The 144179-nt window shown below is 39.5% G+C and overlaps 4 protein-coding genes across 4 annotated transcripts; 2 read left to right on the forward strand and 2 right to left on the reverse strand.

Annotated features, from left to right (window-relative positions):
* The first annotated feature begins 2813 nt into the window (after nucleotides 1-2813).
* zpld1b (zona pellucida-like domain containing 1b) lies at nucleotides 2814-8578 on the forward strand. Its single transcript, XM_063017045.1, has 10 exons — nucleotides 2814-2916; nucleotides 4970-5190; nucleotides 5350-5531; nucleotides 5793-5865; nucleotides 6431-6528; nucleotides 6867-6947; nucleotides 7175-7346; nucleotides 7456-7552; nucleotides 7671-7700; nucleotides 8415-8578. The coding sequence occupies exons 1-10, from the start codon at nucleotides 2814-2816 to the stop codon at nucleotides 8576-8578; spliced, it is 1221 nt and encodes a 406-aa protein (XP_062873115.1).
* A 4669-nt stretch (nucleotides 8579-13247) lies between these two features.
* Nucleotides 13248-20590, forward strand: hspa8b (heat shock protein family A (Hsp70) member 8b). The gene is made up of 10 exons (XM_063017228.1): nucleotides 13248-13345; nucleotides 13738-13838; nucleotides 15941-16157; nucleotides 16264-16469; nucleotides 16948-17100; nucleotides 18212-18767; nucleotides 18856-19058; nucleotides 19147-19345; nucleotides 19576-19808; nucleotides 20174-20590. The coding sequence occupies exons 3-10, from the start codon at nucleotides 15953-15955 to the stop codon at nucleotides 20354-20356; spliced, it is 1938 nt and encodes a 645-aa protein (XP_062873298.1). The 5' UTR covers nucleotides 13248-13345; nucleotides 13738-13838; nucleotides 15941-15952; the 3' UTR covers nucleotides 20357-20590.
* Nucleotides 20591-21375: 785 nt separating this feature from the next.
* Nucleotides 21376-23012, reverse strand: lim2.3 (lens intrinsic membrane protein 2.3). Its single transcript, XM_063017040.1, has 4 exons — nucleotides 22838-23012; nucleotides 22601-22750; nucleotides 22171-22305; nucleotides 21376-21434 (listed from the first exon to the last, which is right to left on the reverse strand). The coding sequence occupies exons 1-4, from the start codon at nucleotides 23010-23012 to the stop codon at nucleotides 21376-21378; spliced, it is 519 nt and encodes a 172-aa protein (XP_062873110.1).
* Nucleotides 23013-35280: 12268 nt separating this feature from the next.
* Nucleotides 35281-104904, reverse strand: zgc:77784 (uncharacterized protein LOC402947 homolog). The gene is made up of 27 exons (XM_063016511.1): nucleotides 104886-104904; nucleotides 103145-103471; nucleotides 85883-86040; nucleotides 85367-85487; nucleotides 85146-85284; nucleotides 83656-83783; nucleotides 79099-79223; nucleotides 70670-70841; nucleotides 69411-69616; nucleotides 66692-66773; nucleotides 65306-65474; nucleotides 58580-58746; nucleotides 57711-57832; nucleotides 56566-56782; nucleotides 54526-54644; nucleotides 54036-54213; nucleotides 51764-51979; nucleotides 46692-46734; nucleotides 46477-46616; nucleotides 46146-46385; nucleotides 45489-45591; nucleotides 41696-41908; nucleotides 39526-39677; nucleotides 38670-38783; nucleotides 38434-38571; nucleotides 37168-37304; nucleotides 35281-35916 (listed from the first exon to the last, which is right to left on the reverse strand). Exons 1-27 carry the CDS (start codon nucleotides 104902-104904, stop codon nucleotides 35905-35907), a joined length of 3957 nt encoding a protein of 1318 aa, XP_062872581.1. The 3' UTR covers nucleotides 35281-35904.
* Between the last annotated feature and the right edge of the window lie 39275 nt (nucleotides 104905-144179).

The raw sequence follows: 144179 nt of genomic DNA on the forward strand, positions 1-144179 counted from the left end.
TTCACAAAGTTTGTGATGAATGACAGATTGTTTATGCAAAAAGTCAATTAAGCTGCCTATTTAAATTTTTTCCTTTAGGGTAGTATACAGAATATTAGGACTACACAAAGATTAATTTTATTCTTTTGTTTTTACTTTATCTGCTTATAGAGCATATATTTACTGCTGCTATACATAAATACTGTCTCTAGGCATTATACAGCAGACAAGTACCCATCCTTTACAACATGGGCTGCTTCTTTTTACCAGGCAGCAGTGTATTTTCAGACAGAGTCGTAAATACAGCGCCATGCTTAAATTAAGTGAGCTGTTTAGGAGAACCTATTCTTTCTAAAATGTTTGAGAAGGCAGAATTAATGGCTAGATGCTTGATTTTATATTCCTGTGGCAATAGGACTGAATGAAACACCTGAATTTTTATCAAGAAAAGTGTACCAATACTTTTGTCTATATAGTGTATATTACTTCAAAATTTTAAAAGTTATGTATTGTGACTGCAATGTAATGAAAGCTTAATATTGAAGGTCCTTGACTATTAATTTATGACTCACCACCAACCTGCCACTGTTGAGCCATTAAGCAAGTTAGTTGGATCATTTTGGTCTCATTTCTAATATACTTTGAATAAAAAAGCCTGCTGAAAGCACAGATGTACAGTGATGTAAATGGTTTTTGGATGTGTGACTGTGTTAAATGTCTGTGGAAGTTCACGCTCATTCAGTCAAAGGAGAATATGTGTGGTCACCAAACTGGTAAAACTATGTGGTGTGCAGATACTTGTAGTGGCCATGTAGTGTACACATGGAGCAACATTACACACCATGTTACAGCTTGTTCACAATCACAAGAGGGCGATATCATCACAATACACCAAGTGCAAATGTGATACTACAGTATTGCAGCCTTGTAGATGAAGCTTCCTGCAAAGACAATTTCCTGGCAGCTCAAATCTTTTGGCTAATTACGGCCCTATCTTAAATAATTAATGTTAAAAAAAAATTATTATAATATTTAATAATGATACAATAACGTTCTATGTTTGCTAATAATTTACACTAATATCACTGTTCCATACAGTTTACTTTTTTCAAGTTGTCTTCTTTATTTCTTTATTTTTACCAAACGTTTAACCCTGTAAAATACTATCCAGACTGTTACTGGCAAGTGCTGAAAAAGTCAAGTCAGTCTGTCATAGTATGGGGATGGGAAGACCTTACTGATGTGGATGCGCATACTGTAATTTTAGAGAGATGCTGCTATCAAGGTAACATCTAATCCTGGGAAGTCCTTAGTTATTTAAGCAAGACAGTGCCAGGCCTCATATTGCACATACGAAAACATCATGACTTCTTAGGCAAAGAGTGTGTATGCTTAAGTGGCCTGCCTGCAGTCTAGATATTTTTTCTACTGAAAAAGTATGACACATTATGATGAAGAAAATCAGAAACAACTGCGACTACAGATTTTTGAGCAGCTGTTTTAAATCAAGCCAGAATAGAAACAAAAAACAAATTCACAAAGAATTTGATTTAATTAATAGAAAAGGTGATATAACACGGTGGTAAACATGCCTCTGTCCCAACCTTTTTAAGAGTTTTGCCAGCATAATTTGTTTACATTTACATAATTTGTTTATGTTTACATTTACAAAATGCAATTTAGTTGGTCAATTAAGTTTTGAGTTATTTTGCTTTTGAGTTTGGGATTGTTTAAACATTCAGATTCAGGTTGTTGTTCCATGACATTAAATTCTTCTTTTGAATGTCATGGTACATAGCTCCATTTATGTTAAGTTCATGGCTGAGTTGTTTTATTTGAGTTTATTTTGTTTTTGTTTCTAGTTCCCACTACCAAAACGTATAGTTGACCAGGGCAGCCCTAAGAGGTTGAAATGTTAATTACTGATTTTTGTTAAATTGGGCAGTCTATATTGAAAGTCATTGCGCTTTACAGTAACCATTAGATTACCAATGTTTGTCTTTGACATTGCATTGCTGTATGGTTTACTTCATACACTTTTTTTTTTTTTTTACAAAGATGATAGTCAACTTATATAGTCAACTTATCTAAAAAGCATTATATACATTTCATCTATGTGATGGCAAATCTTTAAATAAAGGATTACATTTAAAACATCAACAAATTAATATGTTGAACCAAAAAAAAATTTCAGTCACCCTTTTAGGAATAATGAATGAGCACCGTGCATCCAGTCCAAAACTGGCGTAAATTAGTTGCCTGCTGAACTGTGCATGTGGAACCAGAGCCCAAATGCGTTGAAGTCGGCTGCACCCACTTCCACGTTCCTGATAGAGAGGGCAAGAGAATAGCCCGTTTAGTCTCTTCAGTGGCTGATGAAAATATAATTCCCTGATTTAGCCCCCTGCTGAGGGCAGACATTAGTGCCCGATGACAGAAGCAGATCAAGGCATGAGAATACTAGTGGGAAATCGTCAAAGCGGCTCAAGTTTCTGGGCCCGTGAAAAGATTTGCTCAGGGCACTTTGATTCGATGCATTTTCCCATGTTGCACGGGACAGCTTGTATTGTTGATACGCTTTGATAATGACTCCCTGTTCTGGGTCTGGGCAGGCTGCTGGGTTGAGGGTTCCAAGTTCTGGTTGGCCACAAAGCCATTTGGTTACAGACAGCAGGCCAAAGTATAGGCGGCTCTGATAAATGTAGCTTTGGTAAGAGAGGCCAACTTAAGCTTTTGCACTCTTCAAAAATAATTAAAAACTAAAATTAATACAGATATTTTTTTGCTTTTTGTTGGTTGTTAATGTTTTGCATTTTTAAAATCCAGGGGCTGAAATGGAGCTAATATGGATTCTGCTTTTAATAAATGGAATGCCTGTGACTTTGACTCAATTCAATGGTTACAACTGTGATCCTGCTTTCCACAGTAGATTTCCAGGTAAGAAGATTCAAATTTCATTTATTGAAGCAACTTTAAGAGACATTTCTAATTATATAGTCATTTATACTGATTTAGTACAATTTAAAAACAAAAAAATATAATGGTTTGTGATTTTGACTTTTACACTCTTCTACAATTCTTATGCAAAATTGTTATATTTCTGCTTACCTCAGATTCTTCCCTTTAAAACCCCTTACAATGTTTTTATCTGTTTGTTTATACAAAAATTATTTCAATTCTTAGCTTTGTCTTGGGTAACAATGCTGTTTGAAAATTATTTAAACAAAAAGGTAAAAAATTAAATAAGTTCCATTATTTATCATGATTAAAATGATAACCAGAAGTGTCTGAACTTTTAAACAAAATGGTAATCAGATCTCTACACCAAACACAAAATTGGAACAGAAATACAAGCAACAAAAGTAGCTTTAGCAGTTATAGACATGTAGTTAACAAGGCTGCTATACCTAATCATACAATAACAATTAAAGGTGAGTTAAGGAAATCTGCCAGCAGCATGTGTGGCTTTTACTTAGTTCAGTGGTTGCAACGGTGATCCTGTTTTCCATCGTAGACACCCAGGTGAGGAGATGCAAAACTGTTTCTAAATTTACACTCAGCCCTGCAGTTTTCCTAGCAGGGTCCTAGAAGGGCAAGGTCATGCTTTTCTAGCCTGTTAGTTGTTCTCTGACCATTATTTAATTATTTATTGACCATTGTTCATTACCATGATCATTGTTTTTTACTAAGAACTAAGCAATTAACAAATCATCCTATCTCCGTGGACCCAATGGCAAACGTATGCACAAAAAATCAGTATAATTTTAAATATAACAGCATAGCTGCTGTACCAAAGTTTACAAAAAGAAGAGACAATTTTAAAATTAATATCTTAATTATTTAATTATATCTTTAAAAAAATCATACTTTCATAAAGTTCTGTATTGCTCGATGTGGACATCCACAACCATAGACTGTCATTATAATGACTATTCAACCAATTAAAGTGTAAATTTTCAATAAAATATATAAATGTTACAAAATACAAATAAAAATAATCATTCTGCCAAACAGAATAAGAACTTACAGTTAATTACTGCAAATTTTACAATGTTTTTTTTCTTATTTTAAACCAAATACAATCTGATATTTATGTAACTCAATTCATCATTAGTGACAAGGTCATGTAATAGTCAGTCAAATACAATAAAATAAATAAACAAAACATAAAATAATTACTTTTACCCAAATCATCATGATGAAAAATAAGCAGTAAAATGTCTGTACTTTCTAACAATGTCAGTTGGATCACAAAAAACAACACATTAAAAAGGGTGAAGGAACACATGTCTAGAAATGATAATTTACTGGGAGCAGAACGTTGGTACAGTTGAACATGGGTTCAACCCTCACCTCCAGTCATTGTGAGCAGATTTGCATGCTCTCCCCATGTTCATGTGCGTTTCCTTCGGGTTTTCCGTTATACTCACCCAACAGCATGCAGAAGGCAAATTTGCTATTCATAATTTCCCATAGATGTGAGTGAGTAATGAGTATGTATGAGTGTGTGGGATGGAATGAAACCCCGAATGGGGTGTATTTCTGCTTAGCACCCAGTGTTTTTGGTTGGCACTGGACCCACTGTAGCCCTGACCAGGTAGACGCTGTAAATGGGTGGGCAGTCAGGTGGAACAATGGTCTATTATGCTAGCTCATCACCGCTGAGATCTGAGTTCAAGTCTTAGTGTTGCTATCGGCCGGCTGGGTGTCTACGCAGACATGATCGTCTCTGTCTGTGGGAGAGGGAAGCCCTATGATGGATTGGCAGCCTGTCCAGAGTATTCTTGCCATACATCCTGTCCGTGGCAACCCTGACCAGAAGAAAGCGGTTGATGAACAGAAAAAAAAAAAAAAAAAGATGTAATAAATGCATGTTAAGAAATTGTCCATTGTTATCATTATCATTATTCATTTGTATTTAACAAAAATATCAGTTTCTGAAATACATGCTTTCATTAAACCTTTTAAACTGTTTTTCCTTTTTCTAAAGCCGAGCGGGACATCAGTGTGTACTGTGGCGTCCAAACCATCACACTGAAGATCAATTTCTGTCCGGTGCTCTACTCAGGCTACACCAATGCAGATCTAGCTCTGAACGGGCACCACAGTGATGCCCAATGCCGTGGCTTCATCAACAACAACACATTTCCCACTGCAGTTCTGTTCAGTGTCAGTCTCAGCACACTGGAAGCTTGTGGCAACATGCTGGTGGTAAGACATAATTTTGAATTGTGTTAAGGCAGATCAGACCCACATTTAATAAGCTGTTAATATTAATGTCATTTTAAAGGTTCACAAACATTTTCTTTCAACTATACAAAATAATCACGCTTGTTTGTAACCATGTCTTAACAAAGCCTCTCTCTGCAGGTTTCTACGACTCAGGGTTACAATGCTTATGGGAACATGTCCCAGATACAAATAGGAAACATTTCAGGATACATCGACACCCCTGATCCTCCGACCATCATTAGCTATTTGCCTGGTCTGCTGTATAAATTCAGCTGTAGTTATCCTCTGGAGTACCTGGTCAACAACTCACAGTTGGCATCGTGAGTATGATATTTGGTATGGCTTTTTTTTTGGATGTTGATTAGTCAACACAATTGCATGGACTAGAGCTAAAGATGGCTAAAGATTTTGATTTTTTGCTTAAAACTAGATGAAAACTTGTTTTTTTTAATAAAACACATAAACTTGTAATTTTTCTATTTAATATATATTTTTGAAAGTTTAACTTTAATTATCTAAGAGCAGATTACCCTATTGCTTAGGTGTAAAATACTTGCATATTGTGTCTTTACTTTTTAAAGATCATCTGCTGCTATATCAGTAAAAGACAACAACGGCACCTTTGTCAGCACTTTAAGTTTAATTCTATACAACGTAAGTAAACTTTTCATTATTTGCATTTTTTGCCGTATGGTTTCAACAGAGTCAGCAGCATGACCAGAGGTGCCCAAAATATCAGAAAACATTAGCTGCAGAACCATTAGACATACATTGTGTAAATGAACTCTGTTGAGGCTTCACATTTATCCAACCCTAAACAGAAACACTGATACAGTGAGAGAAACACTTCACATAACCTACAATGGGCAAAACTCTATTAAATGTTCTAACATAAATCAAAAGCAATAACTTAAATTATAAAGTGACAGTTTGGGTTTTGTTTAGACCTTGACAAAAGACCACTGTTCCATTTACTTTTGAATGGGTACAGTAAAACTTTCAGTCAAACTTTCCACTAACAAAGAATTCAAAGGCCATCCCACAAACATACTCTACACAGCACACAAATGATTAATTTAAGCTGCTGTGTACATTTTTATGCAGATTTTTATCCCAGAAGAATTACAATAAGCTTACACAAAAGGAAATTTTTACTATTTTTCATGATTTTTTTCTGGCCATGATTGAGTTTTTTTAATCTGTGCAAATTATTTCTCAGGACTCATACTTCAATCAGCAGCTGTCTGTTCCCATGAATGGTCTAGCTCTAAAAACGAGAGTGTTTGCTGCCGTCAAGGCCACTAACCTAGACAGAAGGTATAAAATTTCATAACATAAGATTAAATTTTATTACTGATACTTTACTGCTACTACTACTACTTTACTCTACCGCTTGATTAAGGTAACTTATTTTTAGTTTAATTAGTTAAGTAAAACTTTTGTAAAACAAATGCTTTTATTATAATGACTGACTCTGTGATAAAGACCTAATGACCAAAACCTACTGGAAATAGTAACCTCTTTGTTTCCAGACCCATTTTATCTATTTCATTCTTCTCATAGGTATAGCCTGAGTGGCGTCTAAATTCATTTTAAGAATGTTTTAGATCAGATCTATGAGTGGCAACAAAAATGGACTTTTCCCCCTCCCACAGGTGGAACATCCTGATGGATTACTGTTACACTACGCCCTCTGGGAATCCCAATGATGAGATACGCTACGACCTTTTCTTCGGGTAATTTTATTATCTCTAAAACGGTGCGTAAAGTGGTGCACATTAACCAGCAGAGAGCTCATTACCTGCTTAACCAACCATTCACCATACAAACCACTCACAATAGGCCTTTACAGAACATCTTCATCTTGGTGCATGTGGATTTTATCTGATTTCATATGTACGTGCTTTTGAAATGCATTGAACACAGAATCATTCCTCGTTTCAATCTGCTGGATTTTAAACAGGTGCCACAAAGACCCTCAGACCACTGTTTTTGAGAACGGGAAGAGTCAGATAGGCCGCTTTGCCTTTGAAGTCTTTCGGTTTGTGAAACACAAAAACCAGAAGATGTCCACTGTGTTCCTGCACTGTGTCACAAAGCTGTGTCGGGTAGACGACTGTGCAATGCTGATGCCGGTAAACTCTTATGGTTTTAGTTTTAGCATTTTGGCAAAAATGTTGCCCCTTAAGCAGGTGCAGGGTTTAATGCTATCTGATATCTGTGATAAATTCCACTTTACTGCAGATCTGTGGGATGAGAAGGAAAAGAGAGGACGGTACAGCTGCTCATGTTTCCACTGGAGATGCTGTTATAACTGCAGGCCCTATAATAACCAGGGGTGGTGAGAGCAAACATGTCATCTTAATCTGTTATGCTACAATAATAGACATAGTAAAACTATGGTCTAAACTTTAATCTAAAAGATTACAAATTAATGTTAACTGCCTTGCATTTTGCAGATGAAACTCCAACCAACAACTCACAACTTGGTAAGACATCTCTTTTTCTTCATTGTGCAGATTTAACAGGTCTAAGTGAGTGATTTTTAGGGAAGTCTGTGGACCTTAGAAGGAACCTGTTTTGTATTTGTTTCCTTTGAGTTGTCATTAAATCAACTCTGTAACTTAAAATCAAGCATATTTCATGGTATTTGTTTTTATGAATTTGACAGTATACAAAAAAAGATTTCACCATCTATAGTCCATAATATTATTAAAAGATTCAGAGAAACTGGAAAAAGCATTGTGCATAGATTGCAATTTTTGTCTATTGTTCCAAATTTCTGGGTGGTGTTTATATAACACATCACAGCTGAAGCGAATTAAGCGTCATTATTGAGTTCCAATAGTTTAATCATGTTGTAACCCAGACTTAGTTCATACAGGCTAGCAGTAGGTTTAAAGATAAGCAATATAATATAGGGTTGAACAATTGGAGCAAGACAATATTAACAAAATATCCTTCCACTAAGAAATACTACATCATTAATTTTCTTTGTTATTTGTTTCTTCGTAACTGATAAAGACTTTATTCAGACCAAAATCTAGTATTTTATAGGATTTATAACTTGGGTGGTTGAATTTATTTCAATTGCAACTGTATCTATTGTGACAAAGCATTAAAGACCATAAACTTCATACAGTTGCAATCACATTAAATCATAGATCACATTGAAATCCCCTGTTTCTCTCTCACAGCTCCAGTGAGTGACCCGTCTCTGCCGCTGGACTCGATGACCTCTGCTCTGGTAGCCGGGGTGGGTGTTTTGGGCTTAATGAGTCTGGGCTTGTTTATCCTGTCCATCAGACTTCTGCGAAGGTCCAGTCCCTCAGCTCTTCCCGTCATCAGGAACCCCAGCTTCAAATAGCTATTACTCTCCTACTCTACAAACATGGTTTCCTTCTGGGTCTGTTTCTACATGAATTACTGTATGTAGTATGCAATACAAATGTCAGCCTAGACAGGATATCATTTTTTCTCTTTTTTTTTCTTCTTTTTCCTGTCATCTTGTGTCCATGTGCTTTGAAAAAGCAAAGTGGTCAAAGGGAAAAATAGTCCCTGCAACTTATTTTTTTTTTTTTAGAATTCCTTTAAGAAATAAAAAAGTGCTTTTTTTGGTGTCCTGGTGTCAATTATCACTTTAAGGACTTTGGATTTATATGTCATCGGTTTATAATAATGTACAAACAGGTGACAAACTAAAGAAAAAAAGCATGTGTTGTAACAAGTGTTGTAGTAAGGATTTAGGCCACCGCTGTAAGCTGCCAGAACATTCTACATGTCTGTCAAGCTGTATTGAAGAGGTGGAACACCATTCTTCCAACAAGCATCATGGTCATTGAACGTATGACTTCACCCTTAATTTGTTGATGTCATTCCCATAGATCTAAATGCAGATATTTGTTTAGTTAAAGCTCCAAACATATTAGCCAGCTAAGCTGTTTGTGACCAAAGCTCCTTCTATACAAGCCCCAAGAACAAACCCCTTCTCCTAATTAATTTTTTTCTCTTACCATCTTGGTTCAAAATTTAGGTAAACTGCACCTGATTAGTATTTTTATGCATAACACAGAGCGTAGTACAAGGTCAAATGCGTAATTGTATAATTACAGAGGTCTCTATATTGTCTAAGCCCAGCTCAGAGGGGGAGAAATACTGGGAGCAAAATGTGATCCTCCGTGCGCGTTAGATGACACTTAGTACCATGTTATTACCATGTTATTGGCACACCACTTAAATAACATCTCAGAGAAGGTCCTACAGGGTCCTTTAAGTGAACAGATCATAAGATGGACAAACTGGCAGGTGTAGCTCATAAAATGGCCACTGAATGTACCTACAAGACAAGTGTTCCAATAAGGTGCTTAGGGTTTACAATTTACAAACGGCATGCACATTCTGAATATTAAAGGTGTCATTTGGAGTTTTCTAATCTGCTGAATTGTGAGAAGAGTTGTGTGTCTGTGTATGACTAGCAATAAAAGTGTAAACATGCACTGTATAAATTAGTAAGAAATTGTGATACATAATGTTTAGTCAATTTAGACATTGTTTAAAATGTGATGTGCCATTATATCCTGGGTGACCCTTTCTATGTTCTGTAAAAATGTTATTTTGTATTGCAGCTGTATGTATGAATACACTGGACATGTATCCACATAAAGATGTTACCTTGACTCTTTGTTATTAATAAGACTGATTCTGAAAAGATTCTGGGTCAAATGTTAAATACTATATATTAATTTGGTGGTTCATGGCATGGCCTTCTAATTGACCAAAGCTGAGTCTCTTGTCAAGGTCTGAAGACTAAAGCTGCCACCTTGTGCTGAAAATAAATGGTGTGGATGGTCAGATGTAATAAAAAACCTGGAACTGCTGGAATTTAACAACAATTTTATAATGGAAAAGCACAGTGAAAAACAATCAATATTAAAATAAAAATTCATTCCAAGGCAGGTACTACAAATGCGTCATTGCACCAAGCACATCCAAAATAACCAAAGAATCTTGAAAATCAAAATGTTTTTGTTAAATTTTACACATCAAATGTAAAGTTATTGTAATTTTAAGGTTTTAATTCAGTACATTCAGTACATCAGTACATAAATGGCCAAGCAGCCACACGAGTCTCTGACCCACAGACCATCTCAGGGTTGTGTCCATTTCAAACTACTTTTTCCCTATACGCAAACTTTGTGGGCTGGTAACATTTGTTTTAATTCTGGGCTCTGTGCAAGCCACTAATTACTCCATAACAAACTTGTCAAACATACGGACTTGACTTTGTGCACAGGGCGCAGTCGTGAGTCATGCTGGAAATTAAAGCAATGGGTTTGGCTGAAGCAAGATTGTTCTAGACTTTTTCTTCCACTGAAGGGTGTGACATTTAGGCATGTGGGTTATGTACTTTCACTCTGCAGAAATAGAACCTTGTGAGAAAAGTTGTTTACACCTACGGCCATTAGAAAAAACCCTGAATTTATGTATTATCCAGTTGACCACTCAGGAGGCAGCAGTGCAATGCATAAAATCATACATCCATCAATAAAATAGAGAAAAATATATAATTTTAGTGACTTTGACCATGACATGGTGGTTGGCTCCAGATGCTATGGGTCAAGTATGTCAGAAACTGTTGATTTTCTGTGATTTCTTTTAGCAAAGCAGAAAAACTATATTGTAAAAACATCAGACCTAACTAAAAACAGTGGAAACTGAACCTGGACCTCTGAGCAACCGAACACGTGTGTGCCAGCTGTTAGGTACAGTGGGAAATCAAACACAGAATGGGCAGTCAGTGTTTTGTATGGTTGTACAACAGTAACATTTCTTTTTATCAACCTCTGCCCTACTTTAAAACGTTCCTGCCTTTTAATCAATAACTAGTCTCTTTATTGACTTTTGATGGGAATCAATCCAAAAATAAGTCGATTCCATATTCAATTAAATGAGAATTAAAAGAGTCGACTTCAAAAATGACTTTGTAGTAGCAATTAATTTTTTACTTTTGTTAAATGTGTAAAAAGTCTCCCACTATGAATAATAGAAACATGTTCCGTACCTACTTATTTATTTACTTTACAAAACTTATATTAATGTCCTGTCCTTTCTGTGTTCGAAAATATTGTTGTGTGGAATTTTGATTCTCAACACATTGACTAAGAACCTGACTCAGAGTCGACTCTGATTACAGGAATATTCCGAAATGTTCCTTCCTCCTTACAATAAAAAGACTGCAATGTTAAATATAAATGTCAAAGTTGTAGGAGAAAATAGCAAAAACAATGTTGTGTTCCAGAGGAACAAGTTAAGGTTAATAAACGTGTAAAAAAGATCATTTAGCCTTTCTTTGGATAAAAACGTCTGCTAAATGCAGAAAATGTAAATGTAAAACTTAAGATGAATTGGAATATTGGACTATGAGGAAAGCTTGCATGTCCAACATACAGTCAGTTGACTAAATGAACAAAAATTCCCAGACACAATATGTGGAACGCCTTTTCTGAAGAGTGATGGCTATTATAGGCACAGAGAGTGGGCCGACTGAGTATTAATGCCCATGGGTTATAAAGGCAATGTCAAACAAGCTTAAGGTCAAATGTCCAAATACTTTCGGCTATATAGTGTAATGTGCCCCAAAAACCTGGACTGTGTTTTGTAATCTAATCTTGTTCTGTTACCAAAAATGTTCACTACTTCTTAACCAGTAATTTTGTACCTCCTAGTTATACTGACCAACGATTTATTGGTCAGTTGTAGCCTAGTGGTTAAGGTACTTGACTAGTAATCGCTAGGTCACTGGTTCAAGCCCCATCCCTGCCAGGTTGCCACTGTTGGACCCTTGAGCAAGGCCCTTAACCCTCAATTGCTTAGACTGTATATTGTAAGTTACCATAAATGTTAATGTAGTATCTCTAATTAACCTGACTGCATGTTGGCAGTTGCAGCCTAGCGGTTAAGGTACTGGACTAGTAATCAAAAGGTCGCTGGTTCAAGCCCCACCCCTGCCAGGTTGCTGCTGTTGGGCCCCTGAGCAAGGCCCTTAAGCCTCAACTACTCAGACTGTATACTATCACACTGCTTTAAAGCCGTCTGCTAAATGCCGTAAATGTAAATAAGCCTTTCTACTGTAAACAGTGGTAATGTATTACGAATATTCACGGAAAATTACATTATTGCCTTTGCCACATTGAATATGAAGAAGAGTCGATTCCAACATTTTAGAGCAATTATTTTTTACTCATTTTTCAAAAGCAAAACGTGTGTGAACAGCCCCGGTTCTGGACTGCTTTGCTTGGGGGGGCAGTAAAACCTAATGAGGGGGCATGTTGATAGTCATGTTTTTGAAGCCAGAAAGCAAATCAAGGCTTGATTTGTGCATGAATGATGACAGCCAAGCTATTGATACTGGCTTAAAGTGATGTATGAGGTAAAGAAATAAAAATGCATGTTTTCGAACTTAAACTTAAAACCCAATGATTAAAAAATACATGTTGATTATGTAAATGGAGAAAAAAGATTATCTAATTGTATTTCATTTTAATACGCCCCCTTAATTAAATTGCCATTACTAATAGAACAACTCTATTTCTTGAAAGGCTTTAATACAAATTTAAGTCAAAGCTGACAAATGTACCTACACACAGACTGAGAATATTCAAACGTGGAAATAGGAATGAGTGAGAATATTTATATTATTGGGAAATTAAAATATAAAGAAAACAAAAGAATACTAATTCTGTAAAAAAAAAGTGTTTACCAGTATACCTGCCTCTCGCTCACACTAACAGAACATATACTGCCGAACTGAACTGTTTGGGGCAGTCTGCCGATTTTTATATGACTCAAAGAGCCAATCAGGAATAAGCAAGGAAATATCTTCACACTGTAAAACAAAATGCATTTTTGTGATTGGTTCAGAGATAATTTTAAAAATAGCCGTTGCTTGCATTGTGCTTGGGGGGGCAAAGACACAATTTGGGGGGGCAAAGACACAATTTGGGGGGGCAATGCCCCCCTCAGCCCCCCCCCTAGCGCCGGTCCTGTGTGTGAATATAAATTGTAAACAAGGCTTAAAGTTTTTAAAGTTTTTGAAGCAAGAGTAACATAACTGTGTCCCCGAAGAACATCTGAGGTACTGTAAATAATGATGTAGATACTGTACAAAGTCATTTAAACTGTAAATTATAGCAATCTGCAGAATACTTGTTAATATTTATTTTATTTTGGTTAGTTTGAGAATGAGTTAGTGTAGGAATCGACTCTTCAATCGATTCTCTACGCATTATATATGAATAGGAGCCTCAGTCAGAGTCGACTCGCACATTCTGGTATCAAACAGCTCAGCGTTAAAAAATGAGGTGTAACTCGAGAACTTTCCAGCTAAAGTTCACTTTTATTTCGTTAGAACTGAACAGTCTTTGCTATCTGATTGGCTCTCTCGTAGTGCCGTTCAGCGCTTGGGAGAGTTTAATTGGCCGCATCTCTCTGGGTATGTGTGTGTGTGTGTGTGTGTGTATATAAAAGATGCGGCTGTGGATTCACTGATCAGACCTGAGCTGTTACGGGCATTACTGTGCTGTTCGAGAGATCAGCAATTAGAAGTTTAGCCCTGAGAGTGTTATCAGGTAAGAACTGCTCATTTGTCTCGATCAATAGATTAAGAATGGAGTTGCATAGTTGTTCTAATATTCTGGCCTTTACTGATTAGTTGTGCATGTCAGTTTAACAGCTGGAGAGAAATGTAAACATTAAAGCTGAATATGCGTTGTAATTTTACAGTACAGATTATTTATTCATGGATAGATTTGGATTGTTAAAATCGCCTAGAGTTTTGCCCAGATATGCAGAATATTCTAGCAGGCATCAACGATTCTTTCGAAATCAGCCCATACAAGGAATACAGACACTCCTCTTATTCACTGTTATGTAATCTAGAAATGATTCATTATTCGTGTTGCTACTGGTGTGATCTGTTAGTGCTGCAGGTCTTAACTACTAAGGTTAAGCCATTAAAAAATAACATAGATATACTTACATAGATACCCAGGGGAAAATGCAAATCATTTGCAAACAGTTCCACCAATGTGATCCAACATGCCTCTAAAATGATTGTTTAGATACAGAGAGCATTAGGCTTGAAAATGAAACTAAAAGTCAGGAGCTTATATTATAGGAACGTTCTGGAAAATAACATTAGTCCCAGTCTGCATACAGAACAAATAGTACTTGTAGTAATTATATTTATAATTTACTGGACTAGTAATCAAAAGGTCGCTGGTTCAAGCCCCACCCCTGCCATGTTGCCACTGTTGGGCCCTTGAGCAAGGCCCTTAACCCTCAACTGCTCAGAACAAATAGTACTTGTAGTATTTATATTTATATTTTCGGCATTTAGCGGACGCTTTAATCCAAAACGATTTACAGTAATCTGACAGTTTACAGTCTGAGCAATTGAGGGTCAAGGGCCTTGCAATGCCAGGTTGCCACTGTTGGGCCCTTGAACCAGTGACCTTTCGATTACTAGTCCAGTACCTTAACCGCTCGGTTACAACTGCCAACATGCAGTCAGGTTAATTGGAGATACTACATTTACATTTATGGTAACTTACAGTATACAGTCTAAGCAATAGAGGGTTAAGAGCCTTGCTCAAGGGCCCAACAGTGGCAACTTGGCAGAGTGGGGTTTGAAGCAGCAACCTTTTTATTACGAGTCCAGTACCTTAATCGCTAGGCTACAACTGCCTGATCAAAATTAAATGACAACTTTTAAAAGTTTGAATTTCTTTGAAATTGTACATGGGGACATTTGTCTATATTTAAGACAGTGGTTGTATTGTCTATTTATTAAGTGGATATAGATTAGTTTAAAATAATGAAATAAGGTTTCAGGCATCTGGGAATGCAATTTAAATCTTGCTTTCAGTAAGGAGTGGGATATTTAAGAAGTTCATAGTCAGGTGTCCACACGCATGGTACTTTTGACCATGTAGAATATATTGTAATATTTATATAATTATATAAAATACTGAAAGTTTGGCTAGAGTATGTCTGGCTACACCCTACCCCTTTGTATATTTAGTAGTATCAAGTACTATCAGGTCATGTAAATCATCCAAAACATATTTAACCCTTTAAGCAATATGCTATATTAAACTATGACATTTTATTCTTATCCTGTCTTAAAGTGCAACTCTATCATCGCTTTAGTCCTCCCCAGCTTCATTTCAGACCTGTGGGAAACACTGTAATATAAGATTAACATGGTCATTAATCTCCACAATCTCTGTAACGATTTACAGCTGTAATACTAATTTCATAATTCCGGCAGATGTAATTAAAGAAATTTTTAATAGTTGTTTAATTTTTGTTTGTATCTCTAGATTGGTAATTATATTAATGCAGGCTTAGCAAAACCTATAACTGCCATCATATTGTGATTTATTTTTGCCATATTACCAATCCTCATGGCAGATGACTCGATGAGGTATCTTCAGGCCGTCAAAACAGCTGAGCTCTGGTAAGTGGTTGTATAAACAGGTGCACGATTTGAGTTCAGCTGATCCAGTGAGCGAAATGAGACCATTAGCTCACTTCACATGAACGAATTGTCTTAGAATAGAAGACGAGTTCAGTTCTAAAGAAAGTTCTAGAGCAAATTAACCAGCTGTAGTCCTGTCAAGCAGGTTTAGTTGTCTAAATAAACACTTTATCATCTTGGTATGCGCAGGTACTGAAAACCATGTCGAAGGGACCTGCTGTTGGCATTGACCTTGGCACCACCTACTCATGTGTGGGCGTCTTTCAGCATGGCAAAGTGGAAATCATTGCCAATGACCAGGGGAATCGGACCACGCCCAGCTATGTGGCCTTTACAGACACAGAGAGGCTGATTGGGGATGCTGCCAAAAATCAAGTTGCCATGAATCCCACCAATACAGTGTTTGGTAAGCATGAGTATTACCTTTAATTTGGGGATTTTGTTACCACGTTGGAAAGTGCACATGTGAACTGAGATGCTTGTGTATTTTCTGTTTTGGATTGTGTGTGTAGATGCAAAAAGACTAATTGGACGACGATTTGACGATGCAGTTGTTCAGTCAGATATGAAACACTGGCCATTTAAAGTAATAAATGATTCCTCAAGGCCTAAAGTTGAGGTTGAATACAAAGGAGAGACCAAGGCGTTCTTTCCAGAAGAGATCTCCTCAATGGTGCTGGTAAAGATGAAGGAGATTGCAGAGGCTTACCTGGGAAAGGTCAGACAATTACAAGTTTAGTTGCAAGTTACTAAATGACCCAGACAAACATTTAGAGAACTGCAGGGTTTACTCACCGCAAACAAATGGTTTCCCTGGAATAGTTGCACGGCTTGTCTAACATTTGCCAAAAAAAACTTCAGATCACCCCCAAGAGGGATGGGTCTTGTTATATCTAAAAAATACTAACATTTAACAATAACATTAACCATCAGTACAAAACATGCAGTAAGTGTGGTGGCGTTGCTTTGCTGTTTTAGAGTCTGGGTGACTTTCCATAGTTGATAGAACCATGAAAGAACGTCCTGGTATCAGTATGTGATCTGAAGGGCAATTTGGTTATGCAACAACACACTGTGTACTGGAAACATGTAACTCGTAAACATGAGCAGTTACGCTTGTTGTTTAGAGTGTAAATTCACCCTTTACGTGTGTCCCTTTAAACAGCGATTTTAACAGCATTTTTTTCTCCCTGCAGACTATCACAAACGCAGTCGTCACTGTACCTGCATACTTCAACGACTCTCAGCGTCAGGCAACCAAAGATGCAGGGACCATATCTGGACTCAACGTTCTCCGAATCATCAACGAACCAACTGCAGCCGCCATCGCCTATGGACTGGACAAGAAAGTGAGTGTGCCACCATGGAACGACAGCACTGTTGGAAGGAAAATTTAGATCCAAATAGTTATTGGTCAACTGGCCAGTGAGCTTAATCTGTAAATGTATTTACATTAGATATTGTAATTTTTTTTTTTAAATTTTTAAACATTATAGGCCCATCTGTTTTTGAATATATACAACACACAGTAATTTAGTGAGTACCCACCCAATTACTCTAATATTCCGTGTTTAATTTGTGGAAACACGGGACGCTTGGGTGGCGCAGCAGTCTAATGAGCTAGAGCACCACAGCTGAGCTCAGAGTTTGAGAAAAATATGAGAGGTCATACCCACCAGGTGTTCTTATTTGACCTCGTAGTCTTGCAAGACCAGGCGTTATTGGAAATATTCTTGTAAGCCATGCACTATTAAATTCATCTGAAATAATTCAACCCACACAACAAGATAATGCTTTTAACTGCATATATGTTCTCCCATATATAGCTACCGTGGACTTGCTGATATTTTGGCCATGTTGTGTTCACAGTAACAGGATACCTGCGTTTGGCTGGACAGTGTTGCGAGTGCGATTTCCTATTTTAGTTACTCTCTCTTGAGCTTCACCTTTGTTAGGCATGGACAGTTTATGTGATTTAAAGAGAGTTTGCTTGGACCCAGCTTTAAACCTCCTCCTGTCAGATTCCCCAAAGTTTAATCTCATTTTCTTTCAGGTAACATTACTGACAGCAAATCTTCAGACATATTTTACTTTTAAAATAAAGCAGATGACAATGTTAAACAATGCTTTTGTTATTATTGTTTATTGCGACCAAAAATGTAACACTGGCTGTCAAAAGTGTGCTTTGTTAATGGTCTGAAGTCCAATCCGAGTGCATTCTGACTTGCAGAACCACCGCGACTCTAAAGAATAAGGAGCTACTGATGATATTTCGTACTGTGCTCCAAAAGGAAGGCTTCAACTGTTTTTTTTATTGTTTTGACGAGATGATTGATAAAACTGAATGGATCACCAATCCAGTTTTATTAAATATGGTTTATAAAGTGTTAATTATATTTTCAGAGTATACGTTTTGAAATCCGATATGGTTTGCAACTACCTTCTATGTTTCTTGTGCAGGTGGGGGCGGAAAGAAACGTCCTGATCTTCGATCTCGGTGGTGGAACCTTTGACGTGTCCATCCTCACTATCGAAGATGGAATCTTTGAGGTGAAGTCCACCGCTGGTGACACCCACCTGGGTGGTGAGGATTTTGACAACCGCATGGTCAATCATTTCATCACCGAGTTCAAGCGGAAGCACAAGAAAGACATCAGCGACAACAAGAGGGCCGTGCGCCGGCTGCGTACTGCCTGCGAGAGGGCCAAGCGTACCCTGTCCTCCAGCACACAGGCCAGCATCGAGATCGACTCTCTGTATGAGGGCATTGACTTCTACACCTCCATCACCAGGGCTCGCTTTGAAGAACTGAACGCTGACCTCTTCCGGGGCACCCTGGACCCTGTCGAGAAAGCAATGCGCGATGCAAAGCTTGACAAAGCCCAGGTCCACGAACTCGTCCTGGTCGGAGGTTCTACCCGTATCCCCAAGATCCAGAAGCTCCTGCAGGATTTCTTTAACGGAAAAGAGCTCAACAAGAGCATCAATCCCGATGAGGCTGTTGCATACGGTGCAGGTAAATTGATGGATCATTGGTTTGTTGATGTTTTTTGGGAAGCTTTGCAATGCATGTGAGTCATTACCCTTTTTTTGTTATTCCACAGCTGTCCAGGCTGCTATTTTGTCAGGAGACAAATCAGAGAATGTTCAGGACCTGCTGCTGTTGGATGTCACTCCTCTGTCACTGGGTATTGAGACTGCTGGTGGAGTTATGACCGTCCTGATCAAGCGCAACACCACTATTCCTACCAAGCAAACGCAGACGTTCACCACCTACTCAGACAATCAGCCTGGTGTGCTCATTCAGGTCAGAATGGCTAATGATTTCTTAGTGGACAGGGTTGGCCATATTCATTTTGGAGAACAGTTCTTCTCACACAGGTGATCTGTTGCAGGTATTCGAGGGTGAGAGAGCCATGACCAAAGACAACAACCTTCTGGGAAAGTTTGAGCTGACCGGCATTCCTCCTGCACCGCGCGGTGTTCCTCAGATCGAGGTCACGTTCGACATTGATGCCAACGGCATCATGAACGTCTCCGCAGCGGACAAGAGCACCGGCAAGGAAAACAAGATCACCATCACCAATGATAAAGGTAACACTGTTCATCTCACTCCAATTCCTCTCAGGGCTTTGGCCATCCATTCCCTCAGACAAAGCCTGCCGTTTTTGTGTAGACGCCTGGTCGGCTGATGGCACCAATGTGGTTTAAACCCCAGGCTAGTGTAATAAACCATTGCACTACACAAGTGCCTACTGATCATCTCATCAGTGAAGTTACGAACCTCGTATTTAGATGTATATTAATGATTGTCTCGTTGACAGGTCGTCTCAGTAAGGAGGACATTGAGCGCATGGTCCATGAGGCTGAGCAGTACAAATCTGAGGACGATGTCCAGAGGGACAAAGTGGCTGCCAAAAACGTGCTTGAGTCCTATGCCTTTAACATGAAGTCCACTGTTGAGGATGAGAAACTGAAAGGAAAGATCAGCGATGAGGACAAGCAGAAGATCCTAAATAAGTGCAGTGAGGTTATTAGCTGGCTGGACAAGAACCAGGTAAAATATTAATATTTTTATTCAGATATGATATGCTATGTGGTATAGATTTTATTTTCTGATGTTTGTGTTATCAGGCATTGTGACCTTAATATGATAATTATATATCTTAGCAATGCATGTGCCTAAAATCTAGTGGTGTCCACATACACTATGGTGGCCACATGGTGTTTAGGTTTTTATCATGCAGAATGTGGCCAAATTGCTCATAAAAATGAACACAAACAGTTTAGTACATCCCGGCCTTGTTTTTTTCATACACGTTGGCAGAACGAGAGAAACTGTAAAAGAGCCAGTGAAGGATTTGCAGCTCAGACCATCTGCGTCCCTCTGAGCTCTTTGTTGCTTTTATTATATTCACACAGACTGCTGAGAAGGAAGAGTTCGAGCATCAGCAGAAGGAGCTCGAGAAGGTCTGCAACCCCATCGTCACCAAGCTGTACCAGGGTGCCGGTGGCATGCCAGGTGGGATGCCTGGCGGATTCCCAGGCGGCGGTGCCGCACCCGGAGGAGGAGCTACTGGACCCACCATTGAGGAAGTCGACTAAAGTCAACTAAACTCGAATGTTCTGTTTGTTTTTTGCTTCATTCCGTTTCCGTTTCACTCATTGTTCACTTATCACACCTTTACCTGCGAGGTGCTTACTGCGTAATAAGACACCTTTTTTCTAACCGCTTTATTTTGGGAAGCACGTTTATAATTCCAGTGTTACTAAATGGGAAGCAGACGTGGCATTTCTGTCTCACTAATAAATAATACAATAAAAGGTTTACTCTTTTGACTGTGGTATTACGTTTTTCGTTCTTGGGATTCAACAGTCAGGTCACACTTGGCTTTCGGATGTAACATTTTGCACACAAAATTATGGGATTTAAAGCCATACACAATCTCTTAAACCAGGCCAAAGTTCTCTATAATTGGATTATGGACGACCCTCTTGCTGACCACACGCTTTATGTTGCTGGTGCCTTATGAGGTCAGTAGGAGTCACTGTTAAAATAGCAGGGAGTTAAATCCCTGTCCGGCCTTTTTCCGCCCTCAGAAACAGCCACTCTCATTCATTTATTTTCTTGTTTTACCACTAGTGTATACTGGTTAGGGTCACTGTGGGTCTAGTTTTCCTGGAATCACTGGGCGCGGTGCAGTAACTCACCCCGATTAGGATGCCAAAGAGTACATTTAATGAATGTGATATTTCTTTCTTTTCTACACTTTACAAATGACTTTTTTACATATTTGTTCCTACTATTTTTGTTCACTTTCCTTTTTTAAGTGACAATTTGTATCTGTATACATTATACTACCAACCTAGAACCTTTCATGGTACCCATTTTAAAATAAAAGTAAATGTTCATCATGAATGAATGTCAGTTCATCATTGACTCTTGTAGACGTATAAGACGACAGTAGAAAAATTAAACCAGACCACCCAGTATTTTACTCAGTTATTTATTCAGAGTTTGATAATAATTGTGAGGTAAACATAAGAACTAAAGTAGAAGGATTAGGGAGCACATGGTGGTTTACATTAAAACTAAATGATGAGTAGATGTAAGATGAGAAGCCTCAGCGGGACACGGAGCCAGTTGGTGGATGCATTCGATAAGCACACATGAAAAATATACCTAGAAAAAAATTTAAACAGCTCTCAGCAATAGCTTAACCAGTCATGAACTGTAATTTTTAAAAAAATATTTAGGACCCTATACTGAGTAAAAGCAGTCATAACGTTTTTGGCAGAGATTCTAGAAATCAGATGAATTGCTAGACGTGGTACCCAAGAAACCCTGGAAGAAACCCATGTGAACAAAATCATACTTTGCATTTCTTGATGCAGGATATATTTATCTCAGTAGCATTACAGTTGCTATATGTAATGTTGTCTGAGGGCTTGAAGGTCAAGCTCATTTAACAGTGGTTTCCACTGTTTTCTTTGCCTGGAATCCTTTCACACTATTATGCATGGTAGATGGTGAAAGACCTGAATTATTTGCAATCTTGCAGTGACAAATGTTCTTTTTCTTAGCTGATTGACAATTCTCTCCTAAAGTTTGGTAAAAGTAGTGAGCCACGCATTTATTAGATCCTGCCTTCATACCCATCATGCTGCGTCACTAATTCACCTGCTTATTGTCTCAATTTTCGAGGAAATTAGGTTTGTAGGTCCACTAACACCACATGCTGTGAAAGTCTGCATAACTTAATATAATTTAAATGCTTATTATTATTATTATTCCGTATTAAAAAGTCATGTTAGAAAGGCATGCCACTTATCCCTCACAAGTATTTCATTTGTGCTCCCTCTCTACATTTCAAATAGCACTGTCTCAAACCCAGATATAGTCTTTCTTTCAAATATACCTGAAAAGAATGTGAGCACTACGGAAACCCAGCCCATTATATACGACCAGGAGAATCTCCAGTTTCCGTATCGTTTTCCATAGTAATTCACAGTCACCCCGGTGTAAACAACCATGGCCAGCAGCACGAAGAAGCCTGCACAAAGAATAAATACTCTGTCACTCTGTCAGTAGATATAAACATGATTATATTCTGTATATAACATAGTAACAAAGATCTTGAAGTTCAATGTGTGGGCCACCAGATGGCGCTGCTGGCTAAACGCACTAATTAATTTAGAGCCTCTATAAATGTTTAAAAGTATTTTTAAATGTTGGGCCATGCAAACACCTTGATCCAGAGATAACATTCTTTCTATTTAAAAGATTTTACAAAGAATTTACGACGTGATTTTAAAAAAGGATAGCACGTTGAAGACAAAATCACTTACATGAAATAAAATAAAGAATTCCAGAAGCAAATGTTTTGTCAAAGACATTAAAAGTGGTGTAGTTGATGAAAGCCATGATGCCTATGAGCAGACCAAAGAAGCATGCCAGGATGGCCAGGATCATAAAAGCACGGGTGGCATCCCAGTAGGCTGTATTGTATTTAAAGAAGAAAATACATTGTTTAGTACGTAAATGATTAAAAAACATATATATTTAAACCATTTACCAGGTCTTACCAATGCTGTCAGTGTGTACCATGCACTTGCCAGGAACACAATAGCGCCACAGGCCCTGGTGGATGTAGTTACTGGTCTGATGGTACTGCATCCAGTAATCAGTGGCTGTAGAGACTACCAGGAGAATATTACTGACTCCAGCACAAAATAATCCACCTCCCATGAAGCTGTACATCCTGCACCAGAAACATACCCATATATCAGCACTGCACTTAATGCATTCAGTTTTATTGTGTAAGCAGATTTATTGTTCCTAATTTACTGTAGTAATAAGAATAATACATCCCAATTCGTGGCACTTAGGGAGCAAATAGTGATTCACCCGTCAAACAGCTTTATAAATAAAATGTTAATTTCATATTCCTGATTACCACTCTATTTGTTGTGATCCGCATTATTGATTTGGCAAAGTTTGTACACTGGATGCCCTTCCTGACACAACCCTCCCTATTTATCCTGGCTTGGGACCGGCACTACAATGCACTGAACCGGAGCACCTGCAGGAAACCCACGCAGACACAGGGAGAACATGCAAACTCCACACAGGAGGACCTGGACCGCCCCACCTGGAGATCGAACCCAGGACCTCGCTGTGAGGCGACAGTGCTACCCACTTAGCAACACTGCCGCCGTGTATTCCTAATTATGACTAATGTTCATTTATTGTGTGTTACCATTGCTTTATCCCATTTAGTGTCATGGTGGGTCTGATTCACTGGTTGAAAGGACACACAGATGCACACACACACACACACACACACACACAGAGTGAAAAACCTACCTTACTGTATTCTTCACCAAAGTTTTCAGCTTTGTGTTGAATCAAGTACGATAAAGAAGTTTAGTTATCCGGGGGCAGACGACTCTCTTGCAGCTATTGACAGAAGTGTTGCTGCTGTGCCTGGGGCCCAGAGGATCACTGCACTATGAGACAATAGAGTTGGTAGGGACAAGGGTGTAAGGGAATTTGCTGAAAATACAAAACCATTTAGTGTTTAAACCCAGCCAGAGCAGTACACACTAATACTGATGACTAAGTACTTTACAAACACTTGCAATAGTAGTAAAAACAATCAACTAATTGATTTATAAACATTTTTACAGGTATTTAATTGAAAGTTGCACAAAGAGGAGAAATTTAATAAGCTATTTTACCATACCAGCTTAACTGATTTTTCTAAATATAGTAAATGCTAATTCCAATGTAATGTCTACCATAGTCCAAAAACTGATGAATAAGTTAAAGGTGATGTTCTTACTTGCTATAAACGAGTTGATGTTTGCAGTTTAAGAATACATTGCAAGAAATCTGGGAATTTTACCATCTACAGTTAATAACATTACTAAAAGATTTTAAGAATCCAGAGAATTTTCTGAAGAGGCCCTAAAAAACATTTTGAAAATGTATTTGTATTTTGACATGGCAAGTGCCTGCCGAATGAGTGATTGCAAGGTGTAAGACATAAATGTCTTTCTTAGGAGCAGATTTCAGAAATACAGGGGTGAAATGTGTACACACACCTACAGATGTTATCTACAGACTTTTTCATTTAAATGAATTACAGTGGCAGTGTGTAGTATAATGTTTAAAGGTAACATTCATCTCTTGATGTCTGCATAAATTAAGTATTAACTTTAACAGGTTTTTCTTTAGTTAAAGTAAGAATGTATTTCTTTTTTCATATTACAGTAAAAAGTGTAATAAAGACGAGGTTTAGTTCATGATTTGAACGTCGTGATTTAACATTCTAACACTAGGTGGCAGCATCTGCTCACTGCTCACTCAAACCAACACAATCTCCTCACTCCTGAGGTCTGGTTTTCATTTATTCTGAACTTGTTAAGCAATCAAAAATGGATTAACGTTTTTATCTGCACTCATCTCGGTTTTATATTAATAAGATCATGAACAGTTGGACAATTAAGTTGGGATATTTCAAGTGGCTGCTTGTTCCCAGTCTTTTACTCCTGCAGATTCTGTAGCTACAGAACAAACCATGAACTGTTTGAGGTGTCAAAATACAGCAGCCTTATTTATTCAAATAATACATAGGGTTTATTTAATTTTTCACTATTACTTGTAAATTACACAAAAAAAGAATGCTTAAAAAATCTAATTATAATCTTAATTGTAAACATAACAAATTCAGCTAGTGTCATTTGTGTGCAGAAAAGTGTATGCTGTTTCATTGTGGAAGTTCCCATGGGAATCCAGCCCAACATATATGGTGAGATGGGGTCAAAATTGTGAGTGTGTGTGTGCACAAGAAAGAGAGAGAGAGAGAGAGGGGGGGGGGGGGGGAGAGAGAGAGAGAGAGAGAGTTTTTGCTTTTTACCTTCCATATAGTCATCTGCATTCATTTTCTATAGTAAAGTAGATCAACACATCTACAAAATTATGAAAAATATGGAAAGCTGGTCAAAACTGACTGGAACACAACAGGATGCCTCACATGGCTGTGATTAAACAGGGCTTGTTTCCAAACTGCATCTTAGTATGGAACTGTACCCCTGATAAGGCACTAATTATATATACTATTCAATGCCCTATGTTGCACACAAGATTTGGGAGGCGAACAGAAAATCATGTCCTGTCAATGGCATGTCATGACCATGAATGAGAATCAAACATCACTGAGGTGTAAATCAGTGTATCACTGCATATCCAGTGTAAAAAATCATTGAAGACATTAAAAAATCGTATGCAAGGCATACACTGTTTAGCTGACGTGTATAAAACTGTATGATGGTAACAAAATATTCTTTTGATTAAAGAATGGAGCACAACTGAACATCTTACAGGGATTTATTTTACAGGTGACTTTTCCAAACTGCATCTTACTGTATTAAATAGTACGTTTTATTAGTGCCCCATCAGTGGTATAGTTACACGCACCTAGGAACATGTGGTCCCAGGAACATCATCTATGTGGTCCCAGGAACATCATCTATGTGGTCCCAGGAACATCATCTATGTGGTCCCAGGAACATCATCTATGTGGTCTCATCTATGTGGTCCCAGGAACATCATCTATGTGGTCCCAGGAACATCATCTATGTGGTCCCAGGAACATCATCTATGTGGTCCCAGGAACATCATCTATGTGGTCTCATCTATGTAGTCCCAGGAACATCATCTATGTGGTCCCAGGAACATCATCTATGTGGTCCCAGGAACATCATCTATGTGGTCTCATCTATGTGGTCCCAGGAACATCATCTATGTGGTCCCAGGAACATCGTCTATGTGGTCCCAGGAACATCGTCTATGTGGTCCCAGGAACATCGTCTATGTGGTCCCAGGAACATCGTCTATGTGGTCCCAGGAACATCGTCTATGTGGTCCCAGGAACATCATCTATGTAGTCCCAGGAACATCATCTATGTGGTCCCAGGAACATCATCTATGTGGTTTCAGGAACATCGTCTATGTGGTCCCAGGAACATCATCTATGTGGTCTCATCTATGTGGTCCCAGGAACATCATCTATGTGGTCCCAGGAACATCATCTATGTGGTCCCAGGAACATCATCTATGTGGTCTCATCTATGTGGTCTCATCTATTGCAGAATTTTGCAACTGTTAATATTAAATTTACTCCTCCTGGGTAAACATAAAATAATGAAATGCCCAGGTCAATACAACTGTGTGATGTTCCCAGGTCAAGACTGGTTTAAGTTCCTGGGACCACATAATATGCTAACTAGCTTACTGTGTCATTAAAGCTAAAACATAAAATAATGAAATGCCCAGGTCCATACAACTGTGTGATGTTCCCAGGTGAAGACTAGATTATGTTCCTGGGACCACATAGATGATGTTCCTGGGACTACATAGATTATGTTCCTGGGACCACATAGATGATGTTCCTGGGACCACATAGATGATGTTCCTGGGACTACATAGATGATGTTTCTGGGACCACATAGATGATGTTCCTGTCCGTGTTTTATACACAAGCTCTAACAGGACCATGAATTTATTGCAGCTGCAATGAAACACCATCAATTCAAAACACTATAAAAATAAATATAACATAAGGTGTCATTTCAAGCATCCATACACATGCCATAACATGCCCATAACGTCTGAGATATCCAGAGGATAAAATGAGGTTTGAAATTAATTTAAAAATGTGCTGAAATTCAGAATGAAATTAAGTTGCAGGTTTGCATAATGGTAAGTAAACAGTCAGTTCACTGCGAGTCTAAGTGCATTTTAACACATAAGGAAAACATTGGTAAGAACAAATGGCTCTAAATACAGAAGAGAAAATACATTTGTTAATATATCTCTTAATGAACCTTAATGCTGAAAGATTGGTCAGACTGGTCAAATACTTTGATTTATGAATGTGGATAGTTTTTCTTTTGCATTGCAGATGAATGATGATATGACGGTAAAAGCACATAAGGCACCGGAGCACGGAAGAATTGATTAAATGATTTATTTATAATCAGACTCCAGTCTTAATGGGCCATTTATTGGCATGTGAAGCTTGCCAGTATTAATCCAGGTGGTGTGTGGAATGAACAATCAGGAGCTTTTAGCCCACAGGTAAGTGCTAGTCTTTAATATTTATGACATAAGTCCCTAGCATTTCAATTGTTATTTAATGCTTTTTGTGTTTAATGTTTCACTTTAGTGGCTCATGCAGTGAGTTATGGACCAATCAGCATCAAACCGAGAGCAAAGAGGCCTTGAGAAGTGTGAGAGTCATTCAGCATTCGCTGCACGTCACTACAGATTAGCATGGAATGGCTGCGGAGAAGCACTTCGGATCATTACGTGTTGATGAAAACAGATAAAATGACACTTTTAGCAGAGTACAGCAGCACATTTAGCATATATGAATGAAAAGATTGAAGTCAAAAGTTTACATACAGTTGCACAGGACATGTACACCAAATGGCAGAAAGTATCTGGACATCCTTCCATTTCTGAGTTTCAGAAATCACTACAAGATTCTGAGACACATATTTCTAAACGGTTGACTATATTTATTTCTGTAATTTTTTTTACTTGATCCCGGTCAGGGCCATGGCGGGTCCAGTTCCACCTCAAATGCAGGGAGCAAGACATGAATAACCTGTACAGGGCACCAATCAATCACAAGGCTTTGCTCTGTTTGTTTTCAGTGCTTTCTTATTAGAAAAAAACAACTGGCCCTGCAAGACCTAAATGCTATGTATGCTATGTAAATGCAAACACGGCTACGCACACAATTTTTTATACCTGAGCTGTTTAAAACTGCAGGTTTAATCCAAAACACAAACAAAACACCTTCAGCAATATAGAGTCACTAGCTTTAGTACATATTAAAGTTTAGTACATTTTAAAAGTAAATGTTCCTGGGACTACATAGATGATGTTCTTGGGACCACATAGATGATGTTCCTGGGACCACATAGATGATGTTCCTGGGACTACATAGATGATGTTCCTGGGACCACATAGATGATGTTCCTGGGACCACATAGATGATGTTCCTGGGACTACATAGATGATGTTCCTGGGACCACATAGATGATGTTCCTGGGACCACATAGATGATGTTCCTGGGACTACATAGATGATGTTCCTGGGACCACATAGATGATGTTCCTGGGCCCTACATAGATGATGTTCCTTGGACTACATAGATGATGTTCCTGGGACTACATAGATGATGTTCCTGGGACCACATAGATGATGTTCCTGGGACCACATAGATGATGTTCCTGGGACTACATAGATGATGTTCCTGGGACCATATAGATGATGTTCCTGGGACTACATAGATGATGTTCCTGGGACCACATAGATGATGTTCCTGGGACCATATAGATGATGTTCCTGGGACCATATAGATGATGTTCCTGGGACCATATAGATGATGTTCCTGGGACCACATAGATGATGTTCCTGGGACAAACATCATGTATGAAGATTTATTAACAGATGTCATACATATAAAAAATAATAAATGAGCTCTTCCAAATGACTAAAATAACATCTGAATTCACAGTTATTCTGAATTAATAATTAATTCATGGTTAATTCCAGCCGTTTCAACTTAACGATGCAAAATAATGGGCAGTGCAACTGCAAAGTGACTCCACTCAGCATTCAGAGTATAATTTATTTATATTAAGTCATTCTGAGAAAGACTTCATGCCTAAAACATTACAGCAAATGGCAGGTATTAATCTGATGCACAATTACGCCAAATGGTCCAATGAGGCCAAAATAATAGTGATGTAATACATGTCCAGTGTCTTACCCAAACTTTAAAATGTGTTATTCTTTAGCTTTTAATCATGTCATTTATTAATATTAATAAAGTACACTGTGAGACTGTTATTTAACATAAAATCTGAGAAAATGTCTTTCTTTAGCTTAAAATTGCTAGAACTTAGTTTTATTATTGTTTACAAGGTACAGAAGCAGCCGGAGGAAATACAGGTTTACAAGATATTTGTGCTCCTTTTAATTATCTCTCTACAGACTCTTTGCTTTTCTTTTATCTGCACTGACTGTGTGAACAAACTCATCCTTGTTATTTAGAAGAAACTTCCACTCGCAGAAAGCGTATTTACATATTGCCCCGTGGGTTCTTTGCTCATTTTGTCATTTGCACAGTTATTCTGAGTAAATCACCTAAAACACAGCTATTATCAGCACACTTAACGTCTATTAGGCTACTTAAGCAAATTAGTATTTAGGTTAGTAAGCAAATTACTTATTAGGGTAGCACATTAGAGTCAATGATCCTGGCTGTGTGTACTAAAGACATTAATCTGTGACTCTTATTAAACAGGATGTAAGTGGGGTCAAATTCAAAACTGCTGTAAAGACTGTAAGCCTGGTTCAACCAAGAACCTCTATGTTTGAGCTTACTCCAGTAACAGCAAATCTGGTTGGGTTTCTTCTGTGTATCAGGGATGTTGATGTTGGGTTGCCAAACAGAAACAATTTACTGTTTCTGAGGGAGAGAATGGTTGAATGGGTTTGACTAGGATAATGCAGTGGTTAAACATGATTACATAAAACCACAGTTGAATATTTTCTTCTTGCTGTATTTAGGGTTCGTCTGTTCGATCTCTGCAATATCACTAAACTTAAGATATGTTTGTGATGCTGAAAACCTATTACCTTTAGGTCAGACTACTGCAGTCCATTTTTATTGTACACCTGTCAGATCCCTCCAGAAGTTTAGAAAAGTTCAAAACTTTGCTGTCAGTTTTCTTTTCATATACTTCATGTCGCCCCGTCCTTGTAAGTTTCTATCTATGCAAGCACCGACTCCCTTTATTCTGGCCTACAAAGCTCTGGAGCATCTTTGTAAAGTTTTATATATGACTTCTTTTCTTCTACAGCAACATCACTGCAACCTCAAATCCATGGAGGGCAGAGTTTTTTTTGCAGGATGAACTTTTTTAGGTGAACAAGGAAGCTTGAAATGAAATGAATGGTTTTGTTTTATGGTGCTTTAAATGTAAGAATTTTTATTGCAGCTGGACAGCAACTAAGGCATTTTGACAGTGTGTCAAAAACCACACTGACCACTGTCCATCGACAGACAGTAAAAAATGATGTTCTGTCATTTACTAACGGGTACCAAGATTGCATTTTCTCCCCTTTTTTTTCTCCCCACCAATGCCAGTCCTCACTCTGATTAAGGAGAACAAAGCTAACCCACACCCCCTCCGACACGTGGGCAGCATCCATATGCATTTTGTCACCTACACTTTGATAAGTGCAATGCGGATCAGCACTGTGTACAGAGAGACACACCCTGAGAGCACTCTTTTCTCTTCTCTGTGCAGGCGCCATCAATCAGCCAACAGAGGTCATCAAAATCTACACAAGTTTAAATATTTGAGAACTTTATAAAACTTGACTCTAACTGGTTCAGAGTTTTGTACTCAAGCAAACACCTGTGGTTATTGTGGCCAAAATGACTTGTCAGCCTCAACATCTTTATCAATTAATCTTTAATCAAGTTTTAATTGCTCAGTTGACTGTGGACAGAGACAGCTTCTTAATCCTGGCAGATTTTTCCACACAGCTGAGCAGAGCAGATTTCTGCTCCGAGATCTGAGTTTGAATCTCAGACCTGACTGGATTTCTATTAGACACAACTGGCTTTGTCTGGTGGAAAACTGGTGGAAAGGTCCAATGGTGATTTCTTCTATCTGCCTATAAATACTACTCTATATAGCAGCTCTGTGAGTCCCTTATGCTTGCCAGTAAATATAGCAATCGGCTATACTGCACAAGTGTCTAAGAAAAAAATGGACTGAATTGGGAAATAAAGCTGAGAAAAAATAAACAAATAAGGTGAGTTTGACTTTCTTCCTGACCTGGGTAAAGAGGCTGTTACATACAGTGTATCACAAAAGTGAGTACACCCCTCACATTTCTGCAAATATTTCATTATATCTTTTCATGGGACAACACTATAGACATGAAACTTGGATATAACTTAGAGTAGTCAGTGTACAACTTGTATAGCAGTGTAGATTTACTGTCTTCTGAAAATAACTCAACACACAGCCATTAATGTCTAAATGGCTGGCAACATAAGTGAGTACACCCCACAGTGAACATGTCCAAATTGTGCCCAAAGTGTCAATATTTTGTGTGACCACCATTATTATCCAGCACTGCCTTAACCCTCCTGGGCATGGAATTCACCAGAGCTGCACAGGTTGCTACTGGAATCCTCTTCCACTCCTCCATGATGACATCACAGAGCTGGTGGATGTTAGACACCTTGAACTCCTCCACCTTCCACTTGAGGATGCGCCACAGGTGCTCAATTGGGTTTAGTCCATCACCTTTACCTTCAGCTTCCTCAGCAAGGCAGTTGTCATCTTGGAGGTTGTGTTTGGGGTCGTTATCCTGTTTGAAAACTGCCATGAGGCCCAGTTTTCCAAGGGAGGGGATCATGCTCTGTTTCAGAATGTCACAGTACATGTTGGAATTCATGTTTCCCTCAATGAACTGCAGCTCCCCAGTGCCAGCAACACTCATGCAGCCCAAGACCATGATGCTACCACCACCATGCTTGACTGTAGGCAAGATACAGTTGTCTTGGTACTTCTCACCAGGGCGCCGCCACACATGCTGGACACCATCTGAGCCAAACAAGTTTATCTTGGTCTTATCAGACCACAGGGCATTCCAGTAATCCATGTTCTTGGACTGCTTGTCTTCAGCAAACTGTTTGCGGGCTTTCTTGTGTGTCAGCTTCCTTCTGGGATGACGACCATGCAGACCGAGTGGATGCAGTGTGCAGCGTATGGTCTGAGCACTGACAGGCTGACCTCGCACGTCTTCAACCTCTGCAGCAATGCTGGCAGCACTCATGTGTCTATTTTTTAAAGCCAACCTCTGGATATGACGCCGAACACGTGGACTCGACTTCTTTGGTCGACCCTGGCGAAGCCTGTTCCGAGTGAAACCTGTCCTGGAAAACCGCTGTATGACCTTGGCCACCATGCTGTAGCTCAGTTTCAGGGTGTTAGCAATCTTCTTATAGCCTCACCATCTTTGTGGAGAGCAACAATTCTATTTCTCACATCCTCAGAGAGTTCTTTGCCATGAGGTGCCATGTTGAATATCCAGTGGTCAGTATGAGAGAATTGTACCCAAAACACCAAATTTAACAGCCCTGCTCCCCATTTACACCTGGGACCTTGACACATGACACCAGGGAGGGACAACGACACATTTGGGCACAATTTGGACATGTTCACTGTGGGGTGTACTCACTTATGTTGCCAGCTATTTAGACATTAATGGCTGTGTGTTGAGTTATTTTCAGAAGACAGTAAATCTACACTGCTATACAAGTTGTACACTGACTACTCTAAGTTATATCCAAGTTTCATGTCTATAGTGTTGTCCCATGAAAAGATATAATGAAATATTTGCAGAAATGTGAGAGGTGTACTCACTTTTGTGATACACTGTACATACAGGCAGTTGTTTGTACAGGTGATTTGGGAACCTGAGGTTTCTCAGGATTATACAGAGCTTACTAGTCATTTCCACTTTTAAGGTCAACACTTCATAAACGTAATTAAATGTGTTAAATATCTCAATCTGTCTTATACAATTTGGTATATAAGTGCAAAATGCAAGGAACAAATTTCAAAGCAATATTTCTACAATATTAATGATAATTAACACAGCCCTCTTCTCCTTTAATTTCAATCGTAAGTGAGCAAAGATGATCATTTCTGATTCCTTTTAAACATCTTTTCTTCAAAGCTTTTCTTCCGGGAGCCATGTGCAGGTCATTAATAACTAAGACAGCTCACTTTATAACTCGATTCCTTTCTAATACACTCAGCACATTCAACTATTCAACTCTCTGTTGGATGTTTGATTTGTAATTCATAGCAGAAGAGAATTACTTTGGATTTTTAGAACATATACACTTGGTTAAATGTGACCATGAACTTTCAAAAGCTGCAGTGAAATTAGAAGGTATTCAGATCTCTTGACTTTCTTTTGTTTTACTATTTTTTGTTGTGGATTTGACCATGGATTTATTTAATTGCCATTTTTTATCCATCAAATGACACTTAATCTCACATAATGACCAAGTCAAAAGACCATGTTTTATGTTTTTTTAATTAATTAAATATCAAAATATTACTGGTCACAAAAGTACTTAGATATAAATGTCAAAAGGGGTGGCTCGGTGGGTAGCATTGTTGCCTCACAGCAAGAAGGTCCTGGGTTCGATCCCCAGGCGGGGTGGTCCGGGTCCTTTCTGCGTGGAGTTTGCATGTTCTCCCCGTGTCTGTGTGGGTTTCCTCCAGGATCTTCGGTTTCCTTCCACAGTCCAAAAACATGCAGTCAGGTGAACTGGAGACATTGAATTGCCCTATAGGTGAATAGGTGTGCGTATGTGTGTTTATGTGTCTGGCCTGCGATGGACTAGTGCCCCGTCCTGGGTGTTATTGTGTGCCTTGCGCCCAGTGAAAAGCTGGGATAGGCTCCAGCACCCCCGCAACCCTAATTGGATAAGCGGTTAAGAAAGTGAGTGAGAGTCAGTCTTACGAATCTGACGAAGCTTGAGAGGATCTGCCATGAAGAATGGGATAAACTGCCCAAATACAACTTCTCTATGTGTTGAAGACTTGCAGCTATAATTGCTGCTAAAAAGACTTTTACTGAAGTATTCAGACCTTTTTTTAATAATTCGTATAAGTGAATAAAAGATTTTAGCTTTTAATTTGTAATTTATTTTCAAAAAACTTAAGTATCAATAATAAAAAAAATTTAAAAGTAGATTAAGGATATAAATGGCAATTATATTAATTCAAAATCTAATCCACAATGCAATAAAGTGTGTCAAACGTCAGGTGGTCTAAATACTTTCTAAGTCCATTGTATACAACAACCTCCACTGTCCTCTGAGAAGGCTTCCTTCTAGAGTGTCCAATCAGTAAAAAATAATAATACATCATGAGGTCAGTCACTGAAGCTGGATAAATAACCCTGGCTCACAATCAATGTTTTAATTCATCCCAAAGGCCACTGGGGTTCCGCCACACTAAACCATCGGCCGGTCGATTGATCGGTCAGCCTGTCTTGTCTATCTATAACTCAACTCAGGCCTAGGTCTTGCATTGCAAGTGATGACACAGTTAGAATCATTAAAAAAATCAAGCAAACATATTTTCGTCTGCTGCTTAGAGATGATTTGACTTTTTAATGTTATGATAAATGAAACCTGAAATCTAAAAGCTAGTGAGATGCAAGCCATGGTTATTTTGCCATGACAATAATACTGTCCACATTACATTTACATTTTCGGCATTTAGCAGACGCTTTTATCCAAAGCGACTTACAGTTGTGACAGTATACAGTCTAAGCAATTGAGGGTTAAGGGCCTTGCTCAAGGACCCAACAGTGGCAACCTGGTAGTGGTGAGGCTTGAACCGGCAACCTTCTGAATACTGGACCAGTACCTTAACCACTAGGCTACACTGCCGACATTAAAATGGTTTATTGGTTAAATGGTTTAACTACCTCATCATCCATCATTTTGTTTATTTATTTATTTTTACAAAAAGCCATACTGTGTATGAAGAGTTACTATTCTATACTATGACTCGAACACGGGAGCTTAAGCTTTCTGTAGTGCTGGGCTATTGTATAAGTCTGCTGTGGTACCCGTGTGCCACCATCCAACACCTTTGGGATAAATTTTAATTCTGACTGACAGCCCAACCTTTCCAGTTCTATTGTGACTGAATAAAAGTGAATCCCAAGAGTCATGTTTAAAAATGAAGTGAACAGCCTTTACAGACGCATAGAGCGAGTGGGAAAACCAGCTAACACGCCAGGCAAATAATTAAGTGTTAAAGGTTAATTCTCCAACATTCCACCCAAGTAATGTGAATTCCTAAAGAAAAGAACAGAGCACAGAGTCGTACAGTAAAAAATGACCTTTTGCTTTATTGGTTTTCATAGTACAATCTGAATACATCAGAGGACATAATCTGTAGTGATTTAATTTGCATAATTCTATCGTCCTAACTTCCATTAAGTGTTTACAAAATTATTATTTTAGTTAAAGTTAATAATTTTTTATTTCTTTTTTGCAGTGTGGATACATATTTAGCATGGATGCTAGATCGTGGACTGCTCTTCTATTCTACCATATGACATATGAAATCGGTCACATACTGGGAATCAGAATACTGGATTTATTATTGTTTAGTACAACAGAAACACCATGAAATTCAACGTAAACATCAAGCTGGATGTGTGATCCGAAAATACATTCAAAACATTTTGTGAGACGAAAAACTCTGGCTGAAATCTGCTCTCCTTACATACAAAATACATATATACTTATAAAGGCAGGGCATTACAATTTAATAAATTAAATAAATAAATAAATAAATAAATATTTGAAGATTTGGATGAGAATCACTTAGGCCTCGTATGGCTCTTGGTTTCTAATGGCATCAGACACATTAATTGATTGATTGTAGGTGGAACTCGAACATAAGATGCCACAACAGGATGCTGAGGGGAAACTGATCCTCATCTTCATTCACATCATGTTCTGTAAAGAAACAAACATATAACTCAGAACTGCCGGTGTTGTGGTAAATAATAATAAAGCCTGATAACTGAAGCCAAAAGTGTAGGGTAGGGAAAAGGAAAAAGTCTAGGAAGCTCTGTACAAAATTCAGAAAGCCTGGAATATCAGTAGAAACAGTTTTTAAGCAACTTCAGGTTCATCAATCCTAAAATGTCCCTTGTACATGGTGCATGAAACTGGCATCTCATTGCAAAGGATATAAAGAAAACCTTAATTGTTGTAGATGCCCAGTTGTAACGTGTATACCACTAAAACAAGTATGCCAATAATTAAAAGCTGCTGGGCTGCAGTTGTTGCTCCCTGTATGACGTCTGACCATAAGCTTGTTGGACAACCATTCCAAAACCATGTGCATTTTTAGCTGCTTTACATTTTGACATCTTGGACATTTTGACTAACTGATTGCTAACTGAATTGCTGTAGGATTGCTAGGACCGCCACATAGTGCAAATTAACCAGCAAACGTGAGGCACTTGAATGCTACGTGAATGAAAAATGTTAATTCACTAAACACAAACTTTAAATTTCAAGGCTCATTTCACGGTCCATGATGTGATGTTTTTACAGGCATAAATTAAATAGGGCCTTACTTATAGATCTTACTCTGTGCTCAACTACAAAGTCGGAAGAATATAATTTATTTAATGTATTGGATTTTATACACCTGTTTGCCATAGGTGTGGCTGAAACACCCTACCTCAAAAACATGCCCATATAAGTTAGGTTGAAGAGGTTAACCTGCTCTTTGTGGCTTGTGATAATGGAACAGAAAAGGACCCTCCCCAAACTGTTGCTACAAAGTTGTAAGCATATGGCAGTGGGTGTGACACAACACTAATTGAGTCCTTTTAATCCGATCCTCAGTCCTTCTCAAGGACGTATCATCGTTTATCAATGAAAGTTTAATTTTGTGCATCGTGATAAAGTGGCCTCACAGATATTTGTTGTTCTGCTCTGTATTGATCATCGTTTTGCTGCAGCGCATGTTCTGAACGAGTAGCAAACACTGTAATTAACTCATTTAGTCCTATTGAACCAGGATGTGTGAAGAAATGCACACGCGTGGTTTCACAGTGGCTAATTACGTCTGTGTGTGGGTGTGGGACATATGGATGCTTTTCAGCAGCCTGATGCAATTTTGGTCTAAATGAGTACTGATTGGTAAACAAACACACATTTATAGATATCGGCACTAACAAACAACAAACCCACCTCGTTTCTCCTCCTGGTGCGGGAAGCTGTGGAAGAACGAGGGGAGGAGGAGGAGGTGGACGGTCCTGAAGAAGAACAGTGACCCGGCATGTGAGTACTGGACAGCATATTTACCTTGTACTGGACCGGATCCTCATCTGTAAATAACAACATAAAAAAAAATGACTAACAGTTACAGCCAGACTATTTGTTATGCAAAAGTTTGGACACCACGGGTCAAATTCAATTCATTAATTCACTCATTGTCTGTTTTACCATCGCTTTATTCTATTCAGGGTCGTGGTGGGTACGATTTACTGGGCGAAAGGAAGAAATCACCCTGGTCAGGTCACCAGTGCATCACAGAGCAAACACACTCACACATTCACACCTAGAGGAATTTTACTATCTCCAATTAACCTGACTGCATGTTTTTAAACTGTGTGAGCAAACCAGAGCACCCAGAAGAAACTCACATGGACACGGGGAGAACATGCAAACCCCATACAGAAAGGACCCGGACTGCTCCACCTGGGAATCGAACCCAGGACCTTCTTGCTGGTTGTGACAGTGCTACCCACCGAACCACTGTGCCCCCCCACAATCACAGTAGTGATTTTGGCTACTTCAACCACACCTGTTGCTACCAAGTGCTTAAACTCAAGCGTAAAATTCATGAAATCTACTTTATATGACCAAAAGTATGTGGACATTCTTACTAATTATTAAGTTCAGGTGTTTTTGTTACGCCCATTGGTGACAGGTGTAAAACAACTGGAAAGGGGCATTTCCTGAAGAAAATGTAAGTGTGATTGCAGCTTAGCAGTGGTAGGCATCTGAATACTTTTGGTCATGCATGAAGAAGTTCAGTAGATTAACCTGCCTCTCAAAAATGAATAGAAGTGAATGGGGGCAAAAAATGGGCGTAAAAACAGGCGTGGCGGGGGAACCGGTGCGTCTATCCAAAAGCTGTATACAAGCCGCAGTGTCATCAACAGGGTGGAACATTTTAGAATTGGAACAGCATTGATATCTCAAAAATGTTAAAAATGAATGGAAGTGAATAGGGCAAAAATGGGTATAATAACGGGTGTGGCGGGTGAGCTGGTGCACGGATTTTCAATGCAAGGCTCACAAAGACATCATATAACCAAACCATAATTAAACAGCCATAAATATATTTTACTTTGAACATAATTAGGCAGTTTCAAATAATTTAGCTTTTTTTCACTGTTTTACTTTTTGGTACTGCAAACCAGATAGTAAATCTGGAGCTAGTTTTCAGACCTTCTGTGCACCATTGGTTCTGAGATCTCCAATCTGCCCTCCTCTCTCGGCTGGGTGGCTGTGTCCGGCAATCAAACGTGTCTGCCAGTTGCTTCTGAGAGTCTTCTGATGGAGGGGGATCCGGCGGTGGCGGCAGTTCTGCACAAATCAGTGAATGAATAAGTTAGGTGGTCAAGTCGAGGCAAAAGGAAACCGTGCATTAAAGCTTTAAAAATTCTAGTACAACATTTTCCAACCTGGTTTTAAAGTTTCTTTTCTTCGAGATCCATCTCTGGTTGATTTCTTTTTGGACCTGGTTAGATGATTAGGGGAAGAACTACTTTCCTCAAGTGGAAATGAGGTGACCTCCACTATTTGAGGATAAAACAGAAATAAACAGAGCTATAAACATTTTTTGATTTACTATACACATGACATATCAAATGTATATAAATACGTATATATCAAACCTCCATAATAAATCATTGAATCTCACAGACTTTATAATAACAAGGTGCTGGTTCCAGTACCTGATCTGGAACTACTACATGCATTTCTACCACAAAAAAATGCAACATGGGTACAATTCCAGCTCCAACCTAATGTAGATAAATACAGTAATGGGAGGTAAGACACGAACCCAGATGTCTGGAGCTGTGCCGTCTTACACGTACTTAGAGTTAATTTGGCAAAATGTTAATGATCAATATGTAGGTTTAGACACAGTATATAGGTATATTAGCCTGCAACATTGATACAGTTTCAGCTCCATCTTGTTGTAGGTCAGTATAGTAACTAGAGGTGAGGATTAAACCCAGGTCTATGAAGGTGCGTGGCAACAGAACTATTAAGCAGATTTATGAATGAATGATACACTTGCAGTCCAAAGAGGAGACAACTGCTTTACTAGCCAGTGGAGTGAGCTGTTTAGAAGCTACATTGCTAATGCATATGTTAACAGACATCATTTTAGCAGCTACAGTTATTTATTTGTTATCAGTTATGAATTGATTCTGATCAAGGTTGTGGTGGGTCAGATGCCTTTACAGTTTCCAAAAGAAAAAAAAAAATCCCCCAAATGGGCACATGGTAGGTGCCATGTTGTGTGTTTACCTGTTAGGTGCTGAGTGCTGTCTGACAGTAGCCTCTCTACATGGCAGACGTCCCTTCCATGGTCTCTCAGACGGGGCATTGTACTGCCACTGTAGGACTCCCGGTTGGTTAGCTGGTTAGGGCTGGGCACTGGTGTGCATGGTGCCTTATTCCTAAAAAAGAGCAAAGTTAAGAACATGAAAACATTTCAAGTTTGTGGAATATTGGGAGGCCACATAAAACCTGACCCAAAATGTAGGTACCCAAAATCACCACTTTCAACCATTAGTCTACACAGTCATTTTGGCTACACTGGAAATAAGTAAACCTCCTTCACAAATGCACTTTTACCAAATAATTCACTGGTAATTTAACAGGAAAGGATTAAATCACCCATAGTGACATTTCACGTAAACTGACGTGCCAATTTCCTGTGTCCTGACCTCAGTATAATTTATGGGAACAAAAGTTAATACATTACTGTAAGGATGCACTAGCAGCTGTCGTTTTAAAACAATAACACAGTGCAAAGAAAAGAACGTTAAATGTCAACTAGATGACAAAAATGAGAAAAAAAAATACAGGTGAGAGTCATTTAGAAATAAAGGAGCTGTCAGGCTTTCACGCCAAGGACAATAAGCTTTGTTCATCAAAGGTGCAGAAAACACGTGCAGATCTGAGCTCTGACAATGGCATACAAACTTCTGGTTCACTGATTCACCAAAATTCACACTCATTTACATAAACCTGCCGTCATTTATGCAAGTGCAGCAACGTGCTACACTTACAGGTGACATATTCTGGAGATGAAAAGAGAACAGAAGAAAATAAAAAGTTCTGCAAATCAGAGCGGAGATAGGCAGATAAGCATTTTGGTAACCTTAGAAGTAATTTAATGAGACCTTAAAATAAAAAAGTAGGACTATTATTATTATTATTATTATTTATAAGAATTTAATTAGCCTAAAGTCTTAAAAACTTGTATGCAAGTATCATTTCTACATTAATTTGCATGAGACACGACTGTTCCCTAGGCATTATTTTATTATTAAACTGATTTCTCCGTCCGCCTGCCAGCCATCTGGAAATATTAAAGACAGCCAGGGAAAGGATCTGTTTTCCAATATTTTTTTTTACTTTTAAATTTAAGTGTATTAACCCTGTAAGACAGAGAGTATTAAGACACTTCTTCTAATTAGATATTTAAAATTTAATTTGACAAGTTTGGTGCGATGGCCTGCATAGAGTCAATTACAAGTCAATTACATTCTTAACCTTCTTGTCCAGCATCAGTACTTGACCACACAAATGTTATTATTAATAAACAGACACTAATTCCTACAGACAAAATTCTATATCTTTTGAAAAAACTTTACAAAGCAAAGACTCTAAATGGCCAACAAACTCATCTCGAACTCGTCAATTCGAATCTCAGCTCTGCTACCAGCAGGCTGGGCGCCTACACAAACAACGATTGGCTGGTTGTTCAAGGAAGGGTTCCAGAGGAGATTCCTCAAAACTGATGCAATTATGACCTCTGCTGGCTGATTAATGGCGCCTGCACAGAGACGAGGGATAATGTGATCAGGGTGTGTCTCTTCGTACACAAAGCTGATTCACGTATGAACCCGCCTTGTGCAGGTAAAAAGATGCAGCCAGCTAGTGCACACGTGCCTGAGGGGGCATGTGCTAGTCACGGCTCTCCTCAGTCAGAGCAAAGGTCAACATCAGTAGAGAGTAAGCAATCAGGTAATTGGATACGACTAGATTGGGAGGAAAATTGGGTGAAAATGCAAAAAAATTAACAATAAAAATAATTAGATAAAGAAACAGATGCTGTGGAAATCTATTTGCTGACATTGTGACCACTTGTTCACCTACAGAGAAGGGTCAGTGCAAATCAATACATGGTTTTTCTGACTGATCATCTAATTAATAGGATGGAACAAGTCTGTCCTGTTTGTTTATGTCTATTAACAAATGAATGAGTGTAAAATAATTATGTCTAGATTGTGATACAGCCTTTAGTCACCTAGTTAACCTAGTTAAACATCTACAAGAGAACGGCTGTGTTAGTCAGGAATAAAATTTTAATGAATGAAGCCCTTGGAAAAGTGGAGTTCTATTATTTAACCACAGTTCCAGACACTGTTGTAAAATACATGCTTTGTTTTGTCATTAAATCTGTTACCGTGGTAGTAGGTCAGGGTGGTGCCAGCGTGGATTAGTTAGCCGTTGTTCCTTATGTGGAGATGGAGTGAGGGTAGCCGTGGACTGCTGGCTGTAAGAGGACGCTCGTCCACAGCGATCTCCTCTCACGGGAAGCGTGGCTGCATTGTCCAATCCCTCCATTAAATATGTTCTATCAGGTAGAGGGGGACACCAGTCCTCATCATTTTCACAGCTGTAAGACAGATGTTTTGATAATTAACACTACAGTTAAAAGTATGTTTGGTTTCTGTATCTTTTTTGTAAACTGAAATTCATTTGTAATATGTTTTAATACATCTTTAATCTTTAATTCATTGTTCCTTAAATAATGGCCAACTTGTCAGAATCTAAGGCAGCAAATCAGTGCCAAACTCATAATGCTCCCTTCAACATGCTTTACAGTTTGGACAAGCTTTTGGTGTCAATTGCTTTATAAAGCCTTTAAGTTTCTCCATGTGTAGTCTTTAAAATCCTAGTCTAAGGTTTCCTGAATAAAAAGGGTGTGGATTCACATCAACAGATCTTTCTTGATAAGTGCAGATTTAGATATTGTAATAAGGCATGGCACATTGTCACTCCTGGCTTACAGAGAAGGTTTTAGACTTCTCAAATTTGTATCACCAAGTCTTCCGTCACATGGCAGCAACCAGTTTGAGAAATTGAGCCTAGCACATGCTTCCACCAAGACACATGCAGCCTGCTGTGGCTCCCTGAGTTTTATCTGGCAGTTTATCTTTAACATGCATTAACTCAAAGACATCTTGGATCGGCTGGCATGTCAAGATTGATGGGGAAGACAGAAATGCTTATGTTTCCACCCAGAGTGCAGGACTAATCTGTTCCTAGCTCTTGACCACAAGCTTGACCTTTTAAGGTTTGGGCTATAGGGTAAGCGCTTTATCCACTTTGGTACACGGCAGCTTGGAGACGTTTTTTAGTCCAACATGGCAGTGGTAGTTCAGCCACTTTCTAATCTAGCACCACCACTACTAGGTTGTCACTGTGGGTCCTTGAGAAGGCCATTACCCCTTAATTTCAAGCATTATGTCCAATCACAGCTGTAAGTTGCTTTAGATAAAAACGTCAGCTATATACTGTAAGTTTCACAAACTTCTTCCAGACTGAACTAAAGCAAAGGACGAATGTCATTTATGTTATTCAAATACACAGGTGCAGTAAAATAAAACGATTTCTTTGTATGTCAGCTTGTTTTGAAAGCTGAAGACAAAGCCCATGGCCAGCCAACTGCCAGTAGAGCTGAGAAGACCTTGCTCAAGCCCAACAGTGGCTGCTCGGCAGAGCCAGGATTCAAAAACTCAAACTTCTGATTGACAGAACAAAGTCCAGAATGTGTTTGTAGAATAATATGACAAAGCTGAAGAAGTGATTCAGGTCATTTCAAGGATTTTACAAAGCCTTCCTTGCAACTCTAAGTGTTATCCATGTCAGAAAAGAACAATATCAGCAAAAAACTAATTAGCTATCACAAGACTACAGAGCCTTGAGGGGTTCAGGTCAGGGTGGATAGATTTTATTAGGACTACATATTGTGTATAAAGCAAGACCAACACTTAAAAAGAAAATTTAACAAAATTCCCAATAAAAGCCACACGATCCCTGACGGCAATGTTCCAAACATGATGTGAAAGGAAAAAGTGAAGACGATGTGTCTCATTGCACACCGCGCTGCCTGCAGCTATTATAAAATGCTTAGGTGGTCTGCGTTACGTCCTGCTTGCTCCCTCGGTGTGGCACTGAAAATCGGACTGGAGCTTTAACTTCATAAGCCTCAGTCATTAAAAGCTCTAAGCTGTTGCTACAAGAAGATAAAATACATTTTTATTTACTCTCCGTCTGCGTTTTTCCACAGAGAGTGACTCAGAAAACGGCTGCCTAATTGAGACTTCCAGACTGCTGGAGGAAATGATGTATGAAATAAATATACCCAAGGCTATAAAAAGCAAAACATAAACAGCTAATGCTGGACCCCAAGTATTGACTATGCTTTAAAGCTTTAAACACACACACACACACACACACACACACACACACACACACACACACACACACACACACACACACACACACACACACACACACACACACAGAGTTTTCCTCCAGTCTTGTAGTTTCTTGCACCAACCGAGTAGAGCCACAGACTCTACAACAAGCCATGTCCTGTACACAGTCATGTAATGCCTTATGTGAATTTTTCAACACTCATGTAGACACCTCGACCAGTCAGCAGGTCACATTTGCAGCGGAAATGAGGAACAAAGTCGACCCTTCCTCCCTAAGACACAGCCATTTGTGCCAGTTATGCCTAGTTCACACTACACGATTTTTGGCCAGATTTCGCTCGGCGACTGGTCGGCGATTGATTTTCCGGGTCGGGAGCAACTCAGCGTTCGCTCGGCGATCAAAACTCGGCTCTCAGTCGCTAAGTGTGAACTATCCAACAACTCGACCCAACCGGCTTGCCGACCGCTCGGCGACTGGATCGAGTTTTCTAGCACGCCAGATATCTGATCTCAGATGTACGACTGGAAATGAGTGACATGTCGAACAGCCAATGAGAACACAGGATACAGCGTGAGGGGAAATGCAGGAGAGGATATAGTTTATATCAGGATACACCGGCACACACACGTTTTACAGTATTTCTGATTTGGTCCTCTACAAAACATAACACCCACGCTGCATTACAAAATTATTAATTAACCTCCAACTTACTACAGAACCATCTATACTGTTTGTGTTTGATTTTACGCTGCACACCAGCTCACAAACTTTGATCACTCGCTACTTGTTGACGTGCATTTTTGGACGTGGTATCATTAAACCATTGGTCACTTCTCGTGTTTGTTCTCGTGACTAAACGTAGAGAAGCTCACCTGCGATTCCAGTTGGTGATGGATCGTGTAGTGTGAAACCCCCGATCGCCGATCAGTCGTGTAGTGTGAAATATACACTGACTGAAAGACTCCCGAGTGCAAGAGATTCAGTTGTGTAGTGTGAACTGTACAGCGACCTGACGACTGGGAAAGTCGTGTAGTGTGAACTTGGCATTAGATGACCGACAAGGTCAAAAGCACAGTGGTTCAGAGATTCAAAGCTGAGAGCAGGACCACCCAAGTGACCCCTATAATAATATTTTTAAGAACCCTTGGAATATTGATCTTCTGGTTCTAATGTGTAATGACACATTAACATTTCTAATTTTAAAATATAAAACCAAGCTCCAAAATTTTCAGTCAATCCAGGTCGTGGAACTGTATACACAGAAAATATCCCAATTCTAATATGTGGTCCAAAAACTTCCATAGGTGTTCAAATAAATCAAGCTGTGGTGACTGTGAGGGTCACATCATGTATTTTTTTTTTTTTAAGCCTTGTGGATAGGAGCATTGTCATCCTTAAAGAGAGCACTCTCATAAATACAGAAATGTTCCAGCATATTGAACTATTTAGAATTCTAATTATTTTCACAGACCCTTCCCTTTAAGAGAACATGTGTGTATTTGTTACATTTCTTTTATTATTTATTCAGGTTTTTCATTTCATTGTCGCCCAAGTGTAGTTTCTAAGCTATTTGTTAGTAGCTATATGAGATTGCATAAGGAGTCTTGAAAGGGCACTGATATGCTTATTCATGTATATTTAAAGAACATGGTATTTTAAATCACTGTACAGATACAGAGATGCACTCTTATTGTTCATTTGTTTGCAGTATAAGGCCATGCATGGTTTGGTGGTGTACTTGTAGTTCTGACCTTGTTCTTTGTCTCTGTTCTCGGTTTTTTTGAGGTGGAAGAGACATAACATCCGACCAGGTAAATGCACCTGGAGCACAGGACTTCTGGATTTCCAGGTTAGCTGCAGTAACAAAACACAATTAAATGTACAGTAATATGTACAACTGACACAAGGACAAAAATCTGTGTCAACTAGACACAAAAAATGTTATTTAATGTTGTAGTATTAGGATATCCTTTGACTGGAACTACACATCCAAGCTCAAATTAGTAAAAAACATTCCCAAAAGTTGTCACTGTGGTTCTAGACAGGTAGTATTCTTCTGGCTTTTTCTTAACTCAGGTTTGATCATTAAAACTGTGAACTGGTGAAGCAAGATTAATAAATTCTAAGAAAACGTTCTTTATGCCATTTCAGTCAGTGTTTGGTTCGGTGGATAGTTGTCAGTCTTAAATAAACTGAAGGACTTGCTGGTAATGTCATAATACCAGATACCACAAGACTCCTTCAGATGTTTTGTGGAGTCCATGTCTCAGCAGGTCAGAGCTGTTTTGACAGCCTATAAGGTGGGTGGTTCTAATATTTTGGCTAATCGGTGTATTTGTTTCAATTTCAATGGTGTCCACATACCAGAATTTTCCATTAAGTGAACAGAACAGAACAAAAATCAGTACCTGTACCCATCCTCGGGTATTTGAGTTCGGCGTATTCAGCCGTGTGTGATTCAGACTGTAAGCTCCACTGGTCCACGTCAGGCTTGGACAGAACTGAAGACCTTGAGTATGGGTCATTAGAGTACACGCTATTGGGGTCATGCTGCTCCTCTTCAGCTCTGTTAATGGTACTGTAGATGGGGCCTTCATTAGATGGTGGGCTGTAAGTATTGTTTGGTTTCAGGAAGCCTGTTCCTGCAGCTAGACACCAAATTAGAACCAAATGAGCAAAAGAATGCCAAACAGAAGCAAAAAAAGGCAGTGCTGCCTCATGACATGAGAAATGTCTTACTGTTGTAGTATCTTTCTGTCGAGTCGTGTCTGCCAGTGCAGCAGTTCATTGTGTCCTTACTGCTGTTGTTAAAGTTGCTGGCTGGCCAGGATTCAGCCAGCCATGGATAGTTTGCCATGGTGGACCCAAGCAAGCATGGCCTATAATAAAATACAGCTCAAAATATGACAGCGCTACAATATATGCAAGTACAAAGTAAATTTTTTGAAATATACCTTCTATTGATGACTTCTGCTCTGTCACTTTGAGAGAGGCCAACTGTGAAAAATATAGGGCTGTTACTTCTATGTAGTGAGGCATTTGGTCCAAATTTTACACACTGCCTTTCTAAGTTATGAAGCAGGGCCGGATTTACGTATTATATATATATACAGGGGTTGGACAAAATAACTGAAACACCTGTCATTTTAGTGTGGGAGGTTTCATGGCTAAATTGGACCAGTCTGGTGGCCAATCTTCATTAATTGCACATTGCACCAGTAAGAGCAGAGTGTGAAGGTTCAATTACCAGGGTAAGAGCACAGTTTTGCTCAAAATATTGCAATGCACACAACATTATGGGTGACATACCAGAGTTCAAAAGAGGACAAATTGTTGGTGCACGTCTTGCTGGCGCATCTGTGACCAAGACAGCAAGTCTTTGTGATGTATCAAGAGCCACGGTATCCAGGGTAATGTCAGCATACCACCAAGAAGGACAAACCACATCCAACAGGATTAACTGTGGACGCAAGAGGAAGCTGTCTGAAAGGGATGTTCGGGTGCTAACCCGGATTGTATCCAAAAAACATAAAACCACGGCTGCCCAAATCACGGCAGAATTAAATGTGCACCTCAACTCTCCTGTTTCCACCAGAACTGTCCGTCGGGAGCTTCACAGGGTCAATATACACGGCCGGGCTGCTATAGCCAAACCTTTGGTCACTCGTGCCAATGCCAAACGTCGGTTTCAATGGTGCAAGGAGCGCAAATCTTGGGCTGTGGACAATGTGAAACATGTATTGTTCTCTGATGAGTCCACCTTTACTGTTTTCCCCACATCCGGGAGAGTTACGGTGTGGAGAAGCCCCAAAGAAGCGTACCACCCAGACTGTTGCATGCCCAGAGTGAAGCATGGGGGTGGATCAGTGATGGTTTGGGCTGCCATATCATGGCATTCCCTTGGCCCAAGACTTGACTGGTAGAACCAACGTTTTAATGTCGGACTTGCCACCGTTGTTCATTTGCGGTTTGTTAAAATAATGTAACTGAGCGTCGTAGGGATGCACTTGCATAATAAAGAAATAAATACACGGTATATTCACAAGTTGTCGGGAGCAGAACACTTTATTAACTTATTCTGTTACGGCACTGAATACCGGAGTCAAGCACGCTAGTCCATGAACTATGGAAGCCCCAAAGGGTCAAAACACACTCACTTTGTGTAGAAACGTCCATCAAACCATTGTCACAATACATCCACAGAAAAGTCTGTTACAATAACTACGCCTTATCCCACCTAAAGCACCGCTGATCTACAATGTTTGCTGATGGAGAAATTCTAACCTACAATCTGACATATATACGAAGTCAAGGGTCTCTGCTGGATAGTATTACTGCCTAGTATGTGAGTGAATAAAACTCCCTTACAGATTTCTCTTGTCCCAGCAGTTTTTAACATAAGTACATTTAGCATAAAATGTGTTCACCATTTTAATGGTAACATTTCACTTAAAAATCCTTGTTTTCTATAACATTTACACAGATTTTATTTAATGCGATTAATCGCGATTAACTATATAAAATTCTGAGATTAATCGCGATTAAAATTTGCAATAGTTTGACAGCCCTAATATATATATATATATATATATATATATACAGTGTATCACAAAAGTGAGTACACCCCTCACATTTCTGCAGATATTTAAGTATATCTTTTCATGGGACAACGCTGACAAAATGACACTTTGACACAATGAAAAGTAGTCTGTGTGCAGCTTATATAACAGTGTAAATTTATTCTTCCCTCAAAATAACTCAATATACAGCCATTAATGTCTAAACCACTGGCAACAAAAGTGAGTACACCCCTTAGTGAAAGTTCCTGAAGTGTCAATATTTTGTGTGGCCACCATTATTTCCCAGAACTGCCTTAACTCTCCTGGGCATGGAGTTTACCAGAGCTTCACAGGTTGCCACTGGAATGCTTTTCCACTCCTCCATGACGACATTATGGAGCTGGCGGATATTCGAGACTTTGCGCTCCTCCACCTTCCGCTTGAGGATGCCCCAAAGATGTTCTATTGGGTTTAGGTCTGGAGACATGCTTGGCCAGTCCATCGCCTTTACCCTCAGCCTCTTCAATAAAGCAGTGGTCGTCTTAGAGGTGTGTTTGGGGTCATTATCATGCTTGAACACTGCCCTGCGACCCAGTTTCCGGAGGGAGGGGATCATGCTCTGCTTCAGTATTTCATAGTACATATTGGAGTTCATGTGTCCCTCAATGAAATGTAACTCCCCAACACCTGCTGCACTCATGCAGCCCCAGACCATGGCATTCCCACCACCATGCTTGACTGTAGGCATGACACACTTATCTTTGTACTCCTCACCTGATTGCCGCCACACATGCTTGAGACCATCTAAACCAAACAAATTAATCTTGGTCTCATCAGACCATAGGACATGGATCCAGTTATCCATGTCCTTTGTTGACATGTCTTCAGCAAACTGCTTGCGGGCTTTCTTGTGTAGAGACTTCAGAAGAGGCTTCCTTCTGGGGTGACAGCCATGCAGACCAATTTGATGTAGTGTGCGGCGTATGGTCTGAGCACTGACAGGCTGACCCCCCACCTTTTCAATCTCTGCAGCAATGCTGACAGCACTCCTGCGCCTATCTTTCAAAGACAGCAGTTGGATGTGACGCTGAGCACGTGCACTCAGCTTCTTTGGATGACCAACGCGAGGTCTGTTCTGAGTGGACCCTGCTCTTTTAAAACGCTGGATGATCTTGGCCACTGTGCTGCAGCTCAGTTTCAGGGTGTTGGCAATCTTCTTGTAGCCTTGGCCATCTTCATGTAGCGCAACAATTTCGTCTTTTAAGATCCTCAGAGAGTTCTTTGCCATGAGGTGCCATGAACTTTCAGTGACCAGTATGAGAGAGTGTGAGAGCTGTACTACTAAATTGAACACACCTGCTCCCTATGCACACCTGAGACCTAGTAACACTAACAAATCACATGACATTTTGGAGGGAAAATGACAAGCAGTGCTCAATTTGGACATTTAGGGGTGTAGTCTCTTAGGGGTGTACTCACTTTTGTTGCCGGTGGTTTAGACATTAATGGCTGTATATTGAGTTATTTTGAGGGAAGAATAAATTTACACTGTTATATAAGCTGCACACAGACTACTTTTCATTGTGTCAAAGTGTCATTTTGTCAGTGTTGTCCCATAAAAAGATATACTTAAATATCTGCAGAAATGTGAGGGGTGTACTCACTTTTGTGATACACTGTATATATATATATATATATATATATATATATACACATACAGTACATACTGTACATACATATAATAATGTGCAAGGTAGGATTTTCCAGAATTCTGGTGTGCCTTCATTATGATAAATGTCTTATTTTTATTCACAAGTTGCAAGCATACACCTTACCTTTGGCTTGTTGGACATCCCATTCCGAAACCATGAGCACGAATACAGAATTGCACAACGTCCACTTTTTGAAAAAGGCTATTTAAAATGTTTTGAAGTGTGTTGTGGTCATTTGTGCCAACTGGATCAAAAGAGCATTTGTAAGATCAGGTACTAATGTTGGACAAGAAGACCTGGTCATTTAAACCAATTTACAGCCTAACTGTGCCCATGAGGACAAGATTTATAGACACCTCTAGGCACTTGGATAATTTTGACCATACAGTGTATTTAACTAACAAGAAGCAGGTTTAGATTTAGGGTAAAGTAATACAAAAACTAAATACTGTTACATTTGAAGGCAGTTTTATTTGGTGTTTTGGCAGGTAATTTCTAAATTTTTCTTTAATTTGCTTATATACAATCACAGGCCACTTTATTACAAACATTTATACTGGGTAGGACCCACTGCGATCTCAGAAAATCTTTAATATTAATATTTTTGCTTTGTAGCATTATACAAAACTTGTAATCAGCTATAATAAGTGGGCTGCGTTCATGTAGTGACTCATGAGCACTCAGATCTACCTAAAAAATTAATTTATGCAGCTGTGGAACACAGACCGGGTGCTTACAATATGTCGAGTGTATATTATATATGCTGTGTTACTAGATATACTGTGATATATATCAGTAACATTATGCACAGTGAGGAAATATGAACAGCATATGGTGCAGTTTACTGGTAAAAATTAATAGCACAATAGAAGACAAATGATGTGGCAGGAAATCATTAACACATTTTTCTTGTGTAACGTGATGCTCACAGTTTTTTGCTGATATAGCAGGTCAGTGGATGCGAGAGACAAGGTGAAATATTATATTGTTGATTAATATTATTTTTCAAAGTGACAGTTAAAAAATCAAGAGATGTTTTTTTTAAATGCATTTTCTCCCGATTTTTAGCTCGTCCAATTTTTACCCAATTGCTTCATGCTTCCTCTCTACTGGAGCTGACCCCAGCCCCGATTGAGGACAGCGAGACTGTCACACACCCCCTCCGACACGTGCACACTGCATTTTTTCACCTGAACAAGGCAAGTTCATATGCCGATCAGCTCTGTGCATGGAGAGCCACACCCTGATCAGCATTATTCCTCGACTCCTCGATGCCATCAATCAGCCAGCAGAGGTCGTTATTCACTCAGTTATGAGGAACCCTGGTCCGGCTCAACCTAGCCCTATGAACAACAGTCAATTGTTGTTCATGCAGCCGCCCAGCCCAGCTGGATGGCAGAGCCGAGATTTGATATGAAGTATTTAAAATCCCAGCTCTGGTGTGCTAGCGTGTTTTAGCGCTGCACCACCTAAGCGGCAAAATCAAGAAATGTTTAGAGGCAGGAAAAAGTAATCGTATTTGATAAAGGACTGTATAAAGAGCAAGATTTTTCTCGACAGTAACTCATAAACTGCACACGATGAACAAAGAACAAAGATTTGATTTCTGCTTGTTCTAAAATGCAAGAGCTCTAAATTCTGTTAACAATTATTGGTGCTAACCAGTGTAGTTTTATAAGACCAAAGACAATCTGGGTGTGACTAGTGAAACTTGAGCTCTGAACATCCAGAAGCAAACGTCTCTTTTCGGCTCACCTGCGGGCGTGTAGGCGAACGACGTGGCGTAGTGGCCGAGCTCTTTCCTCCTTCTGTGTCTGCAGTAAATCCAGGCACTGAAGCCCATCAGCACCATCCAGCAGGCTGAACCCAGTGAGGCTATGAAGGCTGGCTGTCTGAACACCGCAGACATCTGCTCAGAAAGACTGCTAATGTCATCATTCAGCGCTGGCAATGAGGGCTCCTCAACCGCAGCTTCAGAAACAGACAGATGTGACAGAAAGGTAAGGGAAAAAGATTGGGAAGACAGTTGGGAGCTATCTCTGAATGTACCCATGCTGAAACCATGCTAAATCTGCCCAATTGCTGGTAGGTCTACCTATCTTGTATTTACAATCACTTGCAACTTTTGAAAGGTCCACTTTTTAAATAATGTTTGGTCAGTAGTTGCTGGAAAATTGATGGATGGGGTAGGGGGTCTGATGCAACAGCTTGTAATTAAAATTAAGTTACACCAGTGTGCAAATTGGCATTTAGAGAATTCTAATCTACAATATATTTATTCATATAAATTACATCAACTGCCAGTCAGACATGGCTGCCAACAAGTCTTTGCTACTGAACGCCCCTATAACTGTTAGTTCCAGTACTTTCAATGTTCTAGAAGAGAGACTCCATTGGCTCCTGTTTGGGTCAATTACAGTAATTAAATGTGCCATAAAAAGTGATCTGTATGTCTAGGGTTACCTGAAAGGACATCTGTGCCTAAAAGCCAATCCTTACAACATGGACAGTAAAGGACATTTAACTTTACTTTAAATCCACATTGATTTAACATCACCTTCACCACCTCAACCCCCCAAAAAACCTTTATAGAAACAACACAAATACTAGCTGACAGACAGCACTTCAATTTCATAGCCGTTGTTCCATTTCATTGTTTCATTTTAAACATAAAACCCTCGAGTATAAAGCCCAAAGCACGATTGTGTGCATCTAATAAAAGAGTTTGATAATTTAACTTCCTATTGCGTGTCTCTCACGGGGAAAACATTAATGTGACATATCCCAGTCTGTCAGAACTCATCTCTGTACGCTTTGAAGCTTAAAAATCCTGATTAACACGTGGATCAAAATTTCCTCAGATCCAAACACAAGAAACTTAGTCCGTAAGATCTAATAAATGTCAGCCGGGTCTGTTGAGACAGTTGTCGCTGCAATGCAGCCCTGTCATCTTTTTAACCAGAGAAAAGGGGAGAGCAATATATTTCCTTAATATACGCCTCAATCATGGGCTGTGAAATTGTTTACCGCAGTAACAGTATACACCTACCAAACGGATGATTATTGAGAGTATACAATTACTGACTGTAGCCCATCTGTTGCTCTGTGCACTCTGTCACCCCTTTGTATCCTATTCATCAATCAAAGACCCTCATAGGAACCCCACTGACCAAATGCCGTTTAATGATAATGAAACGAACATGGTGATAACATGGTAGTGTGTGTTGTTCTGGTATGAGTATCAGGTGCAGCAGTGTTGTTGGGACTTTTTAAATACTGTTTAAACTTACTGGCCTCTTTATTTAAAACACATAAGCTGTTAACACTAGTTGTACTGTATGTGTACAGAAACATTGAGCACATTGTGTGTTGATCTTCTAATCTTTAACTAGTGGACACTTTCTCATCATAGGATGCTGTTTGCTTTATTTAACAGCCATGTTTTTCATAATCAACTCTATCTTCCTGTCCAGTTCATCCCAAAGGTGTTTAGTGGGGGTTGCAGAAAACTTCACACTGAAAGTTGAAGGTCAGCCAGCAAATTGCAGGATAGAGGTTAGCTGTGGAGAGGAGAAGGTGAGAACAGGTTCTGCTTTGAGCTCAGCAGCAGCAGGTTAAAATAAATGAGGGAGAAACTAGTGAAAAAAGCTTGTTCAAGTTTAGTAAGCTAATGAGTGATTTCACACTACATAGCCAAAAGTGTGTAATTCCCACTAATAAAACAAACAATATAAGTCCATATTTGTGCCAACAGTCTGAGGAAGGACCTTGTTTTACCATAACTAGGCCCCTCTGGTCCATAAAGACATGTATTTGGTTTGTAGGAACTTCAGTGAACCCTGACCATAACCCTACTGAACACCTTTGGGATAGATTGTATACCTCTCATAGCAAGCCAGGCCTTCTTGTTAAACATTAGCAGCTGACCACAGACTCCAAAAAGACTGAAAACCGTTATAGCTGCAAGGGATTCTGGGCCATATAATGTACATGTTTCAGCAATAGTACTTTGGTGTAGGACACTTACTGATGAAGATGAAGACTGGTTGACTGGGCTCTCCGGGTCCCTCACTGGTCACCGCAACCACCTGCACGCTGTAAAACGTCTCGGGTTGCAGGCCGTCCAGCAGCACGTTGAGAACTTCTCCAGGTACGCTCTGGTTCGACTGCAGTGGCATCCCAGACTCGTTTCCAAAACACCACACCTGCAGTTGGCACCAATGTGGTATTATGTTGGAAGAAAAGTTTGTGAACCCTTTTGAGTTACTGGAATCGCTATATTAATTATTAGAACTATTCTAAACTTCTAAGTGTTCTAAGCCATAATAATAACAAAAATATTTCTGGCTAAACAATTCTTGCGTTGGTGGGTAATGTGGATCATACATTCTTTAATCAAAGCTAAAAAAGTAAACCATTTATTATTCTAAACTAAAAAGGTCTGTGTGGTATTAGATTAGAGTATGTACACAAACATATGGTTGATTTTGAAATATGCAGAAATCCAGAGTTCTCACCCTGTACTCCAAAATGGGCTCATCCCCACCAACGGTGAGAGGAGGCTCCCAGGACACTCGCAACATGGTGCTGTTGTCCAACTGGACCACATGGACAGCCTGTGGGGGGCCTGTTAAGTCTGCCAGGTTGGAGGAAGCAAAACAGCTCATTAGTTCAGGCTTCTCCCCCATTCACCACCAAATTATTATCTAAACTTTATCTTTGTTGCTAATTAGTAATAGATGCACGGTCATTTAATTAATAGCAATATAACTGCATATGTTTTATTTTCTAAATACTCAGTGACCACTTTTCTAACTGAAGATGGTCAAATATGATCACAAACCAGATGTACACAAACAACAACAACAATAATAATAATAATAATACATTTTTCAGTTAATTTTTTTTTCCATCAACCGCTTTATCCTGGTCAGTTTTGCCACTAGTCCAGTTCTACTGCGCAAGTTAAGAATTCCCTGGACAGCGTCCCAGTCCATTGCATGGCTTTGACAAGCTTGCTCAGATGTAGCCAATCATGTCTGTGTAGACACCTGGCTAGCTGAAAGCACTGCTGAGATTTTAAACCTGGATCCCAGCGATGGTGGGCTAGTGTAACCATACCCACTGCAACACTGTTCAGGATAACACGGCTTGAACAATTCTCCATCTGGATTCACTCGACCAGGTCTGTGGAACCACGGAGACTTTTAGCTTTACTTTCAGGGTTCATATGTTGGTCCAGTGCTCATTTCAAAATCCCTTTCAGTATGTCGCATTGCATCACACACTCAGTTATTTATACACTCACATCCAGGAGTAATTCAGAAAAGACAGTCCACCTACTAGCATACATAAACAGCAAAGTGGAAAATACTAGATTTTAACCGACAGTAACAGGACAATTCGACCTGGGTGGCAAGAGAGAGAATTATGCCAACATTGTCGGCTGTGTCATTGTAATGCTGGGTTACCTTGGTAACCTTTCATGTTAAATCCATTTATACTACTTGTGTTTCACTATTTCGTCCTTCATTTTGACAAACCACTTCATTCGGGTCAGGGTCACGCTGGGTCTAGTACCACTTAAAACACTGAGTGCAGGACTGGAACACAGGTCACCACTCCATCACAGGGCAACACACACTACTACACAGTGTGTAGGTAAGATAGAGCAGCGATTCTCAACCTTTTGTTCTCCTAGACCCCCTTGTGTTTAAAAATACTTTTCTGGAACCCCCTTGACATGGGTTATAATTATTCTTAGTGTTCGATAAACCCATTAAGGTAAACCAATAAAAGTAAATATCTTCATGTTTTCTGATTTTGGCTAATATAGTTATATAGGGTTTGTTGAACTTCTGGTTGAACTGGTGGCTTTGAGCTTCCTCACCTTGGTCTACTTCAGTGGGATCCACATCTACAACTGAATCAGAATCATAGTCGCAGTCCACTGACCTCTGCTATTATGTGATGGGCGAATCAAATGTGTCCATTGTCAAAGACCCAGTGTAGGCTATTGGTAATTTAAAATAGATTGATGAGAGTTCAAGACCTCAGAAACTACTGTGCCACCCTGTCCTTACCCTTTGCATGCTATAGGCAGGTGCCAGAAATGAGAAGTACCTGGCAAAAAAAACCCCATTCAAATACAAGGAGAACATCAAAAATGGGAAAATGGGTTTCAGGATGACGGAAACCACTCAGTCTACCAGCTGTGCCACCTTGCCACCCTGTTCCACTCTTCAGACAATTTATAAAGAACATTGTGATCTAAAGAGAACATTACTAGCTGAATAAAGCTGAAATGGCTTTAGTACAATGGAACACATATTTTAGCAATGATACAGACCTCCAGGAAATAATTCTGATATTCCTAGCCTATGAAAAACCCTACAGGGCCGCCACCGTGCCCCGACATGAGGTTGGGGTCAGATAAGTGGAGTTGGCAGCAAACCCAGTGCAAGTAGAACCGGTATCTAGCTGGAGGACACGTACATACACGTAATAACACAGAATAAAAAGAAAAAGAGAATTTATTAAATCGAAATAAGCCTTACCCTCCTCTGGGGTGCGAAACACTACCGGCACGCTGTCTGAACCCTGGTACTCTTTGAAGTAAGGCCTCATTTTGAGCTCATAGTCCGTGCCACTGTGTAACTCTGATAACACTGCAGTGTGGGTTGAGTCTGCCTTCATATCCTGAACCAGCCAAGTGCTGCCGGATGGCCTGTACAGGAGCCTGTAGCCATGAATGTAGTGGGGCTCACGCTCGACCTGAAATAACAGCACATTGAAATACAGTGCCTTGAAAAATTATTTATCGTCCGACACCCCACCCCTCCCCACCACACACACACACACACACACACACACACACACACACACACACAGGCATTAAGTCAATCTGACTGCAAACTTGAATTTTATTTGTAAAAACTTTTCATTCCCTTGAGTAACACTCACTTAAACCCCCTTTAGCAGCTATGACAGCTAGCAATCATTTTGGTTAAGGGGTGCTCAGTTGTTGAAGCAGTCTATTATGCAAGCCCACCACCGCTGACATCCGGGTTCCAATCTTAGCAGTGCTGTCGGCCAGCCAGTATCCACGCAGACACAATGGCCAAAGTTTCACCAGTCTTGTTATAAAGTTGTGGTAAACATCAATTATATGGTCATAACAGATGTTTAATGGAGCTAAGAACAAAAATCTAAAGAGCACTGGGGTGGCACAGCTGGCACAGCTCTGAGATTGCAAGCTCTCCAAATTGAATCCTAACTTGCTATCCACCCACATTCTGAATCGCTTTTCATAATCAGGGACATGGGTTGGGGGTGGAGCCTATCCTTGCTCTCACTGGGCGCAAGGAACACCCTGGACAGGGCGCCAGTCCATCATAGGGCAGACATCTAAGGGCAATTTTGTATCTCCAATTAACATGACTGCATGTCTTTGGACTGTGGGAGGAAACTCCCACAGACATGGGGAGAACATGCAAACTCCACACAGAAAGGACCCGGACCCCTCCACCTGGGAATCAAACCCAGGCTCTTCTCACTGTGAGGCGACAGTGCTACCCACCGAGCCACCCTGATTGTCTAGAAACTACGACAAATAATATTAACAGTTGGGAACTGTTGATAAGCGCTCTGTCTGCAAAGCTGGATAAGTGAGAGTAGTCAGCAGATAAGGATTTGCTCTTACAGTCCATGTGATCCGTATGCTGGTGGGAGTCAGAATCTCTGGAGGACGCAGATACACCGTGACCTCTGCTAAATCCGCCTCCGCCCGCCTCGGATCGATCACCGAACTGCTGGGATAGCCATCTGAAACACACACACACACATACAGCAGGTTCCAAGCGTCTTAATCCACCATCACGAATTCCATTGCTTCAACTAGATAAGATTATTTGTTGCTGATAAAAAGTCATAAAAAACCCCAAGTGTGTCAACACACATATTCAACCACTTTTGCTCACAGAGCACTTTATTAGGTACGCCTGTCTGGTAAATACATTCATGGCATATTGTATGAGCTACATCTACCATACAGATGAACTTTGTGGGTACACAATTACTAACTGTAACCCATCTGTTGCGCTTTAAACTCGCCCACATACCAATTTCTATATCAAAAGGGACTCCCCATAGGACCCCTAGAAACAAGTTTCTCTCTTCTCCCAGACTTTAATCTTATCACTTTAATGAAAGTCTGGTCCCACGAGCCAGCCTCTTTACATCAAATGTTATTAATCAAAGCCAGTAATAGGCACTACTTGGCTATTAAATAGTGTTTTGTATAGTGTACAGCTGCTTAGAACCATCATGTATACACATTACTGCCAACAATGTCACCAAATCTCTGTCAGTGATTTGTCAACGTTTTGGTCTGCTGGGCCAATGAATCTCATGGGGCACACAAATGCATTAATATGTGAGAATAATAGACCTAAAAGACAGAACTACAGACCACAAAAGATCTACTGGCCTCAAGTTGAAAAACCCCTGCTGTAAATGATTAGAACATATACAGTGGAGCTTTACGATTTACCCATGTATCATCTCACTCACCCTGTGTTCGGACAGGCTCGGAAATTGGGCTCGGGTCACTCAGGCCATACGAGTTCACAGCACGAATGATGAACAGGTACACAGTATTCTGGGAAAGACCAGACACCGTGTGCCTCTCTTGTTTCACTTGATCTGCTACAGTCTGCCATGTGCTCCCCACTGACTGGCTGCAGTAATAAGAAGAGAAAAAAAGATGCACATTCTTTAGTGGTATGACGTTGGCTTATAAACATTATACATTGATGAGCCAAAATATCAAGACCATTCACTTTATACACTCACCAAAACATTACCTTTTTCAAACCCTGGTCAAATGGGTCACAGAGAAAAATAATAATAATTAAATTAACAGATTTTAACAGCACAGAAACATGAAGCGAATGTGTACAAGATCACCCCCTTGTGGAGGCTTTATGTTACATCTTGCAAACCAAAGTGGGACCAGATTGTACAGAGCAAAACAGAGAGAGTAAGTTTATGTTGCCTGGGTCACATAAGAAATTATGGACATAATGTGGACTACACAAAACACTTGAAGCCATCCTGTGGCATGTGGTACCAGTATATTACCAGCAGGCCATTTAACTTCTAAATGTTGCAAGGTGAATTGGCCTACAGTGCATCCAGAGGCCAACTCTTCCACAGGTAAATGATGCACACATGTGCTCAGCCATCCACTTTTTCTCTTTTCGGAAAATACATAATTTAACCAGTTGACAATCTTCTATTGATCCACTGTTCAGTTCCAATACCTTCTACTCATTACAGTAATGCTGGAACAGAAAAGTACCTTCCCTAAACTGTTACTGCAATTGATTTATTATTGATAATTGATGTATTACACCTGTTAGCAGTAAATTTATACGTAAAAGGGGTGTCCCAATACGTTTATCCATATAGTGGATTTTTTCTAATCCCACTCATCAGAGGTCAGTGTGTTGGGTCGTTCTCTAGCTCTTTTACAATTGTCCATATTGTCAAAGGTCTAAATTAGGTGACAGTGTAAAAAAAACTATTTGAGATAAGAGATAAGATAGGATAGCTTTTTATTATCCCACAGGGGGAAATTTGCAATGTTAGAGCAGCAAAATAGAAATGTTAAGATATATAAAACGATATAAACAATTACAAAAAATAACAATCTTAAAAAAAAAAAAAAGAGCTGTTTTCAAAAGTTATTGCACATGGTTCCAGTTTACTTTAAATGAGTGCAAATATAAAGCCATATAATTATCGTGATGGTGATTGTCTGTGCTTGGGCTGGCGCTGATTGTAAAATCTGACAGCAGTAGAAAGCAATGGGATAGGAGCTGTAATATCTCTCCTGGAGAAGCCTGTTGCTGAAGGAGCTGCCACTGGCTCATACAGTGGGTGAGAGGTGTTTTCCTTTAAGCATGACAGCTTGGCCAACATCCTTCTTTCCCCAACTGCCTCCACTGAGTCCTGGGCGCAGCCGTAGAGGCCGTCATGGCTGATGGAGTACAGCAGAGCCTCAGCTTTCCTTCCACCAGACAGATCCTCAGGGCAACTGTTGTAGAACACTCCCTGAACCCCCTTTATACCAGCAATTTAGGTAAAAAACAAGGATTTTTGTTGAAATGAAAGTGTGTTTAATGAAAGAAGAGCAACATTGACGTCACCTTCTGTGCTTGAATGAATTACTGTAATCAACATCAAACATGACTGAGTGGTAAACAATAAGTGTTCTTTGAAAGTATGAAAAAATAAGAGTTTAGCCTCGTCATCTATAAGAGTTTAGTGCGTTCCTCTAAATGTCATTTATATTACCAGTGATTGGTTTTGCCCTCCATTGTAGCTTGTCTTTAAATCAGAGATCCCTGATAAAAACACTCCTGTGTTGTTCCTTTGTTTTTCTTAAATTCAATCCAAGATTTTTCTTAAACATCAAAGCAACTAATTAAAAACAACTACTTGTAGAGCAAAGATCAAGGAGTAATAATCATTATGGACTGTTCCATGACTGTGGAAATTATGTGGATGATTCAAGATGGAGAAAGGGGCCTACAACAATTAGGTAATATCACAAGATGCTCATTGGAATATTGTACAATCATGCTGAGATGAATGATGAATGATCAGATTTTACACAAACTTGTGCAGTCCCTGTCAGCTCAAGAGCATGCTGTCACTAAAGCAAAAGGAAGAACATCTACAGTTCATAAACATTTTTAATAATTTAACTTCTTACTCATTTACGTAATAAATAATTATAATTACAGTCAAGGAAAATGCCAAGCTGAAGGTTTTATCCCACTGTTCTCAGACTCTCAGACTGCAGTTTCTAAACAACGTTATCTCTGTTGCTATAAAATCAAGAGATTCTGCAGTAAATTCATGCGAGGCGTCAGCGAGCCGGGGTGCAGAGGCCGGGTCATTATTTAGCTTTGCTCTGACACCTTATTAGGGATGGTCTCTGATTTATAGTGTGGCCTTCTCACCCCTGTGCTCACACGGCCTTTCTGCAGACACAGCTGACCTGATTGTTTGTTAAAAGTCCCAGAGTCCTTCACACACTAATACACTAAAATGCCAAAAGTATGTGGATACCTTACTAACTGTATAACTTGAATATAAGCTTTATAAAACCATGGGCATTAAAATAAACAACAAATTGGAGTCTTTGCATTTGGGATGGCTTTTAACAGAAGTGTCTGACCTAACCAACTTTCTTTTGACTGAACTGGCACAAACTCCCACATACATACTCACATACAGTGTATCACAAAAGTGAGTACACCCCTCACATTTCTGCAGATATTTAAGTATATCTTTTCATGGGACAACACTGACAAAATGACACTTTGACACAATGAAAAGTAGTCTGTGTGCAGCTTATATAACAGTGTAAATTTATTCTTCTCTCAAAATAACTCAATATACAGCCATTAATGTCTAAACCACCGGCAACAAAAGTGAGTACACCCCTAAGAGACTACACCCCTAAATGTCCAAATTGAGCACTGCTTGTCATTTTCCCTCCAAAATGTCATGTGATTTGTTAGTGTTACTAGGTCTCAGGTGTGCATAGGGAGCAGGTGTGTTCAATTTAGTAGTACAGCTCTCACACTCTCTCATACTGGTCACTGAAAGTTCCAACATGGCACCTCATGGCAAAGAACTCGCTGAGGATCTTAAAAGACGAATTGTTGCGCTACATGAAGATGGCCAAGGCTACAAGAAGATTGCCAACACCCTGAAACTGAGCTGCAGCACAGTGGCCAAGATCATCCAGCGTTTTAAAAGAGCAGGGTCCACTCAAAACAGACCTCGCGTTTGTCGTCCAAAGAAGCTGAGTGCACGTGCTCAGCGTCACATCCAACTGCTGTCTTTGAAAGATAGGCGCAGGAGTGCTGTCAGCATTGCTGCAGAGATTGAAAAGGTGGGGGGTCAGCCTGTCAGTGCTCAGACCATACGCCGCACACTACATCAAATTGGTCTGCATGGCTGTCACCCCAGAAGGAAGCCTCTTCTGAAGTCTCTACACAAGAAAGCCCGCAAACAGTTTGCTGAAGACATGTCAACAAAGGACATGGATTACTGGAACCATGTCCTATGGTCTGATGAGACCAAGATTAATTTGTTTGGTTCAGATGGTCTCAAGCATGTGTGGCGGCAATCAGGTGAGGAGTACAAAGATAAGTGTGTCATGCCTACAGTCAAGCATGGTGGTGGGAATGCCATGGTCTGGGGCTGCATGGGTGCAGCAGGTGTTGGGGAGTTACATTTCATTGAGGGACACATGAACTCCAATATGTACTGTGAAATACTGAAGCAGAGCATGATCCCCTCCCTCCGGAAACTGGGTCGCAGGGCAGTGTTCCAGCATGATAATGACCCCAAACACACCTCTAAGACGACCACTGCTTTATTGAAGAGGCTGAGGGTAAAGGTGATGGACTGGCCAAGCATGTCTCCAGACCTAAACCCAATAGAACATCTTTGGGGCATCCTCAAGCGGAAGGTGGAGGAGTGCAAAGTCTCGAATATCCGCCAGCTCCGTGATGTCGTCATGGAGGAGTGGAAAAGCATTCCAGTGGCAACCTGTGAAGCTCTGGTAAACTCCATGCCCAGGAGAGTTAAGGCAGTTCTGGGAAATAATGGTGGCCACACAAAATATTGACACTTCAGGAACTTTCACTAAGGGGTGTACTCACTTTTGTTGCCGGTGGTTTAGACATTAATGGCTGTATATTGAGTTATTTTGAGGGAAGAATAAATTTACACTGTTATATAAGCTGCACACAGACTACTTTTCATTGTGTCAAAGTGTCATTTTGTCAGTGTTGTCCCATGAAAAGATATACTTAAATATCTGCAGAAATGTGAGGGGTGTACTCACTTTTGTGATACACTGTATCTTGTAGAAATCCTTTCTGAATAGTAGAGCCTGTTCTGATGTAGTAATACCTTATTGTAGTCAATTTTGGGGAGGAGGAAGGGTACTTCAATCAATGCAATCAGCTGGTCGGGCACTTCACAGACACAACTAGTGGGCATGATAGTGGGAGGACACAAATCAACATCAACATCTGGCTGATTTTGGTGCTGGCAAGTGTAGCAAAGGAAAAGGCGCTTGTAGCCTAGCAGTTAAGGTACCGGACTAGTAATCAAAAGGTCGCTGGTTCAAGCCCCACCACTGCCAGGTGGTCACTGTTGGGCCCTTGAGCAAGGCCCTTAACCCTCAATTGCTTAGACAGTACACTGTCACAGTACTGTAAGTCGTTTTGGATAAAAGCGTCTGCTAAATGCTGAAAATTTAAATGTGAATCAAAAAGTTTAGCAGGTTCCTAGGAGGAGGGATGCGGTGGCCTACGATGTGTGCTGCCAGAAGGATGTGGCTAATATGTTTGGGCCAAATCCCTGCGGTTGTGATTCAAATTCTAGTAGAACAGACTCTTGTTGCATTTCTGTGTCTTGTGTCTCTTCCCCCGTCATATGATTTAATCATTTGATTCACTTTTTCCTGCTTATCAGTCTAATAAGGTTTATGTAGAAGTACCTCGTTTATTTCCTTCGTTTCCTTCCTTGTTAATTGTGTCATTTGTTCTGCGCCTGACATTCGTGTTCCCTTGTAATTTTGAACAGTTTTTATACTAGTTTGTGTTTCACGAAGTCTTAATAAAAATGCCTCTTCTGCCTCTCAGGGATTACAGTGGGATCAAACAAGAACCAAATGCACATTAGTGACCAATCTTTTAGATGTAGTGTTTCAATGTCTACTTACTTTTGGCTATGTAGTTAGCATAAAGTTACCAGACCCTGCAGAATGCTTTCTGTTTGTCTTGCAAATGAGGTGCTGGGTAATTAGGCAAAGAGCTGAATCAGGTGTGCTAAATCGGGGGAAAAAACACAAATTTTGCAGTGCCGTGACCCCCAGAGACCAGAATTTGAGGAGCTTGTTTTAAACAAAGTATTATTGCTCCCTTTGTGCATGTACTAAATTCAAGCCTGCTTAAGCACCGAATGAGACGCGGAAAGAGAACTGATGAGGTCACACCTGCAAGGATTTCATTCATTTATTAATGTATTCAATTTCATTTACTGTCCGATACTGGTAATGCTTACGATGCGTCTAGGGCCTGTCTGTGAGGTGGTTATTGTCGTGGTAGGGGTTCCGCTCATGTATTGCCAGAGCCGGCAGGTTTGGACAGTTCCCTGGCTTTCCTATTATTTTCAAGAGCTGGTTTTGTCGTGGATGGCTGGAGTAGCTGGAGTAGTGGCATCCAGTTTTCATTTCTGCACTATCCCTTTCTAGGTGTACTATTCTGTTTTAAGCATTCACTTCTGTGCGTTCTATTCTATTTTATTCTAGGTGTTGTATTTTGTTCGAATCTAAGTGTTCTATTCTCTGAGTTTTATTCTATTCTAGGTGTACTTTTCTGTTCTGTTCTAAGTGTTCTATTCTATGGTGCTGTTCTGTTCTAAGTGTTCTATTCTATGGTGCTGTTCTGTTCTAAGTGTTCTATTCTATGGTACTGTTCTGTTCTAAGTGTTCTATTCTATGGTACTGTTCTGTTCTAAGTGTTCTATTCTATGGTACTGTTCTGTTCTAAGTGTTCTATTCTATTTTATTGTAGGTGTTGTATTCGGTTCGATCCTATTCTATGAGTTTTATTCTATTCTAGGTGTACTATTCTGTTCTATTCTATGGTTATGTTCTGTTCTAACTGTTCTATTCTATGCATGCTATTCTTTTCTGTGTTCTATTATGTTCTATCATATTCTAGGCATTCCATTCTGTTCTATTCTACACATTAAATTCTATTTTTTTCCAGACATTGTGTATTTTAGTGTACTGTATTTTTTTACCAGTCCCAAAATCTCAAAAGAATGTTTCCAGCATCTTGTGAAATCAATGCTAGTAATAACTGATGCTGCTCCAAAAGCAAACATGGTTCTGCCCAGCATAAGTTTGTTGTTCCTAATAAAGTGGCCAGTGAGTGTGAGATGTGCTTATTCATGTGCGCATCACTTTGGGATCACGTTTAATTAAAATGAGTTAATTGGTGAAAAGATGTTTGTTTAGTCTTGAAGACATCAGTTTCACCAGCATCAGAATAACTTCAGCACTTTTAATTAACAGCAAATTCCACAGTCTGTGATTCACACTTGTGATGTCATAAAACTCATTAAAGTCTCAAACAATAAAGCCTAGAGGTGTGAACTGAAGTGGTGATAGGGTGCACCCTAGCACCTTTTTTTTACCTGAAAGCTTCGATAACGTAGGAGGTGACGGCGGTGCCTCCTTCATGCTGGTTGGGCTGCCACGTCAGCGTGACGCTGTTCTGACTCACGTCTGTTACGACGGGTTTCAGAGGAGGACCAGGAAGTTGGAGTGCATGAGAAAGTCGTAGCAGAGATGATGTTGAGGTGTCTGTAACACAAACAGCTCTGAGTCAGCCAGACTGCTGGAGGAAACTCAACTTTTAACGTCATTATGTAAGAATCTGGAACTCAGAAATAAATCTAGACCATGAGAGTTACAGAGGAACTGAAACAAGTGACAAAGGAATTATTTCATGTACAAATGTTCATCTAAAGGCAACAAAAGAAATGTAATAAACTGTTTCCAAAAAAGTTGGGACGGTACATACAACGACTGACCTTACGCTCTGACCCCAGCTACCAAACAAGCTGGAATTCACGGGAAAGAAATTTCATTTTACTGACAAATAAAGGCCTTCAATTCTATTCTATTTTAGGCATTCCATTCTATTGTGTTCTATTTTATGCATTCTATTCTACATGTTCTATTCTATTTTATTCTATTCTACATGTTCTATTCTATTCTACATGTTCTATTCTAAGCGTTCAATTCTAAGCATTCTGTTCTATTCTAGGTGTACTATTGTGGTCTATTCGAAGCATTCTATTTTATTCTGTTCTATTCTAAATGTTCTATTCTAAGCATTCTATTCTGTTCTATTGCAAGCATTCTATTCTATTTTATTTCATTTCATTCTATTGTACTTTATTCCATTTAATTATATTCTATTTCATTCTGTTCTATTCTATTCTATGTTCTATTTTATTCTGTTCTATTCTAGGTGTTTTATTTTCATTGCATTTCATTCTATTCTTTGTGTACTGTTCTGTTCTAAGTGTTCTATTCTATTCTATTCTATTCTATTCTATTCTATTCTATTCTATTCTATTCTAGGCATTCCATTCTGTTCTATTCTACACATTCTATTCTATTTTATTCCAGACAATGTATTCTGAGTGTTCTATTCTATCCCAGGGTTTCTATTCTACTCTATTTTGTTCTATTCTTTTTGTTTCTATGCTGTTCTATCACTGAGCCCATGTGTAAGGTCCATAAAGACATGATTTGACAAGTTTGATGGTAGGAACGCCAGATGTCTGGATAGTACTCTGATTGCAAGCTAGTCCTACTCATCCAATAGCAATATCTGACTTTACAAATGCTTTTTAATCTGAATGGATACAAATTCCATAACGCCATGAGAACTCCACACAGGAACTTCACAGCTGACTCTACTCGGGCCTTAATGTCACATTGTAATTATCTGAACTTTATATTATTACAGTTTATTTATATTAAAAAAAAAAAAAAACTCGATCTCTCACCTCTCACAGTGACAGTGCCGCTCCAGCTCGCCTGGCCCATGGAACTGGAGGCAATGCAGGTATACATCCCAGAGTCGGTCTCCTAGCAACAGAAAAGGCCAAATAATCTGACTTTATGGATGAAAGCAGACGAGGATAATTGCAGACAGCACTCTGTGACGAAATGGACCGGATCAAATGGGACATTTGGGCAAATACTGCCTGTTCTCTGAGAGTTAGAGGTCACTGAAAGAGATGATAAACATTTCCACACTGGTGCATGACTTTATCTAACAGCTTGAAACAATACGAAGCACTTACAATCATACACAGGTACTTTCAAAACACTTCAGCAAAACTACACATGCAAATGAGATAACAGCAAGGGTCTAAAACAGATGTGCCAGGTGTTTGTATACACATAGTGCAACCTTTGTGCTTATACAATTATTAATTGGCACTGAAAATTCTTGTGAAAATGTTGGGTTTGGAATGGAAGTCCCAGGTTCCATAGGTATTGTAAATATCATTTAAAATGAATTGTAAAGTGTCTGAAGCCTGCATGATCATATAAAATTCATTAATAGGTAGAAGCTCAAACGACCACATTAAATCTGACCACGTTAAGCTTGTTCTTCAGAATTCGAGGCAGCTCTACATCTTAATCCACTTCTAAAGAGATCTTTTACTATCTCCAGCTTTTGAAAGGCTAATGCATCTCCCATGTTAAACACTATCATGACAAGACAAATTGGCTTCACTTGGCTGATGTATTGGGCATGTTGGTTCTTTAGACTGTTCACCACAGTGCCGAGCTAAAATCTAAAAGTGTTTCTTTACCTGACAGTTTCTAATTAGAGTCCACATGACCGTAAATCACGTCTGATTTGAATTAATTACGACAGCCATAGTACTGTTCAATGCAGGGGAGAAGCACTTTATTCAGCCACTGTTCATTTAAAGCCACTATTTATGGTTCTTAATGAGGTCGTTAATTACTAATACGAGTTTGTGTGCCCAACAGGATTTTAATTGAGGCCTGTGTGGGAAACCGAGGCACAAAGCACTGGAATCTGATATCCAACATTCTTAACAAAAACTCATTGTTTTGACTGAAAGTAAGTTTACTTAAGTTCAAGTTTCTCTCTTACATTCATTACTGAGATAAAATAAAGTGGCACTGTGTTCTGGCAAGTAGCGTTGGTGCTGTACAGCTCCAGTGACCCAAGTTTGCTCCCTCCCTCAAGGTAACCCAGTGGGTACTAGTTTATTTTTAGTAATGTAGTTTCTGTGACCAGTCATGTAAGGTGTACTACCCACCAAGTAGTTGCAAGCCATTCAGTTAGAGTGGGAAAAGCTAAAGTGTATCATAGTGGTATACATTTGTATTGTTCACCATTTTTTAAACCTAACTTAAGTAGAGGAGCTTCTGTTTCCCAAATATTACATTACATCGATTCTTCACCAAGGATGAAATTCAATATTATGCTCAATGTACAGTAGACAGTATGTGGTTTGAAATATAGCACTCCAGTTTACTAGGTGAAACAGCGCCTCTGCTTTGCTGCATGATAGTGTTTTGTACATCATACCAAATTTAATGCAAATTGTTTGAACACTTTAAAGCAAGTCATCATATTTTTAGATCCTACAGAAGACTGTGATTACTCTCACCTATACATCCTGCTAACAAGGGCACCTCTAATCCACTTTTTGCATGAATATTATTCAGTTTTGTCCTTTTTCTGCTGCTGAACAAAGTAATCATGCAGTAAAATCAGGTCTGTAAGATGTTTGGCTATTTTAAATTCATGCAGGTGTAAGTAAATGTGAATAAGTAAATCAGGAATGAGTGTATACTGGGTAGATTCTTGCCTTATGGCTGTTGTTTCTGCAACAGACTCTGGGCTCACTGTGACTTTGACTTTTCTAAAGTAAATACATATATCTAAAGTATATATATTTCTAGAAACCTCTATTAAATGGAGGAATTCAGCCACAACTGTGGCAATCAAAAGCATAAAATAAGGCATCCAGCTTAATTTCCCTGCTGCAAGTGGTAAACCACACGGTCACAACTACAAAACATATAAATTGTCCTACGAGGTTCAAAGTTCTTCTGAAAAACCTGCAATAATTGTTCGCCTGGAGCTACACACAGTAGCGGCACACAAGCCTAAGATCAGCATGTGCAGTGCCAAGTGTCAGCTATAATTGTACTGCAATGACAATCTCAGAAGTGTCATGGAATGTTTTGCAGACTAATAGGTTTTAAAGATGACAGAAGTACGTTTCATGCATAACACAGCTTTCCAGCTATGAAGTGTGGTGAAGGAGGGATAATATTGCAGCTGTTATCATGGTTTGGGCTCAGTACCTTATGCTATAGCATTCATTGACATACCAGACCTTGCCTGACCTCAAAGGCTAAACTTGCTGATGCTTTTGTAGCTAAATGGCATTGAATCCATCCAGTCATGCTCCAAAATTTAGCAGAAAACCAAACCAACGAGTCGTTATACTGCAGCATAAAACTTAAATAAGCGCCCAAGTGAATTCAAGGTCAAAGTCATGGAAATGAAATGTTTTAAGCAGCACCCATTACTCAAGGCATTTCATGAACTTTTAACTTGATTTGAAAGGTCCAGTATGGGGCATTACTGCCCCGAGTGCTTTCATTTTCCAGCCGGCTAATGAAAGCCAACAATCTGTGGTGTGGCCCGAGACGTCCATCAAATACCTGCAGGCTACTGATGTGTAAAGTGCCGTTTTCAATCAGGCTGATGTGGATGCTGTCCGCCGTGATGCTCTGCCCATCCTTCTCCCACCTGACACTCGGGGGTGGGTTGCCTGTTGCGTGGCAATGAAGAAGGGCAACGGAGCCTTGTGGTAAAGTCTGGTTGGCAGGGCCTTGATGTATGACTGGAGGAAGCCTGTCTCCGGAACCTGCAGGATAAATAGAGCAATATTTTTTGTTGAGGTTCCTGTTAGCTGAACGTGCACTCAATTACAAGTCCCTGAGTTTAAGGGCTAGAGGAACATCATATGTGTAACCCCAAAGAAGCTTGTTCATGTATCATAGTTCTAAAGGCGCTCTGTTTTGCCCCTGTATACACTATATGGTCAAAAGTATGTGGGTACCCAACCATTCCAAATACAATAGCAATATGAAGCCCCATCTTGAATTCTCTTGGGGGTTGGGGGGGTTCCACATGATTTATATTTTTAGGGGTCTTTATAAATATTTGGCAGTCAAGAGTCAAAATGAATAAGTCCATAGGCATTAATAAGGAGTCATCTTCTTCCTCTAACTAGGCTGCTAACCAGGATCCTTGCACAGCATTTGAAGAATGATGGCCAACGATGTCTGCTGCAGGCACTGCCAATTGTGCCCGCTAGAGCTGACCCGGTAGCAGAGCTGAGATTTAAACCCGGGAGTTCAAAATCCCAGCACTGGTGTGCTAGCTGAATAACCTGCTGCGCCACCTGGGCACCCCACAGGAGATCCTCCAGACCTTGCATTTTGCACAGGGGTTCAGTCATGCTCAAACAGGAAGGAGCCTTTACCAAAGTGTTGCCACAATGTTGAAAGCATAATTTTTTAAAACAATTCATTTTAAATATTCATCAGAAATGAAGGTGGCTAAACCAGAAGTCAGACTTTTGGCCATATAGAGTTCAAATTCCTTTTATGTGCATGTAAACTTTCAACATCAACTGTAGATTCTTATTATGTGCAATTTAATAAAAACATACTCTTCAATTCATTTTAGCCACTACTGTACACGACACCCACAAGTTCAGACTTACTACTACATTATGCATAAAATACTCACATTTTTATTTTCTAAACACAGCTTTCAACTGATAACTTTCCTATTATTCTCCTTTTTTATGCCAAACAAAGTAGCTGCCAAGTCATTTGCATTCCCGTTCGAATCATTCTAGGCTTGACTACCAGCAATGACGTTCCCTCCTGCTTTTATTATCTGTGCTTACCAGTGTCCACCTTCAGCATAGCTTTAGAGATGGTACTGCCTGCCACGCTGATAGCTTGACACAAATAATAGCCTGAATCTTCACTCTGAACGTCGGTGATGATCAGCTCTCCGCTCATAGAAACCGAGTAGCGCCCGGACTGAGGGGGAGGCTGCCCAGGGAACAGCAGCATCTAGGTGAAACACACATACGTACACGTGCAGAAAAGTTAGGTCTGCTACATAGCATTAGATTGGTCAGAACATGTGATTACTCATTGATCTCTTTTATGATGTCATAATGGTTTAATTGTACTTGTAAGGGACATTTATGTATTTTTATCCAAAGCGACTTAGTACTGTGACAGTATTTTGTATAAGCAATGGGGGTTAAGATCCTTGCTCAAGGGCCCAACAGTGGCAACCTGGCAGAGGTGGGGTTTTGAACCAGCAAACTTTTGATTACTAGTCCAGTATCCTAACCACTAGGCTACAACTGCCCAAACGCTATGCAGAGTACATTTGTGACATATGGCGAACGCGCCTTACAATTATGACTGAATACAGTTCAAGCAATTGAGGGTTAAGGCCCTTGCTCAGGGGCCCAGAGGCAACTTGGCAATGGATGGGCTTGAACCAGCAGCCATCTGATTGCTAGTCCAGTACCTTACCAACAAGGCTGCCACAGCCCTCACTGAACACTTTAGTAGGTACACTTATCTGAACTATACTCTGTACACTGAACTATAGACTGTAGCCCATGTGTTGCTCTGTATGCTTTGTTACCCCTGTAACCCATTTATCAATGTCTACATAGTGTCCATATAGTGAATGAAGACTCATAATTAACTTTCCAACATAGATCATGAAAAGCCTGCACACTACTCTGGATTACTGGTGGTATTTTGTATATTCCTAAATGCATCAAGCATTGCCCATCAAGCCTGGTGATGGCTGTGTAATTATACCACAACATTCTTGCTGAGTAAGACAGGCTGCTTTTGTATGCATCACGGGGGTCTTTAATTGCCCTATGGATTATAGAACCATAAACTTTCAGATACTTTATTAAATCCATCTATCTCTGCAGAAATAACACCACCTGCACAGAGCAACAGACATTGATGTGTTACACCCATAAAACACACTAGATTAGGAATAGATTTTTCCTTAGTGAGCCGTAGGTTTAAACAGTAAGCTTAAGTCATGGACCCTTATTGTTCCAGAAACAGAATCAGAGTACACAGCTTCTACACGGAAAATCTAATTTTTATATTGTAACAGACCGAGGTCCAAAATGCCTAATGAGCAAGACATTACAGGAAAGCAAACTGAAAGCAAAGTGATTACATTTACATTTTCAGCATTTAGCCGAGGCTCTTATCCAGAGTCACTTACAGAAGTGCTTCAACAGTAGACATTTGCTACTCTAGTTTAAGTAAACAACAGTCCAAGAACACAAATCTGCTGAAACCCTGTTTAAACAATTTTTAGAACAGGAAATATCTGACGTCACTCTTTGTAACAGTGGTCCTGACTGTGCATTCTATCTGCTCAGTGATGAGACTTTTCCACTCTGTATGAGGAACTTTTTCTACTATTTTTCCCAATTTGTGGTTTCATAAATGCTTCACTTACAGATCCAAACAAATAGTTCTAACAAAGTTGTTTGGCTCTGTTGCTTCTTCCATAGACAAAATAATAAAGAGTAAATTGAGGATATAAGCGTTTCTGGGCATTATGTCCAGTGCGGGTGAGGACATGAATGAAGATAATTATCAGGCCATAAGAACAATTCATTCACTGTCCTAGGAAACACCCTGGACAGGTTGCCAGTTAATAATGATAAAACAACATTTGAATTTCTACTGAACACAACCCAGTGATGTCAAAAAGAGTTACTGCAGCATCATCTGGGCATCTGCACACCAATATGCAGACTGTAACAGACACATGCAGGAAATCTTTATTCCTTTTGTTTTTTTTTGCACACTTTTTATTAGATGTTTGTTTTCTAGTTTTGTCATTTGTAAAAAAAAAAAAAAGGAAAAAAAAAAAGAAAAAAAAAAAAAAAAAAGAACTAGAGTCTCCAAAAGGTGCTTCCTAAATAAAACAAAAGGGCTTAATGAAATTCTGTAATACCCTCTAGCAGGAAAGCTTAGCATAAGGATAAGATTGTTCCGTTTTTAGCTGTTTATCTTCTGTAAGTGGATTATTCAGATAGATTGTCCCTGTGAAAGCATTTTTCCCCAGATATGTGTGTCTGGGAACCCCCCCCATTTATATATCAATTACACATCATTCTCTGTGATTTGTAGAGATCAGCAACAACTGTCTAAAAAGCTTGTTGAAGTAATATTTTGAGAATAATAATATTGACATACTGTGTGTATATATGTGGTCAGTGAGTGGTGAGTGCTTGTGTTACTGTGAGTATGAACGATAATTATTGAGCAGGATTTGAACTCAGGGGGAAAAATATTCATCACACTCAGCGCTTCCTACTGAGCATTATCGACGATATAATCGATTTAGTATCTCACTCATTAAGATCCTGTACACACTTGTTCTGTACAGAACGCAGTACTCAGATTCACTAGTGTAATAAAGTCCTTTATAGTGAACGAGCGATCAGGCTTCAGGAAATCCTGACCACGCTGATCGTGATGATCTTTTGATGGCGAGTTATCTAATAGAAAATGTTCCTAACAGCTCCCGAATCCCCTCAGCAACACTGATCACGTCCGAAATCAATCCTCAGATTCTTTTAGAAAGTCGTGTGAAAGTTTCCTTCTTTCTTTTCTTTCAGTTATTTCTAACATACCAGATATTATACCGGCTCAGTCAATGAGATTCACAGACTAAGAGCAGCGCCGCTGCAAACTCGCTTTAATAAAGCGCTCAGTCCAGGTGTGGCGAATGAGCATTGATGAGCGCGGTGTATCATGGGAAATGTACAGTAGTTATTTCGACCTTGGCGCTTTCTACTAGTGGTGTGCGATACTGCCAAATTTGGTATCGATCCGATACCAAGTAAATACAGGGCCAGTATCACCGATATCGATCCGATACCGATACTTTTTACTTACAAAGCGGTTTATTTACTTTTCTATGTAGGGAAGAGCAGTGTGTCATGATTATTGAGGTGAATGTATCATCAATAAACTTTGACTAATAAATGCATTATTTGTATTCATTACAATCACGTGCATGTAAAAACCCACTACAGTTTGTAGGCGAATAAAAAGTAATTTTTATTAATATAATAAACTTTAATGAAGTCTGAGGTTTTGTTGAGAAACAATTATATAATAAGAAAACATAATTCCCCTCTCATTACACTCTCTGGCTTTGTGTAAAATAAAGTACAGAAAAATATTAAAGAACGTCAATAATTTTTTCATAGAAAGTTCTTTTGTTCATAAACGATAATATAAAAAAAAAACTAAATTCATTCCTTTCACTGCACTTCTTCTCTGGCTTAAAAACAAGTACAGTACAACTTTAAAACTGAAGAACAAATGTTTTAAAACTTTAAAACTTTTTTTAATTTACTGATGAAAATATCCACTCCTCTCTATATGTATTTTCTCTGCTGTATGTAGTGTCGCTTAGTCACGTGACGGCACGACAATAAAACACAGCGGAACAGGGAGGAGCAAAGTGTGTACCTACCTACCTACCTACCTACCTACCTACCTACCTACCTACCTACCTACCTACCTACCTACCTACCTACCTATCTATCTATCTATCTATCTATCTATCTATCTATCTATCTATCTATCTATCTATCTATCTATCTATCTATCTAATCATGTGTTCCCACTAAAATAAATAATCTTAGAGGGAATTGTCTGTGCACTCAACATGACGACTGAAAACTGTGTCTATTCTTTGCAACTGCTGTTGTATATTTAAGGAAATGTGACACAGCAACATCATGTTTCTCTTCTATCCCTATTGGGAACTATTATCTAGGCACCAAAAACAAAGCGCATTGTTTCACGGTGGCTGAGATAAGACCCGTACCGCTCTGCTTAATGCTCATCGTTTTGCTCCTAATTTGCATAAAGTTTAACTTTTTCGCGTCATCAACTTTCAAACTGCCTCCTGTCTCTGGAAAGCAAGCTCAAAGCCCCTCCGTACAAACAAAGCAATTAAGAGTTAAGGGCCTTGATCAAGGGCCCATTAGTGGCAACCTGGCATTGGTGGGGCTTGAATGAGCCACCTTCCAATTATTAGCCCAGTACCTTAACCGCTGAGCAACCACTGTTTACCACTCTTATAAACTCCTTCATTCTTTTAGAAATCCACATTTAACCTGTAATAAATTTAGCCAGGTACCTTCTGGAACTGTTACTATATTTGCAAAAGCTCTGTCTAGTGTGCAGAAGTGCAGATGCAGCGTTCTGAGAGAGCAGGGTGCCTAATGATGCTCATGCAGCAGGAGCTTTTTAAGCCAAAGCTTTTCTTAGCATACGATTCCTAACTAATGCCTGGAGCGGTTTTACTTGATCTACTTTATTAGGATCCATATTACCTCATCCCTTATAAATCCATTCACGTACCAGATAAGAGTCAGTAGAGTCAATAATACATGTGGCTATATTTGCTTTGTCCATTTTTAATCCGATAAATTGTGGGTCCTCAGTAGGGTGGATTTCTTTGCATGGTGACTCATATTTTATAGATCGAATATATAAATAGGCAGAAACACCTTTAAAAAGTAGAAAGCTGGATTTTAGCCCAGTTATCTCTCTGGCTTTTTATAGATACTCTCAAATGAGCCAAAACATTAGCACCACAGGCCTAAATAGCTGCCAAAACAGCTCTGACTCACCAAAGTATGGACTCCACAAGACACCTAAAGAAGTCCTGTAGTATCTGGTACCACACTACCAGCAGGTCTTAAACTTCTGTACTTTTGACCTTTCACGTGATCTTGGAGGAAAGAGGATTCATTAGACCACTCAACCTTCTCCCATTGCTCCAATGTCCAGTGTTAATGGCTTTCTTTCCAGTGTAGGTGCTTTTAAAGGTGGACAGGAATTAGCATCGACATTTTGACTGGTCTGTGTCTCCGTAGCCCCATACATAAAAGGTTTTGATGCACTGTGTTGTAAAACATCTGCAATGTAATCCACAGTAACCCTTCTCTGGCAGCTTTATGGATGTATCCAAACAATTAAAAGTTAAGGGCCTTAATCAAGGGCCCAACAGTGGCAACCTGGCAGTGGTGGCCTGAATCAGTGACCTTCCAATTACTAGTCCTTACTACCTTAACCGCTGAGCAACCACTGTCCATACCATATGCCATCGCCTTCATAGCCTATGGCATCAAGTCTTGGCTGCCCAACAATGAGCCTATGGCATCAAGTCTCGGCTGCTCAACAACATAATCTATGGCATAAAATCTCAGCTGCCCAACAACGAGCCTATGGCATCAAGTCTCGGCTGCCCAACAACGAGCCGTGACATGACAATTATTAGGAAATAGGCACTTCGTTAGTTTTGGCGGGTGGTCCTAATGTTTTGGCCCATTAGTGTAAATCATTAGGACACCTACTTACACACTAAGTAATTTATTTATTCAGAGTAGCCAGTTTATTTAGTCTGGCATGTTTTAGATGAACCATGGTGACCACTGTGGCACCACTCCTTGGTGGAGAACAGAAAGCCTCAGCGCTATAGAAGACCGCACTGCACCTTTATAGTCTTCCAGCGCTCATGCTAGCTTCTCAGACAGTAGGAGACACTGTTGCAGCTGCAGAAAAGCAATTTTTCCTGCTGATGTCCCTCATTTCAAATTCAAGTTTATGTTTCATTTCATCCCCAGTCTGCCTGAGACCCTTGAACAAAATTTGCATGAATCTCCAATTCATGAATTGAATCGTCAACATAAAGTGATTGTTATTTGCAAACAGTGTAGGATTTGGCTAGCGCTCTCATTTAGCGCGCACACATCCGCCAGCAGACTCTAAATTGACGAAAACCGACTTCAGAAGACGTCTGCAGGAATACCACGAAGAAGAGCACCGCATTACTCCTCCCAGGAGGCCTTCTACTCATTCACTCAGCCTGGCATTTATTTATAGCCCAACAGCCTGTTCCAAACCACCAGCAGGCATGAATGTGTGCTCGAGAAGGTCAGGAGGAAGAGCTATGGAATCTGATGTTCCTCAAAGCCATGGGCGCGTTCCAAAACTCTAATTGATGCCTCCTTGGTTCCTAGAGCTTATGTCCTTCAGCCATCGCCTGGAAATCGATCAAAGCCCGGCAGCTTTATGGATGTATCAACTCTCTTAATGCGCTCTGAGGAATCATGGGGGCAGAGTAGTAGTGTGAGTGTTGCACAGCACCAAGGTTTTGTGGATGTAAGATGTAACCAATGTGTTTGGTCACTGTCTGTGAGGAGTTTTGCATGTTTATTGTCAATGTCTATGTAAATGAGTGAGTGACTTAATGGACGAGTATGTTTATATCCACCTAATGTCCGGTCTTACTAAGAGATAGCGGATCCACGTGACCGTAACCTGAATGTAACACTAATGGAAACAAAATAATCAATCAATCAATAACGGAAACAAAATGGACTAAATGAATTATTCAATATATAAGCCTGTGATCTTCACACACTGGTTCAGGCCTTGTTTGTGCCTTTTGTTTCCTTGTGGCACCATGAATAAATAAAGGATCTGACTGATGCTAATATAGTTAGTAAGTATGTGCAGTGTTGTGTAGACGTCTGTAATGAGTGTTTCTACCAAAAGTATGTGAACACCTGACCATCAGCTTGATGGACATCCTGCTCTAAAACCATGGGTGTCAATACATAGCTTCACCTTTTCTGGGAAGGCTTTTGGCAAGATTTTGGTCTACGAGAAGGATTGGCTTACTATTGACCTTCCAGTTCATTCCAAAAGTGTTAAATGGGGTTAATGTGATTACTTTTTGCTTGCTACTTTAGTTTCCCCTCACCAAACTCTTTGAACTAAATCTTCATGGACCTCCCTTTGTGCACAGGAGATCAGACATGCTGGAACAGGAAACATCCCTTCCCCAAACACTTGCCACAAAGTTATATCTGTTAGCAATGGGTATTGCTGAACCACCTGACCTCAATAATTAAGACAGATGTTCACTTGCTTTTAGCTGTATAGCAGCACAAGTCATTAACAGAGATGCAAGGAATTTCAAAGAGTATATAAGGAACTGAATTAAGGATGCGAAATGAAAGAAACGGGATACCCTTTAGTCCCCTTTCCTTAATTTTTACTGATGCACGCTTACAACGCTCTCAAAAAAAAGCCCAGCCTTGTTACCTGCTGAGCCTAAATGAACCAACGCTTTGATTCACCTCTTCAGCGCAATCTGCACAACACAGCTAATCAGAACTGACGAGGGGGAGGAAGGGGCTGCCAATTAAGAGGCTTCGGTTTGTTGTCAAGTTCGGAAGAACTTAATGAGTCATGGATAAACACGGCGAGACATATAATGAAACAGATTTGCATCAAGAGCTTCGAATGATTAGGTTTCTGAAACCCAGACATAATACTTCATCAGCGGATGATATTGAGAGCCAGTCTAAAGAGGCATCGGATATCAAAACACACTTCAGTCAGATAGTTCAGAGCACGGCATAAAACGAGAGGACCCGCTGCAAGCCCGACCATAGCCTGATCAATGAAGAAATAACATGACTGCCTGAGGGCTTTGGAAGCCTTTTCAATAAAATATATATAAACCAGCCTTTGCACACAACATCAGAAAGCCTGTTGTACCAGGCAAGAGTGCTGCTAGCTGCAAGAAGACCGCAAGTAATGGAACCACATGGAACCACTAGTAGTGCAAAGACCACTAAGATTGTGTTGGGTATATGCATATTTACACCCATGGCTCATGGGTAAACATGCTTTACCAGCTTCAGTCATTCTTCAAAATCATGGTCAGGATTCTTTAATACCATCAAGCATTGTAGGTGACACCCAGTGCTATTGTGTTGGCAATGTGAGATTATGCAATGTGCTAAATACAGGCAATATAAGCAAAAGTATGTGAACACCTGACCATGAGCTAGCTCAGCATCTTGTATGTGTCCATAAAGCGATAACAGCCAGCAATCTTTTCGGAAAAGCGTTTCCCAAGAATTTGAATCTTTTGTAATGCCATTTGTGTTGTCAGACACTGCTGTTGGTCAAGAAAGACTGGCTCAGAATTGACATTCCAATACATCCCAAAGGTTTTCCCAAAAAGTATGAGGGACCTTTAGCTGCAAAACCACTTTATTTCTGTCGCTTTGGAACAAATTGTCCGACAAACTCAAGGACAGGTGTTCACATACTTTAGCCATATAGAGTATATGTATCTAATTCCTGGGTCTTTTAGGCCAGTAGTAATATTTATATATTTATAGTTATTCATTACTGTGCTCAGTGGCTGAAGTCATACCTGCGTGCCTTCCTTCTGCCAGAAAACTGCAGGAGGTGGGTTGCCTCGTGTTCCGCATTGAAAAGTCACAGTCTGTCCTAAAGCTGAAGCCTGGTCCTTGGGCTGAAGGACGATCTGTGGTGGGACTGCAAAAGAAAACAAAGTTTGGGATTGGCATTCTTGTTAAAGTAAAGTCACCTCAACCTTCGTTGAGCCAAAACATTAGGACCACCGATGAATGCCTATTTCGTAACAATTGTGCAGTGATGGTCAGGAATGAATGCAGGGCTGATGGTAGTTACTTGTAGTATATGTTGAACACAGCAGATGTAGGCAGTGTAAAGACCTGAGTGACTTGATAAGATCCAGGCAGCTGTTTTGAGTTCTTACAGACAGTAATCCAAAAAGGGACAGGCTAAGAACAACTGAAAGGTTTATGTCCTTGATAGGTTGCTGCAAAGATTCACTGATACCAGAACATGAAGGTTTTGGCATCTAGTATAGACCAAACAGAAGAACTAATATGGCTTAAATTGCAGATTATTTTAGTACTGGTGATATCTCTGAACACATATTAGGCAGGTGGTCCTACTGTTTTGGTTCATCAGTTACTTTGGAGATGAGCTGAAAGTTTGGGTCTTGAAAAGTGCCTTACCTTCTGAAACACCAATGTTACCAAGCATAGCCGAGACACAGCATTTTAGTAAGTGCTGCGTTTTCCAGTGCTGCTATTCTGCATTTAGGTGGTTTTATAAACTGGAATTGCTGTTTGTCCAACTGGGACATTGCACTCTAATGGCCAAACAAGGTATACAAAAGAAAAACATGGGATTCTGAATGATACATGAGTTCACAAGATCTGACGTACTGTAAATTGTGTGTGTGCAACAGGTTAAAATAATTGCAGCACCCTGTGTGTGTGTGTGTGTGTGTGTGTGTGTGTGTGTGGAGTGTGCGGTTTTAGCAGTGAAGACGAAGCGTACATTAAGACACATTATAGGTATTATTGTCCCCAAATGTATAAAAGGAAAGTTAAATTTATTTGTTCTTTAATATAATAAGGTAAAAGGCATAAATGGTGTCTTGCAAACATTCATGTGTCCCCAGTGTTGTCCAGAAAATATTGTTTTACAAGTTCCCAGAGATGATCTGCAGGCTCTGAAATACCCATGGTAGCTTTTTTACTATTACTTTATAAGTCACCAAGCCAAGGCTCGTGTGGGCTTTTGTTTTGATAAGCAGACACCCATCCTGCTGCTCAAGAAATGTCACAGCAGGCATATAAACACAGTAGATTAGGGTGCAGAGGGAGAGTAAGCATGTGTGAGAAAAAATATAGACTTCCATAACAGTCTAGAAAAAAATCACAAAAAACTATCACATGAAACTGAACTACCACATTATTCCAGTTGGGTAAAGGATGCTCAACAATTTAGTGGTAAAATATTCAGATGGACTGAATATTAGAGCAAGTTAGAGACAAACCATCAAAAACAGTCCGATTTCCACAGCAACCCAAAGACAAAATACATACTGATGAGAACACATTTTCACATCGTCAGATTTGACCAGAAAACTCAAGTATAAAAGAACATGTGACAAGATAATTACCAGAAATCTAGTGGTACAACAAGCAAAAACTGGACACGTATTAACAGAGTACTCCAGGGATAGATTGTGGAGGGAAAACAAGGGACATAGCAATCCAGAGAGTGAAAATAGCACAAACTGATTACCAGTGCAATTTAGAGATAACAAGAAAATGAAATAGTGGCCTGATTACCACAGCAATCTTAAATCAACCAGGGAAAACTAAGATTCAGCCATTTAGTACAATTCAGTAATCCAGAGAGTGCTCATTAAAAATGCATGGAACCAGTTACAGCAACAATCTAGATACACTATATGGCCAAAAGTATGACACCTGATCATACTTGTTGGACATACCATTCCATGGGCATTGTTATGGAGCATCTAGAGACAAAAATCTAGAGACAGTAATCTAGAGACAAAACAAGAAGGAAACTAGAGACAGATTACCACAGTAATCTAGAATAAAACAAGAAAGAAACTAGAGACAGATTACCACAGTAATCTAGAATAAAACAAGAAAGAAACTAGAGACAGATTACCACAGCTATCTAGAGACAAATCAAGAAATAAACCAGAGACAGATTACCACAGTGATCTAGAGACAGAAAAAACTGAAGAAAAATTAGCCTAGCAATTCAGGGACAAAACAAGAAACAAATAAGACAGATTACCACAGAATCCCAGAGATAAAGCAAGAACAAAACTGGGGATGGACCAGCAAAGCAATCGAGAGACAAAACAATTCATTTTGTGTAATCATTTCATCTGACAATGACGTCTAAGAATTAAAGCTCGGGCCACAAAGACATAGAAAAAACATGTAAGTAATGAAACATAAAAGTAAGAGGACTGATTTGAACAACAATTTGAAAAACAAGTGAGGAGCGATTAACACAACAATTTAGGGACAAAGGAACTGGAAACTGATTACCGCAGCAATCCAGAGACAACAGCAGTAACTGTACATCAGATTTAGAGACTGAGATAATGGGCCAGCCACAAACCCTTCCACTAAAAGATGAAATATTTAGGAGTTAACCTTGGTCTCACCGCCACGGCTCATTTCCCATTCCGCATTCCATGAAGGATGAATTCTGTATGACAGAGACTGTGGGGCTGTTTTTAAATCTCATCATTGGGTCACTGCTCAGTCATGAGAGACTTTCGTCTGGTTTTAAATGGATACTCTTATTCGCCAACATAAAAACAACAGATGTCTGGGCGGCCAAGCCATAATCTGGAGGACATTAAATCATTTTTAAGGTTTGCCCAGCAGGGCACACTTTAAGAAAGATAACAGAGATTAGAGCCTCCAGTGAAAGGAAAAATAGGACTTGTTCTCTTTTTCTTTGAAAGCATTTGTGCGTTGGTCTGCATCTGCTGATACTGCTGTTGATGGATTATAATTTAAACTTGCATCTCAATTTCACTAAAATACAGAAATCAGATGATAAAGAATGAATTATTGTTGAAATAATGACCACTATATGGTTAAATGTTTGTGGACATCTGACTATGAGCTTGTTGCGCATTTCATTTCTAAACTATACGCATTAATATGTAGTTGGCACCGGCTTTGCACCAAAAAAAGACTTAATTCCATTTGGCACGGTTTTGTATAAGACTTTGCAGAGTGTCTGTAAAAATATGTGTCAATTTGGTTAATAAAACACTTTTATTAACCAAATCAGGCACTAATGTTGGACAAGAAGACCTGGGGTTGTGGTGGGTCTGAATCATTGAATGAAAGGCAGGAAACACACTGGACAGGTCTATCATGGTACAGATACACACACACATTCACACACCCACTCACACATAGGGCAATTTTTGATAGCTCCAGCCTGACTGCACGCCTTTGGACTTGTGGGAAGAAACCCACATGGTCACTGGAAAAACATGAAAACTTCACACAGAAAGGACCGTGGTCTCCCGGCTGGGGCATCGAACCCAGGCCCTTCTTGATTTGAGGCAACAGGTTATTGACAGGTAACTTTTATAGTTCCAACTGGGAGGAGACAGATGTCTTAACAAGGTTAACATTGTCTCATGTATTTATATTAGTATACACATTTGGTCCTCACTAGAGCTATAAACTAGCCAACACACACACATACACAGACAGAATTTTCATTAATAATTTGCCTTTCACTGTGCTTCAGTTTGACAGCAGTGTTTTACTAATACCCGCAGACACAGTAATCCATATGCTTTACCACGAGCTGCATGTAATGTGTGTGTCAGTGAAAGACCATCTGATAAACACACTCCTTCCGTCTGAGTACACTCAGATAACACTAATGCCTCCTGACAGGCTGAAAGAGTCGTAATCAGATCAGCTTAATGGAAATCGAGGCTGAGCATATGCATGAACCCCTGAATTCAGCTTTCTGATTTATAATTTATGAGAGCTGCAACGACCAAATCTTTCAATTTAAAACTTTAAAACTGTGAGTTATTAAGGCCTGTCCATACAAATTATTATTATTTTTTAATTTTTGTTAACTGTCTTGTCCTGGTCAGGGTTGTGGCAGGTCTGGTTCCATTGTGAAACAGTGGACACAGGACAGGAATACTCTGGACAGAGCTTCAGCCAATATCCATTGCCAATCATGTCTGTTTATTCTTTAGCTTTGCCCTATTCGCAGAGATTTTTTCTGCATTCTCTGAATCTTTTAATAATACTGTGGATTGTAGATGGTAAAACCTTGACCCACTCTTGCTTGTAAATGACTAAGCCTTGCTGTAATGCTTTTTATACACCAGTGTTTTTAGAAATCCTTTTCATAAGACTTTGTATTTGAAAATGTAAAATGAAGATTCTATGTTGACTAGCCACAGCATAAAAACATAATATATGTTTTTTTTTTATAACACTGTATTCTTGTGGACAGGGCTTTAGTGTGTGTGTGTGTGTGTGTGTGTGTGTGTGTGTGTGTGTGTTTGTAACTTCATTGTAACTGTATTTTCTGGATGAGCGTATACCGTGGACCTGTAGCGTGGCTGAAGCCTCAGTTCTTCCCACGCTATTTTCTGTCACACACGAGTACGTCCCCTCATCCTCCTCTCGCACCTTCAGCAGACGGAGGCTGTTATCACTGCGGATCTCGAATCTGCCCGGCCAAGAAAGAGAACGAATCACAGCTTTGTGGTGTGAAAAATTTCACATGCACTCACACATCAGTTTGTTCTTTCTCTTATTGTTACCTAGAAAAAAAAAGCTTGGACTTCACAGCAACGTTTAATGAAAGCAGGATTGTGGTTGTATTTCTGTGCCAGTTTGTAAATCTTTTACTATCAGTAACAGTTAGTAAAAAGTTATTTCTTTATTTTATTTGTCTTTAAATATGTTTATGAACGTTTATTGTAAATTGTGTGTATTTAAAGATTAAAAACAATACATGGACTGGGCTCACCCACTCCTGCTCCTATTAGCAGGCAATTATATTATTACAAAAAGGAGCTATTGCCTCTCTGGTAGTTTTAATGTGCATTGCGTCCAGTCATACTGGTGTACTGCATCAATAACAATAGATGTCCTTAGATGTTATAGATGTAATATTAATATTTTACTTAAGGACCTAGATTGCCCTGAGTTTTACTTTCACTTTCTCTTTCTTTTCCACATTAAATAATCATCTCAAGCTTATATAAACAAAACTGAAAATCTCTAAATGATGCTTAACAGGTCTTTACTAACAAACTAACAGTTACTGTGAAGCACAGCACAACTACCGTAGCTAGAAACCTTTCTAAAGTAGTACTATATATGCTATGCTTTATTGATAAGGTCTGACAGCTGTCCACAAGATTTTTAAACATCCCATTTCAAAGCCATGTGCATTAATGTGAAGTTGCTCCCACACCCTTGCAGCTATACTATTACTCTATACTACCCCACTCCACCTAGTTAAGGATCCCCACAAGAATTTGGATTGTGTCTGTGGGAATGTGTGCCTATTCAATCAAAAGAGGTCATTTTTAGGCCAAGCACTGATGCTGGAAGAAAAGTCCAGGTTTGCAATCAATTTAATCTCAAATGTGTTCAGTGAGGTTGAGTTCAGGCTCTGGGTAGGCCACTGGACTAAAGCTTATGTGCTGGATACCCGTGTCCACGTACTTTTGGCCATACTGCTAGAGAGTAACCTTTTTCAAAATCCTTTTAAGATTGACATTTTTAGCAAGCTTTGGAGATTTCTGAGGGTTTTTTGTTGTAGTACTCTTTGTGTGCTCTCAGTATGATCTTTGCAGGACACCCATCAATGGACTGTTTGTGTTCAAGAGTATTTTCAGGACTGTAAAGTGGACTGTTCGTGTCTAAGAGTGTTTATCATGAATTAATATTACTTTGAAAATAAAAAAGCCCTTATTTTTTTCAAAGGTCTGTGTCCATGTTTTCCATTTAAAAATTGGGCACATGCACCCAAATGGAGCTTTTTTATGGTTTCACAAAAGTCTTATATCTTATTTCTGACCTGGCACGAGGAAGCTCTCCCCCTTCACGGCGCCAGCGGATGGTGGGAGCAGGATCTCCATGGACGTCACACATGAAGTCCACCGTCTCCTCCGCCAGCACGATCTGATTCACCGGCCTGCGGATGAACACTGGCCTCTCTGCCGACACATAAACACATTAAAATGACAAACCGACAGACTCATTCGCATGATACACGGTTTTTAAAAGTGAAGGTTTTACCGAAGACCACCAACTCGGCCGGATCGCTGTCCCTCTCGCCCACCATGTTGGAACCAACACAGACGTACATGCCAGCGTCACTCTTCCGAGTGTGAGAGATCATCAGCTTACCACCACGCATCTGCAACAACACAAAGCAATCACACGTGTGATGCTTGCTAACAGCTCCACACTGAGGAATAACAACTAGCTCCAGGATTACAATCAGCCCTCTTTCTTCTTCAGGCAATTTACTTTCTGATTAGAATGTGACATCCAAAGCTGTAATGACGATACCACCTGTCCACTGCCAGCCTGCACTAACAGGTTCAATTTATTGCCAAAGTGTTTCTCAAAGATGCTGATGCACAAGCTCTGAGCTAATCCTGCCAGCATCGAGAAGCAGGCGATGATGTCATGCCTGATCAGGGGTCAAGCTCTTATAATCACTTGGCAATCAGTGCTCCCTTCCTCCCGCCTCCTACCTTCCTCCACTAAATCCCTCAGAACGGAATCAGCGGGTCACAGGAGACTCACAGAAATCCTGCCGTCCTTGTCGCTCACTCTGACATTGTTCCTCTTCCAGGAGATGCTGGGCTCTGGGTGGCCGCGTGGTGGGACGCACTCCAGCACGGCGGGTTCTCCGGCAGCAACAACCACATCGCTCGGGGCCTGACGGAAATCGTCCCTCAGAGCTGGCACAGACAGAAATAATCAGAAAATGTAAGCATTTTCAACTTCAATCCACGGCTGGGTAATCGCCGTGGCCTGTCGTTTCATTACATAAAAAAGAACAAGACGTATAATATCAGACACGAAGACAGACAGATTTGCACTTTTCCTATGAGCAACTCTTAGATAAAATAATGCATGTCTTTTTTTTTTTTTGATGCTCTCGAGCTAAAGCTTCGGTTTCCATCTTCTCCCGCAGCGTGAACTCTTTTCATAATAGCGCACTTACATTCTGAAGGTACCAGAATAAAGCAGGAGGAACCACGTCAACGAGCCACTTCTGCATCGCAACACTACGTATTCACAAAGAAATGAACCGAATCTCATGGAAGTTCTTTTCCAAGAAACTGATCAAATGAATAAGGAAAAGTCTGTGCTGTTAATAGCATGTAGCCGCATTGTAGGGAAGCACGGGCAGGTGACAATGAATCCACAGGGATGATTGACACATTAAAAGCATATTGTGTGTCCTCCGGCTGGAGCCTAAAGGAACCCTTTGTGCTCCCAACATCAAAGAATTAAACACCCTTAGGAGTGCTTCACTCCAATAACTCCTAAATCAGGTAGAATAAAGATGCACATAGCGATCTTCATACGTGATACTGATGCCTGTGTGTATCCGCTACTTGCAGGTGAAAAGTAGCAGTTGGCAACTGCACAAGTGTCAAGGGGGAGTGTGTTAGGTACAGCCCTTACTGGTCAGGGTAGGGGTCTGCAGCAGTAAAGGAGATACAATCGGGGAATTGGATAGGACTAAATTGGGAGTAAAATGCATCAATATAATTTTTTAAACAGTTAATATCTGACTTATTGCTTTATTGTGAATGCCTGCTGTGAAAAGCAATAAAAAGTAAAAATATAGTACAGATTTAGAGACCATTTTCAGCAGTCGTAAAATCAATCATTTCAGTCTGTAACAGTCCCCCCCTCCAAAAAATAAGCTCTGAGATCCTGCTGCTCATCCTGCTGTTCTTTGAATTTGTATTCAGTCTGTTCTTGGTTAATAATTACGGATCTGCTGAGGACTAGCACGTCTGTGATTCCTCAGCCCGTCCACGCTGATCGTGATTCCCAGAAAAGCCACGATACAGGCATCCCTGCTTCCACGTGTTACAACCTCTATCAGAGATAAACGCCAATTTTCATGCGTCGGGGCAAAATCTTTCTCACATTAGCATCCATATTGCTTCTTTCGGCGTGTGTAGATTTGTATCCGTGTAATGAAGCATGACGAGGCTTAATCTAATCATTTAGTGTTTGCAAATGGAAATTGACTGAAAATTGAACCGGGCGTCATTAAACATCAATTGAATACTTAACTATGAAACAAATGCAGCAAGAGCGGCCACGGTATCAGACCTGCCTGGCTATGCCTTCATTTCATCTGTGGATTATCCTGCGTATTAGCGACACTAATCTCCCATTAGCGCAAAGGTTTCTTCTTCTCATTTTCCATTATTAATGCTCAGCGTTACCCTGAAACTTCGGAGAACGCCACCGAAAGTTCTGAAAGTCCGTCCTGCTTTCTGAAGTATGAATATTCAAATCCATCCAGCAGGGACAAATGGCAGGGGACAGTCTCTCAAAGCAGTTCATTTGTCAGATCGCATGGCAGCATTTGAAGTGGTCATCTGTCAGCCGGTGGACTGAGAAACACACCAAACCACCGCCGATACACACATAACTCCACGCCACCCCTCATCTGCCACGCACAATCTGTCACACTTCTTCTTACACTGCATCATTTCCAGATTTTAGTAGCTTGATGAATTCGATTAAAAGAGTGTCTCCAGTTCACTGAATACTTCCAGTAAATCCATAAAAATAAACAAACTGGGATTTTCAAATGACATTTTAAATGACTGAATATTAATTTTTCATGATTAGCCTAATTGCATATACTTCCACAGCATGAATTCATTACAAATGTACACATTTTTTAACTTAGTTTTTATTAACTCAGGTTCATCCAAACCCCTGCTAATAGGGGCTAAAGTATTCAGCCACCACAAATTCATAACAATAGATACCAACAGTTAAGGGTCTATTTGATAGATTTACCGTTTCAAAGTTTTTCAATTCAGTCTCAACTTCTGGCCAACAAAATTAAACTATTTTTTATTTGTCCACACACGTTTTCTTTTAAGGCATGATGTTTGACTTTACAGTACCGTTTACAGACAAGCAATGACCTCACTCAGGGCTGCAGTGGTCCAGATGCTGAGTGTCATACTCCAACATGGGTCTGTGGGCTTGGGATACATCCCAATGTAAATGATAAATAAACAACTTGCCTAAACTGACCAAGGAGACAGTGGTAGCCTAGTGGGTAGAGATTTGGACAATCAGTCAGAAGACTGTCGGTTCAAATCCAGACTCTGCTATTCAGCTGCTGTTTGGCCCTTAAACCTGTCTGCTCCAGGGGTGCCGTGTGATGGCTGACCCTGTGCTCTGACCCCAGCTTCCAAACAAGCTGGGATATGCGGAAAAAGGACTTCATTGTACTGTACACATAGGCTGTTATAGGTAATTGTATATTAATGCTCATGGTTTTAGAGCAGAATGACCAACCAGCTCATGATAAGGTGTCCACTTACATTTGGCCAAACAGTGCAGCCATTCAAGAGGAGTTAACTGTTTAGAAATATGTTTAGAAAGAACGAAGATAAGCTGAGGAAGAACAGGTCTTTTATTCTTTTATAGCCACGAGCACCAATAATGTGACCACTCGAGTGGAACATTTATTCAATCTTGCATTCGTGCCCTTGGCAGCAGAAGTCACTGCTTCCCTTGTGGTTGGAAACCACTGCTGACCAAGTGTCCACTCTGTTCCTCTGGTCATTCTTCATCATGGTTCACTTGCACAGAAAAAAAGTACAATTTGTACTTTATTGTGTGTTGTGTGTGTGTGTGTGTGTGTGTGTGTTTAAGCTGTGCAGATGTTCCTGAATGCAGCTCAGTGAGTTGATGACACCAAGGACCCAGAGGCTAGAAAAAGGAAGGCAAGAGTCGTGTGCTGCTCTGACATCTGCCCTACCCAGCAACCCCTCCTCTCTGCTGGATCCCTGGAGGAGCAGTGATATGTGTTATCTTCTTCTCTGATTAAACGGCCGATTTTGAATGAATTTTAATTAACTGTACCAAAATGATCCAGCAGGAATCTTTGTGTTTATCTGTTGTTATGGAAAATCAACAAATTAAGAAAGCAGTGTGTAGAAATCTAAATAAATAATTCCAATTATATATAAACCACCGTGCAAGTTTTGATTGAGATCAACAGATAAGCTCTTTACAGGGGACGTGGGGTAAGGTTGTTCTTCGGAACAGTCACTGTCCATAAAGTCATCATAAGTGATCAAAACTACTAATCCTGTCGCTCCTGTTGCTGTGATGAGATTTGAAACTAAACAATTGATGGCTACATCCTAGTCCACATCTCAGCCCTGTTATCGGCCGGCCGGGCAATAATTGTCTTGTCCAGGGGAGGGAGGGCAGAAGGGATTCTGGCCTCCGCTGGTTGATCGATGACACCTGCACAGAGATGGGGGATAATGGGGATGAGTGCGTGACTCTTTGTGTGCAATACGGATTTCCATATAACGGTCATTCACGGTCAGTAATCCGGTACTTAGATCCGACCAGATTGGGAGGAAAATTGTGAAGAAATGAATAGAGAAACACAATGAGTGCAGTTGCCTTTAGACGGACAGTGGTAGCCTAGCGGGTAGAGCCTTGGGCTATTAACTCAAAGGTTGAGAGTTTGAATCTCAGCTCTGCCATGCAGGCACTGTTGGGTCCTTAAGCAAGACCCTTAACCCTCTCTGCTCCAGGGGCGCGGTATGATGGCTGACCCCAGCTTCCAAACAAGCTGGGATATGTGAAGAAAGAATTTCGTTGTACTGTAGGCCTGTATATGTATAAATGACAAATAAAGACATTCATTCTATTCTATTTGGGGCAGCACACTGGTGCAGCAGGTAGCGTTGATGACACACAGCTCCAAGGTTTCCGTCTGTGCAGGGTTTGGCATGTAACTGAAATGTTGACTTGTTGAATTGTTTCTATCTTACATTCATGTCTATTGTAAATGCACGTAGAAGTGTCCGATTTTCTGCAGTAGTGACCCGTTCAGGGGGTATCCCAACCTCACAGTTTTGTAAAAAGAATGAATAAATGAATAAAGAAATAAATCTGAAGTTCCATTGGCTCATGTGTGGAATGTAAAGTGGAAAAAAATACCCTAATATGGATTCATCAGAATCTCCCAACATGAAATTGGGGTCTGTGTGTTTTCTACAAATACAGTCTACAGTGCTGGTAGCTGCTGTAATGATTAGTTGGATATTTTTAAATGAGATTCAAATAAGATTCACACAATGTGGATTTGTATTTAAATAGACTTCTCTTTCAAAAAAGGGCTAACATAGGATGATGGAGTCATGGGTTATGGACCAGGCTCTAACCGAACCTCTTTATGGCTCATTGGTCTTGATCTTTCAGCGAGATTACACAGGATTCACATGTTCAAACAACAAAGTCATTCAACACACATATCAGCTCTGTGAAAACCGTAACTGCCCCCTCGGTTGCTTAATCAGCAAGTTCGGCCAATGTAATGGGTGGAACAATATAGCTAATTGAGCACAACCAGGCTTGATTTCAGCCAGTGCAACTGAAAATTGTCTCAGGAGGGATCACACTGCTGAAATTATTTAATAGGCTCAGTGACAACTCATTTTGGAAGTCACAAAGCATTCCAGGGAAGAGAATCTGTTTACCGAGGCACCACCATTGATTGGCGTCTTGGCTTGGGTGTTTTACTGCATTGCACCCAGTGATTATGGGAAAACCTGACCAAGTGTGATTTTATTTTTTAGGATTAAAATATAAGTAAATAAATATAAACAATGCAAAAAACAATCTCCTGTACTCCTACCTGTACTATATGGACAAATGTATTGGGCCACCTGTGAATTCATGTGTTTCAGCCACAACCTTTGCTAACAGATGTAATAAATCAATTCTATAAAGCTTTGCAGCAACAGTTTAGGGAAGTCCTTTTCCTGCTCCAGCATTACTGTACCCCTGTGCACAAAGGCAGCTCAGTTTAAAGGAACTCCAATGACCTGCACAGAGCATTGACATCAGCCCCACAGATTTGGAATTAACCGGAACATTAATTAAGGCTTTCTTGACCAACATGTAAGTGCCAAGCTATACAAAGGCACAAATTCCCACAGATACACTTCAGATAGAGTCTTGTAAGAATAGAATAGAATGCCTTTATTTGTCATGTATACATATACAGGTGTACAGTTCAATGAAATTATTTCTTTACACATCCTAGCTTGTTTGGAGGCTGGGGTCAGAGCGCAGGGTCAACCATTACCCCTGGAGCCAAAAGGGGTTAAGGGTCTTGCTCAAGGGCCCAACAGTGGCTGCATGGCAGAGCTGGGATTCAAGCTCTCAGGATTGATAGCCCAAATCTCTATCCACCATGCTACCACTGTCCCTAAAGCCTTCACACGGGTGGCCGTTGTTAAAGCTGAAAAGATCACATAGTATGTCATTACTACATTGTGTATAAATTTCAAGTAGATATACTGTATACACTTAAAGTATATATAAGTGTATGCTTATACATATTTACGTAATATTTTTGAATAAATTTTGGGTTCTAGGATGCAAACGACTGCAGCTTCGAACATCATCAAATCACTTTTTTTTGTTTATATATATACAGTATATACGTATATATATATAATACAAAATACAAAACACAAAAAAGGGACTGAATGCTTGTGTATCCCCTGACTGTTAATGCACCACTGTTGTCCCCACCCACTGTTGTCCCCACCCACTGCTCAACTGCACACCTAAATTAAATCTAGCATGCACAAGCCTTGGTGAACAAGCAATGACAAGGACAGGCTGTTCTGAGACGTGCTGCATTTTTCAGGAGACAAGAGCCATGCGTAATTCATGAGCTCTGTTTAAGGAAGAGTAAGCAGCCACTAGCACACTTACAGTTTATCTCCAGCTGGCCCGTAACGTCCATGGCAGTGCCACACACATAGTGAAGGGGAAGAGCTACACACTCGACCCCGTCTTCACTCCTGTCTCTTGGCACTGAGCCCAGACACAGCAGAGAAGACATTGACCCATTGTCTAGCCTCTCCTGTTCACTTCAAGGTACAGAAAGGCAGAAAACTAATCCCCACAATGATTTTTTTAGCTGTCCAATATAGTGACAGGAGAAATGGGCTTTGATAACAACCGGTCAGGTCACATGACTTAACTCAAAGACATGAATTTCAAAGAAAGTAGTCTAAAATATATCGCAATGTGACTGACACAAACATTCAAGCTTTTATTATTCAAGAAGACTTGTTTTATTTTTTATTTAGCAGTCTTCATTAACCACTTTATTCTGGGTCAAGGTCATAGTAATCCAGAGCCCAGCCATTCACCTAACAGGTGATTTAGAGTAACCACTCTGCCTACTGGCATGTTTTTGAGTGGGAGGAGAGTGAAAATACTCAGAGAAAACTTGTGTAGAAATTGGAAGAATATGCCAAACATAGTAAACCATAAATAAGAAATACTGACAGGTAATGACAGGCTGTTATACAAAAATAATCAACAGCAGGTGGTGTGATGGCCATAAACAACCTGAAGGTGGTTATTTATATCATGCGAAATTCTAGTTTCTGATTGGTTGGCAGGTGTGCATACACTTTTATAACATGTCATCTATTAATATGCCCATCACAGGGCAACACACCTACCTATTCACAAATGTACCTACGTCTACGGACAATTTAGAGGGAACAAATGACTTTACATGGTTTTGAAAAAAAAGGAAACTGTTGTATAGGAGAAGATGCAAAATTCGTAACAAACAGTGACCAGAGATGAGAATCACCCCAAAGGGCCGATGTTTTTGTGAGGCACCCACTCTACACTGTTTAACCCTGTGTCATTTATTTATTCATTTTTACTCACACCTTCATAATGTCAGGGTCAGGCTGGAAAGACCACCAAACCATCATAAAGCAACACACACAGATCATCCTCAGGTTCCAAGATTCTGTAGGACACTCACTCTACCAGCCTTGCCACCATATCTTTCTGTACTATTTATTTATTTATTTTTATGTACTGTTTAAACCTGGGAAGCATCATGGTAAGCATGACGCTGTTAAGGAAAAATTCGTTTTAATGCTTAATATAACCTGAATATTAAGTGTTATGCTGCTTGTTATTAAATCATTAGTCCTGTTGTTGCTTGAGGTGTGTCTGGGAATCTAAAGTACAGAGATAAGCTACATTTCTGTTGTTAAGCTGTTGTAGAATGTTGTCAGCAGAAAAGAAACAACAGTTAGCACAGAATTGAGCTTCCAAAATCCAACACCCAATGTGATATGACTAGAGCAGTTTAGAGTCCCACAGTTCTGTTCCTTGTTCTTCTTCAGACACACTGCTGTAAGAACCCACAATCATGCCAATAAATACTCCAATCCAGTCAACTGTAATCTTTGTTTTACATTTACATTTTTGGCATTTAGCAGACGCTCTTATCCAAAGCGACTAACAGTTGTGACAGTATACAATCTAAGCAATTGAGGGTTAAGGGCCTTGCTCAAGGGCCCAACAGCAGCAACCTGGCAGTGGTAAGGCTTGAACTGGCAACCTTCTGTTTACTGGACCAATACTTTAACCACTAGGCTACAACTGCCCTGTTTTCTTTTATCATCTGATCTTATTTTTCCATGACAACATTAAAAGGAAAAACCAGACAGAAGCCAGCAATCCATCACATTGCAACACACACTCATCGATTTAGCAACTTGCTCACATCAAAATACAATATACAATTTCCAGTCCAGCTTATGGCTGTTTTGGAAGGTGGGAGGAAACCAGAAGACCCAGTGCAAACACTGGAGAAAAAAATATATTAAAAAAAAAGAAGGAAAAATGTTAACAGACAATGACCAGAGGCAAGGTTTAAGCTCAGGTCCCGAGGAACCATGTTTCTGTAGGGCATCCATTTTACCAGCTGATGGGTAATAAAAAATGAAACAAAAACAGTTCCTAATAGCGGGCTCAGAGTGTTAAAACACCAGTACGCATGACCCTATTCAATCATGAATGCCAGGACTGCCAATGCTGTTCGGCTTGAAAGCAGATCGCTCCTGAAACCAGCACAGCTGATTGACAGCTAAGTGGTGACTCAATCTGAATCCCTTTCTCACCAATGAAAGCAATTAAAGGCCACTTCTGTAGTGAAGCCTCACACAGGTTGATCCCATTTCAAAAGGCCAGAGCGGCTTTCTTCTCGGCCTCCTGTAGGGCTCATGAAGGGACACTAAATGGCAAAGCCTGTAGGGTGGTACATTATTAACGTGGCACCGGTGAATTGTGGCACGGTTCTCTTTCTATTCGGTGGCTTTATTTACATTCAAAGGGCCACAAAATAAAGAGCTTTTTTTAAACAAAACAAAACAGACCTCATACCTACTCAAGTGCATTATTTATAACCTTTAAAACTTCAGTCTGTCTTTGTGAAATGCTGGAGCAGATACGTGTGTGGGTTTTTTTAAACAGAAAAACAGCAATGTGGCATTTGCACACCTACCCGAATGACCAATCGAATACCGCAGTGAGAAACCGCAGTGAGAAAAAGCAAACTGGTTGGACAAAAGATAGAACTGAGGTTTTGTTGGCAGGTTGCAGATGGCTCAACAAACTTAAAAAAAAATCCTAGGAGACAGGCGCTTCCAACAGTGGATGAATAGGAAAAGGATGTAGAGAATATAACTCTATAAAAGAACTGTTCTTGGACAACAACCATCAGCCATCCTGAGGGACTGCAGCTTTGTTTTAGCCCTACTATAGAGCATCTCATCAAGCTAATCATTTATTTATTTGGCGGAACCTTTTATCAAGACACTTGCAACCGAGGAACAATACAGTGCAAGCACAAAGCTAAGCTGTTAATGGATACGAGATCGACTTTCACTCTGCTCACATTATTAGTTCACTGACAGGTTTTAAACCTTTAAACTTTCAACCTCTAAGAATTCAGTACATAAAAATTCAAGAATATGGTATTTAAAAATGCTCTTTTATTTTCTGTCCCATAATAGTAAGGGCACAAGTGGGTAGATACACGTGGGATTTCATTATTGGACTCTTAAGTTGCATTTTTAAATTTCCAGTGATTTAAATAGAAGGTTTAAACCTGTCAAAAATATACAAACATAATTTGAACAGAAAGATGGCGAGAAAACAGACAGCGACGTTTTGCAAATCATTTTCTACCTAAAATTCAGTACTGTACCTGTACAACAAAACAGCAGAGGTACTGTACAGTACAAATACAGAATGTTCAATAATTCAACTAAAACACATTTTAAAAATGGGACAGGGCCATGTTTACCTGTGTTACATCACATTTCCTTTCAACAATGTTCTGTAATTGTTTGGGACCTAAGGATGTCCAGCATTTCCAAAAACAATTTAAAAGGTGGACTCATCAGACCACGGCACACAGAGACATTTAGCATCAGTCCTTTAAAGATGACACTGAGACTGGTTTTAAATCAGTGCCATCCAAAGGATTAAGAGTCAGTCACTGGCATTCAGTAATAGTTGCTTTTTTATGTACCGAGATTTCTTTAAAAACCTTTGAACCTTTCAATAATGTTATGGACTGTAGATGGTAAAATCCCCTAATTTCTTGCAATGGTGCGTTTGTTAAACTGTTAAGACTTATCTCGCATGCAGTTTTTTTTTTTTTACAAAGTGGTGAATCTCGACCCATTCTTGCTGGTAAACATTTGTCAGTGCTTCTTTTATACCCAATAATGTGATGCATGCATTAAATTGCTAATTTGCATATACTATAAAAATCAATACAGTTAAAAAGGTAAAACGTCAAATATATGAAGTTTGTGATGTTTTTGATTAAATACCTGTAACAGATCGTCTATAAATAACTGCTTTCTGTTTTTATCAGCATTTTACCTTGTTGTGTGTTTACATTAGGGTCATTTTCCACAGATGGTTGGGTCTTCAAACCTTAACTTGTATCCACTATTAGGTTTGAGATGCAGATAAGTGGACATTAACAAAGCATTTTTATTAATGCAGTTCTTTATTAATGTACTCGGGAACTTTACGCTTTTACCTTTTTTTGAATAATGTTTATTTTTTACTTATACCTTTTACACATAAAATCTACACTTTCTATGACTAACTATCTAGCATCAAGCAGACAGTATTTTTTTTAATTAGTTCATCTCTATACAGCGCCAACATTTATTTACCATTATTTTTTATGAGGGCAAATAGTTCATCACAAAATCTTTTTTTTAAAAGTCATTTTTAAGTATATTTGGAATCATGTGCTTATAATAAAAAAATATTTTAAAGAAGTACTTGTACTTTGTGAAATTCTGCCACCTCAGTTTATTACAATCAGGCCAGATAACTGGTAATAATTGGACTGATGATTACGGCCACTCTGGGGCACTGTTCATTTATGCGATAAAAGCAGCCCTAAAAATATCAACAAGGAAGGTGGCTAACTGATGATGTTGGAGGTTGTGAAATGTTAATGTAAGTCATGATGCCAGTACATATGATGTATTTAGAATTATTTTCCCACATTGCTGCTGCATTTTTGTACATTTTTGTACATTTTACTTATTAACCAGATACACCAGATACACAGGGTTGTTCAAAACTAGTGTGTGTTTGTCAGAGTTTACAGAAAAGCTGAGGCTGAATGAGATGCTAACAACTGCTGACCTGGAAGTAGTCTGTAGAGAGTACGCTGGTTGGAAGAGCGCATGCTAGGAGAAATGCTGGCGGAGCAGCGCACCAGACATCGAACTGAGCTGAACAGATGTGTGAGTTGATGTAAAGCCTCAGGCTAGTCCCCAAACTAGCCTACGTTTTTCATACACTTAATGGACAGTTTCACTTTATGAAGGTCACACGTCTACGTCTACTGCATGCATATTAGGGACATTGTGATTGACTTAAAGTTGTTCTGCTTAGAGGTGCAGCCGTGTAGGTGGTGGTGTTGGTGCCGCACAGATCGAGAGACACAGAAAGTGAGGGGACCTTATTTTCAGCTATTCTCTGTGTGGAGTGTGAATTTCCTCTGTGTACCAGCGTCTATGTCCAGGCTGTATTAACACCTAGAACCCGGCGTTCCTAGAATAGAACTGCAACCCTTACCAGGACAAAGTGAATAATGAATTAATGTATAACACTCTCTGAATAGCCTCTGTATGAACTGAGAAACTGTTAACTGTGTTACATTACATGGCCAAAAGTATGTGCACACCTGACAATCAGCTTCCCATTCCCACTCCTGTTCCATTTTAATATCACGTACAATAATACAATTCCTTTTATGACGTTATGCTTACACGGCATATAAACAACCCCCTTATAAGCATCGCGCTCTTAGAAGGTCTAGGCAAGGCACAGGGAGAGATATATTACAGCTGCCTTCAGAGGATCATTGCTTCTTAATCCAACACTGATAGCACCAGCGACAGTCGGCTCAAAGGACTTTTAAACAAGTTTGATTATTTTTTTGGCTGTCCCACTTTATCTTAATCCTGGCTCAAAAAAACACTGCAGTTGTGCTTCCACAGACAGACTCATAGTCAGGGCTTTGAAACAGATACTGATTTCCTCCTACACACAAAACCTGGCTGGGAAAAACCTGAAATGATTAATACATTCTGTCAAAGCCAATTTTACAAAGCTCCACAACTTGATTTGAGCTTTAGTTTGTCTTTTTTGCATGATCTGTAAAGGTATTAAAGGAACTAGTGAATGTGGATCGCATTCATCTCTATTCATTTCATTTGGAGTTTGCTCACCTCCGCAAAAACACAATTTAGGCCAATTACCTACGCTGTTTGACTCACCATGTTAAAAACGCTACTTTGCTAATAGCACCATCAGAATGTTTAATCTCAATAATAAAATTGCTGACAAAAACAGATGTGAAAACAATCAATTTGACTCACTGAATAAGCTGCTTGTAATGAAATGTGTTAATTATCTTGATCTTTTTTTAACTGACAAAATTATAAGGGCGGTATGATGGCTTGGTGGAGCGATCCGGGACATTCTGTGTAGAGTTTGCATGTTCTCCCTGTGTCTGCGTAGGTTTCCCCGAAAGCTCCGGTTTCCTCCCACAGTCCAGTCCCCCTTGGTATATATATATATATATATGTGTGTGTGTGTGTGTGTGTGTGTGTGTGTGATTGTCCTGTGATGGACAGGCGTGTTTTCAGCCTTTCCCCATGTTAATTGTATCCACTGTGAACCTAAATTGGATAAAGTGAATGATGATAAAATATAAATAAACAATCACTGATCAATGTGATTGTATTTTGCAAATATAAATACATTTAGAACTTGATGCCCACATCACCTTTCCTATTTATGAGATTTTGTAATAGTTTGGGAACTGAGGACTTTAATTGTTACAGTTTTGCAAGTTGAATTTTTCTTTATTCTTTCTTGATACGAGACTTCAGCTGTTCAGCAATCTGATTGTATGATGCACCATACATTTTCAAGAAGAGACAGATCTGGACTGCAGGCAGGCCAGTCAAGCACACACACATACAGAATGAGGTTTGGCATTGTTTTGTTGGCAAAAACCATAAAAAAGATGGGAAAACATGTCGCCATAAATATGTATGCCATAGTGTATACATTTTAAGCCCCCTGATATATATTACGAGTGATCTTTAAAAAGTTTCCGCACTTTTATATTTTGGTTGGAAGCGGTGAGGGTGGGAGGAGTAGTAATCGGTCGTGTCTGAGAGACTGAGTGATGCTTACAGTCCGGATTTAGCTCCATCTGATTTCCACCTTTTTGGACACTTAAAGAAGCTTTAAGGGACAGAAGATATTTATGTGATGATGTGAAACCAAACATATTTTTTTGCTGATGGCATTAAAAAGTTGGTACAACACTGGAAAACTGCATTTATGTAAAAAAGTGATGTCATCTATTTTCGAAATACTTAATAAATAGTTTTAAAAAGTGCAGAAACTTTTTGAAGAACCCTCGTATATTATATTTATATATGTAGTTGATCAGTGAAACATATTCAGAATGTGGCTTGGCATTGAGATGATAAAAAGAACTTTGACTAGGTGGCAGCATATAGCACATTGCTCCAAAATGCATATGAACCCCTTAGCATTACTCATGCCTTACTTTACAAATCTTCTTGGCAAAAACAGACTCCCACACCATGACAAAGGCTGACTTTCAAGTTGCATAGGTTACAATCAAGATTGGCCTTTTTCTCTTTGGCCAAAAAACACACCATCCATTATTTTATACTCAACAGACCACAACACATGATTCCACTTTGTGTCAGTCCATCATAGATGAGTTTAAGCCCAAAGAATTCCATAATGTTTCTGGATGTTATTGATATATGAAGCTCCTAGTTAAGTGTCCACATACTTTTAACCATGTGACAGGCATGGCATAGACTGGCAGCTCTGTATTGTTTCCCTAATCCCAAACAAAGCTTAAAATCTCCCAGGCAAACTGATTTATCACCCAGCACACTGCTCACATACCAAAACCTACTTCTGTATTACTTCCATGTACTGCTGCATATTTTCCTCCCGCCATGGATTCACAGCCTGGTAAATGTAAACAAATTTCAAAAGCGATGCATATAGGAGGAGCATAAGAGGAGAGGAGGTTGAACCGCGAGCCCACATGCTTCCCTCCCTCAGCTCATAGATCACCCAGCCAGAACGCAGGCAGCAGGCCAGCTCTAATTAGCATATGAATCATAGCTAACGGCATGCCGACAGGCAGCAGTGTACCTCGTCCCACTGCTATGACCTCACTCTCATGATTTCATTGCCCACAAGGGCGAGCACTCAATTTAAAAATGCAGTACAGTGGGTCTACAGTGCTGTGCCAATTAGGTGGCAGGTGCTGCATGCATTCGGAATGTATGCTAAATTCTGGGCATTTCAGGCACTTTTGTTATTTAGAAGTGACATATTGTGTAAACGGTAATTCACAGTTACGTTTTAAATGATGATTAATGAATTTAATCAACTAATAACAATTAATGATCTCATTCCTTAAACCTGATATGTGATAAAAAAATATGTGCCCAACTGATGTGCCCAAGCTGTTCAGCAGGGGTGGGGTAAGATGCAGATTGTTAAAAGAAGTTCTCTTTACCCTGCACTTTAAAGCATTTTCTGTGCCAAATTTAATGTTACTCGCTACAACTGAGACGACTCTTTATAAGTGTACTTGGGACTCAGAATGGGACTGAGTCCTCTTACTCCACGACTGGCTGTTAGTCCTGTTTGTGTGGCCGATATGTCTGGCTGTCGCAAGTGTCCATGTGGATTAATGGGATCCAATAGTCTGTGGTATGTTTTCTTAGCATACTTCCTGCCCCTATTACCAATTAACGCCACAGCCTATTTAAGTATTGTCTCTGACTATTTGCATCCCTTTATGGCAATTTGCCACCTCACAACCTCAATGTTATTCTGGTGTTTCTATTAAAGTGGCCGGTGATCATGTATGCATATATACACTCATAAATACTTTATAAGGCATATCTATCTAGTATGTAGATTCATTGATCATTATATAGGCTAGACCTACCATACAGATAAACTGTGAGTATACAATCACTGACTGTAGCCCATTTGTTGCTCTGTACACTTTGTCTCCCCCTATACCCCATCTATCAATTAAAAAGGACAACCCATTTGATCCCTAAATGACTAGATGATGAGTAGTGGATCATTCTCAGCACTGCATTGACGCATTAAACGCATTAAACGGTAATAACATGGTAACAACGTGTGTGTTGTTCTGTTATGAGAGTATCAGGCGCAGCAGTGTAGTTGGGATTTTCAAATGATTAAATGTACTGACCTCTTTATTAGGAACACATTCCCTGCTAGCACTTGTTGTTTCTTTTTTTTTGCTTGATGTTAATCTCTAGTCTTTTATCAGTGGACACTTGATCACATGACGCTGCTGGATTAACATTTTAAACTGGGGCAATATTCAGCTTCCAGCATTGACAGTGAAGTGATTAAAAATCCCAACAACACTGCTGCACATGATATAGCACCCAAATAACAGCTGGTCAGTGAGGGTCCCTTTAATTGATAAATGGGGTACCAAGGGTTACAAAGTGAACTAAGCAACAGATAACCTACAGTCACACAAAGTTCATCTGTATTGTAGTTCTGGCTAATCAATGAATGTATAAACCAGATAGGTGTATTTAATAAAAACCTCAGCGAGTGCATATTTATGGTTTATTGAAACCCTTGTTAAACAGACGAATAATTCTATTGCAGCACTTAGCTTTTCACATCTAAGAAGCCACAGACTTTCAAGGTGAAATGATTCATTCACCGAACTGATGCTGTGATTGCACTTCATGCTTCGACTACATTGATCTGCGGAATCAATTACTCTAATGTTACCATGAGCCACTCTGACATCATGGGTTCAAAATAATGGATTAAAATACACAGCTGTCTAAAACTGGGATAAACTTATGATATTAGCTTGTAAAATGCAGTCAGGTAACACAATTTTAAGAGTAATGCCTTCCTTTGTTGTGCAGCTTGTGACATCATGGCACAGTATCCTACACTACAAAACGGTACAGATCCAAACCCAGGATGTACGTTTGTACACGGTGTCATAACATGCAGGAGGAAACAGACTAGATTGAATAATATTATTTTGACTGGAAAGCAGATGTCACTTTTCCCTCAGTACAGCCACTGAATCTGTAGAGCAACTGTCCAGGCTGTTAGTGAGCTGGCATAATAGACCACTGCACCAATTAGAGCAGAACTCATAGCAAACCACTACAGAATGGTTTGGTGTTTTCGTCTCAATCACTTCTCACTTGGTTCATTGTTTTGCTGGAGGTCCCATGACCTGTGACTAAGGCACACATTTTAGACACTGAGCTCCACATTCTGCTTCGTAATGCCTAAATAATTCTGACTTTACTGTGCCCCACTCAGATTCATGGCACCCAGGGCCTTGAGCAGCAAAGCCACCCCAAAACATCATTGAGCCTCTTTCATGTTTTAGAGTGTGTAAATACAGAGTTGGTAAGCATCCCAGAGCCTTGAGCAGCAAATCCACCCCAAAACATCATTGAGCCTCTTTCATGTTTTAAAGTGTGTAAATACAGACTTAGAAATAAAGTTCTTATGTTGTTTTATTACAGCTTTATTAGAGCTAAAGACCAATTTGGACTCTTTGTGTGTTACTTGTAAAAGTGGTTTTTACCATGGATTCCATTTTTATTCATACAATGAGGGATGGTGCAACTTGAAACTGTTGTTCTTTGAGCTTGAAGGTCCACTTGGATGTGTTTTAAGTTTAAGTTTTGGTTCTTTCTTGACCATTGGAACAATATGTCTGTTTGATCTTGGGTCATTTTTTTTCTTTTGCAAGCACGTCCATAGATGTTGGCTACAGTCCTATGGGCTCTAAATGTCTTAACAATATTGGCAGCCATGATCACAGGAACAATACACTCTTTAGATATGGTGATGTAGCTTTTACTTTGAGCATGCTTGGCTATTACATGATTTCTTATCTCCACAGATCACTCGTTGTTTTTCTTTTGGTTTACTGTATTCAATGTGTAATTTCCTCCTTTTAAACGAGCACCGTAAATAACAACAGTCTGCTTATTATATCACCATGTTCAATTATTTACTTTAACTTTCACAGAGTAACAATAATTGTGTACAAGCTAAAATATTAAAATGTTTTGCAGAATAAGCAAGACTTTAATTACTTTCAAAATGGTTCGATTTTGTTCCAGTGCAAAGCTAAGTCACACATGTATAGATGGCAAGAGATTTAATTTAAACACTTTGGGAAGGAAATGGTGATGAAAAACCATGTGTTTATATAATGCAAGCAATAACAATCAAATTGTTACATGAAAAATCAAAACAGGACATAAAGACGAGACTTACTGGCCACTTCCAGCGAGGCATTGCGACTCACTGCCTCTCCAAGGTAGTTCCGAGCAACACAGGTGTACACGCCCTCATCCGGCTTGCTGCGACGGCCGTGTACGATACGCAGGAAGAAAAGCGAGCCGCTAGGCAGCAGCATCCGATGCGAACGTGGATCGTCTTTGGCCGTCTCCACGTGCTCTCCATCTTTATACCACTCCACAGTTGGTGTAGGACGACCCTCAGCCTTGCAGTTTAAAGTGGCTGGTTCGCCTTTAGACACGATAAGATCAGACGGGTTCTCCATGATACGAGGCGAAGCGTCCTCTACACGTGATCGAGAGCCTTTGGGAAATCAAGGAAGTGAAGAAGAGTTTTATTATTCTAATTTGACTACACAATCACTAGAGTTTACACAGAATAGTACAAAACACATCCAGTGAGCAGCAGTTCTTGGCAAATAGGAGGAACAGCAGAAAAACATTTTATTGCATGTCAGAATTGAGCTAAAAGAGCAGAAGCTCACATGACGTTCTCAACCTACCAGCCAAAAAAAGCCATTTGAGGCTACAGTGGGCACAGGCTTACCAAAACTGAACAATTAAAGATTGCTGTGAGAAGTGGCTAGAGATAGAGATAGTGTTGTAATAGGGTGGGTGATGTTTAATACACATTCATTATTCTGTTATTATTGTTTACCATTGATTTATCCTGGTCAGGGTCCTGGTGGGTATGATACATTGGGCTAAAGTCAGGAAACACCATGGGCAGGTCGCCAGTCCATCACGGGGCGGACACACATGTTCACACACATTCAAATTCACACTTAGGCCGATTCTTAGTAGCTCCAATTGGCCTGACTGCATGTCTTTGGAAACCTGACCACCTGGAGGAAACCCACATGGACACAGGGAGAACATGCAAACTCCACACAGAAAGGACCCTGGCCACCTGAGATGGGAATCAGGTCAGGTAACAGCACTACCCATTGTGCCAACATCGGTGTCCCCTTATAGTAATGGAACCTAGTCTGAATGCCACAGCCTATCTGAGAGTAGTTGCTGACTATACTTTTCTATACTAAACTATATAACTAAGTGCCTAGCTGCATCACTTTATATTTATTTTGTAATTTCACTTTGTTAACCCTGACATTTCCAATAAGTGCTCAGTGGGTTTCATTTATCCCTATTATTGGACACAAAAGAATTTTATGATACAAACAACTACGTCCAGAAAAGTTTTAAAATTCCAAATCACTTAATACTGACGAACACAACAGAGATTTTGACTTCGTTCGTTTCTAGCACCACTCCCGCTACTCTTAATGCTATTTACTATCATGCTGCCTGACAGGTAGTGTATCTTCTACAGGTGTAAATGCCTCAAAGTCAATACCGCAGTATTTCAAACAGGCATTTGTCCTGAAGTTAAATGAAAGAGAAGCAGCGGGCTTCGGATGACTTCAGCCGAAAGTGGGAACGGAGCAGACGGTTAATGGCTAATGATGGACACAGTCTGAAGAGCTGATGCATCAGCAACTAGTGAGCTCTCTGAGAGTCCGAAAGCCAGACAGAAGAAAGAAGAAGTTAAAAAAAAAGCTGACAATAATGCCGGGGGTTTGGCACGGTTGCCGTCTGAGAGGGAGGCTCGGAAGACCGACCGCCCGCTCCCTCTCGGGACCGGATTGAGATGGAGATGAGATAAGAGCCAGACACAGACACAATCTATCTCATAATATTCCAGGAAATGCGCGCACCCGCGGCCGTCTGGGTCATGTTGCTATGGCTTTGTGAAGAAGTTAATGACATTAAAATATAAGTACGGAGGAAATAAATTTAAACACAGTTTTCATTATGATTCAAAGATGTTTAATGTATTGGCTGGTTCATTTAAAAAGAATATCAAATTTAAAAAAATCAGCTTATAATTGGGCAGGTCATTAAACTGTGTTTATATGCAACAAAATTTAATAACACACACACGATTTAATTAAAACGAGCAAGCGTAATTATGTCACACAGCGGCCGGTATAAAATCAATTAACAGCACAGACTCGCACAACAAAGGTAGATTATAAAGCCACACCAGTTGCTAAGAGATGTATGAAATTAACAATATAATATAAATTATATTCCTTCAGCAGTTTGGGAAAAGGCACAAAGCAAGGTCTATAAATACTGCAGACCTCAACCTTTTTTCTCTTAGACCCCCCTCCCACACACACCCCTGTGGTGGAAAAAAAACAAAATTCTAGAACCCTCTTGACACGAGTTATGATATAATTCTTTAGTAAGGGTGACAGAAGGTATTGTGTTCTTGCTCATGGGAAATTCGAAGGATCCCAGATGAAGGTATAAATCTTGGTGTTTTCTAAATTTAGTTGATATAGTGGGTTTACTTCTGGTGAACTGGTGGTAGGAGCTTCCTCACCTGAGTCTACTTCAATGGGATCTACATCTACAACTGAATCAAAATCATTGATAGTCCATCCATTGACCGTGACTTGGTGGAGTGGCACTTGAGGTGGGCGAATCAAATATGTGTCCATTCTCAAAGACCCAAAAATAGATTTCTGTGACATCACACGAGAGGTCTACCTTTCCATCACGTAATTATTTTTTACTTTTCTCAACCAAATGCAACAGGACCCCCTTCTAGGCTCACTGAGGCCCCTTAATGGGCCCCGGCCCCCTGATTCAGAACCACTGTGTCATTCAGCCCCTCTGTGACCCTGGAGAGTGCCATGCCCCTTTCACCAGAAGCACTTTCAGTCTCCAGCCAACGCCCCTTTTTGTGATTGGTAACTGCCTCCATAAAGGCACTGAGCTTGTTGTCTCAGACAAGGTTCAGCTGAGCATAATTTAGCCAGGGACCAATCACAAAAAAAGGGGCGTTGGCCGGAGACTGAGAGTGCTCGCGGAGAGAGGGGCATGGCACATAGGCACTCTTCAGGATCACAGAGGGGCTGAATTCATGACACACTGCATTAAAACATGCAAACCATGGTTTGACTGAACACAAGTGGAATAAATTGGAAAGCTGATTGAGAACCAGGCCTTCTTGTCCAATTTGTCCAACCTCACTAATGCTCATTTGACTTAATGAAAACAAGTGTCCATAGACACACTTCAAACTCTTGTGGAAATCCACATATCCTTCATATGTTTATAAGGATGGAGGCTGTTATATCAGCAAGAAGGGGCAACTCCATAATAGTGGCTATATGAATCCAGAATGCGATATCCAAGACGCTTATGGTCAGGTGTCCACCTACTTTTGGACATATTTGGTGTACTGAATATGACAAACAAAAGTGGTTGTAAATTCAGCTGCTGGTAAATAAATAGTTAACATTTTATGACTTACTGGGCTTTAGCAACTTCACCAAAAGTTCTGGTTTGCCTTAGAGGAAGCTTAATGTTGAAGATGTCTCTCAGTGCTCGGGAAAAAGAAACATTTGTGACAACACCTAATTGGGGAGTGCTGGGTAATTATTCTTGTTGTGTCTTAGAAATAAACCCACAGTCTGACAGCTCAGGCACAGACAATGGTCCACAGCTCTCTAAAAACACATAAATAGCATTAGTAAGTGTTTTCCTCCTCTAAAGGCTTTTAGTAAAATTTGTCAGACAGCTCTGTTAAAACACTTTCAACAATAAACTTTATTCAATTAAAAAAAAACACATGAAAAACAGGCTGGGCCAGTAGACTTGTTTTAGATTGTAGCCTCAGCTGGTTGGGCTGGTCTTTCATTGACTTGTATTGACCCTTGACCTTTTATTGTGTTTTCCATGAACAAATGATCTAATTAAATGCAGGTTCTAAAAATATTATAAAAATATTTTATATAGAAAACCGGCCACTGTGTGACAGTGGAAAGCACCAATCTGTCACTTAGCCACTTCTGTTTTGAAGGTGATAGTCATCAGTTTACAAATTCTTTATAGCTGTCAGATGCACTGATTATCTCCTTGGTCCTGCCCAGCTCCACTGGGGCCGACAAAGTGAAATTGATGTCTAACTTTTAAAAAGAACTTCAGAAAAATGACATCTCATCGGCCGTATTAAGAGCCTTGACGCCTTTGTGATGGATGAATTCCAAATCCAAGATAGATCAAATTATCGACGTCCACAGGGAGGACCTCTGCCAAAGCCCCTGTCCCTGTTTTTAAATTATTTGTGCTAAATGCTTAAAATGCTGTTTTCAAAACTGCAAACCTGTGTCAATTGTAGATCATAGGACTGAACTGAGAGCTTCTGAAATGCCTGGTTGGAACTCATTAGATCTGTAAAGTCTGGGCACATCACTGCATCTTGGTTTTCCATTAAACGCTGAGGCACTGACTCATTTGTGTCTGCAGTTTATTATTTGTGTGCTATTAGTGAACTCATTGGAATAAATTAGTAAGAGTAAAAACAAACAAAAACTAGGATGTTAAAAAGTTTTATTCACCAGCAGTTTACTCCTGATGATCATGCTGAGTGAGGACAACGCAGCACATATTGACCGTTGATTAATTTTTATATATTCCTTTACCAATAATAAGTGTGGCACGGTAGCTTGGTGGGTAGCACTGTCACCTCACAGCAAGAAAGTCCTTTCTATGTGAAGTTTGCATGTTCTCCCTGTGTCAGCGTGGGTTTCCTCCGGGAGCTCCGGTTTCCTCCCACAGTCCAAAGACGTGCAAATTAGGTGAATTGAAGATACAGAATTGTTTGTGACTGTGTTTGACATTAAACTTGAACTGATGAATCTTGTGTAATGATTAACCTGTCATGAATGTAACCAAAATGATGACGTTAAATCCTAATAAATAAATAAATAAATTATTAATAATAATTACATTTTTCATATTTTTTTTCTGATTCTCTCTTGTAAAAGTTGTTTTAATGTTGGACAATTGTCCTGCAACCAGTAGGTCCAAGTAGGATTAAACTGATAGCCACTGGGCCAGTGATAGCTCAGTGGTTAAGGTACTGGACTAGTAAACAGAAGGTTGCCGGTTCAAGCCCTGCCACCACCAAGTTGCCACTGTTGGGTCCTTGAGCAAGGCCCTTAACCCTCAATTGCTCATCGTGTTCCGCTCATTGTGTAAGTCGCTTTGGATAAAAGCGAAAATGAAAAATTTAAATGTAAACTGGCATGTGCACAGTAATTGTGTATGTAAGTCAACCTCCTTTGGTAAACAAAGGATTTCTACCAAAAACGCAGATACAGAATGTGATCCAGAGAGAGAAAGCAGGATAAAACCTCACAGTGAGGCAATGTGTGATATAAATGTGATATATCTTCTTTATTTTTGTCTATGACATTTTAGAAATGGTGGCACTTTACAAAAACCCACTTGATATTTGTCTTAAATTTCAGCCCTAACCAGACACACATATTCATTGTTTTCAGCACAGTCACTGTTGTCCTTATGGAAAGTGCAAAAACAGATTTATACCTGACCTATAGTCACGTACATTTACTCACACTATAAACAATCCTGAAATTACATTCACACCATAAACATCACATTGCTGAAACTAATTAGAACAGTTGGTATTTATGCATTTTAAAGCAAGCCTGAAAAATTTTTATTCTGCTCAACTGGAAGAAGCCACAACTGGAAGATCACATTAAATATGGTTTGGGGTTTTTTCCCCACGGTATTAACTAAAGCTCAAAACCAATACAATATATATTCAACTTAAAAATTGCAACTTGGAGACTGAGGACATATTGTAAAACCCTAACTCAGTTTTATGACATCATATTAGCATAGTTATTCTACTGTAGTATGTAGAGGTCAGTCAACATACAGACACAGTAGTTGGTTCTATCTTATCATGTGGACTATAAATCTGTTTTTAAGCTTTTGGTGCTCAGACAGACCCAATTAAAGGCAAGCTTCAGTGGAGGCATTACCTTCCTTACTTTCTATCATAAATGGGCAAAGTCATAATTCCAGCTTCTGAGTTCCAGCTCTCCGGGTTTGAGTTAAACGCAGCATTACAATTTAATGACCAACCACTGGATCTCAAGATGCATTTTTAAAGTGGGGACACTCTAGTCCACATTCATTAGGAATCCAGCGTTACAGCAACGGCTGCTGATGTGAGTATTTAATAAGTGTTAATTCTGCAGCTAGCTGTCCACTGGATGTACACAGTGTCCACATTTGTTATAAAGACACAGTGGGATTTTGTGATTGTGCTGGCAATGCTGGCAATGGAAAAATTCGTTATCTAGAGGCCCTCAGATATGGATTGTGTTAGACTCTCCCCGAAGATCACAAGACTGAGCACAAGTGATTTGAGCTGTGTTGTGTGAACAGTTCTAATCTTTAAAAGTTTTGCCATGTGCACTGGGCTTAAAAAGACCAATGATGGTGTCACCACTTGACTGTCTCTGACTCATTTCAGCCCACATACAGTGGATGTGAGAAATCTGCACACCCAAGGATTTGTCTGCACAATGCCAGGTTTTTGTGATGTAATAAAAAAACAAACCAAGATAAATCATTTCAGATTCAACTAAAAAACAAACTAAAATGGTTTAGAGGGAAAAACTAGAATAATGTGGTTGCATAAGTGGACAGTGGTAGCCTAGTGGGTAGAGCTTTGTCAGAGCTGTCAATTGAAAGGTTGGAAGTTTAAATCCTGGCTCTGCCATGCTACCACTGTTGGCCCTTTCTGCTCCCAGGGTGCCGTACAATGGCTGACCCTTCATTCTGACCCCAGCTTCCAAACAAGCTTGGATATGTGAAAAAAAAAAGAATTTGTTGTACTGTACTTGTATATGTATATGTGTATATGAAAAATAAAGGCATTCTATTCTATAAGTGTGCACACCACCTTATTATTGGGGATGTGGCTTTGTTCATAATGAACCAATCACATTTAAACACGTTAAATAATAGTCAGTGACACCCGCCATCAATAACAGTGATTCTGATTAACCTTAAATAAAGTTCAGCTCTCCTTGTAGAATTTTCTTGACATTTACTTTGCTGCATCTTACAGAAACAGCCATGAACCACAAAGAGGGTCTCATTGTTGAAAGGTGTCAGTCAAGAGAAGGGTACAATAAATCCCAGGCATTACATTTACCATGGAACACAATGAAGACGGTCATCAACATCTTGATAACCGTGGCATTACCAGGAACTGGACGTCCCTCCAAAAATGATAAACAGACAAGACAAAAACTGGTCCGGGAGGCTGCCAAGACGCCTGCAGCAACATTAAATGAGCTGCAGGAATTTATTGCAAGTACTTGTTGTGTACTACATGTGCCAACAATCTCACATATTCTTCAAATGTCTGGGCTGTGAGGTACAGTGGCAAGAAAGAAGCCTTTTCTTACAAAGAAAAACATCCAAGCGAGGCCACATTTTGCTAAAACCTACATCAAGTCTGCCTGAAGCATGCACGAAAGTGTGTTGATGAGACCAATATTAGATTTTTTGGCCATAATTCACCAAAAGAACACCACACCAACAGTGAAGCATAGTGGTGGCAGCATTGTTTTCCTTCAGCTGAAACTTAGGCTTTAGTCAAGGTGGTGGGAATTAGGAAGAGTTCCAAGGATCAGTCAATTTTAGTATAAAACCTTCAGGTCTCTGCTAAAAATATGAATGAAGAGAAAGCAAAAGCAAAACCCAAAGCATACCACTATATCAACAAAAGAATGGCTTTACCAGAAAAAGATCAGAGTTTTGGAATGATCCAGCCAGATTCCAGATCTGAACCAAGAAGAGTGGACAAATATTGTTAGGTTAAGATTGTGCCATGCTGAGCTGAGACTCCTACACAAAAGACTGAACGCTGTCATACAATCAACAACAACAAGTGTGTCATCAAAGTATAAGTGTCACACTATTCCTCCTTAAAAGATTTTAGGTTGATTTTTAATTAAATTGTACATATTATAGGTCATTAAAGGTTCATCTTGATCTTACAGAACCCAGTCACTGTAACAGGGGTGTGTAGACTTTTTTATATCCTCTGTACAAGTGACTCGTAAACGGTCCTCACTCACTGCAGGCTTTTAAAAGCCTGGATCATTTTCTAACGCCACTTTTCAGTAAGTCGTTGATGTGTGAAAGCTAAATCTTGTCATTTTTTTGCACACAAATGTGTCAAATAAAGCAGTCGTTTCCTAAATAAATGAAGAGTAATTTGTTTTTCAGAGCACTTTAGGCATGAAGCTCCGTTCTGCATAGCGCTCTAACAGTTTTGATTTTATATGTCAGCGGAGAATTACAGGATGATGCAGTGTAGCAAAATTTCTTTTTTAATGACTGAAGTGCAGGTTTTTTGTTCTTTTTTTTCATGTGTATTGTGTCGAATCTCACATCCTTTTATTTAAACTGACAAGCGTGTTATACACACACCAGGACTTTTTTTGCTGAAGTTTGAGTTTGATTGTTTTTTTTGTGTTTCAGACTATGATCTACCAACTTCTTTAAGTGCAAAGACTACAGGGAGAGGTGTGGGCATTCCCCAATCACCCACTTTTGAAAAGAATGCTTTTTGACTAAAGGTAATGTGGTTAATTATTTTACAGTATAATAATCTGTAGTTAAAAAAGGCAAAAATACTAAGAAATCACAGTATGGGTGTACATAATGCACAAAAAATCAAATGCTTTTTAATTGTGCTTTATCTTGACATTACAATGAGGTAACTATCACATCATACCCTCTGACTAATGGAGTCACCTTGTGTATGATTGACACGTGTGTATGACCTGCATTCCTCTTGTTAGAGCATGTCTGGTCATGCAAGACTAAATCATCCTTGGCTGATTAGCAGTAACTCGTACTTACAGTTTAAAATTTGACTTCGTAGACCAGAGTTCAAGTCGCAGCAATACCACCAGTGACCCCACATTTGACCATATCTGAAGAAGAAAAGGCCAAATGAATGGTCACCTCCTTGCCGCTGCATCAGCAACTCCTACTGTATGGTTGAGCTGGCAGCATAATACAAAGAGCGTAGCGTGATCCTTTGTCCCCGTTAAAGCTCTCTGTAGAAACCCACAGCTGTTTGATGAAAAGAGGGACGGTTGGCTGCACGCGTGTCGCCGGCGAAGTGTGTTAGCTGACGACCGTACTCGGCCACTGTGGGTCACTTGTGTGCAGTGGAGGGTGCAACAGGATAGTGAAACAGGAAATCAGACAAAAGCAAAACAAAAAAAGTGTTTTTTTCTCTTTTTTTTGGCTTGTCCAATTCCTCTTGATGGCCAAGGTGGACCGTGCATTAGCACACTTCTTCAGATACGACCAGCTAAAGCACTTGACCAAAGAAACAGCAGAGACTCGAATCAGGTGGGTTAGCAAAATAGACTGGACCAAAACTTCTTGATTGAGTTTCTTATTGTTTTTGGTGATTGATCTTATTTATTAGATACTGTTTTCTTTTTTTTCTTCAAGAAGGCAGTTGCTCAGTTTTCTAGAATAGCCTTTCTTAACAGGTATGCCATCTGTAATCATCAGATGTGCCATCAAAAATATGCTTGTTTTTTTCTATTTTATTTATGCATTTTCTCCCATTTTCTCCCAATTTAGTGTAGTCAATTTGTCTTCCACTGCTGGGGGATCCCTGATTGCAGTCGAGGTGGGTATATTGCTGCTCATGCCTTCTCCGACCCGCTTGCAGCCCTTAGCCGAACCCTTTTTCACCTATGCACTCTGCACAGGCACCTCTCTTTCTGCTAATAAGGGTCCTTACACAGCTTTTTAAGACCCCACCCACATAGTCTGGTCATCCCACCCTAGCAGAAACGTTTCTGCTGCAGGCACTGGCAATTATGCCCGCTAGATGGCGCCCAGGCGCTGGTGTGCTAGCGGAATATCCCACTGCACCACCTGGGCATCCCATCAAAAATATTCTTACTTTATTGAAAATTCCAAAAATGGATAGTTACGCAGTTTATCACAGAAATGCAGAATATTATTCACTGTCAAAATTTCTTACATGCTCTTTTCTCAGTGTCAGTGAGCTGATGTAAAATAGCCAAGCATTGTGTTTTTCCTTCCAAAACAATGCAAAACACTAACAGAGTGTCACACAATGCATGCAAACTAGCATGGAACGGTTTTTGAAAAGAAAGACTCCAGAATAAGATAAGTCTGTGTCTGAGCTATCAAATTCATAATCTAGTGGTAGGTCAGGAGCGCGGGCAGTAGAGGCCAGCAGCAAAGAAAGATAAGACAGTTCGATGACAGCTACTTGTCAAATGGTTTTATCGTTACCAGGGTTTCCTGTTGTCACACTTACCCCAGCTCTTTCCTTTTAATGACCACTTGTGTGTATGTGTGTGTGTGTATTGGCCGTCAATGTGATGCAGAGTCTATGTTTTGTATTACATTTTAGACTGGACTGACTCGAGAGTATGTTATATATTAAAATAGGTTAAGAAACGCTGCTAGAATCTCCTACAAATGACTCAGAATCATCGCACCTTCTAAAGCGTTTCACACACATCCACCAGCAGGGCAGAACAAACGGGGATTAATGTCTGGGCCTTGAGTGCTAGAACTGAACTTCAATTGTTGCATCAGAGCTTTCACGCAGCTTCGCTGGAGCGTATAACCAATGCTGGTGCAAGACAAACGAGAAGCTTGAATGTTTTCCTCAGCAATACCCCAGACAAGCTATATTTACACTGTGGCAATGAGCAACTCCGTTATGCAGTGCTTTACTGTAATTAATATTAACAAATATTAGAAAAGAGGCTCTTGCCTCCTCCGCAGGGTACGGATGAAATCTTGTTAGACTAATTGATTATGAAGACAAGGACCAAGGGGGGTTGTATTTCCAAAGAGGTTCACTTCAGACTTATGAAATAACAGGAAAACTGCTTAGAATCAATAGACTAGAACATAAAGCACAATTTACTGGCACTGATCATATAAAATACATGGGAAGATGTTGTTTATAGGAACAAGCAGATACATTATATATCCGAAAGTGTGTGGACACCCCTCCTAATGATTGATTTTAGACATTTCATCCACACAAGTGCATAAATCAATTGTATATTGATACTGATATCACTTTACAATTGGAATGAAGAAACCCCAGTGGCTTGCACATAAGCCAAGACCGTAACCCCAGCAAACCCCTTTGGAGTGAATGAAGACATTGATTGCAAACTAGGGCGTCTCTAAAATCAGTGCCTAACTTCTCAAATCTACAAATGTAAAACACTCACTCACTCACTTTCTTAACCGCTTATCCAATCAGGGTCGCATGTGCTGGAGCCTATCCCAGCTTTTCAATGGGGGCAAGGCACACAGTAACACCCTGGACGGGGTGCCAGTCCATCGCAGGGCAGACACACATACACACACACACATACACACACACACACACACTTATACACACACCCATTCACCTATAGGGCAATTCAGTGTCTCCAATTAACCGGACGGCACATTTTTGGACTGCAGGAGGAAACCGGAGCTCCCGGAGGAAACCCACACAGACACAGGGAGAACTTGCAAACTCCGCATAGAATGTACCCAGACCGCCCCGCCTGGGGATCGAACCCAGGATCTTCTTGCTGTGAGGTGACAGTGCTACCCACCGAGCCACCGTGTCGCCCCATTCAGTGGTAACCTTTATTAAAAAACTAAATATGCTCATTCTACTAATGTGGAAACAGCAAATATGGAGATCACATAACTGATGTTTATTTTGTTTAAAGTAAAGTAAAATTATAGTATTTTGCAGGTAAACAATCATCAACAGTTATTCCCAGCCTTTTCTGAGATATATATAAGCTGCTATGTCTGATAACCGTAGACCGAAATGCAGTATTGTGAAATTAAACACAGTGACTGTGACTAAACGAGTTCTGGTCACACTGTAACAAGTCTAGTCAGGCCACGTCCACAGTCATTTTCATATCCACAGGAGGACTGGTGCGGAAAATGATATCTCTGACATATAATGTCCGGCTCCACCAAATGCCATTTGTCATTTTTTACTCTGTTACAAAAACGGTCCATTTCATCACATTAAACTGAATGGAACAAACCATGCAGGATCATTTTGTCTAGAAGAGTTGTAAGTCCTCAAATTTAAAAGACTTCCAACTATATATGGCATGATTCATACTATCACACAATCTACCAGAAAGCAGCTTAATCTCTCCTTTTCACATTACACAAATTAAATTGATAGAATGAACAGCATTAAGGGATAATTGACCAGCGAGAACCAGGTATTTGACACAGATAAGACTTTAAGAGTACAGAGACCTTGCCTATAATAATAATAATAAGAAGAAGATGTGCAGATTAAGCACTTCACTCGTACTGGTGACATTGTTAGGGCTTTACTTGCAAGTTGCCATGGTATCCCAGTGGTTGGTAGAGAATTGGTAAGTGGTTGCTGCTTGCGATGGTATTCCAGGTTGTTGCTAAGATGTTGCTAAGCAGTTTCTACAATATTTCAAGTAATATCTCTAATATTGCTAGCTGGTTGCTATGGTATCCCAGTGGTTAGAAGAGAATTGGTAAGTGGTTGCTGCCTGCGATGGTATTCCAGGTTGTTGCTAAGTTGTTGCTAAGCACTTTCTAGAGTATTTTAAGTAGTTGCTGGTTGCTATGGTACCCCAGGTGGTTGCTCAGTCGTTATTAAATGGAACAAGGCTGTTCCAGGTGGTTGGTCTGTATTCCATAAGACTGTTAGGGACAGGGTTAGTGTTGCTGGCCTGTTGCTATGGTATCTTTACAGGTTTACTAAACAGAGGAACTGGCAAATATGTGAAAGAAAACCGTGGTATATAAAAGGACTTCCACCTGAGGTAAATTAACGCTATCAAGGTGCAGATGACTGTCAATTAAAAGGAACTGACTTATAAATAATCTGAGCCTCTGTGCCCCCTCTGCTGCCCAAATATGGCAATGCAGAAGGAGACAACTTCAATATGGATTTCAGCCAATCTTATTTAGCAGCTGAGCCACTTTACACGTGTAACTGCAATTCAGGTACCCAGTGTTTCTCAGTGGAACTGGACCTACTATGACCATGACCAAAATAAAGCGATTAAAAATAATATTATAATTTGTATTATTATTACACATTCGTTTATTCATTTGTCTTTTGGTGGCTACAGAAAGTTTTCAAACATAATAAATAGGCCAGAAAGGGTCTTTTATTCTTTTAAACATATCAGCTACCCAGGTGGCGCAGCAGTAAAACATGCTAGCCCACCAGTGTTGACATTTCAAACTCGCAAGTTCAAATCTCAGCTCTGCTATCAGGCGCCAACATGGACATAACAGGCTTGTTCAGAGGAAGGTGGGCCAAAGGGATTCCTCATAACTGCTGCAGTTACAGCTTCTGCTGGTTTGTCAGTGGTGCCTGCACAAAGGCAAGGGATAATGGGAATCGTTGTGTGTGATACCAATCCTTATATGATCCCATAGGAGGCATGTGTTAGTTATGAGTGAAGGTCTGCAGCAGTAGAGGTGAAATATGATCAGGTAATTGGATATGACTCAATTGGGAGAGCAAATTAGATAAAACATGTCAAAAACAACTCATCAGTGTTCAAATTCAAACTTTATAATTGCTGAGTTTCAAGGCAACCAGGATACTTACTTTTTACTCAAAACAAGTCAAAACAAGAAATCATTTATTGCAACAAACAAATGTTTCACACCACCCACGGGACTGATGCATCCACATCCACATCTCACACTTCTTTCATTTAACTGGCAAATAAGGTGTAAGTAAGTAGGATGGACGACCGAAAGCAAAAGAAATGCTGTTGTATTTTTTTATTTTTTCATTGCATTAACAATAACGTCAACAGCAAAAGACCAACAGCAGCGTTTTTAATGTTCTAAATCTTGCAACGTGCTGCAGTTTCTGTCTCTGCTAATACACAGAACCATTATGAGAACGCTGACCTGTACACATAAATTATCACCCACTGCTCTCAAACATTGCCTCAATCAACACTGGATTATTTGCCAGAAGTGCAGAATCAGAAACAAAAAAGCTACACTATGGGAATTCATGAACACCGCTAATTACTGACTTCAGATGTTTCAGTCACATTATTTGCAGTTTCATAGCAGTTATAAATTTGTTTAGTCTGGAGGAAATCCACTGGCCTGCAGAGTTATGATCTCAACCCCACTGAACATTGATTAATCAATGTTGAGTACGAGACTTTTGGTCTCACATTTGACTGAATGTGCACAACTTCTAAAAGACACACTTTAAAATCGTGTGGAAAGCACTCCCAAACATTATAGCTGCAATGGGATAGGGGTGGCTCAGTGGTTAAGGTACTGGACTAGTAATAAGAAGATTGTTGGTTCAAGCCCCACTGTTGCCAAGTTGCCCTTGTTGGGCCCTGAGCAAGGACCTTAACCCGCAATTGCTCAAACTGTATTCAGTCATATTTGTAAGTCGCTTTAGATAAAAGTGTCTGCTAAATGCCAGAAGTGTAAATTAATGCCTATGGTAAGGCATACACATACTTATGGCCATATAGACTTTAGTTGCTCACTTACTCGCAGTTAACAGGTGGAAATGTCTCCATAAGGGGGCGCTATTGGAACAGTACTAGATTTGTGTGCATTGGGCCTAGTCTTACTGATGCTTTGCAAATTATGAAAGAGGAAAGAAAAGAAAATATATATAGCTAATATATATAGTGACATACACTATATACCCAAAAATATTTGGTCACCTGACCTTGTTGGACCTCCTATTCCAAAACCATGACCATTAATATGAAATTGCCTTTCTCCTCTTTTTGAGGCTTTAGCAGCGGGTTTGTGAGGTCGGCACTGATGTTGGACAAGAATCACAATGAATTCCTCCCAAAATCCGAGTTCTCCCAAAAGTGTTCAGTTTATTTTGGTTTGTTTGGGGTTATGTTTGGTTTTCAGGTATTTAAATGTAGATTTCCTTGAAGAAGGTGAATCAAAAACCACAAAGCTTGCATTATACATGTTGCTACTACAGTATTAATGAACACTATAGTTACTGATCGTGTTGTGTATGGAACAGTAGGTGTTCGTTTAACACAGCAAACTACTCTCAGATCTACATGATGCAAACACATCGTCCGGACAAACACACACTCAGATTGTCTTTCTTAGACCCAGTGCAACAGCTACGTTTACTCGATCCCTTATGGCACAAATCATCTGTACCGTGGTTGAGGCTACAACGATGGATGAGCGGCATGATTTATTAGTAGTACAGATGTTCTTTTTGTGATGTTGATTTACCATATAAATCATTTTAAATGGGGTGGATGCCGCACGTTGGTGGTGCAGCAGTGTGCTGGCAGGGGATTCACTTCATTGCAGCAGAAACAGCAGTACTCTCTAGTCACATGGCTGGCATGAGTAATGCAGAGAGTATAGTGTGGCTCTCCAAACAGTTTAATTATCTCTGCAGGAATTTGCCCCAGCCAATGTAAAGATGCAGCCAGTGGTTTCATCCACATCAACGTCCACAGTGGAAAGAGGTATTAAAATTGGGGCAATGCAATTGGGGAAAAAAGTGGGTGGCAATATAGGCCAGCAAAAACATCATACCAATGTTTATAATGCACAGTCTAATGTTTTGCAAGAAATGACCACAGAATCAGAAGCAAACATGATGGAAAATATGGACAAATAAAACGTTCAGTCCTGATTGTAACATCCCAACAGCTACTTGTTACAGCAAGTAATATTAACTTATAAAAACTGATACCTGACACTAGTAAACATAATTTATTTTCTCATTGCTGATCCTGTATATTTAGAGGTCGCCACAGTCGAGCTGGTCCACATACCAGACCGGGCACAGTTTTAACGCTGGATGCCCTTCTTGATGCAACCCTCCTATTTCTACCCAGACTTGGGACCAGCACTGAGAGCGCACTGACAAGTGCGCCTCCCAGTGGTAAGGCTGTTTTGACCATCCCTTCTCAGGCACTTAGCCTGCCCGGCAGATTACACAGCTAAGATTCAAACCCTGGATCCCCAGATCTCAGCATTAGTGGGCTAGCATACTTTACTGCTGTGCCACCTGACACATGATACTAAAATATGATCAGATCTCCAAGTGTAGTATGAATATCATTTTTGGAAATTAAAGCTTTACAAGGTGGTCCTCCCATCTTTCCTGTATGCAAACCAAACAGTGATAATTTAAAATCTAGACATGTTTTACTTTTGCCAAAGCTAATAAATGTATTACCAAAACTTAACATTACATCATGGCTGAAAGAAACAGATATAAAATAAAGCCAACATAAATGGATCAGACAACTGTTGAGAATGAGAAGGATGCTTTCAGGTGATGCTGGACCCACCACAAGCTTGACTAGGATGGAAAGGATGTTTAAAAAGAATGAATGCATACAGAATATGCTTGTGAAAAAGAGGGAAGTGCCCTGTTAGATTAATATCCATACAGTCAATCAACCAAACATCAAAAAACTTTAATCAAACATCAAGTAAACATAATATTTCCCCCCCAGTGACTTGTATTAAAACTTACCTGTGCATAGGCAGATCTGACTTAGGATCAGCAGAAAGCTTTTCATTATTCCAGGTGTCTGATGTACACTTGCATCGAACTTTAGAGCAGCAGTCTGATATCTGCGCGGTTCCTGATAAATAGTTGGATGAACTGTCATGAAGTGCGCAAAGTCTCATAGAAGTGCGCAGCGTAAATGCCATGCAATCAAACGCAGTAACAGTAAAAATTGTACCATGCACACTTGCGTGCATTGTAACCACATAAAGTAGATCTATAGATTCAACACATACTTTCATGTATAAGTGTACTACCTAAAACAGAATCTCTAGATCTTATACAAACTATCATTCATAATAATCCCTGAAAACAGATCTCCAGATCCCAAGCAAACTCTCGTAAAAACAACTACACTGAACAGATCTCTAGATCCCGTACAAACTCTGAGATATAATAACCACACTTAACAGATCTCTAGATCCCGTACAAAGTCTAAGATATAATAATCACACTGAACAGATCTCTAGATCCCGTACAACATGGGTGGAATAACTACACTGAATACAAACTAGACTTTACACAAACAATCAGAACAGATCTGTGGATCCCATACAAACAGTCAGGTATAATAACACTGAACAGACAGATCTGTGGATCTCATAAACACTCTGTAGATCACATACAAACACTAAACAGATCCGTGGATTTCATACAAACTATTCCATACAAACTATAGATCACATGTAGATCCCATAAGACTGATCCGATAAATCAGCTAGAGTAAGCGCAAAACAACGATCAGTAGATCCCCAACCTATCATGTAAACTGTACAGCCAACCGCACTGTCTGTAGAGCAGCTGAAATAAATGAACAACACGAAATGAATAAAGATTGAAGCTCGTATCACGCAGTCCGGACTGTTTTCTTCATTTCAGCTCCGGGTTCAGTAGAACTTGAGGTTTTGTTGATGACTGAAAGAGTCTCATGAGTAGAAAGCGGCGCGTCGGTGCTGATGCTGCTCCGCTCCGCTCAGCTCAGAGTCTTTAATTAAACCTCAGCGCTCAGGCTGCGCATTCACAGCGGCACCAACTAATCATCTTAAAGAGACCCTGCTCCACTCACCCCTCCACCTGTCACCCTCACTGACACCGAGCAACGTACTAGACTGTTCACTCACTGTTCACCACTGTTCATTCACTCACAGCTGTCATCAGCATCCTTACACCAGTCTTCAATGCGTCATCCATGACGCGCGTCTCCTGTCTTTTGTTCCCCTGTACGGGAGAAGTGCTGCTCTTACTTGGAGAAAAGTAAGTAGTCTGGGTAAGGGACAGTTTCTGTCCATTCGTTTTCAAAGAAAGAAAAAGTAACTAAGATGCTATAGGTGCCAGTGCAAAAAAAAATCTTTGGCCCCTGTACAAAAACTACTTTTCATAAATGTAAATATTTATTTATTAGGATTTTAACATCATGCTTTACACTTTGGTTACATTCATGGCAGAAACGGTAGTTACTCATTACACAAGTTTAATATCAAACACAGTCCTGGACAATTTTGTCTCTCCAGTTCACCTCACTTGCATGTCTTTGGACTGTGGGAGGAAACCGGAGCTCCCAGAGGTTTCACGCAGACACCATGCAAACTCCACACAGAAAGGACCCGGACCGCCCCACCTGGGGATCCAACCCAGGACCTTCTTGCTGTGAGGAGACACTGCTACCCACTGAGCCACCGTGCCACCCTCATAAATGTAAGTACATGACTCTGTGTGATAAAGGTTTGTATAAAATGTTATATAATAATAATTACAAAAAGTAAAAAGTATTGGGTGACGCAGCGAAAAAAAAACAAGCCCACCAGTGACGAGATTTAAGGCTTTCAAGTTCGAATCTCAGCTCTGCTATCACCTGGCCAGGCATCTACACAGACATGCAATCGGCTGTGTGTCTGGGGGTGGGACAATGGCTGAACAGGGTTCCTTGTTGTTATTTTTAATATAATTATTACCCTTTCCATTGTCTTAATTCCACTGTGCACTCTGGGGATCTCTGCCAGATGCCTCCTTTGACTCGTATCTCTCACAAAGAACCTCGGTGCTCAGAGAGGACCAAGCTTTTTTTCCTGTCTTTCTCCAATGCAAACTTTAACCAGACAGTAGGAGTCGCTGTTGCACCGGCAAGAGGCAAATCCCCATCCTGCCTTCCCTCCCCACAGACACAGCCAATTGTATCAGTTTTGTGCCCGCCCAGAACTGAGTTTGATTTCGTGTTTTAAAGGTGACACCATCCATATGGATGATCAAGAGTGTTGCACCAGCTGACAACCCCTAATGTTGCTTTATTGTTGAAAGTACCCTAAGCCGTGAGTATACATTTACACAAGTCCTTATATACAGCAGTCCATAAAGATGCAAGTGACCTAATTTTCATGAATTCACAAATGCTATGGGCCTCAGTACGAATGCACTCCCTAACCAACCAAGTGATCTTTGTTTCTGCAGCTCTGTAATGAGAATATAGGCAAATACAATAGAGAATCATTTTAAAGGGTTTTTCTACTGAGAATAGAACAGAAACCCTATTTAATGTAAATTTATTTATAGTGAAATTGCAAAAGCATACTGTGCAGTATAGGCCCAAACCACAATGCTGCAATCATTTGTTACTGTTGATGTCCTGCAGCTGTACAACGTTGCCAGTAACGGCTTTGCAGTAAACACAAAAAAGAAACTTATTTATTATTTATTAGTGGCGTCTGAATAAGCTTTTTTTTTATCCTGATCAGAGTTGAGGCAGGTCTGGCTTCAGGACCCACTGGGCACAGGAAAGGAATACCCAGGAGAGGGTGCCAATTCTTCACAGGGCTTTGGCCATCCATCGAGGCATTCACCCCCAGACATAGCCAATCATGTCTGGGATCCAGGTTCAGATGGGCTAGGGTGACAGACCGCTGTGCCAACCGAGTATGTGTTTAAATAGTTATTATTTTATTAATTTACGTTTTTGATTTATACTTACAGGTACAAAGTAAAAAAAAAAAACATTGTGTTTTTGTGTTTATTTACACTGGATATATTCACTGGACACAGACAAAAGAAATTAAATACTTGTTTTCCCCTCCACTGTATTCCAGATTGAGGGTCTAGCATGAAACTGATTTGTCACCCCCCTAAATCATCACATAATAGTGCAGTACATCACTGTAAGGAATTATGGGAAATAGATACTGAATCAGCCTGAATGAGCCAATCATGTGTATTTGAATTTTACATGCCAGCAGTGCCAGAAACTGTTGGTGAACATTTGAGTCATCTCTTACCATCAAAAACAACAGATGACATTCTAGGTATTAGATCACTGCAAAAGTGCACAATGTTACCAAACAGCTCATGTAACTGCATCTATTATCAGCTGGCTAGCACTACTTGCTAATTCCCTTTATTGCCATAAGTCACGTGTTTAAGTTACTTCTGTGTAGGTAAACACATTATTTTCAGGAACTTTGCATTAAGGGTTACCTATTTATTAAATATTTTGCTGGTTTTTTTTCACTGGTGCTCCGGTTGTGCAGCAGTCTAATATATTAGTCCACCATTGCCGTAAACCTAAGCAATGCCATTTGCCGGTCTGAGAGAGAGAACGCCAGATGGGGAATCACCTCCTTGATGCTGCAACAGGCACTGGTACAATCGGCAGAGGAATACAGAGACAGTGTTCGCCAAGGCTCATTAAGGAAATTCACCACTGGACAGTGTGAGGATGGGTAACGATGCTTTACACAAGTTAAAAGGTCGTATGTTGGAGTACATACTAATTTACATTCATGGCACTTAGCTGCCACTTTTATTTAATTTTTTATTCTTATTATAGAAAAAACAAAGGCCTTTATCAATATTTCTATAATGAAATAATAATAAAATGTACTCAGAATAAACATCATATCGTTGAGACGTTGGTGCCAGCGCAAAGGTTCCATCTGAAACATGACTTTATGGACTTGTGCCAGACTCAAATGCATTTGTAGATATATGTGTGGGTGTGTAGGTGTGTGTATGTTGGCGGGGTTTCACCACTAATGGCTATTATAAATGGTCAGACTGAAGGGCAGTAACATAGAGCTCATCAACAGTGAACTTTAGAACTTCAGACGTCTGTAAGTTGTTCATGCAATGGTCTCTCACTTGCTGTGTAGAAGTAAACTGTGAGTGAGGAGAAAATGAGGAGCTATTCATGAGCTATTTAAGGATTTATGCCAATGCTAAACTCTATCTGCAATTAAATGCCAAATTATTTCTGGCAAACTTGCACTTGAATGATGCGATGGTGTTTTCTGCCACTGCAGTCTCACCACATATCATCCTTCAGTCCAAACACCACGCCTTAGCCCCGGACAGGCTGTCACTTTTCAGCGTGGCATATGAGGCAACCCACTTTTGGAGTGTACTGTAGCTGTTCTTTATAAATTGCCAGCTACAATTTTATGTACACAATAAGAACAGATTACATAACTACTAGCTGTTAGAGTAGTTTGGGAAGGCAGACTTTTGATCCATCTAATTTATTCATAAATGTAATTTTAGCCAGGTCACATTTTGCACACTAGTGGGAGGTGAGAAGAAACCTGAGGACCTAAAGGACAACCAGGCCAACACAGAGGGAAAAAAACTTAACTGAAGATTTATTAGGGGAAATATCTAACTTAGGTTCTCAGGAACCAGGTTGCTGCTTCATATCGCTGCTCATCAACTACCAATAGAACAGACAATTTTGTAAATTAACTGTTTCATTTTCTGAGCTTTACTGCACTGTTCATATGCTTGTGTTTAGTTTAAAATAAAGGATTTTAAAGATAGTCAACATGTATTTAACAGGAAATTCTAGTAATAGTAATGACTGCTAAAATTGCTTCCTTTGCCTTCTTTCTTCTTTAGACTGTCTGCAATATCATAAGAAAGGTGCTAAAAACTGGCACCTGGCAACAACCAAGTGTAAGATTTGTGTGACCGTTCCTGTTAATGATGGTTTGTTATGAAATACGATCATTTCTCGCTCTCTGTGCGATGGTTTTATTTTTTGCACCTGGCAATCCTGTCCTGCAATCTCCGTCTGTCGTCCCCTCCAGGGTTAGTGACTCCCTGGTGTGCTTCCCATTTTACTCCTTTACCTTCCATAAGCAGCCACACTTTTTCTTCCATTGACTTTATGTCTGGTGTGAATGGTCGACATAATTGAGTGCTTTCCGTGTGAAACAAGCATTCTGTTTCACTCTGTGACCCCAAAATAGAACAGACGATCTGAGGACAGAAAGCAGTCAAGGTCACAGTCAACAATGGAAATAAACTGAACCCCATTTTCATCAAGGGTCATTCTGGCCACAGTGCTGCATCGAAAAGGGCCGAATAGAGGCGTTTTATCACCAATGTGTAATTTACTCAAGGACGTGACTGAATAAATTTGAGTATTTCTGGTGGTTATGTGTAGCTACACACAACAACTTTAAATGCTAGATGAAACTGTAGTATAGTACAATTATGCCAGGTCAATTATATGCTACTAACCTTGTAGCAAAAGCCTGGGGAAGGTCATTACTTTGTTCCAGCATGGCTGCAAAATAATTTCTAAAGACCAGCATCCCTATCGATAAACAATAAGACAATCTGTCTGCAGTTGAAGGACAGTGAGAAATGTTGCTACTCTGCCAAAAGGTAGATATTCTGCAAAGATCACAACAAGCTCACAGTGCAATGCTTATTTTAAAAATAAGAGTAAAAAACAGCAGACATCTCCAGAACGTGCTTAAGTACTGTAGCTTTGTATGTCTACTCTTATAAAAACACAAAAAAAATTATAGTGAAAGACACCACAAAGGAAACTCTCCAACTGTTGCATGTCTCAAGTTTGCAAACAATTTATTAGATGTTTTTGGCAGAATTGATTAGCTGTGTTTGGAAGACTTAAGAGGAGGGAGTATTATGGTTTGGTGTCTCAGAAGTGCTACTTAGCAGACACATTATGCCATGTCTGAGGAGGGGAAGGCAGTCTGGGGTATAACCTCCATGCCAATACAACTATTGTCTGAGCACAAGTGGTGGAGAAATATGGAGAGGGGAGCGTGATCTTCCATATGTGTAAAGTGTAAAGTATGTGGTGTCAGAAAGGGCATGTATAGGTGTCATGCAACCAGCAAAGGTCATCATGGGAATTGAGTAAATTCATATTGGGACACTACAAAAAGGTATGGGGTGTGTTTGGGGTTCTACCAGCTATAAAAACAGTTACATAGGTGTTTTGCTGTGTGGACTGTAAATGAGTTATTAATCTGCTTAATAAAAATGAAATTATAAATGTGCCGATTATTTGTGTTCTGTTAGGCTTTACAGATTGTGTTTATCTTTTATTATGATTTGGATAAAGTTCAGACCACAAGAACTTCAGGTAATTACAATGTGTTTTGCAAACATTGCCTTGCAAGTGTACGTTCTGCTCTGTTCCCTGTCACCTCGTTTCTTTACGGACAAGCCTGACGACTCGCTGTACTCAGAAACTGCTACTGGAGACTGAGTCATCAGTTACCAGCAAAAACAACAGATGACACTGGCAGCCATTAGAACATTCAGTGAATGTAGTGTGTGATGTTTTTAAACAGAAGTCAGCTGGGCTTGATGTGCAGTTTTGCTCTAGGAAATACACTACAGAGAGAAGTTCTTGGACACTCTTCATAAATACTGCTGAGAATGAGATGTATCAGTATCACAACAGTTTGAGAAGGGACTTATTTGGGCTCCTGTATCCAAAGCAAGGTCCATTAACACACAGTTTGACCGGTTTAGTGTAAAGAACTTTTACTGGCTTGCACAGACCCTGACCTCATTAACCTAATGACCTATGAATTAAAGTGACCTAATAAACACATTTGGGATACTCTGTGTAAATGTCAAATGTAAGCCAGGTCTTTTCATTCACATTAGAGCCCAACAAATGCCTTTTGACTGAAAGATCACAAATTCCCAAAGACACACTTTAAAATCTTGAAAAAGCCTTACCAGAAAAGTAGAGGCTGGCATGTTAAACAAATTTATATGAACAAACAAAGCTGTCCACATACTTTTTGCCATATAGATAGATAGATAGTGCGAGACCACTATTTAGCTTCCACTATTATATTTAGTTTTGTCCAGTAGTACTGTAGTGTCATACGTCCATGCCCCTGCCTCTTGTGTTCCAGAAACCTGTTCCCTTTAGTCTATAAATCTAGTGGGGTAGGGGGCTGTAGGTCAACAGGGCATGATTCGCATCACTGGTAACAAAAGACCCAGCTGTCTAGGCACGTGCACCAACACTCACCGAGGCACACACATAGAGACAGGACAAAAAACATCACAGTGATTTGTTATTGCCTGGCACATGTGCAATAACCACACCATTGCAGGATATAAGTGGGGTCATTCTGGATATATCGGGATGTTGGGGATGGGGGACGTGTAGTAATTTAATTAAGTAGACCTTAAACCTGCCTCACGTTATTAATAAAAACCCACACCATTTGACCCCTATTAGTCTTAATCTTGAACTTAACTGGTCGGGCATGGATTTTGTCTGGATATTGAACCCCCTGGGTGAGTCTCAGTGAATTGAATTAATTGAGGGACAACCATACTGGTACTTTTATAGGAACACTGATGAAAAGATTTTTCTTCTGCACTGTCAAGACAGCAAACTCTGCCTCTAAACTGACAGATTGGTACTACAATAAGGGTAACACATTCAACCCTGTTTGTGTCTGTCTTTTTTTAACACTTATTTTCAGTTCATCGTCCTGGTCAGGGTTGCTGCAGGTCTGGTCTCCCCAGAATCACCGGGTGCAATGCAGTAACACACCTCAGACTGAACAAGCACCTCACCCTTATTTTTTAGAAACCAGTCTTGAGGTATTCTATTCTTTTGACTCAGTAGGCACAGATTCCCACAGACACAGAAGAGTCGAGGCTGTTGTAGCTACAACTACAGAGGAACACTCTATTAATGAACATGTTTTTTTAATGAGATGTCTAACAAGCTCATGCTCAAGTGTCCACAATTTTTGGCAATATGGCGTGTATTAAAAAACAACAAATTGCTGAATACTTTCAGTCAGACAGTCAGACTTAAGGGGCAGAATAACAGTTCAACACAGCATTGCCATCTAGTGGAATTAGGCATATGAGTTGAAGAAAGTATGAAACTAAATGTGACATTAAAACGTTAATTAATTCTTTTGTACATTTTGATTAATAGATTTTTGCTTAAATTAACACTTCTTATGTTTAAAGGGTTTAAGAAAGAATAGATTCAACTAGTCCAAGGTATATTTACGCAGTCGCATTTAAAGTAGCGTTAAAGTATCGTTTTTAAATCAATCATTTTTAAATACTTCACTATTTAAAAGTCTTTAAAAACGTATTTTAACATTTATTGACAAATTATAGAAAGAGATTTAGTCAAATTTACTGAACTCCGTTTTCCACACTGAGCTTCAGACATGGGTTGCCAGATATTAGCCATGCACCAGTGAAGTAGTGCTATTCCGTTTGTTAATATGTAAATTAGACTACAGTAAAATTTTAAATCATTAAACTTTCGACAAATATAATAGTTCTAAGAAACTAGTGGAGGCTTTTGTAATTTTTGGATCTGACTCTTGTGCTGCTGGTTGGTTTATTTGCAGTTTGTTTACACTAGCAGCTAGCTGCAGCTTGTGTTGTTACCAGGAAAATAAAGTCTGATCATAATAACCCAGTTCTAACTGGTCAGGTTTACACTGGCTGATTAATTTCTTTATGAGTACAAAGTCTTATTACTAACTTTTAAAGCCCTAAATAGTTTAGAGCCTGCATCATTAGCAACTCATACCTTTTTATTATTGCTGCTGGTCTCACTGAGAGCTACCAAACACAGTTTCATTGTACAACTACAAATAACAAGTCTTATCTTGAATATCATCCCATTAATTAAACAGATGACTTTGGAGCTTGCCAAAATAAGGGTTCACAGATTTTTTTTTTATCAAAAATGAAAAAGAAGAATGTAAGAAATGGTTCAGAGGGACCACTGGATGTCTCAGAAGTGGATGATTAGCATTCTGTACTCGCACCAGTAAGAGAAACTGAGTTAAGAATGAGGCCAAGGACAATTGTGAGAAGCGTCTGACTAGAGAAGGTGTGTGACACTGTTATTTTCTCTTTTTTGTTGTCAATTTGACCTTTTTCAGATTGGTTTCACTGAAGTTGCCAAAGGGGAGCCTGCTTGATGTTAGGGGCAATTGCTCTTGAGTGTCCTGTTCCACTCGAATTGAGGTCTGTTCTTTCTGCATAACCAACCAATTTCCTGTTAGAAACTGTACAAAATGTTCAGGTCAGCCTGTAAGTAACTGGATCGAAGTAATTTTGGTGGCAAAGGTTTGACTGTTTTTAGCCATGTACAACAAAACATCGGATTGTAAAAGAAACTAGCAAAAATTACACATTATTTAAACCCAATAAAGATCAAACCAGAAAATTACTATTCCTTTCTAAAGGACTGTGGTTGTATAAGTTAGCAATTAAGCTGTTTTATTTTATTTATTTTACTGTATTTTATTCTGGTTTTATAGGCTTCGTAAATGTATAACATTGTAAAATTCATTTGGGCGAACAAATTAGGTCCTGTGTGTAAAATCTGCAATGTGTCTCTGTTATCCAAGGCCCCCTTTCCACTATAATGTACTCTATATCTGGTACAGTAAGTTATTATGTTTATATATTAAGTTTATTATGATCCATGATCTCACATTTAGTGGTTGTTTCCATTGTGTGACCCATACTGCACCTGTGCTTCATTTGGCTACTTTTCTTGACCAAGGACCAAGTGTACAATACAGGCTGTATGGTTGGGGCGAGATATGGTAGATAGTTAATTGGTCAAACAAAATCTCCACTGGAGTGAGACAATAATGCCATATTTAAAATGCAACTGCAACAGATTTTATTAACGAAGAAACCAAAACTTGTTCTATTGTTGCTATTATACTGCTATTGTATACAGTTATTGACCCCTTCACAATTATTGTCACCCCTGGAAAAGCTGAGTAAAACACATTATAAGAAATAGACCTTTTGGTAAATTTGCTTAATCTCACACTGGAAAATAGATTTACTTTAGAGAATTTGATTATTCTGGCTCTTAAACTTTAGGAAGCTCCTTCAACTTCACCATAATACTCGTTGTGTCAGATATTTCCAAGCAATGGCAAACAAATACTTATTGAAGGATTTAAGTCTGGTCGTTGTTTTTGTTAAGAAAGTGTTTTGTTTTAAAAGTAATTCTTTTTTTAACACTTAACTCATCAACTGTACAACTCCCACTGACAGTTATTTTCTGTCACCCAGTTCACCCAATTCAGAAAAGTGTTTGTGTTTTGTTTTTCCACCCACGTCCACCCAGGTTTCATCAAATCACTCAAAACAGGTAATGATAGCACAGTGATCTGATAAGTGTCATCTGTCGTATGATTTCTTCGGTCATATTTTTTACAAATTACCTGCAAGTATTTCCCCTCACGTACAAACCACTTGGGCTTCCAGTGTAGTCATGGCAACAGCATGGCCTCTATTTGGATTACAATTCTGTTGGTCTGTGTAAAATGGCAATTTGGTTGTAAGGGTCCTGGTTGTTAGACCAACGTTCACACCAAGCCTGAAATGTCATGTTAGAAGGTAAAAGAATGTTCTACATGGTCTTTACACGTTTTTAGAGCATCAGACCATTAGCATACATAAAATAATTGTACAACTTACACTTACTTCTACACCAACAAATGAAAAGATCCACGTTTCTCATATATATGATATTATGATGTTATTAAAATGATTCAGTTTCTTAAATTTTTCTTTAATATGTCCTGATACAAAGGCTTCATTATATTTTTCTTTATGAAGTGCAATGCACCAGTGGTTTGTGGGACTATAAAGAAGAAATAAGGAAGGTAAGAAAGAAGCCAGGAGTCACTTGAAAATAATTGCAGGGTGTCCTAAAAGCAGCAGGAACAACAGGTATGAGGTGAACAACAAGCAATGAACTACTGTACACCACATTCTACCAAGTGGATTTAAAAAATACCTTGACTTTTTAAGCTTTATTGTGTTGTGAAATTCATTTTAACTGGGTTTAATTGGCATTTTACTCATCAATGTACATCAGTTCTTCCATAATGGCAAGTAAAATGAGGTTTTCTTTCTAGTAAAAAAGTTTACTACATTTAAATCTCTTATTCACAAAAGTACTCAAAGTATTCAGTCTGAATATTCAGTATTTAATATTTAGCCCTTTGCTGTGGCACTTCACATTGTGTTCACTTGCATCCTCCCCACCTCCCATTGTTTGCCCACCTCATTGTAGAAACTAAAATCTAAGTTGTTTTCTTGGGGTGATAAATTCATCTCAATTCCAAACACACACGCACACACACACACACACACACACACACTTCCATCTGAAGGTGGATTGATCGTCTGACCAGATTAAACACAAAGACAGACAGATGGTGTGAGCTGGTGAAGTAAATCACTCCCAACAATAGATCCTTTTGTCCAGATGATGAGGTGCTCCTCACAGCAGTGGTACGGCTCTTAGGTAAGCTTTAGGTATTGAACAAGAATACTTTATTGATTTTCTTTACAGAACACACAAAAATCATGCTTAATAAAAGTAGTCAAGGTTTTATGTAGTATTAAAAATTATGTGGACAGAAAATGCGGGTTAGGCATTTAGGCATAATTAGGTTAAAAAACAAATATATTTACATTTCTTCAACAATGTGGGCCAACACACAATACATTGACATTGAACATGATTACATTAAGTGCACACTTAAAAAAGATACTATACGGACATATGTATGAGGACACCTAAGCATATGCTTGTTGGACATCCAATTTCAAACCTATGGGCATTAATACTGAGTTTTCTATCATCATCCCTGCACTCCACATCCCTGCACTCTACAATATATTGGACTGTGTCTGTGGGAAGTTGTGCCTATTCAGTCTAAAGAGTATTTCTGTATATCAGACACCAAGACCTTCCAATTAATCCCAGAGACATTAAGTGAGGATGAGGTCAGGGCTTGGTGCAGATTACTTGAGATCCTCCACAGCAAACTCCTCAAATTATGTTTTTTGCACCTTCATTTTTACACAGGGGCACCATCACGCTGGAACATGAAAATGGCAAGCTAGGTAGAAATGTAAAAATACATAAAATTGGTTTAAATCAATAAAGCAGAACTAGCAGGCTCATGTTCTACCACACAATCAAAACGCAGAAACAAACAGAATAATGAAACAGGCCAGATAAAGGTTAATAATATGAACAGTTTCAGTTGCAAAGCTCAGAACAGTCCATGCATGCTATTATCTACACTTTTAAGGTTGTTTTTGAAGCATTAGTCAAACACCAGCATCAGTAATTCTCAGATGCAGACAGAGTTGCTTTGCTGATAAAGGAATCTTATCTGTCACTCAATGGCTTGTGTCTGATCTTTCAAAGCTCATTTTTCCACTCGGCTGTTTCAGTGCGTTATTGATTACAAATGCTCAGATTTTGTCTGAAACCTGTTTATTTTAACCATTGGTTACAATCATGTTAGCTTAATTATTTTGTGACATATACACAATATGGCCAAAAGTATGGTCAGTACACTTGACCATGATCTTATTGGACATCCTATTTCAAAAACAAATGGTAGTAAAATAGAGTGACCTCTATGTGATTCTTTAAAGGCTTCTCACAAGACTTGTTTGTATTTTCAGGGAAGACCTTTTCAGGGGAACTTTATTTACCTAAATACAGACACATGTATAGAGTGCGAAAAGAAACCACTAGATGGCAGAAAAGACTTGAGGGGGAAACGCAAAGGTTTCTGGTTCTTAAAGGATGACATTGTGAAAGTGTGAGTTTAAGGAGATAAAGGATTGTTTGCTTTGCTTAATGAGATGCATGTTGTGTTAGTCTTTATTACCAAACAATAAAGCAACATAACTTGGCAGCATTAAAGCCGGTGAGGTAGAGATTCTAAAAAATATTTCAGATATTGATTTAAAGATTTGTTTATAAAGGCAACCAGGTAAGTAAGCTACCAGATGACTAAGTGAATTAATTAATTCATTTATTGTCTGTTTTACCACAAATTTATTCTATTCATGGTCACAGTTGATACAATTCACCCTGGACAGGTTGCCATTCCATCACAGGGCAAACACACTCACACAGACACATGTTCACCCACACATTCACACACATTTATACTTAGAGTAATTTATCATCTCCATTTGGCCTTACTAAATGTCTTTGGACTGTGGGGAAAAATCCACGTGGACACAGGGAGAACATGCAAACTCAACCGAGAAAGGACCCGGACTGCCCTCGCTGGGAATCAAACCCAGGATCTTTTTGCTGTGAGGCGACAGCACTACACCATGGTGCCACTGTGCCACCCTGGTTAGTTAACTTCAATAAAGTTTGAAGGAAAAACAACTTAGATTAGAGTAAACAATTAGAGTAAATTATTGTATATGTAATATGATCTAAAATACTATTAGCAAGTGCCTTTAAACCTAACCCCAACCCATAATTGCTGAGCTTAGTTGTTCTAGCAACACCGCGGTGCATTAACATTAATGATATGGAATAAATTACAAACCTAATATGTTTAGACATGTTGTAGTATGCAGTAAAACCAATCTGTGATTTGTGAATTCTCTTGAACTATGGGACAAGCCGTAGCTTAGTGGTTAAGGTACTGGACTAGTAATCAGAAGGTCGCTGGTTCAAGCCCCACCACTGCCAGGTTGCTGCTGTTGGGCCCTTGAGCAAGGCCCTTAACCCTTAATTGCTCAGACTGGTCTATAATTTTCCAAGAGAAGAAAGCAGAACAAAAACTTCATGGAAAAAATCTAATGGAATAAAAGCACATGCAGCACTTGTGAAGGACATTTATTGTGTGTACTGCAATTCGAATCAGGTTGTTGTCACCTTGCTGAAGCACCTGACCATGTATCAGTGTTTAACAAAAGTTTAACATGACATTTTATTTGCTAAAACACAAAAATGTAAGGCGTGTAGCATGCACCCGTTTTCAGTGTTGTTCATATCCAACTTTTGCAAAGATGCTTCGGGACCATATTAAAGATCTTACTTTAAAGTAGAGGTAGCTTAGCGGTTAAGGTACTGTACTAGTAATCATAAGGTTGCAGGTTCAAGCCTTACCATTGCAAAGTTGTATGGAGGTAAATATGTAGCAAAAGTTTTGCACCTGTGAAAACGAATTTGTACCTGTAAAAGAAAAATCTGTAACTGTGAAAAAGATTTGTACCTGTAAAAAATAAATTTGTAACTGTAAAAAAAATCTGTAATATTTTTATCTGTAAAAATAAAATCTGTAACTGTAAAAAAGATTTGTACCTGTAAAAAATAAATTTGTACTTTTATTTTCGATGTGAGAATAAAAACATTGCAGCACAGTTTCAAATCTGCCCGCCACGAGTTTTGCAACAAATATCTCAGTCAGCGTGTAAAACTGATTTGTACCTGTAGCTGCAGGGGCGGGGCTTAGGGGCGCAGGGGGCGGGACTACTGGGGAGATAGACGTAATTACCGACCAATCAAAAGAGCTTGTTTTTAGAGCAGCAAGAAGCGTGTCAATCACAAAGTTTCAGTGTAGTTGGATCAGAACATCATAACTCACGTTATAACGTCCTTATTAGTGTTGCTGTGGGTTTTATGTTGGATGTTGCCTGCGTGTTGTCTGCTAGTTAATGTGTTAATGCGTTTAACCCTGCTAGTTTTATACTGGACATATTGGACACTCGGCCTGACATTCCAGTTTCTTTCATCTCGTTCTCGGCTAATAAACATTCAAAAGCGAATAAACCTGCAACGTACTGACTCTGCAGTAAACAAAGCACAAACTACAATCTAATATGTTTTTAAAAGTCTTTCTGTTTATTTTTATTTAACGCTATTTCGTGACTGAGCTTTATCTGCCTCTCAAAAGTGCATAAAACCCGGTTATAGTTCTGTATTACCTAGTGACATGTACCATTCACCACAACTGTATTAAGTCCTACAGTACAGGTACAGTCAAATACATACCGTGTAAAAGAAATCTAAACGTACATTTTAATGTAATAAGCAATGTAAATTGCAATGAAAAATTTCTATATTTCATTCTTTATTATTATACTCATGCTGTAGGACTTTGTATGATTTATCACTGCTGTAAGACTATTATGTAAAATAGTGAGTAGTGCAAGTGACATGGTAACTACTACAACCTTTTTTGTATAAAAATTTACGTTTCTATGTTATATTTCTACGTTTATATTTTATTCTTTATTACTATACCCACACTGTAGAGCTTTTTTTCTGTAATTTAGGGGTAGTAGGTGGTGCATGTCACTACATTGCTTATTACATTAAAATGGTAATACAGAACTATAACCGGGTTTTATGCACTTTTGAGAGGCAGATAAAGCTCAGTCACGAAATAGCGTTAAATAAAAATAAACAGAAAGACTTTTAAAAACATATTAGATTGTAGTTTGTGCTTTGTTTACTGCAGAGTCAGTTCGTGCAGGTTTATTCGCTTTTGAATGTTTATTAGCCGAGAACGAGATGAAAGAAACTGGAATGTCAGGCCGAGTGTCCAATATGTCCAGTATAAAACTAGCAGGGTTAAACGCATTAACACATTAACTAGCAGACAACACGCAGGCAACATCCAACATAAAACCCACAGCAACACTAATAAGGACGTTATAACGTGAGTTATGATGTTCTGATCCAACTACACTGAAACTTTGTGATTGACACGCTTCTTGCAGCTCTAAAAACAAGCTCTTTTGATTGGTCGGTAATTACGTCTATCTCCCCAGTAGTCCCGCCCCCTGCGCCCCTAAGCCCCGCCCCTGCAGCTACAGGTACAAATCAGTTTTACACGCTGACTGAGATATTTGTTGCAAAACTCGTGGCGGGCAGATTTGAAACTGTGCTGCAATGTTTTTATTCTCACATCGAAAATAAAAGTACAAATTTATTTTTTACAGGTACAAATCTTTTTTACAGTTACAGATTTATTTTTTACAGGTACAAATCTTTTTTACAGTTACAGATTTTATTTTTACAGATAAAAATATTACAGATTTTTTTTACAGTTACAAATTTATTTTTTACAGGTACAAATCTTTTTCACAGTTACAGATTTTTCTTTTACAGGTACAAATTCGTTTTCACAGGTGCAAAACTTTTGCTACATATTTACCTCCATAAAGTTGCCACTGTTGGACCCCTGAGCAAACCTCAATGGCTTAAATTGTATTCAGTGATAATTGTACGTCGCTTTGGATAAACGCGTCTGCTAAATACCGTGAATGTAAAGGTTGACCTTGCTTACTGGCCTGGACTGTGAATGTGTAATAAGTGTTTTCAGTCGATTGGGGTTCACAAACTTATTCTCGCACCTGTACAGACTCAGAATGCGCGTGGAGTCTGAGTGCGCGAGGGAAGGGGCGTGTGCGCGCGAGAGAGCGCAGCGTGTGTAATATACAGGCAGCACTCCGGAGCTTCTCTTTCTGATAGGAGATTTAATACTTACAGTTTTTGTTTCAAAACACGCGTTAAACTTATATTTAATGTAAAAAAAAGTCGAACAACTTAACTAAGTTGAATTATACTGTATGTTACAAACCGCTCGTGGTGTAGAAGTCGTGCGTTCCGGATAGATAGATAGATCCGAGTTTGTCCGGTTTGCCGTTACAGCTGTTTGAGAACCGAGAGGAAAGAAAGAAGAAAGTTTGAGGACATTACCGTGTTTTACTCTGCATGTCTGTGTCTGCAAGCTGTCGGGTTGTGAGGGGAAATGGAAAAGGTGTTTTTATGCACAGTTCTGGTGTCTCTCACTGTGCTGTGTCTTCACCCAGGTAAGAACAAGTGTTCACTTCACAAGCTTAACAGTTATCTATAAATGCACCTGTTCACCTTTCACGTTAATCCTAACAGTTTTATTGCTCTAAATAATTAACCCAACAGCAAAACTAATTTCCAGAATTATTTATTACTATTTATTTTCAAGCACCAACAAGCTTAATACTTTGCAGAGCTGCTTCTGAGACCATGACAACATAAAGCTTGCTTGGTCATGAACAGTCCTATCTGTGGTGCAGCAGCTAGATAATGTCAGATATTGGTAGTTCTTGGGTCATATTTGAGCATCTAGATCACTGTCCTCTTAGAATAAGCACTTTGTGTATATTAAAATATTAAAAAGCTAACTAGATTGTAAATGGCATAAATGTCATTAAAGTTACAATAAGAACGTTTATGAAGCTCTGCACAGATCTCAGAAAGCTAATCAGATTTCCATAAGCCTTGAAGCAACTTCAAGCTTCAAGATCATCTGGACAGCCCAGTGGAGCAGTGGTCCTTTTACCACAAAAACCCAAACTGTGTCCTTATTCTGATAGGAATGTGATCTGGATGCTCAAATATGACCCAAGAACCACCAAAGTTAGATTTGACATTAACTAGCTGCTGCAACACAGATAAGACTGTTCACAGCCAAGCAAGCTTTACGTTGTCATGGTCTCAGAGGCAGCTGTTCAAGAAAAAGAAGCCCCTGCTCCAAAATCAGTACCTTAAGGCTCAACTGAAATTTGTTGGTGTTGGCAGATAAATAAGAAAAAGCCATCTGGAATTGAGTTTTGTTGTTAGATGTAACGGAATGTTGAGCTATTTTCTTACAGTTTCCAAATGTATGCTGGGGGGAAAAGTAAGGCATTCAGACCCAACAACACTGCACCTACTGCCAAGCATGATAATGGGGAGGATGCTCCAGGGCTGTTTTGCTGCCAGAACATTGCAAAAAGTTAGGAGGTGTGGTTGGAACCCACAAGGGGGGTAATAATGCTAGAGTTTTAAAATGATATAGAATTAGCTTTATATCAAGAGACTTGTATAAAACAGTAAGAAAATATACAATAATTGTTTAAAGCACAGATCATAAACCCAAGTAGATGTTTTCTTTCTATTGTTCAGTTAAACTTAAATATCCAGTGTATATGTAATGGCATTACTGGCAGCAGGAACTGGGAACTAAACTGTTAACAGTGTTTTATTAAGACGTACTATTAAATTCAGTAGTGTACAATTTGAGACAAAACCACTTTGAAGGGTGTTGTGACTTAGCAATACACCTTCAGGAGGCATATAATGGCTTATTTAATATAAACAGAGTTTCTTCCTTCCCAGCAACAATGGCTGTAAGTTGTTCCCAGCTGTCTCAGAACCCAAGTGTCAGGACTGAGCAGATCTTATACTGTGTGATGTTTAGTTCTGGGCGAAACTTGTAATTCGAGGGGAAATGATCCTACAACACAGTCTTTGAAGTATATATTTTTGTGTGGGGTCTCTCACAATGTCAAAATCAGTTAGGATTAAAAAAAATGAACAAAACCTTGAGTGTGCTTCAGGTGTACTTCTAGCAGGAAATATCAGGTCTGGCCACTAAAGTAAAACAAGCAACTCAGTACACAATAATTTTGTTTAAAAAAGCTATAATTTACTTATAATGACGTAGAACCGTCTTATTACTTACCCAGCAAGCATAACACACCCGAACATTTAGTTGGTGTGTAATGTCTGCTTTGTGATTGCAGGTTCTCTTATCTCCAGTGTCTCCTGACTGTGTGAGATTTTCATTATTCTGTCATAAATCAGTAGTTTTTCTTGGGGTTGGGCTGAATTAAATGGAATGTGTGTTACACACAGGGAATTAATGTTTGTCTAAGAGATAAAGAAGATAGAAATATTCTTCACAGTCTGCACTCCAGAACTTCTCATAAATGTTTGATGATTTTTGATGATTAAGAATCATGGATGGTGCTTTAATTTATCAGGCTGTTTAATAGAAGCACTTAAAATCTTATAGGATCTTATCAGTGTTGTTATTCAGGAATTTGGAAGTAATATATCCACAGGGTGTGCTTGGTTCTTTAAAACTGTCTCATATATGTTGTTTGTTGCAACAATGCTTAGCAATCACTGTACCTAATGATTTACACCAGATGGCTGCCCAAACCATTATGAATCCTCCACAGTACATTCAGCAGACTTTGTTAGACAAATTAATTTGTCCAGCTGTTTTTTGCTTGTTACACCCAGTTATGCTATTTGCTACTCTCGCCTTTAATAGAAAATCTTTCAACAATCTATTTCAGGACTACATTGAATTCCAGTTTTGTGTTCTTTCCAAGTCTACAATTTCTGTTCAGACTGGTGCTCATTCAGTTCTGTGCTTATTACAAGCCGCTCCTTTTCAACCGCTCCTTTTCTTGGATGATTCATAGGCACCAACTATTTCTTGCCTTTGGAACTCAGTGAACAGCATTTCATTTTGAAATTTTGAAGCCAGTTGTATGAAATCAATTGTATGAAATAAATATTTTTCCTCAATTTTGCTGTAACAGTTTGGGCAAGGCTATTTTTTATGTTTCAGCATGACTGGAAAAGTATTGTGGAAAGCCGTTCCAGAAAGGTAAATGGCATTATAGCCACAAAGGCGTTTTGGAACAGCAGGTTCGACAGCCTCATAGTGTAGTGTCTACATACTTTTGGCCATATAGATCCTATTGTCAAAGGTGTTTTCTACCATATGGTGCAGGCAATGTAGGTGTGAGTCAAGCCTCCTTTCAGTGAGATGAGAGCAGCATTCTATGTCTATATAACTACATAACATCTGATTATGTCTTATAAACAATCAGAATAATATTACATAATTTTGAAAATATATTGTTAAACTGAGTGTTAAAATGTTTGCATAGTACGAACAGCATTTAAGAAGGTTGGTAACCAGTGTGGTGTTTGTGAAAGATCTTGAAGAGGAGTGAGCATACCCAGAGCTTTACAAAAAATGTAAATATTGAGCTTTTCTTACAACTTTCTTTCACCCAACTTTTTAATTTATGTTCTTATGGACATTGCTTTGTGCATAAGGTCATAGCTTATGTTAAAAAATTAGCTTTTAAAAAAAAAACTAATTCTAAGGTGCATTTTGCTCATGCTGAAGCTGCATTGCAAAATTCTCATCATTGTTAATCACCTTAGTTCTCTTGTTAATGCTTAAGTCCAAACTTTTATCTCTTGGAGCGTCTTCCAGCAGTTCTTATTTTCACTGTTATTTACAAAATATATGAATTCACACTAAGTTGTTTTTCTTGTTCTCATATATTGACTGTTTGCCTCTATACGTTGCCATTGACGTATCTAAATCATTACGAGTTAAGCAGACCCTTAATCCTATTAGACCTGAGGTTAATGGCTTTTCTGCATACCTGCATTTGTTTGGCTCATTGCTCATTCATGGATTTTGTATTAGTTTGTTGTTATCGCTAAACACCTGTTTTGGTTAAATCCCTGCATCTGAATAAGACACATTGTTCATTCTTTTATTATTGGGGAGGAAATTCTGAATATGGAATGTTTTCCTTATCCACTTGCTGTCGATGCAGCTTATATTTAGTTTAAATCCAGTGCAAGTTCTATTCCAATTACATGCATATTGCTTTAGAAATGATTTTGGTCTTGGGACTTATGGAAATTCTTGGTTAAAACTTAAATATACTACATTGCCAAACTGTATGTTGTTACCTCTTTATCTAAAAGGTGAATGAAATCAAGCATACAGACAAAAACCTGGCAATAAAATGGGTCATAGTTAATAGTGGCACTGTTATAATTACATCCTGACTTGATTTCATTCACCTTTCAGAAAAAGAGGTAACAACATTGGACAGTGGTACCTAGTGGGTAGAGCTTTGGGGCTATCAATCGGAAGATTGTCGGATCAAATCCAGGTTTTGCTCTGCAGCCACTGTTGGACCCCTGAGCAAGACCCTCTCGGCTCCAGGGGCGCCGTACAACGGCAGACCCTGCACTCTGACCCCAGGTTCCAAACAAGCTGGGATATGCAGAAAAAAGAATTTCATTGTTCTGTACATTGACTAATAAAAGCATTCATCTTCTTTTTCTTATGTGTCCGTTGAAGGCAAAGCAACCCACTCATAGTTCATAGTGCGGCTCTGTATCATGTAAAAAACTGTCTGTCCTCAATTTCATGTTACAGAATGTCTCTAGAAGTCGACAAGGTTGTTCACTGGAAGTTTCCTAAGTTTGGTTTTAGTGTTTGACCATCAAAGCAAAGATTAAGTGCCTCTTAATTGATGCTTATGTGATGGAAAGCTCACCTCCACCAAACCCCAGCATTAGAAATGGAATGAAAGGTTATACTTTACTATCTGTACTATCAAAACGCAACAATTCTCTTGCGACTAATCATTTTTGTGAATGAATAATCAGCTCCACTGAACATCTTTGGAATGTCTTGGAACACAAATGCAGAGATTTTTCAGACGAAGGGAGGCTGTCATAGGCACAAAATAGTTGTGGCTTCAAATTAATGCCGATTGTTTTAAAAGGGGATATACAACAATCTTATAGTCAAACGTCCACATACTTTTGGCCTTTTACTGTACATACTATTATGCATGTACTGAAAACAAGCATAACTCGGTGCTAAATTTACAACACAGTTTTGTTTTACTGAATCCACTTTAATTAGTCAGAGAAAACAGAAAGATCTAACGTGAGCAGTTACGTTCCACATCTGTATAACAGTGCACACCCACACTGACAGGTGCTTTCACATCTTCAGCCCTGAAAGTCCTCATTTTCCTGCTCCCCGCTGAGAGTAATGATCTGAGTCAGGCCAAAGGTCCTGGCAGTAATGATGCAGTCAGGCTGTACAGCTCATTTATATGTACCTACCATGGTACGAGGGGAAACAATCACGTCAGTTGATGGGCTGTAAAGTTTTCGGAAGGTGTGGGCGACATCAGTGCTGATTTACAGCAGGTGGAAGCAAAGTAGAGTGGTCACCATAATGAGTCTCTCACCCAGCTAAATGAGGCCACTGCTCTTTCGGCTTTACTGCTGCTGCTGCCGTGTGATGGCTGCAGATCACAAATTCTTAGAGCTAACAGATCAGACAGCGCTTTGGCCAGAGGCAGACGCAAATTGGTATCTAGAATTGATGATAATAATACCACTCAATATCGCAGTTTTCAGTTTTCTTTCTCAACCGGAGAGGTTTCAGTTCATTCTCAAACAACAACCTCATGGATTTCATGGAGATTGTATTGCCAAAAGAATATAGACACCCATCTTAATTAAAGAAGTGTTTTAGCCACACCTGTATACCTATATTTACACATTTCATTTTCTTTAGCAGTTTTATCTTGATGAAAATGGGTCTGGTTCGACAGTGAAACACTGGGTGCAAGGCAGGAACACCCTGGACAGGGCACCAATCCAGTGCAGGGCTTTGGTCATCCCCCCTCCTTCTCAGACAAAGCCAATCATGTCTTTGAAGATGCACAGAACCACTGGGTTTCAAACCCGTATCCCATGGGTAGTGGGCTAGCCTATCCGCAAGACCGCTTACCATCCAAACAACCTTTTGTATGTGTGAGTATGTATGTAAAATTATAAGAAAAATTACTTTCCTGTTTCAGCATGGCTATACCCTTATGACATAGTTTGACAAGTTGGGTGCTGATAAAATTAAGTGACCTGCATAGATCCCTGACCCTGTCTCCACTTTGCGATTGAGCACTGATGAAAGCTAGACCTAGTAGCAAGCTAGTGGTCCAACATGAGTGCCTGACCTTACAAATGCTTTCTTGGATCATAAAATCATGATGATGGTCACCTCTGTTTTTTGATAGATGCTTTATTGCGTCTGTTCTGTCCTCAGCAAACACCATCAATTTTGTTCTGTTTTACCTTTGAGCACTCCATGCCAGGTTACGGCAGGCTGAGGAGTAATGATCGCCTGGATCTGATGTTTTGCGAGGTGAAATAAATCAGAAGGGAGGACTGAATTGGAGCTAGAAAGATGTTCAAACAATCATTCAGCTAAGAGGAAATTCAGTACATTGACTGTTTGGGGGGTTCTTTTACTAAATAGGCGGGGGCTGCCAAGTTAAGCCACTCTGTTATGGGTTTAACATATGTATGTGAACGCTTAAGCGTGTTGTACATAATTCAAAACAATGGGCATAAATATAGTAGATTCCACTCTTTTGAAAATGCTCTGCACAGTTCTGCTGGAGGTGGAGCTGTGGGAATTTGTGCCCATTCTGTCTAAGAAGCATTTGTGAGGTCAACCACTGCTGTTAGATAAGGCTTGGATTTGACATACCAGTTCAGCTCTGTGCATGTCAAACCAACTTGGACCTCACTTTGGGCATAGGGGCACAGTCATGCTGGAGCAGGAAAGTGCCTTTCCCAAAATGTTGCCACCACGTTGCAAGCATATAATTGGGTGTTTTATCTGTTAGTAATGGTTGTGTTTGTGACACCTGATCTCAGTAATTTGAAGCTGTGCCCACATACTTTTAGTCATGTAGTGTACACAGATTTTAAAATGCTTTTAAATTATTAGACATATAAAATGTTTATGCATATATTAAAAATAGAAATATATATATATATATATATATATATATATATATATGTATTGTTATATTACTATTATAAAATTAATTATTATTGGAGCAGGTTCAAGTTTAAGGGAATGCAGGTTCACTTTAAGGGGGTGCAGATATAAAACCTGATAATTATTATGATGGTGATCGCAAATTATTCCAAATATAATTATATTTCCTTATGTTCTGACAGAAAGTAAGCCTGGGTTGATTTTGTGAACAGGTGGAAGCCATGCTCTTGGATTTAGTTGGATGAGGATGGGTGTAGTCAGGCTAATAAGGACTAAAAGAGAGTAAATAGCCAGGCACCTCAGGACACCTGAGGATTAACAGGCATATTTCTTGTTAAGCTCCAGTCTTCTCCAGTCTGTTCTTGATTACACCTGGTGAGGTAAAGCAGTGCCTGAAGTAAATGAAAGCCTCTGTTCTGGCTTGTGTCTCCAGCTGCTTTATTACATTTTTCACTCCTTCATTCACCCCTCCTTTCTCCATGTCAGCTGTGCAGCTGCTCATCATCATCTTTTATCACACTGGTCATATGTCCCAGATCTCGTATGACAGGTTGTCATGTTATAAATTCAAGCTCAGTTGCTTATCTTTTAATGATTTTTTATTTCACTCCCCTCTAGCACTTATTGCAATTACTTTGATCTTCCTGAGGTTGAGGGATGTCAGTGCAAATGCTAATATCAACAGGAGGAGGCATGGCAGTGGTGCCCGTCGCCAGGACATACAATTGGTGGTAATCAACCGTGATGAAACTGGTCTCGGGGTCGGTCTGTGAGTTACCCATTGACTTTTGCTAGTAAGTCATGAAGCCCCAAGCACTTGTTTTTAATTCAGTTTTACAGCCAGCTTTTCTTGCGATTACGCTGTAGAGCTGAAAACAGGATAGTTGTTAGTCAGAACCAACAGAAAATTAAGATTAATATCAGGCTGG

This window comes from Trichomycterus rosablanca, chromosome 20, assembly GCF_030014385.1.
Source record: "Trichomycterus rosablanca isolate fTriRos1 chromosome 20, fTriRos1.hap1, whole genome shotgun sequence".
Taxonomy (NCBI): domain Eukaryota; kingdom Metazoa; phylum Chordata; class Actinopteri; order Siluriformes; family Trichomycteridae; genus Trichomycterus; species Trichomycterus rosablanca.

Excerpts from the sequence above, each read along its gene's own strand:
- zpld1b (XM_063017045.1), top strand. The coding sequence starts at position 2,814 with ATGGAGCTAATATGGATTCTGCTTTTAATAAATGGAATGCCTGTGACT. Across the intron at positions 5,866-6,430 it reads TAAGTTTAATTCTATACAAC|GACTCATACTTCAATCAGCA; the intron begins GTAAGTAAACTT and ends ATTATTTCTCAG. Across the intron at positions 7,701-8,414 it reads AACCAACAACTCACAACTTG|TGAGTGACCCGTCTCTGCCG; the intron begins GTAAGACATCTC and ends TCACAGCTCCAG.
- hspa8b (XM_063017228.1), top strand. The coding sequence starts at position 15,953 with ATGTCGAAGGGACCTGCTGTTGGCATTGACCTTGGCACCACCTACTCA. Across the intron at positions 16,158-16,263 it reads TCCCACCAATACAGTGTTTG|ATGCAAAAAGACTAATTGGA; the intron begins GTAAGCATGAGT and ends TTGTGTGTGTAG. Across the intron at positions 19,809-20,173 it reads GCTGGCTGGACAAGAACCAG|ACTGCTGAGAAGGAAGAGTT; the intron begins GTAAAATATTAA and ends ATATTCACACAG.
- lim2.3 (XM_063017040.1), bottom strand. The coding sequence starts at position 23,012 with ATGTACAGCTTCATGGGAGGTGGATTATTTTGTGCTGGAGTCAGTAAT. Across the intron at positions 22,306-22,600 it reads AATTCTTTATTTTATTTCAT|GCTTCTTCGTGCTGCTGGCC; the intron begins GTAAGTGATTTT and ends TTCTTTGTGCAG. Across the intron at positions 21,435-22,170 it reads AGTGCTCACATTCTTTTCAG|GTATATTTTTCATGTGTGCT; the intron begins GTATATTTGAAA and ends ATTTTTTTCTAG.
- zgc:77784 (XM_063016511.1), bottom strand. Across the intron at positions 66,774-69,410 it reads TACACATCAGTAGCCTGCAG|GAGACCGACTCTGGGATGTA; the intron begins GTATTTGATGGA and ends TTCTGTTGCTAG. Across the intron at positions 57,833-58,579 it reads CGAGCCTGTCCGAACACAGG|ATGGCTATCCCAGCAGTTCG; the intron begins GTGAGTGAGATG and ends TGTGTGTTTCAG.